General features: G+C 38.2%; 2 protein-coding genes across 2 annotated transcripts; one reads left to right on the top strand and one right to left on the bottom strand.

The window, feature by feature from the left end:
* The first annotated feature begins 48,310 nt into the window (after positions 1–48,310).
* On the top strand, positions 48,311–94,861 carry LOC115922146 (signal peptide peptidase-like 3). Its single transcript, XM_030980326.1, has 11 exons — positions 48,311–49,012; positions 55,907–55,984; positions 60,710–60,819; positions 63,832–63,948; positions 72,867–72,945; positions 85,001–85,113; positions 86,205–86,383; positions 88,674–88,759; positions 90,110–90,309; positions 91,917–92,026; positions 92,634–94,861. Exons 1-11 carry the CDS (start codon positions 48,981–48,983, stop codon positions 92,700–92,702), a joined length of 1,173 nt encoding a protein of 390 aa, XP_030836186.1. The 5' UTR covers positions 48,311–48,980; the 3' UTR covers positions 92,703–94,861.
* Positions 94,862–97,971: 3,110 nt separating this feature from the next.
* On the bottom strand, positions 97,972–105,155 carry LOC115922150. Its single transcript, XM_030980357.1, has 10 exons — positions 104,688–105,155; positions 103,377–103,544; positions 102,712–102,915; positions 102,182–102,215; positions 101,703–101,847; positions 101,230–101,343; positions 100,416–100,481; positions 99,918–100,061; positions 98,791–98,901; positions 97,972–98,175 (listed from the first exon to the last, which is right to left on the bottom strand). The coding sequence occupies exons 1-10, from the start codon at positions 104,704–104,706 to the stop codon at positions 97,972–97,974; spliced, it is 1,209 nt and encodes a 402-aa protein (XP_030836217.1). The 5' UTR covers positions 104,707–105,155.
* Between the last annotated feature and the right edge of the window lie 11,840 nt (positions 105,156–116,995).

Below are 116,995 nucleotides of genomic sequence, written 5' to 3'. Positions count from 1 at the left end.
AGCCCCCCTTTTACACCCTGTCCCGCTTGGTTCGCTCCGATCGCGATCCTACCTAAAGTGCCCCTCCCTCCCCCATCCTTAATGTTATTGCCCCCTTGTAATTGTCTATAACTTTGTCCATGAGGTCATATAGTTATTTATATAGTTATTAAATGTACATAGCTGGGTACCTTTATAAGCCATGCAGTGTAAATAGCCTAATTCCACTTTATATTGTAGTGTATTATACGTGATGTTCTTTTTGGTAAGGAATGTATTTTATTTTTTTAAGGTGAGGATGTGAAGTTCTTAAAATAACTGGAAACGTGTCTGGAATCCTCGCATGGGCAGACATTGTTGTTACAGATCTTTTACAAAGTCATGTACTTAATACCCAAGAGAGTATTCCTCTTACAATATTAGGAAATCAGTAAATTTAACTTATTTCAGTGATGTTTATCATTTACCATTGTCATTAAATGGGTCTTTGTATATATGTACAGTAAAGTATGCATGATCTTCATAAGCTTTTAAAGTAAGATCAGCTTGTACATATACCTTTTTTTATAATTTCTCACACCATTGATCACTCGTGGACAGTATGGTGATGATATATTTAATCCCAAGCACCAACGCCAATTGGCATCTTCAACTCAAGTGTATAAAGTCTCATATTTAGAAGTCTTTTGGTGGGTATTGTTTATAATATTTCATGTAAATATCGCCTACTTGAGATCAGAGGTAGTGGCAAACATCATTTTAAACACACACATGTAGTTAAATATGTTGACTTGCTGTATGTAATATACAAATCGTGTGTATTTAAAAATGCTATAGCATGGAAAAGTTTGCGGAAGTCTTATCGACACTAAATATGTTTGCAACTTGATGTATAAATTCTGCATTGAATTGGTACCTTGCTCATTGGCGGTCATACGGGATCGGGGACACCCCATCCTTTATAAGAAAAGGGGTTACGACGAGGGGAAAAACACCAAACAGAATCATGTCGGAGAAATATTATGTCAATTACTAATATGCATTAAAGCTCTATGCTGCATTTTGATAAAGGATTCTGGAAATAATCTGTTTTCTGTAAGGAATATCAATTACAACGAAACTCTTTCTGGTACTTAAAGGTTTCTTCCATTCAGCTTCCATAAGGTAATAACAACCAAAACAAAATACCAGTCCGTAATTCTATATATTTATAGTCGGTGTTAGTTTTTCCCATACACTTCAAGTGGCAAACACATGTAAAAAACAATGTTTATTTGTGGTGTACATGTATATATATATTTATCCGTAATTAAAAATGCCTTTTCACTAACACGTGATCTCGGATAACATTTGGTAGTCCTAATTTCCCCTATGTCAATCGGAAAGAAGAATGTGATGACTGATAAGGAATACACATTAAATATTTATTTTTGTTAATACACATTTCGTTGTCCGAATATAACGAGCATCATCACGACTACAACAGCAAAGATGATGATGGTGATGATGATGATGATGATGATGTTGATGATGATGTTGATGATGTTGATGAAGATGATGATGACGACGATGATTGTATTGTTTTGTATTTATTTTCCGTCATTTAAAAATACATCAGCATATATATATTTACAATCATTAAGACACACTTATACAAAAAGGGAAGACGGAGGGATGGCCCTACTCAGCGTTGTTAGCATAACAATGCTGGTTTACAGAGGGCTCCCTGATGATGATGATGATGATGATAATATATAATACTAATGATAGTGATATAATACTAGTAGTAGTAATGATAATGAAAATAACATCAATGATAATGATCATTATTGAACAATGAAGATTTCGGAAATATTATCTGAATATACTACGATTATAGTGTGTGATTTTATAATTGTATAAGTTTTATTCATCATCATTTTATAGATTCTGTTTAGAGTAGTATGTTTCAGAACGCGTTGTCTTTATTGCTCATTATGATGTAAATAAATGCTTCATACGATTGTATGTTTATTCTTTTTTGTAGAATATTGAGACTGTGTAGGCCCATAAACCCAGGCATCCCAGTAAACAGACACCCAACGAGACCGACGACTGACGGTCTCGTGGCCTCATGTGTTGTTGTCTTGTGAAGCCTGTGGTGAATGAAACATCAGGAGAAGCATTGTCGGTCTCGCAAACTCTCGGTCTCGGAAAGCTTCAGATAAAATATTCAGGAAGATCATTGTCGGTCTTGCTGGCTGTTCGTCTACTGAATAATTGTAGCGCATAACACAAGTAAAATCAAGATTAATATGTTTTGATGTGTGTGTGTAGGCCTTGAACTTGTACTTAATGATGCTGTCAAATAGTACAAGGCTCACCACCTCAGACTTGTGGAAGTTCTGGTTCAGTAGCTTGTTGTCACAATCGGTTGAGGTTGATTAAAGTAATTTAGTTTTGTTTCTGTATCTGTATGTGTTCCCCTCTTATTTTTGTTCATTGTTTATATCTACATGTAAATATGTAAGTTTAAATAATATGTTCCCCTCTTATTATTGTGCATTGTTTATATCTAAATGTAAATATGTTATATGGACCTTTACTCTTGCAGCTGAATCTGGAATAAAGTCTTGAATTGAATTGAAGTGATTTCAGTCTTCAAAATAAATGTTTTCTCAGTCTTTCTAATCACAGTTGACATTTTCACTGGAAGTATTTGTATAAACAGCAAGCAAAAAGATTTTTTTTTTTTAATTAAAAGGAGGAGTGATGGCTCAGTGGTAGAGCAGAAACATCAAAAGGAGAAAGGTGAGGAGGGGCACAGTATAAAAAACAAAATCACAATCGAGGGATAATGTTGTTTTATATTCGATATGGGCATGGGCCAGTCGCCCCCCCCCCCCCCCAGCCATAAATCCGCCACGGGTTAAATACTCCCCATAATAATTTACACCTTTTCGTGCTCACTCTCAGACTTGTCTACACTTAAGTATGGTCTCCGACTGAAAATACTTCTCCATGTCTGAGTGAGACGATAAGTGCAAATTAACATAATTTTACATGAGAACCGTATTACGGGAGTTTGGTTAAAGGGGATTCCCCGATAGAGTGGTCAGAAATGACGTCATCAAACTAATATTTTTTGAGTTTCCAAATTTGAAATTTATTTTCCGAAACAGCATGTCCAGATGTATTGGCTGAGAAATGTGTAAACCATCTGAATAAATAGATTTCAATAGAAAATCACTGTTATTTTGCTCTGGATCATAACATTAGAGATAGATGCAAATCTTGGTGACGTCGTGGAAATGCGATTAGTAATAGTTGAAATATTTATTGGTTACTGAATCATCATAGGTTATAACAATAATGTGACAATGTCTTTACATGAGTATAAAACATAAGTTAAATTACATTTCCACATTCAGTAAATCATAGATACATACGCTCGAAGAGGTGATGATACAGAAGGGCTACAGCCTAAGCGTGACAGCTTGATACGCTTGCAGCCCAGAAACATTTAAAATCATAACGATTGTAAAGTAAAGTAAATTACAGAACATAATTGGGGGAAAATAACAAAAAATAAACAGTGACTTGCAACCAAAAAAAAAAATGGGATAGAGGGTGCATGGGAGGGGGATTTTCCTGCTATATCAAGGAAAGATGACAAACATATATGATATCATGTGTTAATTTAAGAGATTTGTCAATATTTGCTCAATAAAATTGATTTCACACTTTTCTTGAAAGTATACACTGACTTCAAGTTACGGATGTCAACGGACAGTGAGTTCCAAATATCCGGACCAGAATGTCTTATAGATTTCATAGCCATTGTTGTTTTAGGATTACATAAATGGTATTTATTTGATTGTCTGGTTGGGTATGTATGAATATTTCTATTCAAACAAAACATTGGTGGGAAGTGGGAAGGTAGGGAATCATTATGTAGACGGAACATGAACAGTGCTTTTTGTAAAAAGTTAATATCAGTTACTTTCAGAGTTTTTAACCTCGCGAATAGGGGATCAGTGTGATCGCGATATCCAGCATTGGTACACACACGAATCGCTTTCTTTTGTAAAAGCAGCATTTTATCAGTATATACTTTTGAGTCTGCCCACAGTATATTGCAATAAGACATGTAAGGAAGAATCAAGGAATTGTATAGCATATATAGAATATTCAAAGGCACATAATGTTTTAACTTATACAGTAAACCAACAGTGCGTGACACTCTCTTTGAAACGTAATGTACATGATCACTCCATTTCAGATTTTCATTGATGATAGTTCCAAGAAATTTAGTATTTTGTTTTTTCTCCAAATATTCACCATCCAAGACTATTTCAGGTATAGGTTTATCAGTTGCATTTTTCCTGCTTTGAAAATGAATATAATTAGTTTTTTTCAGATTCAGAGACAATTTGTTGCTCCTAAACCACAAAGACAGCTTAGGTAGCTCGGTGTTCAGAATTCTCTGAAGTGATCGAAAATCGGAATTGGAGCAAAACACATTAGTATCATCAGCAAATATAATATATTGTAATGATGTAGTTGAGTTCGAGATATCATTAACATACAGTAGAAACAATAAAGGACCGAGTATCGATCCTTGTGGGACACCACATTTCATAGGCAATAATGATGAATCTACAGATTCGTAGCTTACATATTGCTTTCTACCTGACAAATAATCATTAAACCAGTCAAGAGCAACTCCTCTTACTCCGTAATAATGAAGTTTGCTTGATAGTACCTTGTGATCAAGAGTGTCAAATGCTTTGCTTAAGTCCATGAATACACCAATAACATGCTTTCGAGACGCCAAAGCATTCGAAATCTTATCATATAATTGTGCAAGGGCTAAATCGGTTGAGTGGTATTTCCTGAAACCATATTGATCCTGATTCAGTAAGTCATTTTCTGTTAGAAAACAATATAGCCTATTGTATATAAGTCTTTCCAATACTTTGGACAAACTCGAGAGAATAGAAACAGGGCGATAGTTTGAGACTTGGGAAGAGTCATCCTTTTTGTATATCGGAACAACCTTAGCAATCTTAAATGCTTCTGGAAATGTACCTGTCGTCAGAGAGAGATTAAAAATATGCACTAGTGGGGTTATTATATTTCCTATAACTTGTTTCAGAAGATATGTGCTTATCCCATCATGACCGTTAGCATAGCTTATTTTAAGAGAACGTGCAATATTCAAGATTTCAATCAAGTTTGTTGGTTTGAGAAATAATGACTTGTTGCAGGGAGTTTGAAGAAATTGTGAGAAGTCGACTCCGTTCGAAGCTATTGTATTGGCCTGATTGGGGCCAACCCCAACAAAGTAAGCATTGAAGCAATTTGCTATTTCTTTTGAATCAACCATTGTATTATTATCTTTGGTAATATGACACTTTGATTTACTCTTTTGTTTTTTGAGGGCTTGATTGATCACATTCCACGTTGATGATGCATTTCCATTTGCATTTTCAAACTGCTTGGCAAAATACATTTGTCGAGACTGTCTAATAATGGTGGTTAGTTTGTTCCTATATGATTTGTAATTATTCAAGCTTTCCTCTCCTGGGTGTCGAAGATTATATTTATATAATCTATTCCGTTTTTTAATAGAGCAAAAGATACCTTTAGTTATCCATGGCTGCTTGATTCTATTTCTTGCCGATCTTTTTTTAGTCATTGGGATATGTTTATTTAAAAGAGAGGAGAACAAGTTCCAAAAAAGTGCATATGCCTTATTGGTGTCAGTACATGCGACCACGTCATTCCATGTTACTTTGAGTAGTTCGTCATTAAACATGGCTATTTTTTCAGCTGTGATTTTACGTATCATAGCTTGATTCTTTTCGTCCTCAGGATAATTGCGAACATGATTACAAATCAGGAAAATTGGAAGGTGGTCAGAGATTTCACTATACAAGAGGCCAGAGCCTATAGTTATTGGTGACATTTGTAAAAATGTTATCTATCAATGTAGAAGAGTTATTTGCCAATCTGGTTGGTTTATCAATCATGGCATTGAATGAATTTGATCGTAACATATTATGAAAAGTATTATCTTCCTGCAAAAGATCAATATTAAAATCACCCATCAAGTAAACATCCTTATTTTCTAGATTGACCTTATGCAGCATCCTATCAAACTCATCCAAAATAATTCAACATTTGTATGCGGAGGCCTATATATTGTACATATCAAGATGTTTTTCCTTTGAGCCATATTGATTTCAATGCATATCGAGTCAGTACCATCACTCTTCAAACTAAGGTCAGATCTAATTTTGTATGTTAACAAGTTTGAGATAAACATAGCAGCTCCACCACCCCTTCCGGTTTTTCTATCAGAACGTACAATCGAATAATTGTCAATATTACATAAAGTAGATGGAGATGTATCATTAAGCCACGTTTCTGTGACTCCTATGACTGAAAACGGTTTGGTGAGGGGCCGACAGCAGAATGTTCAGATATTCATAATTTTTAACAAGACTTCGTGCATTTGTATGTAATAAGCTAAAGGAACTATTTTCACTCTCAAATCTTGAATTAAATTCATGAGGAAGATAATATTTACAATCCACTTTGTCATCCAATGATTCATTCAATTCATCAATATTGAACATAATATATAGTTACATGAAACATCAAAGAATATATTGTCCATGACATAATAACAAAAATGTGTCTACAAAATGCATGATAGCAGGAAAAGGGGGTCGGGGAAGGCTTTCATCGAAAGGGTGCGGTGCGGTGCGGCGCGGTGTGGTGTGCTCAACGCACCCATTCGATAAAAGAGGGGGGCCTTTTCTCGAAAGGGTGCGTTGAGAGCGGAGTACCGTTTTAACACACCCTTTCGATGAAAGCGGGGGGGGGGGGCTTTTCTCGAAAGGGTGCGTCGACTAGTCTTTCGCATCAGTCGTTTAAAATGAGGATCTCGGACAGAAGGTAATAGTTGCCAATTTAAGTATATCGAAAATGTATTAAATAAAATGGAATGGTCTTGATTACAGAGTGGTCTTTTTCGTTATTACTATGTTGATGGGGGAGACACAGAGAAGGAAAAAAGGGAAAGGGAAGATAAAAGGAAAGAAAGAAGAATAAGAAGAGAAGAGGGAAAGGTGGGGGGGGGCGAAGGACTCTTGCCCCCCCCCCCCCGCCAAAAAATAAATCAGAGAGAGAGAGAAGGGAAAGGGAAAGAGAAGATAAAAGGAAAGAAAGAAAGAGGAAGAAGAAGAAAAGAGGTAAACGGGGGCAAAGGGCTTTTGCCTCTCCCCCCCCCCCCCCGCCAACAAATAAATAGGAGAGAGAGAGAAGGGAAAGGGAAAGGGAAAGAGAAGATAAAAGGAAAGAAAGAAGAGGAAGAAGAAGAAAAGAGGAAACGTGGGCAAAGGGCTTTTGCCTCCTCCCCCCCCCCCCCCGCCCTGCCAACAAATAAATAGGAGGAGAGAGAGAGAGAGAGAGAGAGAGATAGAAGGAAAAGGGAAAGGGAAAGAAAATATAAAGGAAAGAAAGAAGAACAAGAAGGAAAGAGGGAAATGGGGGAAGGGCAAAAGGCTCTTGCCTCCTCCCTCCCCCCCCCCCCCCCCCCCCCGCCAAAAAAAATAAATAAGAGAGAGAGAGAGAGAGAGAGAGATGGGAAAGGGAAGAGAAAAGGAAAAAAAAAAGAAAGAAGAGGAAAAAGAAAAAAGAGGGACACGGGGGCGAAGGGCTCTTGCCCTCCCCCACCCCCCCCCCACCAAAACAAATAAATAAGAGAGAGAGAGAGAGAGAGAGAGAAGGGAAAGGGAAAGGGAAAGAGAATATAAAAGGAAAGAAAGAAGAATAAGAAGAAAAGAGGTAAACGGGGGCGAAGGGCTCTTGCCTCCTCCCTCCCCCCCCCCCCCGCCAACAAATAAATAGGAGAGAGAGAGAGAGAGAGAGAAGGGAAAGGAAAAGAAAATATAAAAGGAAAGAAAGAAGAAGAAGGAAAGATGGATACGGGGGAAGGGCGAAAGGTTCTTACCTCCCCCCCCCCCCCCTTCCCGCCAAAAAAATTAATAAGAGAGAGAGAGAGAAGGGAGAGGGAAAGAAAATCTAAAAGGAAAGAAAGAAGAGGAAAAAGAATAAGAAAAGAGGGAAAGGGGGCGAAGGGCTCTTGCCAACAAAATAAATAAGAGAGAGAGAGAAGGGAAAGGGAATGAGAAGATAAAGGAAAGAAAGAAGAGGAAAAAGAATAAGAAAAGAGGGAAAGGGGGCGAAGGGCTCTTGCCCTCCCCCCCCCCCCCCGCCAAAAATAAATAAGAGAGAGAGAAGGGAGAGGGAAAGAAAATATAAGAGGAAAGAAAGAAGAGGAATAAGAAGGAAAGAGGGAAACGGGGGAAGGGCGAAGAGCTGTTGCCCCCCCCCCCCCCGCCAACAAAATAAATAAGAGAGAGAGAGAGTGAAGGGAAAGGGAAAGAAAATATAAAAGGAAAGAAAGAAGAGGAAAAAGAATAAGAAAAGAGGGAAACAGGGGCGAAGGGCTCTTGCCTCCTCCCTCCCCCCCCCCCCGCCAAAAAATAAATAAGAGAGAGAGAGAGAATCTGTTCTGATCCTGGTCCTGATCCTCAAGAGGGATATAAAGATGACCAATAAGAACGTTATCGTTCGAGAGAGAGTGTTTGTTGCTTCTAGAACATTTTAGAATTAAGTCCCATCACATTGCAGTTGTGGGGAGGGACTATGATTATATTACCCCCTTGGGTGGCTTCCCAGAGTCTGGCTTTGAAGGTTTCGACTGCGTCGCAGGCAAAGATGCTGGGGGGGGGGGGGGAAAGTAAATTCCAGGCCCGTATGGTTCTTGGAAAGAAGGTGAGTCGATATATATCCGTCTTGCATCTTATGTTGGAGAAGGAGAGGGAAAGAGAAGATAAAAGGAAAGAAAGAAGAGGAAGAGGAAGAAGAATTTGTGTTCTGCCAGTGTCACAAATAGATATATAAATATGCTCATCTGACGATAATTTGATGTATAAAACCCCTCACCTTCTTGGGGCTCCGCCCCTTGGATCCAACACCAATTTGTGTCCTTCCAGTGTCACAAATAGATATAAAAATATGCTCATCTGACCGTTATTTATTGCCCAAAACCCCTGAGCTTCCGGGTGCTCCACCCCCTGGACCCCACGCCAATTCGTGACCCCTGTGTCACAAATAAGGTATAAAATAATAATTATTTAATGGACAAAACTCCTGAGCTTCTGGGGGCTCCGCCCCCTGGACCCAACACCAAATTGTGTCCTGCCACTGTCACAAATAAGGTATAAAATTATGCTCATCCGACGTTAATTTTGATGTTTAATACCCCTGAGCTTCTGAGGGCTCCGCCCTGTGAAAAAAACGTGTAAAAAAAAACACGTTAATTTTTACCGTTTTTGGGAGATACCCCCCCCCCCTGGCGTTCAAGGGGGGGGGGGTACGATTTTTCAAATTTTTGAGGGCCCCAAAAAAGATTAGTGCTCTCTAGTAATTTCGCGACTACTCCGGAACCGCGGCAGATATAAAGTTTTTCTTTCATGACTTTTTTCTTTCGAGTCTTACGCATCTTTTGAAACATTTTTTTGTTGAAAATCGGACGTATAATTGCGGAGTCACGTGACCTTTTGTTTTTGCATGTCAGCCCTTAAATCGCTCATTTTTGTGATTTAAGTACCAAACATATGGAAATACCATTTATTCTTTTAAAAAAAGAGAAAACATTGGTTATTTGGTCTTGTTTCAAGTAAATGTGTTTGATTTTGGGTAAAAAATAGTTGAATTGTGGTTAGAAATGAAATGAAATAACAAAATAATATAGTACATAAATACAAATTATCAAAACAAGAGATAGCATAGGGATAAACTGGCTCTTCCAACTTTGTTGTCGTATTATTATTCTAACGAATATATGAAGTGAAAAAGAACGCTCGAATATGAATTATATATGATTTATGGGTAAAAATGTGAATTCTCTGACCTTGTTTGCATAAATTACCATAAATATGCATTTTCGCGGCGATCGGCTGTGAAACGGCCGAGATCTTAGGGGACCCCCCCCCCCCCCCCCCCCCACCCTCAAGTCCACTCCAATCACATTGAAAAAAGTATGACTTAAATCATCTCTCTCATCATTATACCGCTATAGTATTCATGTTTTTAATATTATTTATTGTCCATTAAACAAGTTCATAGAGAAAATACTTATCTCTCTGCAACATTAAATAAGTATCTTCATTAATATGTCTTAATTTGTATTGATAGCCTTGTGGTCGCCAACAGTGGCGAAGGCAGGGGCGTCTCCAAAGGGGGTGTGGGGGTGCGACACCCCCCCCCCCCCCACCTGTCAGGATATTGTCGGTAAAATTGCGCTGCCGTCGGGAAAAAAGAGAAAAGGGGGAGGGGAAAAAAGAGAGTAAAAGGGAAAGAAAAGAAAAAAAGAAAAGAAAAGAAAAAAAAAAGAAAAGAAAGGAAAGAAAAGAGAAGAAAGAAAAGAAAGAAAGAGAAAAACGAAGAAGAGGGAGAATAGGAAAGAAAGGAGGCAAGAGCCCTTTGCCCCCGTTACCCTCTTCTCTTCTTCTTCCTCTTCTTTCTTTCCTTTTATCTTCTCTTTCCCTTTCCTTCTCTCTCTCTCTTATTTATTTTTTGGCGGGGGGGGGAGGGAGGAGGCAAGAGCCCTTCGCCCCCGTTTCCCACTTTTCTTATTCTTTTTCCTCTTCTTTCTTTCCTTTTATATTTTCTTTCCCTTTCCCTTCTCTCTCTCTCTCTTATTTATTTGTTGGCAGGGGGAGGCAAGAGCCCTTCGCCCCCTTTCCCTCTTTTCTTATTCTTTTTCCTCTTCTTTCTTTCCTTTTAGATTTTCTTTCACTTTCCCTTCTCTCTCTCTCTCTCTTATTTATTTTGTTGGCAAGAGCCCTTCGCCCCCTTTCCCTCTTTTTCCTTTCCTTTTATCTTCTCTTTCCCTTTCCCTTCTCTCTCTCTCTCTCTCTCTCTCTCTCTCTCTTATTTATTTTTTGCCGGGGGGGGGAAGAGGCAACAGCCCTTCACCCCCGTTTCCCTCTTTTCTTCTTATTCTTTTCTTTCTTTCCTTTTATCTTCTCTTTCCCTTTTCCTTCTCTCTCTCTCTTATTTATTTTTTTTGGCGGGGGGGGGGGGAGGAGGGGAAGAAGGGCTAGGAGGCAAGAGCCCTTCGCCCCCGTTGCCTTCTCTTTCCTCTTGTTTCTTTCCTTTTATCTTCTCTTTCCCTTTCCCTTTCCCTTCTCTCTCTTACTTATCTTTTGGCGGGGGGGGGGGGGGAGGAGGAGGAGGCAAGAGCCCCTCTTTTCTTCTTCTTATTCTTCTTCCTTTCCTTTTTTATTCTCTTTCCCTTTCCCTTTCCCTTCTCTCTTTCTCTCTTATTTATTTTTTGGCGGGGGGGGGAGGCAAGAGCCTTTCGCCCCCGTTTCCCTCTTTTCTTCTTCTTCTTCCTCTTCTTTCTTTCCTTTTATATTTTCTTTCCCTTTCCCTTCTCTCTCTCTCTCTTATTTATTTGTTGGCAGGGGGGAGGCAAGAGCCCTTCGCCCCCTTTCCCACTTTTCTTATTCTTTTTCATCTTCTTTCTTTCCTTTTAGATTTTCTTTCCCTCTCCCTTCTCTCTCTCTCTCTCTCTCTGTTATTTATTTTTTTGGCGGGAGGTGGTGGGGGGAGGAGGTATAAGAACCTTTCGCCCTTCCTCCGTATCCATCTTTCCTTCTTCTTCTTCTTTCTTTCCTTTTATATTTTCTTTCCCTTTCTCTTCTCTCTCTCTCTCTCTCTCTCTCTCTCCTATTTATTTGTTGGCGGGGGGGGGGGAGGAGGCAAGAGCCCTTCGCCCCCGTTTCCCTCTTTTCTTTTTATTCTTCTTCCTCGATCTTCTTTCTTTCCTTTTATATTCTCTTTCCATTTCCCTTTCCCTTCTCTCTCTCTTTCTCTCTCTCTCTCTCTCCCTTTCGCCCTTCCCCCGTTTCCCTCTTCCCTTCTTCTTCTTCTTCTTTCTTTCCTTTTATATTTTCTTTCCCTTTCCCTTTCCCTTCTCTCTCTATCTCTCTCTCTCTCTCTACTATTTATTTGTTGGTGGGGGGGGGGGAGGAGGCAAAAGCCCTTTGCCCCCGTTTCCCTCTTTTCTTCTTCTTCCTCTTCTTTCTTTCCTTTTATCTTCTCTTTCCCTTTCCCTTTCCCTTCTCTCTCTCTCTGATTTATTTTTTGGCGGGGGGGGGGGGGCAAGAGTCCTTCGCCCCCCCCCGTTTCCCTCTTCTCTTCTTATTCTTCTTTCTTTCCTTTTATCTTCCCTTTCCCTTTCCCTTTTTTCCTTCTCTCTGTCTCCCCATCAAAGAGACCACTCTGTAATCAAGGCCATTCCATTTTATTTAATACATTTTCGATATACTTAAATTGGCAACTATTACCTTCTGTCCGAGATCCTCATTTTAAACGACTGATGCGAAAGACTAGTCGACGCACCCTTTCGAGAAAAGCCCCCCGCTTTCATCGAAAGGGTGTGTTAAAACGGTACTCCGCTCTCAACGCACCCTTTCGAGAAAAGGCCCCCCTCTTTTATCGAATGGGTGCGTTGAGCACACCACACCGCGCCGCACCGCACCGCACCCTTTCGATGAAAGCCATCAACTGTGTTAGTGCAGGGAGGTGAAAGAAAAGGAGACGAAACTCTTGTAATTTATTCAAACGCATTCTTGAGTTCTAAAGCATAACAATGGGATGTGTAACATTCCACTTGGCTTTGAAGTTCCATGCTCCGAACCGCGCTTCCACTGCGAAGACTTTCGGAAGCCTGGCACCAATTTTACATTTATTACAAAATATTAAATTACCGGCAAAATTTCAGTGTAAATCAAAAACTTTATATGGGGATTTTATTGGGAATAGTACATCAAACAAATTTTCAAATTTAGAACTCCATCCTTCCTTTCATTTGTGTGCCAGAGTTGGTAAAAGAAAAATTACATCTTGTCAAAAACTCAATATTTTAGGATGATGCGCTAATTTGTGCATGCTTTAATGTCCCGTTATTTGATCCATGATTTACAATCTTCAATAACATTAAGTTTGCTAATGCGTGTTTTCGCGTGTTTTTTTGTATTTTTCAAGTTTAAAAAAGGATGAAATTACACAAGTTTGTGTTCGCTTGTTCTACTCTTTACACATTCAACAATGGATGAGAAATCATTGGAAGGGACAGCGAACAGTTGCTGTGATACCATTTTCTGATGTAGGAATTCTAAATCCTGAAATGTCATGCGCTCTCTTATCTCACCACCTGGTCAACAGTTGAAGATTAGCGCATAACTTTTCGGCGGCTTGGAGCATGGGGTCAAAGGAGAGCGGCTTGATTCCAGTCCTTCTCTATCACGTCCCTGGTTAGTGAATGCATTTTTTAACAAACAAGAATCCTTACTAGTAAGTAAATGAAAACTCATTCTCAAAGTTTGAAATGTTGTGGTTTGCTCATTTTGATACAATGTATGATTTTATTAAATTTTACTTTTGAATTTAGAAATGTATACATATATACTTTTTGTATTACTCTAAATTCTGTTAGATAGGTCATCACCAGGTAATGATATTGCATGCCTTTTGATTACAGCCTAGTGTTTCGATATTAAGTTTGGTTTCTGTAAATAAAGTGCAAGTACATTTTTATTTTTATTTTGTATATAACATCCTCTTGTACACAGAATTTATTTTATTGTCTATTGTATAATAAATGTAAATACTAACATTTCTATGAATGATATTTTCTGTGCTTTTGTCTTGTTTCCTGTGATTGTTATTCGCCTTAAATACAACTTTGGAAGAGATAAACATGGCATGTCAGTTCAATACTGTATATAAACCATAAACAGTTCATTTTCCAATACCAGGAAGATAATATGAGAAGTGGATGTGATAAAGAATGTACATTTTTAGAATAAGGTTTCCAACGGTCATTAACAAATTAGTTCTTCTGAAAAGTCATTGAAAATGAAATTTTTTAAAAATCTAAAGTTGTGGAAATTGATCATGAACGTGGGCCGTGTTTGCTGCCTTCCAGTTGGAACTGACAATAGGTATTCAAGCATTATCATAAGTCTCTTAACAAAATGGTACTTATCTGGTCTTGGGAAGGGCAAAAATGGGTCACAGAAATTCATGGAATTTGGTTCTCAAATTTCTGTAGGATCCCTAGATAAGTATTACTATAGTGAAAAAATGCCAAATTAAAGTTCTTGACATGAGATTAACTGAGCATTCTAGGCTTATTTCTTTACACGTAAAACTAAAAGGGGGAAAGACAGCGGCATTTTTTTTTTTTTGGTGTCGGTTTACACTGCCATGTCTGAACAAGCCTTTATAAGACCATGGAATGCAGCCAAAGGGAGAGGATAAGAAAGGTAGATTGGAAATGTCAACATGAAAGGTATATAACCACCTACGCCCAGGGGCGTCGCCAAAGGGGGGGGGGTGTGGGGTGCGACACCCCCCCCCCCCACCTGTCAGGATATTGTCGGTAAAATTGCGGGGAAAAAGAGAAAAGGGGAAGGGCAAAAAGAGAGGGGAAAAGAGGGAAGGAAAGGGAAAGACAAGAAAAAAGAAAAGGAAAAGAAAAGAAAGAAAGGAAACGAAAGGAAAGAAAGAAAGAAAAGAGAAGAAAAAATAAAAAGAGGGAAGAGAGGAAAAAAAGGAAAAGAAAGAAAAGAAAGAAAAGGAAAAAAAGAAGAAAACAGAGTAAAAGGGAAATAAAAGAAACGGGGGATGAAAGAGAGGAGAGTTAGGGGAGGTAATAGTCTGAGAGAGGAGGAGTGGGAGTAAAAGAGAAAAGGGGGTTGTTGGGTGGAGTCGTCTCGTCGAGGGAGCAAGAAAGACACGGGTAAATACGTTGCTGTGTCGGGTCAGCTGTGTCGGTATTCTTGCTCGATCCTCGTGTACTATATCAATGCGGAAGTCGGTGAGATGTATATTGTCGGTCGGCCGACAAGTTTTTTCCCTACGAACTGTGACTTCTTATCCGCTGTGACGCTTCGAGAGTGACTACAACTACAAAACTTGTATTTTCTCGATGTTTCACTTTCCTATAATATCATCTAAAGAAATCAGAGGTTTAACATTTTTGGGGAAACCAATTTCAAACAAGGTTTAAGAGTCAACAACGGTACGACGAATCGTCTTCCTTTCTCTATATTGTGATGAAACGCCAAAAATTCCGCGCTTCGCGCAGAAGGGGAAAACTTCATTTAGACGAGTCGAGAACGGTACAACGAATCGTCTTCTTTCTCTAATAATTTAAGGAAACGTCAAAGCTTCCGCACTTCGCGCGAGAGGGGGAAACTGAATTAAGACAAATAGGGCTTATTGAAGTCGAAAACGGTACAACGAATCGTGTTCTTTCTCTAATAATTTAATGAAACGTCAAAGCTATCGCACTATGCTCGGGAAGGGGAGAAACTGAATTCAGACAAGGATTAAGAGTCGAGAACGGTACAGCAAATCATCTTCTTTTTATAATAATTTGATTATTGTATTTTTCAGTTCTGTGCCCCGAACCCATACTTTTGATAAAATAAAATCCTAAGCAAATATTGCCAGGGCAACGTATAGGCTCATACCACCCCTCCCCCAACACACTCTCACACGTGACTTTCCTCTAGTCTATTCCCTCCTTCCTCTCTCGACATGTGTTTAAAAACAAGGAGTTTTAAGACCTGGAGTCCCAACTTGCAACAAATTTTTCCAAGCAGCTGTCGTCCCGGCCCCCCCCCCCCACTCAGTGTTATTTAGGGTACGCATATGCGTGTTCCAACCGACCCCCCCCCCCCTTTTTCAGCAAAAGTCCGGTGTGTAAAGTCAATACGGCTCGACCTTTTTCTTTTGTATACGAGCCTTTTTCAGCAGCACCCCCCCCCCCTTTCAGCAAAAGTCCGGTGTGTAAAGTCAATACGAGTCGACCTTTTTCTTTTGTTACGAAAAGGACATTTTGGCAACACGCATGGGGTCCGTCCGTTCTCGGAGTGGGGGGCCGGGGCTGTCGTTTTCTAAGGTTGCACCATAGAATCTACAGGTGTTCTGTTGTCTTTGATGTCCGAGGTTCAAAGCCACCAATATCATTGGAAAACTTGAGTAGTGGTTTTGTTCAAAAAGAAATACCGTTCATATTTCACGTTGTATTTAAACTAGCAAGAGGAAAATCTAACAGATGTTAAAATATAAATGCAAAAGGCTTACTTTACAATCCTAAAACCTGCAATTTGACACTTTTCCGATTACTTCCGGCTCACGAAAATAAAAAGTAAATGTGTTCATGTACAGTGCTTTATGATGTTATATGTCAGATTAGTGCCCACACATGCCCAGTCGAGTAATTTTGATTAATATTTAAGGAAATTGTGCTTCATTTCTTTTCGCTTGCCTCCTTTATCAGACGAGTGGTAGCGAAAGGTAATTATCATTACAAAGCACATTTCCCTTTGAAAGTCGCCCGTTAGTTTGCAGCTAGGCAGGAAACCTTTGTCTACGTATTGAATTGAATTTAATTGATTCGGTTTGTTGCAATAAAACATGCAGCTGGAAAGCTGAAATTGCACAATTTACAAGGTCAATGTACAACACAATAACCGATCAAAATATAAATGACTAAAACGTACAACCATAAATCATGCATAATGAAACTTAATAAAACTCTCAAATATTACATAAAAGTCTAGTACATGTATATTACAAATATTATAAACGTGAAAAACTTCTGGGTCATCAAAGGTTACAGAGAAAGGAGAGACAGAAGGAACTAGAAAGAGGAAGAGAATGGAGAAGAAGAAAGAAAGAAAAGTTGATCAGAGAATATACGAAAGATTGGAGGAGAGGGGTAGAGAAGGACAGAGTAGAAAATGAAAAGTAGAAAGAGAGAAGAATTGTATGTTTTCATTAAAAACAGGAAAAAAGTATCTGCAATGAAGATCCAGTAAGGCACATGCCTGACACATTTCCTCCTTGCGGCATCGACGATGGTACAAAGGGAATGAGCTAGATATGACTCCATCTCTTAAAACTCCTTGTTCAAACACATAAATGCAGCTTGTGTAGCCGATCTCTATAAACTGGCTACTTTCAACGTTTATAGAGATTTTAGCTCATTATCATCTTAATGATGGATACAGCAGTAACCCTGCATAATATGATATACTTAATGCAGAAAATAGTTTAAGGTCTGTAAAACTAGTACTTTTGTTTTTAATGAACAGTTTTACTGTGTTCGGTATATTGTATTGATGGATTGATGCGATTTTAACATTACGATTTAAATGATGTAGGTCAATGTTCTATCCGAGAAACAAAAAAGAAAATGGCGAAAGCACACCGGGTGGTTATGTTCCCCTTATGAGGCGATCGTTTATCCTCGAGACCACTCTGTCTCACTGCTACTACCTATTTGGCTTTCGGTTGTCAGTTGTTTCGGAAAAGGGTAGATTTACAGATCGAGAAGTATCAGGGACTTAACTTTGATATCGTTGCAATTTCAAAGAGTCGAGCGAAAAGGGCGAATAAACATAGTTTTTTGTTTTATCTCTATAATTCCTTTTTAGGGCTTTATATGATGAAATAAATAATTAAAAAAGAGCACATCAGTCTATCAATGACATAAAAGGGTTGAATATTATACCCCCCCCCTCCCAAAGAAGAAAAACATATAACAAAAATAACTAAATGCGATAGCGCACTCGCTTGGAATCGAACCCTGTATCTTCCAATGAAGAGGCGATCGCTTTAACTGTAAGGCCATTCTTCCTCACTGTTACCATCTATTTCGCTTCTTCATCTAAACACTTTTTTCAGAGAAATGTATATTTAATCATTGACAAAAAAAATGGCATTCGTTTAGGCTTTTAGAGTCGCCCTAGAGAAAACAATGTTTTGATTTTCTTGGTGATGGAACATGCAGAATGTACTTTTATATCAGTTGGCCTCTGCGTAGACAAGCGTAGTGCTCCCCGACATAGCAATAAAGTAAAGGAAAGCGCTCTTTTCAATTAAGTACGCATATTCTCAGCGAGATTCGTGCGAATCCCCCTGTTTTTCCATGGTCTCCCCGAATTTTCATGGTCTGAAAATCGTTCGTACGGCGTTCGTAGCAGTTCGTAATGGCGTTTGTGACCGAGGCCTTACTCAGAGAGGCACGCACACTCTCATCTTTTATTTACAAGCATTTACAATAAACAAACTGGCTGCAAAATTACTGAGAGAAGAATAAAAATTATGTTTAATGGACAGGTTTTAAACGTACATTGATGAAAAACAGTCCTACAAATACTATGCAGAAAATGTAACAGAACATAAGTATGTGTATTAAAACCACGGAGGAAACAGTGTCAGATTTTAATTGTTTTCCTAGCTGATCTTACAACTTAGATTCAGTACGTAGATCGAGGCAAAAGTGGCAATAAAACGCGTATTATCATTACTGTTTCTGTTTATTCTTGGTGTGGGGGAAGGGGCTGTGTGATTAAACATTTATAATGTACAGTCCTTTTAGTAAGCTTCTGCGTAGGGCTCCCCGACATAGCAATTAGGAATAGATAAGTGCTCTATTCAATAGACCGGTATACTATAGTGACCAGTTATTCCATTAACCTGTATTGATGGATATACTACAATACTTGGAATCATGTCTACTCACATTACTCGTTGCTATGTTTGGCAATCCTCGGGAAAACTTTAGGGTTTTTCCTAGCAATGAATCATTATGAGAGACAGATAGATAACCCTTGAAACCTAAACTGGGACTTGAAGTACTTCCTAGCTAACGAGTAAATTAAAGAGAGGCACTGGTGTGATTAATAACTCGATTCATCCCTGAAAACGGGCATCATAGCGCCCCATAGTGCCCGGGCTTATACTTTCCTGATGATCACACTCCTCCGATGTATTACTGAACACCAAAAGCGATTTGTACTGTAAGCCAAAAGCGATGGTATTGAACGCGTAGCATGGCAAATTTATACGCGCGCCGTCAAGAAACTTTTGACCAATCACAGAGTAGAACTTTGAGTCAACTCGGTGATTGGTCGAGAGTTTGTACGGTGTTGTTTTGATCTACGCACGCGCAGGGCATTACTTTTTGTTGTTAGTTGTCTTACTGGAAACCTAAGACTGCAGATATTCAATATGAAGTCTAATTGAGAAAAAAAACTGTTAGTGTTTCTGGAAAGCCTCGACATAACACCGTATTTGCAGCCAACATCAAATTCTGTAGAACTTTGCAGCAATTAAGAATATGTCGCGTATGACCTACCTGTAAAATTTATACGTTAGCAGTGTCCTAGTATTCAAATTATGCAAGGAAACCCGTTTACTTTCTGGACTTCACCGTCAGACACTACTGAGTGACTGGCTGACTTCTTTTTTCTTCGGTACTAACATACTTAAAATGAGCTGTAAAAGTTAGGCCTACATCAATAACTATTGTAATGACCAGGAGTAAACTGATTGAAATCTTTGCGGCTTTGCGCAGCACAAATCATACAACCATTCGGTACAAGGGTATGAAAATCAGACCATTCGGTACAAGGGTATGAAAATCAGACTATTTTATTAAAAGGATTGCAATCCCTGAAGTCGATTTGACAACTAACGGTCGTTATTTCCCAACAAAAAGACATTTTTAAGCCCTTTCGTTTTGAGGGAAGTTCTAAATTAATATTATCTTTCAAATACCGTTGGAATTTAACCTTTTTTGGGGGGGGGGGGGTCTGCAAATGGGACATAGTACCTTTAAAAGAGAGGTTAGGGATAGTGTATTCTTGACATCGATAAATAAATTTGATTAAATGAAGATCATGTGTACATGAGAAACGTAAAATGGTAAATGAGCTGTAAAAAAGTAGTTGAATTACCGCAATCAACAAGTAAAACGTACAATAAGTACGATTGAAAATGGTAAATGTAGTTCATGTTGATTAATTGGTTTTGTTTAAATATCCTGATGAACCATCCTGATTATATTTTCACAATGTAACTAATTATGTACATGTATATGTTTATGTTATGTTGGGCCTCAAGTATAACAGCGTTTTTATTTTACTAACGGGGCTATGTTGAAATAATACCAAATAATTGAATAAATAGAAAAATAGATAAAATCCAATCAGCATCTGACTTGGGAAGGGAGTGGTTGGTTATCGATGCCCTTCCACCCTTGCTCTCTTTACAAGTTGGCGGATCCAGGATTCTTTGAGAGGGGGACGAGTACAAGCCCCCCCCCCCCCCCCCCCCCCATCTTCCATTTCCCCCCATCTTCCCTTCCATCCTACTGGGTAGCTAGAAAATGATAACCTGGCATTATCACCAGCATGACCTTTGCACAGGCGCGGATCCAGGATTTCTTAGGGGGGGGGCCCAAATTTGAAATTTTGCGAGCCAAATATTGGTACGTAATGGTGACCAACAGTGACATAATGGGGGGGGGGGGGGTCGGTGCAGGGAGGGGCGAGTTTCCCCCTCCCTCCTCCGCGAAACGCGGAAGCTTTGACGTTTTATTAAATTATTAGAGAAAGAAGACGATTCGTTGTACCGTTCTCGAAAAAAATTCTCGTCTGAATTAAGTTTTTCACCTCCCGCGCGAAGCGCGGAAAATTTTACGATTTATTTAACTATTAGAGAAAGAAGACGGTTCGTTGTAGAGTTTTCGACTCTTAATCCTCGTCTGAATTCAGGTTCCCCCCCCCCTCTGCGCGAAGCGCGAAAGCTTTTAAGTTTATTTCAATTATTAGAGAAAGAAGACGATTCGTTGTACCGTTTTCGAAAATAATCCTCGTCTGAATTTAGATTGTCCCCCTCCCGCGCGAAGCGCGGAAGCTTTTACGTTTCATTAAATCATTCGAGAAACAAGACGATGCGTTGTACAGTTCTCGACTCTTAATCCTCGTCTGAATTCAGTTTTCCTCCTTCCGCGCGAAGCGTGGAAGCTTTTACGATTCATTAAATCATTAGAGAAAGAAGACGATTCGTTGTACCGTTCTCGACTCTTAATCCTTGTCTAAATTCAGTCCCCCCCCCTCCCCCTCCTGCACGAAGCGCGGAAGCTTTGACGTTTCAATAAAATATTAAAGAAAGAAGACGATTCGTTGTACCGCTTTTGAAAATAATACTCGTCTGAATTTAGATTTTTCCCCTCCCGCGCGAAGCGCGGAAGCTTTGACGTTTCATTAAAATATTAAAGAAAGAAGACGATTCGTTGTACCGTTTTTGAAAATAATCCTCGTCCAAATTTAGATTTTCCCCTTCCGCGCGAAGCGCGGGAGCTTTTACGTTTCATTAAATCATTCGAGAAACAAGATGATTCGTTGTACAGTTCTCGATTCTTAATCCTTGTCTAAATTCATCCCCCCTCCCCCTCCTGCGCGAAGCGCGGAAGCTTTGACGTTTCATTAAAATATTAAAGAAAGAAGACGATTCGTTGTACCGTTCTCGACTCTTAATCCTCGTCTGAATTCAGGTCCCCCCCCTCTCGCGGAAGCTTTTAATTTTCATTAAATCATGAGAGAAAGAAGACGATTTGCTGTACCGTTCTTGATTCTGAATTTCAAAGATATCCTTTGTCTGCTCCTTTTTCTTCCTACGCCCCCGCCTGGCTACGTGCCTGCGGTCCGATAAACATATTTTGATACCTTGTCCGACCCCGCAAGCTCAGGGGTTTAAGGCAATAACTTACGGTCAGATAAGCATTCAGGGGCCCGCCTTAGGGCCCCTGGTGGGGTCGAGACGGCGGAGCCGGCCCCGGAAGCTCAGGGGTTTTAGGCGTTTAACTAAGGTCCGATGAGCTTTTTTTTTGTATACCTTATTTTTTTGTGTGACACTGGCAGGACACTATTGGCGTGGGGTACAGGGGGCAGAGCCCCCCCCCCCCCAAATCAGGGGTTTTAGGCATTAAATTACCGTCAGATAAGCATCTATGGGCCCCCGTAGGGCCCTATAGGTGGAGTCCATGGGGGCAGAGCCCCCGGAAGCTTAGGGGTTTTAGGCATTTAATCCAGTTCAGATGAGCATATTTTGATGCCTCATTATTTTTTAACACGGGCAGTTAACTATTCTCTCTTTCTTGCTCTCATTCTATTTTATTTCTCTTTATTACACTTTTTCAAAAAAAGTGTAGGGGGTGGAGGGGGCTCGAGGCTCCCGATTCCTGCCGTACCTCGGGCCCTGACATGTAGGAATCTCAAGAATCATATTTCTTGCCTGGCTGTAAATTTAGGAATTTGTCATTTTCCAACAAACACATACAAACGTATAATTTACTAAAAAGTGAGAAAAAATCTCGGAAATTAAGTAATTTCAGCATTATTTGTAATCCACGGTTGTGGAATTAGAAATAAACCACGTTTGAATTTGATTTCCCCCAAGCCCCCCCCCCCATCAGTACGCAATTATCTCCTCTTTTTCTTTTTTCTTTCCCTTTCCTTCCTTCTCTCTTATTTTTTTGATTGGGGGGGGGGGGGGTCAACAGCCTGGGAGGCAAGGCTCTTTCGGCCCCCCCCCCCGATCTCCTTCTTTCCCCTTTTCTTTTTTTCTTCCACTTTTTTCTTTCCCTTTCTCTCTTCTTTCCTTTTCCCTTCTTTTCCTTTCTTCTCTCTCTCTTTTTTTTTTTTTTTTTTTTTTTTTTGCGGGGGGGGGGGGGGGGGGGCCAAGGCCCGCCCGCTCGGCCCCCCCCCCCCCCCCCTGGATCCGCGCCTGCCTTTGCACCTTTTTTTGTTACATAAAGTTATAATAACAACAGTCTGGATGTCCATGCTCTTATCGGTGCGATGAACAGGGTATCCCCTTCCAAACTTTTGTTGTTGTTTCGATCGACAAGTGCATATATGGGAGACTCCACTAACGCTGAGGGGGTTGTTTAGAATGCTCAAACAAAATTAAAAGCAAATAATATTATTTTGGTCACTTATTTATCACCAAAGATAAATAAAGTGAAAAATAGAGCGTTTATCGTGGACAAGTCGATAAAGGGGACATTTTTCAACGCATTTCGAAATCAGAGACATGAGATGTTGAGCGCGAGCAGTGCAGCTCGCACTCGCACAGCTGATGGACGTAAATAAACACACGCGCAAGTACGTACTGTACAGGACAAAGGTTACGAGGGCACCTGTACCTGTATAATATTGTAGTTATGTAGGGTCATGTTTTACGTTAACCCAATCCTTCTTCTTCTTCTTCTTCTTCAGTTGCAGTACAGGGGTTTGAAGATGGTAATATCATTGTAGGCAGCAGATCTACTCGGTTATTAGAGCTCCTGCTAACTAGGTAACTCCGCATAATATCGTGCGGATATCGCCAACATCAACTGCAGCTGTATGTTATGTATGTGCACTGGATCCGATCTGGCCTGGCTGGGTGATATGATTGTCAAGGTGCTATTATTATTGTCACAAAGCTAGTACACTGCAGCTGCACTGTAGAGCTGAATGGGAGCATTTAACTGTGTAACTTTGAATGAAATACTGCTTAGCACAGTGACAAAGAACATCCTACCCTTTTTAGAAGAGCTGTGAACTTTGTGAACCTTGACTCGGAACATTATTTCTTCAAACTTTTCCGTAATCTTCGTACTCGTTGAAGATCATCTGCAAACTGAAACAGATGCGTACGGAAGCGAGGCTGCAGAACAATCCTAACAATGGTTGAATTAGAATGGTAAGTTTGAGGAAAAGACTTTGATGTTGAGAATGAATGTGGAATATGCGGGGGCTGCTTTCACTATGAACATCACCGACAAAAAAAGCGGACAAAATATACAGTTCCTCAGGTAGACAAAGGAACATCCCTTCACTGCTATTATGTAACACCTGTTCTAAACATTTTTACATAATAGCAGTGAAGGGATGTTCCTTTGTTTACCTGAGGAACTGTATATTTTGTCCGCTTTCTTTGTCGGTCACTGCTATTATGTAACACCTGTTCTAAACATTTTTACATAATAGCAGTGAAGGGATGTTCCTTTGTTTACCTGAGGAACTGTATATTTTGTCCGCTTTCTTTGTCGGTCATATTCATAGTGTTTGGAGGTTCTTGCATATATTCGTTTTTGCATCGTCTTACTTTTTTTTTTGGGGGGGGGGAGAGGGGGACGGGCTTGAGCGCCCCAAGCCCCCATCTACTGCTACTACTTGATATGAACTCTACATGTAGGAGTAGATGATGTATCCCAAATTTGTTCATCTGTCTAACTGCATGTGCATGTGCATGGACTTAGGCATACAGTACATCACACATGATATGTACTGATGTAGACTAGTACTTTGTAGCTAGACAAAAAATCTGTTTGCTTGAAGGTTTTTTAATGTGTTTTATCTTTTTTGATGCTGTGAAACCAGACGCAGACGCAGTGGAACATGCATGTATCAACTGATGGTCTGACATGCATGTAGCTCAGCTTTTGAAGAGAGAGAGAGAGAGAGAGAGAGAGAGTGAGAGAGAGAGAGAGAGTATGTGAGAGAGAGAGAGAGAGAGAGAGAGAGAGAGAGAGAGAGAGAGAGAGAGAGAGAGAGAGAGAGTGAGAGAGAAAGTCATCTTGGGGGTACACTCATAGTATTTTGGATGGTGTAAAGTTTACCCCTACAAACAATTTGTTTAGAGGGTTCTTGTGGGAGATAAAATAATTCAAATGAATCTAAAGTTGAAGTGATTTGATGTTCATTTACTCCCAGTCTATTTATTCACATTTTAGCCTTCTCCATCTCATCACTGTTAAAGCTGCATTTCAAAGTTTCCATGTGAAGAAAACTGTCATTTGTATTTCAGATCACAATTTTATTGCCAAAATATCTTTTAAAACTGTATATATGAATCATGTCAATATCAGTGTAAATTTGGGCACCTCTTGTCTCTATATAACATGTGTAAAGTTATAATAATCATTTTTACATTTCATGCACATTTGTTTGTTTCATGAATACAAAAGCTTCAGTAAAATGCTAGAAGCAACATCCCGCGCTCTTTCACTCTCCAATGCTCAACCATAATAGGGGGTCAGGCTGTCTGTGGACAACGCTAGCCCAGACAGCACAATTAAGGGCAGCTCGGCATTGCTCAGTGTTTAGGTTTCAAGAGTGAAGTGCCAGCTACACCTCTAAAATACATTACCGATAGTCTTTATACATTTTATGTTCTGTATATTTCAGCTCATAACATTTTCATCATTACCTCTCCAGTAATTATTCTGCACAATCTGGGTGTATCCATCCATCCAAAAGATATTTGATATAGCGCCTTTTCCTTGCAGTTACAAAGCGCTGCACACATGCTCGACAATGTTTGGGCCACTTAAAAACAAAAGTTAGACACTTCTCAGAGATCAGCAAAGTATATGTAGGCTGGTAATAAAGTAATTTCTAGCAGAAAAGATGTGACTTGAGTAGTTTCTTGAACTTGTCAACAGATGAGGCCGTCTGCACAGCAGTAGGTAGTTGGTTCCACAGTTTTGCAGCAACCGATGGAAAAGACAATTCACCAGCACGTTTCTTAGAGAGACACTGAGTGAGCCAGATGGATGATGATGAGCGGGTATTTCGGACTCGAGGACGACGAACCAAGCAGTCAGCTATGTACGGGGGACATCGGTGGTTGAGAGACTTGTAGACCAGTAGTAGGATCTTAAAAGCTATTCTCTGTCGTACAGGCAGCCAATGGAGTTCAAGTCGAAGTGGTGTTATGTGAGTCCGAAGAGGAGCAGAGAAGACAAGCCTTGCCGCTGAGTTTTGGAGTCTCTGAAGACGATCAAGGTCCCTCTGGCTGAGAACACTGAAGAGACTGTTGCAGTAGTCTAGTCTGGAAAGGACGAGAGCCCTCGCCGCAGCGTGGCATGTTGACTGATCAATAAACCGCCTCACCCTCCACAGGTTACGTAGGTGGTACTTGATGCTTCTGCTGAGAAGGTTAACATGCAGACTTAAGTTCACAGATGGTTCAAGTGTTACTCCCAGATTGCGGGTGGACTTACATGGTGGGAAGGATTTCTCACCAATCATCAGTTTGACATCATTCATTAGATGGGATGACCGATGATGCGGTGAAGCAGAGACAAAGAATTCTGTCTTGCCATCGTTGAGTTTGAGCTTGTTCGCATTCATCCAACGCTGAATTTCAGTGATACAACTACTGAGTCTGCCAAGCGCAGCATCAATTGCCACTGGATCAGTTGGGTCAAACATCACGTAGATCTGAATGTCATCTGCATACATATGAAAGAATACTCCATGAGCCCGAAGAATATCACCAATGGGACGAATGTAAAGGGTGAAAAACAAGGGTCCGATGACAGAACCTTGTGGAATTCCATGTGGCAATCTACAAGCTTTCGAAAGCTGACCAGAGATTAGAACATGGCTGTTCCGGTCTTCAAGGTATGAATGGATAAGCTTGAGAGCGAGACCCGTAATACCAAAATGGTCTTCAAGACGATTCAGCAGAATGTTATGGTCCACTGTGTCAAACGCAGCAGACAAGTCAAGCAGCACCATCATTACTCCTTTCTGACTGTCAATGGCTTGAAGTAAATCCGTCTGAATCTTAAGTAGTGCTGTTTCAGTGCTATGGTGTTCTTTGTATGCCGATTGCATGGGCTCAGCAAGTCCATTATCCTGGATGTGCTCAGTAAGTTGTCTAAGCATTATTCGCTCGATAATCTTAGACCGAAATGGTATATTTGATACAGGGCGATAGCTCCGCAGATCATTTCTATCCATTGACGCTTTCTTGATGACTGGTAACACTAGTGCCTCTTTGAGATCTGTAGGAAAGACACCACTAGACAGAACCTGGTTCGTAAGGTGAACAAGTTCAGGTAGTACAACTCTGAGATGCTTCTTCAACAGCCATGTTGGAAGAGGGTCAAGGGAGCAACTCTTTGATAATGAACTTTTGATGATATTCTCCACTTCACTCTCAGATACTTCGGCGAACTCTCGGAACTGATTACAGCAGGATGTGAACAATGGATCGGGATCATTGCCATCAAGTTCATTCCGAATCTTCAGGACTTTATCAGTGAAGAAGTTGGCGAATCTGTCTGCTAATTCAGCTGGCAAGTCATGTACAGGAAGAACCTTTTCATTGGTGTTCAGTAACCTATTCAGTACTTGGAAGGCAGTCTTTGGAGTACACTCCTCAAGAGCACAGGTAAAGTATTCACACTTGGCCATGGTGATGCACTTTTTGACATGAAGTTTTGCAGCTTGGAAAGCACTCAAATTTACATCAGTCTTGTGTTTCCCCCACCACCTTTCACATCGGCGGCGTTCACGGCGTGAATCCCCAATTGTCGAGTTATACCACCTGGGCCTGCGACGAGCCTTGATGGTGACTGTCTTCATGGGAGCAGTAGAGTCAAGAGTCTCCTGGACGGCAGAGTCGAATTCTGATACGATCTTATTAATACGACATTCATCAGCAGTCCCATTATCAGCCTTAGGAGCATCAAGTTTAGCCGCGAGCTCAGAGGCAAAATTGGAGTGATCCATGTCTTTGAAGTTCCTGTATGATATTTTTGTTGATATCAACTCAGGATGAGACACTCTTAGAGAAGCACATACCACGTGATGATCAGAGATATGATTGACGTGAACTTTGTAGTTCATCAAACTATCACCATCAACACGAGTGATGATAGGGTCAAGTGTATGTCCCAACTTGTGCGTTGGCTCCGAAATGTTCTGTATAAGACCATTTGCAGAGAGTGAAGATAGAACATGAGCCACGTCTGATTTCCCTGGAATATCAAAATGAATATTCATATCACCCATCAGAACAAGCATACCTGGCAGCAGACTTGCAGCATCAATAAAATTGTCGAACTCTGATAAGAATGAGGAAGTACGTAAGCCATTTTTAGCTGAAGGAGGGGGTCTGTAGATAACGACAAAGTGTATGGCTTGATTCTTGTTGAAACATGGAGAAGCACATATCTAACACATGCAAATCTGCCTTTTATATGTTATACAATCTCCGTCTCATTCATAGATAACTTAGACCAACAAAAAAAAAACTATTGGAGATTACACTTCCAGTTGCGCTGCACACACCCCCAGTATAGTACGATAATACTCTGTAAAGAGGTATGTTCTCAAAATGGAAGAAGAAGGGGGACATGAGAAAAGCCTCATCTGTTGCTGTCTTTAAATTTTTCTTGAAGACTGACTTGTTTTCTGGAGCTTTTGAATATATTTTGAATACTTTTATAGTGTGTTTGTAAAGTAGTACTGTTATGAGTTTTGTTTTCATCACAACACAGTAGAGTATATTTATACAGTAGCTGCGCTTTATAAATTTATCTAATTATTTTAATATTATTAATATAAAAGATAGGTTGTTTTAAAGGCTGCATTTAGTGTAAGAATTCAGAGAACTACTTATGCTCTCTTCAGCTCTCTATGCTAACTTGCATCTAAACTTGTAATCCAGGGGTCCTTAGTAATTGTAGTATAGTGATGAGTTAGCATGATACAGGTACATGTACATGTACATACTGGTGTAGCAGCACAAATGTATGTGTGACCATCTACAGTATATGCAGCCTACATCCCTTTGTTCATTATCTGTTTATTTTTTCTGTACAGTATGCTGTCTGCTAGTGATATCTATAGGACAAATGTACAACCAAGTTGAATACAGTCGAATGATACCACACAATCTATTATTAACTATGGTACCAATCAATTCAAAATAATATATGATGGCCATTCAGATCGTTTGTGCTGGGTTTCCCATATGTTCACTATGATTGTTTTCATTGTTCTCGTTAAAAAAGGGTAAGACAAATAGAAAACCATATTGCAAGGAAAGACCATATTATTGAAAATTCTCTCACCAAAAAAAAGAAAGAACTACCAGTACCGGTACTTTATTCTGTTTTTATTGTTGGCTAGGTTTTACTAGAATTAAAGTACAATCAATCAATCACAGTTATTATGTATATGTATTGGACCTTTAGCTTCATTTACCATCTGATAGCTGGCCCTCAGTCTGGGATTCTGAATCATAAAAGTACATTCTTTTTATTTACTTTTAAAATAATTGGATGCAAGATCCGAAAATTATGAATTGTACCAGTACATGCATTTCCATAAGTGTGATTGTGCACCAAGACCTCGTGCTTATGCGGTCTATACACACTATTCTGCGGTCTATACACACAGGTTTCATCATGAAAAGGCTGTTTAGGAGTTACAGGGTTGAAAAAGAGAATGTAACTCTCTATGTTAAAGATAAACTTGAGTTCTGGTTAAAAAAAAAAAAATCTCACAGAATCAAACGAAACTTACACTGAATGTGAAAGAGTACAAATGAATGTCATTTACCAAACAATTTTGGTAGAAAATGTATACTGGCTGAGTAATGAGCATAGAAAGATAAGGAAATCAAGGTTAGTAGCCCCGACACCATTTGTGTAGTCCCATGTACATCTTTTTGTGTACAGTGCTTGATACTTTACCAAGACTGGGTCAAATTTATTATGATTTTGATGACTCTAGAACCTTGCATTACACACCTATACTTACATGCTACATGATCAACTTTTTCTGATCCATTCCACACCTTTTCTTTCACAATGCAATCGCATGACCAGAACTCAACTTTATCTTTAATCTCTAAGTACATTTAGGTTGGTGTGATGCATGTACCAGTACCATGAGGAGGTACATGTGCTGGTAGAGGGTAGTGATTGTTGGACCAATCCCTCCATCGTTCCTTCCCTTAGTACTGGTACTGGTAGTCCAGATTTGTTAATCTTCAATCATCTTGCCCTCCTCCCTGACTTGCATCCCACTCAGAGAAGTGGTTCTTATGGGGTCTCCCTATAGGTTTAATAGATGTAGTATATTAGTATTATTCCTGTGCTCCGATACTCCATGTAGTATCACACTTTGATGTATAAACAAAGCAACGTTTAAAATGGAGCAATATTTTCCTCCAGTAATCTGTGACAGTGCCCTCTCTTGTTGAGACATGTACAGTTTCAAAGCCAGGAACCAAGGGGCAAGGGTTACATGTGTCGCACTTAAATACCGGTAGTGTGATATGAATAAATCAGCAATGTAGGGAGGGGGGGGGGGGGGGATCGACGGGGAGAGATACATCAATATCCCCCCCCCCCCCCCCCCCCCCCCCCCCCCCCCCCCCCCCTCAGTACAGTGCATTTCTTGTTTTTTCAAGGAAAGCACACTTTGGCCTCGTTCAAAATCCTCTCTTAAAGATTGAATGCACAGTTCATGTCTGGACAGTTTTAAGAGGAATAGCTGCATTCTTTGTTACATGTACATTACATGTATGTGTTTAAACTTTAAAGGTAAAGACCAGTTTTGGAAATGCCCCCCTCTCAAAAAATGAAATGGAAGCTCTTATTACCAATCATGTAAAAGAATATGTTTTGACTAATACGTGACCATACAAATTTTGCCGAGAAACCGCCTACTAATTGATATATTTGGTATATTATATCTATTTGGACCTGATAGATATAACGCACGTGTCGCGCATCTGACGCATAGTCCCATATACATCTTTCTGTGTACAGTGCTTGTAACTTTACCAAAACTACATGTAGGCCAAATTTCTTATCATTTTGATGATTCCAGAACCTTGCAGTAGACACCAATACTTATATGCTAGATGATCCACATTTTCTGATCGATTACACAACGTTTCTTTCACAATGCAATCGCACCATAACTGGTCCTGAACTTTAAAGAAAATGAACCAGCATTTGCAGTGCTACAAATTTTGAGCGTGACATTTATAGTTGCATGCATTAGATTCCCACATACAACTACAGTGTAACATCATACATGTAATGAGAACATTTTTGGATGAACGTGATCATTAAACTTATAATATATTTCTTACATACAACATTATTCATTACAAATTTTGTATCTTTGGGACAGGATGTATATCAATATTGGTTTGATTGTTTAGGCTGTACCTTGTACCATCTGCAAAGAAAAGGTTATTAAAAAAAAGGTGGATGTTGGCCTTGTTTGTGAAATGCTTGCCTTTCACCGAAATAAGGAGATGCATGAGTGTTTGTACTTGTTGAAGTTGTAGTAAAGCTCTTTCTGACAACAGAAATTCCAAAAATTACATACCAATGCAACTTTCTGAAGTTTTGTCAGAGCTGAACAAATAATTATAATTCTTTAAAATAAATAATTCATGTACATGTAGCACCTTTTCCTGAGATACAATGCTTGTATACAAAAGAGTGATAATTTGACATGTATGAAGCACCTTTTCATGTGATAAATGTACATGTACAAAGCTCATGTAACAGAAACATAAAAGGATAATAAAAGAGTGATAGATTTTCATCGCCAACAAACCCAACAACAATAACAAACAATTTATGAAACACCTTTTCATGAGATACATGTACAATGGCTATATAACCAAAAAAAGACAAGTCTTAAAATACTGATAACATTGCATTCACAAAATCTCTTGCCATGAGATACAAAGCATGTATAACAGAAACACATGTGAATGAAGAAGAGTGAAAGCAAATTACATTAAATACAAATAAAGAACCATAGTTAGAAATTGTGTGGCATGCACTTCAAAGATAAAATGTTATTGTAACAGGTCCAGGCTATGTCTTTTTGCAGACAGTGTTTTGAAGAAGAAAACAAATCCAGAAAAAAAAATTGTTTGTAGTACTAGGTTCGAGGCATTACTATTTCAAGACAATGTTTTGAGAGAAAAAACTGTTTAAAACATATTTGTAGGTCCAGGTCCAGGCCACGACTATTTATTTGCAGACAGTGCTTCAAGGAAATTTACACCATACTATACACACTTAATTCAAAATGTTGCTATTTTTATAATCTCCATTTTGTATCTATTTATTTATTGGTAGATGTTGTTATAGTACCTGGATGGAACAATCAACCTCTTTCTAATAATTCCATTCATTATACATGGTCACTGGTCAGTGCAGCCTCGTATAAACTCTAGATATGCTGTCGCTACAGTATGTAATGACTATATCCTGAGTAATTCATATTCACTGACCCTGATGATAAACAAAGGAACATATCCCATAGGATAGTATGAAGGGAAATCCAGACAAAGGCCCATATAGCGCAACATCTGTTCACCGTTATTTAATTGTGCCCTTTGAATTTTGGATCTCATTTGGTGGTTTATTCCTACCACTCGGGGGATAGTTTTATTCTTGTATGGTGTGATTTAGTGTTCACAAGGCGAAGTTTTCCCAAAAGATTCAAAATGTAGTCAATCAATACTATGAAACCATTTAAAAGGGGGAGTGTACGATGATTTTTATTCTCTAAATAGTTGGAAACGTGTGTTCCTACTCCTTATGTTTGTTGATTTATCCTAGCTTACTTTACCTATGATTCCATTGAAGTTTAACAGTAAATGTGAACTACATTTGAAATACAAAGTTCTGCATGTTTATTCAAAAACACATGGTCCATATTTGTATTCTGCTGGAGAAGTGTGCACAGATTCTCACAGTTTCGGCATTACAAAGGCCTGTGAAAATACATCATTCATATTCAACTTTATTTTTGTACTGCAATTCAGATATAGATTCAAGGGCATGAACAGAATATTTTCATTTAGGTGGGGGGGGGGGGGGGGGGGGGGAGCATGTGTGGTCATATTTGCCAACCAAAATATTCCCCTTTGAACACAGAGGCCTTCATTTTTTCAGATTTGCAAAAAAGGAAAATAATTGTATAGCCAAACAATGAATTTTGTTAGTCTGAACAAGGTTTAATCACGATAGTGGTGATTGATAGTGTATTGTTGAAGGGTACCTGCATTTTCTTAACATACAATGATAAGAGATCATGTTGCATAATATTGCGGTTTGCAGTCAGTTTCTTTGTTTAGAACATTTTCCTTCTTCCTCTAGCTACCCCCTTCTTTCTCTATACATGTAGGTACATGTATGTCTTCATCAGCTCGAGATTTCCAAATAGCCCGCTTTTTCTGAATTGGGAAATAATCCAGAAGTTACAAATCGCATCTACATCAGCTCGACCTCAGAACTTGAAACTCAAGCTTGAGAAATTAGTTCAAGATATTTTGCTCAGCATATCTTGGGATGATTATCTCGACCAAATATCTCGCTAATTGCAACTTCGGGCCGATGAAGGCGCAAATTAACTGGATAATTTGCGATCGGGATAGTTAACATAGCGGGATATTTGGCAATCTCAAGCTGGTGAAGACAGGCCTTGTCTGTCTCTGTCTCTGTCTCTCATTCTTTTCTTGCTTGCATACATTCATAAATAATTTTAGATTAATATTTTTAAAGTTCATTTTCAAATTATTATTATCAAACCAAGATAATTTTATCTTGGTGATGTGAATCTGAACACTATTCCCAAAGTTGAAACTGTATTTCAGTGCTCCAAAATAAACATAGGTGTATGACTTCAATGCAAATGCATAACAAATGCAATTAAGATATACATTTTCTTCTTCACAGATACAATATGTTATATTATGATCAAACTTTCAACATATATATATATATATATATGTGTAGCTACGTTATATTTTTTTCCTGTTTCTTATTCTGCTGTCTGAACTACAGTGTATGCCTACTTTTATCGAAGACTTAAATTGTTATGTGAATACATGTACTCATCCATTGCTTGCGCCCTTACTAGCATTACTTGTGTACATGGGTATCGGTTGTTTGACCAGCTTTCATTTTTACATTTTCATAATCAATAGTACATAAAATATTCAAGTACAATGACTCTCAAGTCTCAAGGAAGCTGAACCTGTATATTTATTCTCTTACCCAAATGCATGTATTTACCTTCCCAACATATTCTCTAGTTTATTTGAATTGGGAGATGCGATAGAAACCAAAGTATGATTAATGTGATTCACATACCTTTCCAGTCAGTATGCAATAACCATATGTTAAATTTTGAAGTCTCAAAGTCAAAAATATAAACAACCATATGTGTTGTAGTAGAGAATATATTTTTCACTCGTACATGTTGTCTGTATGAGCCAGAAGAGCATTAACTCATATTTTATAACACAGAGTTAACTCTTTCCTTGCTCTGAATAAACATTGTAGTTCATCAGTTGGCTATGGTGTACCATGGAAGACCACTTCCATGTACAGCATGCCTCTGCAGCACATCTTTGTAACTGATAGTGTTTTTAAAAAAATTTGGAAAGATATGGTGATAAAGAAAGCAATCTACAATGTACATGAAGAGGATGCTTGAGACAAGAAGAAGTGGAGGGAGGGAATGTTATCATGGCACGAAAGTCAGTGAACTTGTCGTCGTAAGAGAGAAAATGATGATGATGATAAAAAAGGCATAGTATGCCTCACCATGCTATAATTATTAACAAGCTTACCATACAGGTTTATGTTTTCATCAAAAAGTATTTCAGGCATGCCAGTCATGCAACTTCATACTTCTAACCGATTCATATCAATAATTAAAATGATTGGCTATAACCACAGTTGACTGAGTAATATTTGTTATTCATCTACAGGATCAATGTTGCCCATAGCAGCCATTCATCCATGTTATTCTAATCTAATCCATGTATGTTTCATAATCAGAATTTGCATCAATCATGTGCCTTGCAATGATGCATATACATGTATATGGAAAGGTACAATGACCATGCACCATCTCAGTAATTGGTTGCATAATAAGATGTGTAATGATAAAGAGAAGATGAAGTTCTGGTGGAGGTGAAACATGAATTTTAGGCTTTCTTGTTTTGTTTTAATTCTTATGTTGGAGAATATCATAGGTCTTGTAGCAATGTGAGGTGATAGGATTGCTCTAGGAATGCTTCTATGTTTGAAATATAACCAGAAATTGTGGTTTAACTTCTAGCCACATGATTTTTAGTCTTATCTTTACAATTTATATGCTCATATCTGTATGCAATGCTATTCCTTTTTTCACTGCATGCATTTCTCTTTTTTGGAGGGGGGGGGGGGGGGGGGGGGGGGGGGGGGAGGGTCTCGTTTGTATGTCCCCAAAACCTCATACCATCTCCCTACTGAAACATAAGAGAACTATGTACTATATTATCAACCTTTCCCAATGAATTTTTCAAATGTACATAGTTTCTTTCACAAGGCAATCACATTGCCTGATTGCCAGCATTTAGTTTTGCCCTTTAAAACTCAATATCATGTTCAAGTCTACAATGTGGCTTTGGAAAATTAATTGCTTCAACATAAATTGTCCAGCATTTACGAAGCTCTGTGCGAAAAGTGATCTGCATCTCTTGGTGTGTTTTAAGATCTGTGTGTCTGTGTAATAGTAGCAAACTGAGTTTTACATCAAGTAATTTATTGAGGTGATGTCCTGTCCCCTCTGTCATGTAAATAATTCTTCCTTTCAGTTAAAAATGTGGATATTCCTGAGAATTTTCAAGGCTAATAATCAAGGTGTATACACAAATGACTTGTGTTTTTCATAATAATGATAACAATAATACTTTGTTCTTTTATAGCGCATTTCATGTTTGTTGACATTTCAATGCACTTTACAGATGTACAGGATCCTTTTATGTGCTTTATTGGCAAATACTTTGGATTGATGTTAAACCACAAAATGAATCCTCACAAAAAAAAAAATTTGCTGTCTGCTGTTTACATATAGCTTTGATACCGTAAGGCTCTCGGCTGTTAGTCCAATGTGTACCTTTGATTTGATGTAAAGATCAAGCGATGCTCATTACATCTGTTTGGAGCTGACGGGTATTACATGTACGTGTAACTTGTGTACTTTAAAACAGAGTTAACGCCCTTCCGACTTTGAACAGATGATAACATATGGATGATATTCATAGCATCTTAAATATTTGAATAACTGCAATCACTATACATAATTCCAAGCCAGGGAATGTGTCATCCTAATTCATTCAAGATTCGGCATCATGAATTTTATTTTGTACTCAATGAAGGATGAAATAAAGCCATGAAAAGTCTAGAAATATTTCCCATGATGCATCACCTCAGATTTGAAATGGAATGAAGTTTGAAGTTTGATTTTAGTTTTGATTGATTATTAAATTATATGATCGTAATGAAGAGATTTTAGGACTTGCCATCCTTAAAGGTATTAGAACTCATCACTAAGTTGACGGGATATTTCATTTTTTCTTTTCTTTTTTTTTCTTTTTTTTTTCTTTTTTCTTCTTCTTCCTTTTTTTTTCTTCTTCCTTTTTTTTCTTTTTCCTTTTTTTTCTTCTTCCTTTTTTTTCTTCTTCAAATTTGAATTACGGATAGCTCTGGAGAAAAAGGGATTTCTTAGAGCTCTCTGTGCTATATAAGTGATAAGTAAGCTTAAGAAGGCCATATATGTATTTGCATTTATTGCAATTGATGCTTCAGGAATATCAGAGGAACAGAGCTTTTAGATTAAGATTTCCCATCATGACATGGAAGGTAGTTGAGGAGGTCTTAGGTAGTAGCTTGTTCGTGATTAAAAATGGAATCTACTTTCTGTGTTCTGTTTTGCACAGTTATAACGTAAGCTACTTATATGTATATTAATTTTGGATTGTGTAAAGCAAAGTTAATAATATAAGAAAAATAAAAACAATATGAGAGCACTAACATGTGGAAACATGTGTGTAAAGATAGATATATACAAACTACATGTACATGTACACAGTTTGCCTGGCATGAGAGTATTCACACCTGTTGGTCACAGTTGTTCAATTTTCTTTTTGTATTAAAGTATTGAAATAATGAGAAATTATTGTCTGTTAGTATTTACAATGCAGACGATATAAAGACTGAATATTGTATTGTCTACATGTACTCATATGTAGACAAAGGAACTGTATAGATGAGGCTCCAAATTATGTGTTGAATCTTACAAGGTTTGTGCTTACCCAGAAAACAGAAAAATAGAAATCATTGTTATTATTTAGCCAATGACCATGTTTATCCTAGCACATATCATTTTCAATGCAAGAACATGTCAAGGTTCTTCATGCAAATAGAAGAAAGGTGATGCAGATAGGTGCAGATGAAAATAAAGCGACGACCTCCAATCTCATTGTATTGTCTGTATGGAGCCAGATGGGCGTAAAACTCATGATCATTAAAGCCCTTCTTGCTCTGGGTCTGTTCTTCTTTGATACATCCCTCGGGCCTCACTTGACAAGGTTATACCATCTGTTCAGAGCCAGAAGGGTGTTAACTCTTTGTTCAAGTTTATGAGTTAAAGCTTTTCTGGCTCCAAACAGATGATACGCACTACCTCTAATAGAGAATTAAGAATATACCGGTAAGGTTGCATTTAACACAACTACCACACATCATTTCTTCCCAATTACTCAGCAATGATAGAAGAACATACTGAAGAATAAAATATTATTAAAATGAAACTTTGAATTGTTTTCACTTTCTGTCTCTAGATTATCAAAGCAGTCATTTGACTGAAGGAGTACAGAGTAGCATAATTAAAGGAAAATATAAACTAATTTGGACAGCACAAATGATGTTATCAATTATTGTTCAGCGTTACTTGTCTTTTGCTTTGTTTACAATGTAACAAACACCCTACCATGCATGTATTACAAGATGCATCTTATCATGTACATGTTAAACTTGCTTATATTGCACCTAAGATATCGGGATTGACATATACACTTTTTTCCTGCTGACAATCGAGAATGATCTGTGGCTTGTATACATTGTTATAATCATGTAGTAACTGCCAACAACACACACCCACACAAAGACAGCCATTTTTTTTTTTTTATTGAAGAGCACCCTGGAACTTTAATCTCGAGTAGAAAAATACTCTGTAAGACAATCTTCTCCAATCCTTCAATGTTTTAGGATCCTCTAGTTGCTTTGTAAGACAATCATCTCCAATCCCTGAATGTTGTAGGATCCTCTAGTTGCTCTGTAAGACAATCATCTCCAATCCTTGAATCCTAGTTCTTGGCTGAGGAGTCAGTCAAGAAGTCAAGGAGATGAGTAATATCTAAAGAGGGCTGCCGATTTAATCCATTATTCAAAGAATCTTCAATGGGATGTGGTTCCTTCAGTACAGAGAGTATGATGAGTCTACATCCATGCTTACAGACATTGTGTCAAGGTTTCACTCAAATATTTTGTTCTTAAAACATGATAATTGATAGTTTTCTACTTACAGCTATGAAGGCATAATTTGTATTGTTCAACACAAAACAAACACCATTTTCTCTAATCAGGCAACATTTTCTTCTGAGAGCCAAATGGCTGTAACCCATATAATTCAAAACAGAGTTGATATCTTTCTGTTTCTTAACATGCAGTATTGGCACTGTGAGTCAGAAGAACATTAAAGGGGCAGTCCACCCTGAAATTAAGTTGGTATTATTAGTAGCAGAAAAATGAGAGAACCTGTTGAGTCCCTTTTTGGCATTAATGTCCTTTGGCAAAGCATTAATCTACATTTGTTACTCTCCACCCAGGTGTTAATTGGGTACCTTGGAGGATGTGAACATTAATATGGTTGGATTGGCACGTGTGAGCTTGTAAGATGGCGCCTGGCTGGAATACTCCCAAGGGAAAGGGATGTATACACAATAATGTGCAGATTATGTGCAGATAATGTGCAGATTAGCAATTGAATCTAAGGTAACTATAATTACAATGTATAGCACTTAAAAGCTGAGTTATTGTCTTGCTAGCTTAGCTCTCAACAAGCGTTACAATTAATCATATTCCTCTGGCAACGAACCAATCAATACAAATATCTTGCTTTTCTTTTCAAAGGGATCATATTGCCATTATTTCAATCCTTGACAAAGCCATGCTAAGATATTTCATCCACAGATGACTATTGAGTGCCAGTCTCTCGGTATCTCAGTCTCCCTGGAGTGCTGCATCCCATTCTATGGTAATAGCATCCGAGCATCCCATGCCTACAGGAGGGAACAAATTGCGTCATCAGTATTGTCACGCTTACAGATCATGAGCAGAGTTTTTTCCAATTCCCTAACGGCAAATTTGTTCTTACCGAACATTGCAGGTTTATGAAGTACCGGTAGGTTTTTAAGTTCTATCGTGCCGCTGCCATCAGCTGAGTATGCAATGGTTTGTGAGAGCGTGATAATTGCATGCTTCCTGTGTTTCCCTGAATCATGATCGGGCATACATCTTTGGAGAGCTCATCTATTCATGAAGATTACATTGACCAGCTACTTGTTTATGAATATTGAAAGAGAAAAAGAGAGGAAAGAGATGGGAGCTGAGTTAGTGGAAGAGAGAAGGGCAGGTGGAAAGGGAGAGGGAGGGTGGGAAGATGTAAAATAGAGAGGGAAGGAGATAGAAGAAGGGGAGTAGTAGTATGAGGATTTTAGAATTTGGTGAAGTCATATTTGGTAAAGTCATATTATATACAGTAGATACTACTGATTGCTTTAAAGCTACAGTTAGAGGATCAATGTATATAATGGTGCGTTTAAGCTCAATTTTGAAGGCAGAATGAGCGATTTGAAACGCACATCGTAAACGCTCATCGTAATCGCAGTTCCACGGTGTACTGTTTTTGCTCACTTCTCTGGCTCCTCCAGGCAATTCTCGCTGGGTGGCCTTAATTGGCCTTGCAGCTGGATTCGCAAACCTGCACTGTGCATGCTACGTAGACCCACTAGAGGCCAGTGCGTTGACCCCATTTAAACGTGTTTACAAATTGTAAACGCACCTTTTTGTGATTTTACGATCGGTGATCGTGATCGCTGTTTTTCAGTGATTCTACAAAAGTGAGAAAGGACGCAACCGTGCTTTGAACTAAACGCGTAAAAGATGCCTGATTCTGGCCAGAAAAAGTTGAGCATAAACATACCCTAACAGTCATAACTTTATGACCATGCATGTGGATACATTATATTGCAGATATAACAATACCACTCATATGTTGTGAACCAGAATGGTATTAACTTATATCACCATTCAGCAGACATTGTTCTTGATTGAAAAAGATAGGTATATTGTGTGTGTACCTTGTGGTAATAAAAAGATGCGTAACCTTTGAGTTTCCAACATGAATGTATTCTAGAGGCCTTCATACAAATTTAATGAGGCTCGCATTACGTCTGCTCATAGCTTTATCTTTGTACAAGACTACAAGTCATAACAATTCTCTCATCACAATATTTGTAACAGTCAGAAGGGTGTTGACTCTTTGCACAATAATTTGGGTGAATAAACGCATCTCATGCTCTCAGCTCTCAGCAGATCATTTACAGCACAAATGACAAACAATTAGACCTGAAATTTTATGAATTTTTAGAGAATATTTGAGGCCCATTCGACTGTAAAACCCAGATCAGCTTGAAATTGTACACAAAAGCCTACATACTATCAAACCTTTTGAAGAAATACGATTAGATCAGTTTGTCTTTGTTTTTTGCCTACCATTGGGAATGCTGTCCCGGTGAGCTCAGTAATTTCATTATTTCCAGTAAACTACTATCAGTGTACTGCCAATCAAATTAGGACCGTCGTTCCGAGTGTCACCCCTGCTTCCCTTACAGTCGCAGAGCAACTATTTGTCAGTAATTATAGAAGTCCCAATGTCAAATGGACAAACCACAATTCATCAAACGTTGCTAACTTGATTGGGTCCAGATTTATAGGGTAGAGTAGCAACCATCTTCCCTCTCCCTCCCTGCCCATACTTAAAATCTCCTGGCGGTAACGGTAAGGGCAATCAGGGTGGAATATACAGCTAGACATGTTAATTTATATCTTTATTTATGTTCTACTTATTTTTTTAGTTGTTTATCTCTCTAAACACTTTGTTTTTCGTTGTTTGGTGATGTAATAACTGTGCTAATTGTAATATCATCTGCTATGTAATTACCAGAAGGATGGTATCTTGCCTAAATAAAGTAAACATCATTATAGCCCTCTGCAGATTATAGGCATGTGCAAGTAAGTCCATGATCAGACACTCATAAATCATTTAGCTCATGTAAGAACCTGTGTTTTGTCTCTTGTATTCATAATATTGATACAGAATCAATAATCAGCTGTCTTTTCTGTTGCTGTAAACATACCCTCACCCTTTCCATCTCCCCCTTTCTCTCTCTCTCTCTCTCTCTCTGTCCCTCTTCTTTCTCTCCCCTCTTCTCCATCCCTCTCTCTTTCTCTCCCTTTATCTTTCTTCTTTTCCTCTCTCTCTCTCCCTCCTTTTTCTCTTTCTCTTTCTCTCTCTCTCTCTCTCTCTCTTTCTCTTTCTCCCTCTCCTTCTCCCCTCACCTTCACTCTCTCTCTCTCTCTCTCCCCCTCTTCTTTCTCTCCCTCTTCTTTCTCTCCCCTCTTCTCCATCCCTCTCTCTTTCTCTCCCTTTATCTTTCTTCTTTTCCTCTCTCTCTCCCTCCTTTTTCTCTTTCTCTTTCTCTCTCTCTCTCTCTCTCTCTCTCTCTCTTTCTCCCCTCTCCTTCTCCCCTCACCTTCACTCTCTCTCTCTCTCTCTCCCTCTCTGCCATATACACACACTCTTTCTCTCTCCTCCACCTCCACCTCACCCCTCCCATCCCCTCCCCCCCCCTCTCTCTCTCTCTCTCTCTCTCTCTCTCTCTCTTCAGACAAACATGTAAATCTCTCCACCCCAATCTCCAATCACTTTCTCTTATCCACCCATAATCATTACTCTAAGCTTTACAAACACAATTAGCATGCTTTACTACATCATGAGGACATACCCCCAGGGGTCATTCGGCCCTGACCTCATAAGGTCATAAATAGTATAGTCTGTACTCCAGACCTCTATGTAGCTGAGATTGTATGGTGTCTTTTAATTTTTTATTTATTTATTTATTGTGGTATAAAAAACATTGTACATGGCAGCCTTTCGGCTGAATTGAGTGCAATTTACATAAATATTAACACACGGATACTGCACAAAATACAATAGTATTACAAAGTCATTAAAAATAGTACATTCATAACAAACAATTATAGGTACATCTTAGATCAAAGAATATTGATGGTGGGATAACGGAAGTGGGTAGTGGATGTGGAAAAATAAGTGTTTTATGATAGGACTTTAAAAGCAAATTCATAGGAAGAATATAACAGTTGAATAAATTATGACCAGTGCTAAGAAAAATTATCTGTTTTGCATGCTTCAAAGTAGGCCTATTGTCATGTGGGTGCAATGTACATGTATATGGAGAACAAAATGGACGTATGGTTGGTAATGCAATATTGAAATTAATATAATCCGTATAAACAAAACAGTAAACCTTCAGTAAACAATATAAGTTTTCATTCAAGCACATCTATAAGATAACAATTTGATTTACGTTTATGCTCAGCATTTATGAACAAACGATATGTCTTTACATTATTCCTGTTTTGAATTGAGTAACCTCACAATGAAGGGGAGTGCGCTCTTTCTGTAGCGCTCATTTTTGCATTTGATTTCGGAATAGTCATTAGCGTTGCGCAGGTTGCGGGAAGTGCGGGAAGCTCGCGTAGGGGGGAGCCAGTGATAGAAGGGGGACGTTTCCTTTGTGAGATTACTCGCAAATTTCTTTGTTAACCTTTCCCTCCTCTCCTCCAGTGTGGGAAGGTCAAGAACATTGAGGGCATCATCATAACTCGTGTATCTTTGGCCAAGCATGAGGCGACACGCTCGTTTCTGAATTCTCTCTATCAGTTTTTTGTCTGCCCTAGTCAAACCTGAATGCCAAACAGGTGCGCAGTATTCGACTTTCGGGCGCACGTACGAACAATACACAACTTTCAGATCCTCAACAGGTAGCCGAAAACCTTTCAAGATACGCATCATGTGTAGCCTCATGCTTGCCGCCTTGACCATTTCTGTGACATGATATGACCATTTTAAGTCCTCCTGTACAAACACACCCAAAAGCTTAACTAGTTGTACTTCACTTATTTCCAGGTCACCAATTTTTAGTTTTGGGACGGTTGCCTGGTTTCTCATGAACTGAATGTTCATGACGACACATTTGCTAGGGTTCAGTTTCATGCTATTGTCTTTGGTCCATTTCTCAAGATCATTTACCACTTCTTGGATTTTGGGTTGATCCGTTGCCTTCCTACATTCAAGCAGGGAGAGGTCGTCGACGTATTTCCAACACTGAACATCACTGTCCTTGAACACGTCGTTGATAATGCAGAGAAAGATAAGCGGCCCAAGTCGAGTGCCCTGTGGGGCACCTGCCGAGATCTCCATCCAGTCAGAGAGCTGTGACATGTAGCGCACACATTGTTCTCGATTGGAAAGGAAGCTGGAAATCCATGCCACCAAAGACGGGGATGCCCCCATTTCGAGTAGTTTCCTAACCGCTAGTCCATGATCTATCCTGTCGAAAGCTTTGCTGAAATCTGTAGCCACCAGTGTTGTGACCGTTTTGGGATTTTCGGCATTCCGATGGATGGTATTTAGTATATCTATCAGATAGTGTGCAGTCGAGTAGCCCTTCCTATTGCCGTACTGTGACTTGTCAATCGCAGGTCCAATGTCACCCACCAGCCACTTTGAGATGAATTTCTCCAGGATCTTTGCGAAATGATCTGTGAGCGATATCGGTCTCAAGTCTCCTATGGTGGGTTTGGAGGTTTTGGGGATAGGTACCACAATTGCACGTTTCCAGCGGTGTGGCACCACCGATTCTCTGATAGATTCATTGAAAATGGCCGTAAGAGGGCTACTCAGTTCTAACGCAAATTCGGAGATGATCCGAGCTGGGATGCTATCTGGACCGGGAGCTTTCCGTCTGTTAAGATGTTGCAATTCCCAGTAGACACCCCAAGGTTTAATAACAGGCAGTGGTAGAGCAGGGAGATAGGTTGGGAGATCAGTCAAATCGAGTCTACCGATGTCTTCAGATATGCTGACGAAGAACTTGTTGATCGTGTTAGCAATACCAGCGAGGTCTGACTCGTCGATCCCTTCGACCTCAATGGCAGGTGGTTTGGGCTTATTTCCTGCCATTGATTTGATGTTCTTGTGCCACTGAGATGGATTGCTCTCCTTCATCTTACGCACGCGTCCGACATAGAACTCAGATTTTGCCCCTTTGATTAGTTTATTCACTTTGTTCCTCAGTCCTTTCCATTTGTTCGAACCTGCTATGAAAGCCTGCTGACGTGCACCAATAAGGGCTTTGATCTTAGGGGAAATCCATGGTTTATCATTGTCGTGGCATTTGACAACAACTAAGGGGAAATACTCGTCAATCAATGGCAGAAGTGTGGAATAGAACGTATCGCACTTGTCGTTCGTGTTCTCGGCTTGATAAACTGGAGACCAATCATAGTTCTGGAGAATCTGTCCAAATTCGCGAATAGCACTGTCTTTGATTGGTCTTGCAATCCGAGTTCTTGTGCGATTGGGCTTCGGTGAGTATTGGGTAGGGATCCAGGAAACCGCAAGGTGGTCGCTGGAGCCCAATGGGGGTAGAGTTGTTGGGGAATTATAGTAGCCTGACATATTGGTGACTATCTTGTCCAGAATCTGGTCACCTCTTGTTGGTACACTGACAACTTGTCGGAACCCCCTATTTGCGGTTAGCGTCGAGATGTCTAACTCATTGTAGTCCCCCAACAAGATGAAACCCGTCTCTGGATGTGTAGATGCAATGGCGTCCATCGAGTGCAGCAAATGGTCGATCAGGGTATCAGCAGTCGCGGCATTAGGAGGATGATATATTGCCGCAACCGCCACCATGGAAACAGACCGGGGAAGTCTTTGTGGCTGGAGCTTGATCCACACCACCTCAAGGTCATCAGGGACGGCCACACTTGACATTGGCTCAGGTTTCAGGAACTGTCGTGCATATATAGCTACTCCGCCTCCTCTGCGATGAGACCTCGACTTCGCAAACAAGTCATAATCATTTATGGAAACATTGTCTTTTGATAAATTATCCGCAAACCAAGTTTCGGTCACTACGGCAACGTCGGCCTTTATAGACGACACATAGGCCTCAAACTCATCAAATTTATTGTTTAAAGATCTTGCATTGCTCATAATAAAAGATGGGAAAGATACTTTCGAACGATCTCTGTTCTGTTTGGTTCTTCTAATTTCCACCAAATTTGTTTGATCTACATTCCGAGATTGAATCGTAGAGAGCTCTCTATCAAAATAATTCACAATTGGTTTGATTGGGCGTCGAATATGCTGGCCGCCTCTCCTTCCTCGTTTCCGTCTTTCAATACCAAGTTCCTTAGCAACGCCATGCCACTCCGGCAACATTTGATTTGACGCGACGGTATTACGTAATCGGAGAAGTTCATCGGCTGAGTACCGTATCACAGTCCCGCGGTAGCCGTGAACGCCTTCCATTGTTAAGTCCGCGTCAGTACTTTGCATAAGAAAGGGGTTACGAGGGTGAAGACCCCTTATATGCTTTTCTGTGTAAGTGTCTACGATATAGTTAGTCGACAATGTCAGCAAATACAAACTCATAAAATGCACGAAAACGATGATTCGAAATAGATCCATACCTTGCTATAAATTGTCCAAACAGGTTGAATAACAAATAGTCCAAAAATCTTCAGAAGAGATTGGCAGGAAATAGTGCAAAATAAGGTAAGTTTGTTCACACCACAAGACACATCTGGCGACAGCTAACAAGGCATTTTTCTTTCTTGATAGCCAGAAAGAAAATCTTTTTATTATTTTGATATTTGTATCATCATGGCTTTTCTTCCTTTAACTCTTTCTTCAGAGAATTTTTTTTTTTAATGATACTGGGGTCGATTCATCGTTGGGTAGTTGTTCTCTGAGAGTATTTTGTAAATAGTTTTATATATTCCATATTTGTTGTATTCATGAATCAGTTATCTTTGTCACATCATATGAGGGGGCCTTAACTTAACAAGCTGTGCTTCAACCAAGGTCTCCTCGTCTTCCTTTATTCTACATTGTACTGTTATGATTACAATTCGATATCAACAAAGTCAGGACGGACGCATACGCTTACTCATTCTTCCCAAGGACAGTTACGGATTGGAACAGTCTTCTCCCTCAATTGTAGCCCAACCTTCCTTAAATACTTGAAATCTGCGCTTAAAACCGACTTAAAACCAGCACCTTAAGTTGGTGGCCGCACATAACGACCCACCTCCAATTTAAACACCTTTACGGCGTCTTTTGGAGGAATCCTACCAAGTACCAAGTACTCTATTATATTTTGTCACATGTGTTTTCTGGAAGACAAATAAACTTGATACTTGATTCACCTCTATCAATTAATACATGTAGCTATGCAATTTATAAAAAATGAAAACAGTATAAATTTACAAGGAAAGAGAACATAGTTGCATTTTTGTCTTGAGTCTTTCTATTCTAATAACAATATTCTCTATTGGGTTTTCTTTTTGTTCTGGCTCGTTGAAATTAATGTACGATGTGTGTAACTTAAATGTTCACAATAAGAAAAACTTTTTTTATCCCGAAAGTAAAACACTAAAACATTTCTTTGTGCTATGATTTGTTTTAAAAGTAGTAAGTCATACTCTGGTGACAATAGCAGTTACTTTTCTACACTTACTGAATTCTTAGCTTCAACCTGAAAAAAGCGTATAACTATCCATTACCTTTACCCTAAACTTAAAACAAGAATACAACCCTTTGGCCCGAATTCACAAAGGAGGTTTAAATTTAACCCATGGTTCAAACCCTCATTTTCATAACCCATGGTTTAAAAATTAGCGCATATTAAGCATACCCTGCCTTGTGCTCCTCTAATATTGCTTGACTGTGTTGCGCTTATTTTGCGCTAATTTTAAACCATGGGTTATGTAAATGAGGATTTAAACCATGGGTTAACTCTAAACCTCCTTTATGAATTCGGGCCTATTCGGGAATTCGCTTGAGCAAATGCTGCAGCTTCTGTGAGTGCATACAACACCAATGACAAATCATCATCACCTAGGTGTGGTAATTGAGACTGTCATAATGATGACAAAATGCATCATATTTTTATTGAAAACAAAAAATTACAAACCTGTTTGTCTGAAATTCACTGCAGATTTGGCAGGAATTTGAAAACTGTTGAAAAACAAATTAATTTCAATCTGTGGCAACCAGGTGATCTAAATTATATTTTACCTCTGTTCTAACTTATCACATCATCTTAATGAAGCAAACTTTACAGCAGTTCATTAGTGGATCAATCTTGCTCATAGGAAAGCAAATTTATTTGACAGATATTATGTATACAGAGCTTGCAAATTACATGTATGTTTTTTGGCTTGGCTGTCAATCCTTACAATTTTTGTTAAAAGAAAAACTTGGCAGTGACATTAGCTGTAAATTAGAGCTCCCATAAGAGGCTTTTTTTGTAGAATAACTACCATTTTCTTTAGTAATTTTTTTTTTTTTTTTTTTTTTTTTTTAATGTTGCATTTTATAGAAAAGTGAAGCACATAATGCTTCACCCCCTCCCCCTCCCCCCCCCCCACCACCTACACATACATACACTTGTGAATGGTACATAATTATGTGTATGAGGGGAGAAATCTTTCATTTAGTGTACACTACATTTTATACAATATGAATTTTTATTAGGTGTGAATGCTTGCCAATTTGATTTTGTTTAAAAAATACTGTAAAGAATATAAAAAGGCTGGAAGTACCATATATGATGCCCTTTTTAAAGGGTGAGCACAGCTTTGTTGCTTATTAAATACTGGTTGTCTGGATGGTTAGACATGTCTTGCTGTCATAAATATATATTTTGGTCAAACAATCAGCTAAGTAGTTAAAAACAAGTTAACAATCTATAAATATCCTCCCAATATTCCACTATCTTGTAATGAGACATTCTAATTGCCAATTTATGCATTTAAGTTGCAATTAACCATGTCAAGGACCATGGTAGGGCCCATATCTTTGCCCCCACCTGTGCATGCAGGTCTTTCAAATAAGACACTGTAAACCACAGCAACAAAGGTCCTGCGCATATTCACTCAGCTCTAGCTGTGTTAGAAGATACAGAAAGGTGGAGCATATTAAACCTTACGTCTTACAAAACTGAGTTTTACCTCACCACATTTGAAGAAGGCTTTAGTTAATCAAAAGGAAAAACAGCCTATGGGTTTGACTTGGCTGAACAAAGGTTGTTTCCTTATTTGGCTTTATAGGAACCACAACAAGACAAAACATTAAATGAACAATTGTTTTGAGGTGTTTATTGAGGAATAAGGGCTCTTATTAGTCTTAATTGGTACTGGTAGGATAATCTGTGGTTACAGTGTAGTTTGGGAGCTTTTGTATCCTGAATAAAAGTAAAGATATCAGATCAAAGGCATGGGTCTACAGTAGCTAAGCCGGCCTACAGATCATACTAAGGAATAATAACCTAAGCAGTGCATACATGTGCAGGTTCAAGACGGAGCTTGCTTACAAGTGCACAACACTACGCAGCTACGCTATACTGCTGTATACACACCCCCCTTTAAACCCACACACACAAACAAAGCCTGTATGCAAAGCGAGCGAAGGAGGGACCTATGTTACTGCATAGCGGCAGAGCTGGCAGTGTTTGGGTCATTTCTTTACGAAGAGACAGAAGACGAGTGAGTGTGTGCTGTCGTGCATAGAGAGGCCTAGATTCATATGCATCCAGCTACGTAGCTAGCGTGCACAGTGCATTCAGGGTAGAACGAGAGAAAGTATTTGGGAAGGAAGTGGCAAATAGCGGTTCATGTTCATGGCCAAACTTTCTACATGGTGTATACACAGATGCTCTATCCATCCCGTGCATGGCTAGTGCAGCTAGCTATACGTCTTCATTGCACACTAGCTCTATAGCTAGCTAAACCCTGCCTGCGGTATGGAGAAGGTTTTGGATTCATAGAAAGTAACCTGCTGTTGTTTGTAGCTCATTCAAGCCTTGTGAATTTTGTGGATATATCTAAGCTGCCTGCTTCTTTGTGCTGAAATGGAACTGTGATTTCTCTTCCTGTCTTAATTAGAAACTTCCCTCATACCAACATGGAGGAGATCAGCCAAACCAATATGGAATTGTAAGTTATCGTCCTGTAATACTGCATGCTGCACTCTCATACTATTATTCAAATATCAATGCTCTTTTATTCCTCAGAGTCTCCTGTAAAACCCTGATGCGCGGAGGGGATCTGTTTAGAATAATAATTCTCACGTAAATTGCAAGTTTCATTGTTCATGCTCAGCTCAGTCATGTTGAACTTGCAAGTTATTCAGTTATTCAGTTTTGGATAATTATGACAGGCTTGGATTTATTCTCTTCATGCACAGAGACCAGTGTTTTCAATCACTGTCTTATCACATATCACATATATATTGGCATGATTTTGTTGGTCTTTCCCCAAGTGAAACTTGGAAAAGATGATGATGTGTGGCTTAAAAATATCCATTCGTACATACTACATGTCAGCCTGTTATGATCATGATTACAGATGAAGCATGGCACAAATTAGGCTACGGCTGACAAACAATATGTTTATAAGAATCTCCCCATATTGGTTATTATTGTTCTTCTTATGTATGTGGTATTTTAAAGATAATACAATTAAGACATGAGAGATAATGTTATTTATGTTTACTCTACATTTAGGGGTCTGGATGTATCATTTCAGTTTAGTATTTCATATTTATTTTATATTATTTATATTATTTATTATTCTATTTCATATTACCATAAGCAATACCAATAAGAATTAGATTTTTTTCTTGTAAAAAATGCATATTACAATATCAAGCCATGAAAGTAATAATAATACAGTTGAAATAACATAAATTATAATACAATTGACTGAAATTAGACAAATATATTTGTAGTTAAATACGGGGAATCTAGAACAAAAGCTAAGCTTGTTAATTGTTGATTCTCTTGTATCTATAGATAAGAGCAGTCTGTTGAGCATGTATATGGATTTATAGGCTTTTAAGTTGCACTATTACAGTCGTATCATTATAGTCATACATGTACGTGTCATACTTTTTTCTTCATAATAGCACTAGTGAGAAAAAAATCATCTTTCTTTCTTTGTAAGGAAAAATTGACTTTATTTTATATGATAAAAATATATTTGATTTATCTTCTTCTTCTTCTTTGGTTTAGTCTGCTTCCTTTAATCTTGAAGATTCTTGCGGAACGATGATTCTTATCCACCCTTTGTACTTTGTAGATTATCTGTCTCATGTACATGTAAATGCATGGACAGGGTACTTTGTTTGTAAGGAGGGTTAGGTGTTTGTTGGGTCAGAAAGATCACCTCTTTAAGGCGTCTTGGAATGAATAGTGAATCAGTGATGCATGCACACATAAACAGTCAAGCTAGCTAGCTGAGTTTCTTCTTTGTTGTGGGTTTCTGCAGACTTTGGTAAAAGGACATTGTATTCTGTTCCATATTTAGGGTGTGTGGACAATGCGCGGCTCCCCCTCAGTGTTATGTATGCGTATGCATGTTCCAAGGCAGTTGTTCTTTTGTCATCGGTATTGTGTAGCCCTGGTCCATAAGAACACAAACCCACTGGGTGCCTGTACCTCCTTGTAGAACAGTTTTATATGCAGCTACTGTCCAATGGCAATGGCAATCACCTGTTTTTGTTTGTTTGGGGGTGGGGGGGGGGGGTGGGGGGGTGGTGGTGTTCGCATTTCTTAGAGTCTAGATGATGCATTGGAAACTGCTCCCTACATCATTCTAAGTTGTTTGTGTATAGCCTTGATCTATACAAAATATATTGATAAATATATTCTAATGTGCTTATATGTTTATATTTTTCTCACATGGAAAAAATTGTACTTTGCAAAACACAGAGATTACTCTTGAAATCTAGTCTTCTAGTCTTCCTCTTACAAATAAAATGTCGTCATTTTATAAGGCATTGTCTTTTCTTTGATTACCTAAAGACATAAAAACATGGGTTCAAATCCCACCGCTGCCACCAGCATGTATTACATGTATCTGTTCCCTGTAGTTTGTTGTATCTGTTCCCTGTAGTTTTGTTGTATTTATTTGTAAGAAGTATGAAATCTACCTGCTTTGCAATTTCCACTGGTCAGGCTTTTAAAAAATTCTTCTGGCCCCCAAGGTATGAATGACAAATTAAGAATAAGTTCCTCAGAACAGCAACATTGGAGTATTACTTTGTAATCCAATGACTACTGAATTCTGTACAGGGATCACACCTCACTCCTGTATCAAGTGTAAGGTGGGCATTTCTTTTAAAGCAAGCAGTTTTTCTAGCACTCATTATCCCAGGAGAACTTGCATGCAGATATTGCAGTCATGTGGAAATATATCTATTAATCTTCTGTTGTAACACGTTCTGGTACATGCATTCAATCCAAAGAGTATGTTTACATCAATAGTCAATAGTCCTTTGCTGTCCATCAAGTGCTTACAAAACACAGCAATATTTGTTGGTCTACAGTATGTCTTGTCAGCTGTTCAAAGTCTATTAATAATCTAATCAATTAGACTTGATTTGGTGTGTTGACATACACTGATTCTCACCATACATAATACAATTTACATAACAAAGCACATGTTTAGTTTTCTGTAAAAGAAGTTCACCATGTGCAATGGACTGTAAAATGATGACATTTGTTGTTTCTCACAGTGTTACATGTATAAGTGGGTCATAGTTGTTCTCACTCAATACAGGTTTTATGTCACAATGCAATTCATGGATTTTGTTGTGATTTTGACATATGTTCAGACATCACTATTTATTGTATGGTTATAAAGAGACTGTATAGCTTTAACAGTAAACATTTTAAACACCATACCAATTTTGAGAAGAACATTGGAAGGTTCCCTTCAAAATACTAGGTTTTGAAGATTCAGTATTTGTGTCAGTAAACAAATATATTCATTTAATAGCAAGTGATTCTGTCAACAGAGAACGATTTTCATTCTAATATTAATTGTGGTCAAAGAACACAGCTCTGATACAAAATAGTTTGTTCATATGCTGTGTTGCCAAGTTAGCAGCTCCGATACAAAATCTGTACCAGTAGTTGATATGGATGCGGTGTTGCCAATTTAGAAACTCTGAGTGACTGACTGACGAGGGTGAGAGGTTATGTTTGTTGAAGAGGTGTCATGCTGATGTGAGTTGAGATCCAATGAAGATTAGGTTTCCATCGCGTTGCACTTTCGATACTAGTGCTCCCTAATAGTAACAAACATCTCGGTCCAACTTTCAAAACACTTTGGCTGTAAAAAGTCATGGTTACAGAAAAGTATTTTCTTGTTTACCGGTATACAAAGTAGCATGTACATGTAATGCCACCTAGAATCACTTTTTTCGGATATTGCAATTGACTCAATTGAATAGTGGTTGGAGACCTCTTGTCTAATTTCTTGATCTCTCACCCTCATTAGGAATACACTGTATGTAACCAAATTTAAAGAGCATTGTATTATCTCCATGCTGACTGTATTTTCAAAATGTGCATTACAAGAGACATTATGCCATTATTGTTACAAAACTGCACACAATTCATGTTTGTGCAGCGTCTCATGATAGGGAAAGCACTCCATAGTACATTGAACACTAGGCCCATTTACACTTCCACAAAGACCATTTTGAAAAAACATCAAATTTTTTTAATTTTTAATTTTTTGGGGGAAGGACTACTACACTGTATTTACACTACTGGAAAAACCGTTGGAAGTTTGCATGCTCATATAGTTTTGTTGGTGAGTAGTGCACATATACCCACTCATGGATACCCTGCATGCGTTAGCAAGGAGAGTCGCGTGACAAAAAAAAGGTATCTCACAGAAGTTAGATTTTGCACTGCAAAAAAACATTGAAATTTCGGCGGGCTTTTAAAAAAACCACACTCCAGAGGTGGGTTTTTTTATTTTTGAAATGTGATATAAACCGACAATTTTGGTTGTAAATGGAGCTAGTTCAAGAGTTAATTCGGTGTATCGGACTTTGGACTCTTTCTTAAGGTTGGGGAGACATGACATTGTGTACAGCGCTTCCAGCACCTTCATTAGAGTGATAAGATGCAACTGAGGACAAAAAGGACTCACCATAAATGTGAATCTTTGTTTGAATAAAAACCCATTTGGGCTACCTTACGAGGGTCTTGAGTGATAAAGTGTAAATAAATGTTATTTAGAGAGGAACTGTTATTTAATATTAGTCATGAAAGATTGTGTGATTTACATTGATGAGAGTAATGTACTAAAGTGTGTCTGTATTGATTCAAGCACATTGTAGCCAGTGAAGGTTAGATTACATTTTCATGTAAGGTACAATGTAATGTTACGGATGTTTTTTTAGGTATGTCCATTTGAATGTCATTGATATGTATCATATCAAATACTAGGAAGTATCTACATAGAATCATAGTTGTTTATCTGTTTAGATAATACTCTATGAGTGTTACATTGCATTTTAAGTGCATGAACTCATTGGTCTGCATGTGCAGTACTTCCTGTGGGAATGTTTTAAAGCCTACAATACAACAATTTTAAACCAAATCTCAATGCTTTAGGAACTAGGCATTACTGCAAGGTGTGTTTGTGGTGGGGGTGGGGGGGGGGGAAGGGGGTGTTGTTGATGTGACTCTTGAAAAATCAGGGTTTTTTTTGGGGGGGGGGGTTGGGGAGATGTTTTGGTTTATTATATTTTTTTTTTTTCTTTTCTGCTTGTCAGTAACAAATTAGGAAAACTACTGTACTTGCAACACCACCGCCTATCAAAGTAATATAGTGATGCTCTTGATTTACATGAATGTACATGTAGAGACTTACATACTTTCTAGTAGTAAATGTACTTTGTTTAAAACACAGCAGGTTTCAGTGTATTCCCCCACCATGAAAAGTAGAGCCTCGTTAATGAATATAAACCGTCTCACAGTTGGCTCAACATTATACTGGACAGGAAGTTCTTGGATTAGAATGGGTTAACAGTCTTAAATCAGTTAATTCCTTAGCTCCAATGGGAAATATGTACATGTTTGTGCATGCCTGGTCCATGTACAGTATGTATTTCTAAGTGTATGTGTACATTGTCCATGTTCAGCGATTTTAATGTGCACTCCTACTTTACATGCGTATATGTACATGATATTTATGTTCAGTACTATAGATTACTGAAGTGTCGTTATATTAGCCCAGTTGTCAATGTTGCTGGTACCAAACAATTTTGTGCTACCGGTTAACAATGGCGTGTGATAAATTCATGTTGAACAATTCTAATGTGCACTCCTACATTACATGTATGTTCAGTATTATATGTTTGGAGCCACAAGGGAGTTAACCAATATTAATGCCCTTCTGACTTCAAACAGAGGATATCTCTCTTTTGTCTATGTACATGTTACTACCAGAAAAACACAAAAGGACATTGTGATCAATACAAAATAATTACTACCGGTAGTTTCTCATTCAAGATTCAAGAGTTATCTGCCTTTACATGTATTCTTCCTTTAACTTTTCTTCCACGTTACTTTCTTTCAATCGTACACTTGCACATATTATCCTTTGTCACACTATACTTTCCATTGTGTCTGGGGTTTGTCAAATGTGTTTTGGTAGTAGGAGAAACTAAATAAGGATATATTAGTTGCTTTCGGTTGCCCTTTGATATCCTTGAGTTTTGTTTTATTTGTAAACAGAAAGTCTCTCTCCTATTCGGTGGTCTTCAGGAAGATCAGTCACAAATTACTTTAGATAAACAAAGATTACTGTGTAAAATCGGCCCAATGTAGGTCTTCATGCAGTACCTCATACATGTACAGAAGTAGCTCAATATCTCAACATTTTAAATGAGACATTTAGTATACCTTTCAATTTTACACATTCATTGAAAAATATTAATGAGCTGTACCACAATCCCCTTCACGTGCTGTGTGTTAGGGTACGTTTATGCTCAATTTTGAAAGCAGAATGAGCGATTTGAAACGCTCATCGTAATCGCAGTTCCACGGTGTACTGTTTATGCTCACTTCTTTGGCTCCTCCAGGCATGATTCTGGCTCAGAGCCAGAATCATGCCTGGAGGAGCCAGAGAAGTGCAGTGCAAACCTGCACTGCGCATGCTATGTTGACCCCATTTAAACACGTTTACAAAACATTGTGCGTTTATGCTTTCCTAGAATCGCCAATCCAAAACGCACCTTTTTGTGAGTTTACAATCGGCGATTACGATCACCGTTATTCTGTGATTCTACAAAAATGAGAAAGGATGCAACCATGTTTTGAACTAAACGTGTAACAAATGCCTCATTCTGGCCAGGAAAAGTTGAGCATAAACGTACCTTTAGTTGTACGACATGCTCCAGCAACAATTCTTCCACAATCACATGTCGCAAATGTGGACCAAACACTACACCTAACCTTGACCCTAAACCTAAACCCAAAGTTAAACTAAGCCAAATGTCAACCCAAAGCCTAATCCTTTATCTTTCACAAAATAAAGCCTGGAGCAGTTATTGTCAGAGCATATTTTGGAGCACCAGTCTATCTAATTTTTTGTTTGTTATGATAAGATTTTAATTTTTAGTTCATTGATGTCAACTTCATTTAATGTACACGCTTGGGCAAGCAAATTTCCGATGTTAATTGGTTGAAAATGCATGCCAAAATGACAGCTTGATTTACACATCAGATCAATCTGGTTTTAACATGTTGTACAGGTGTTCTAATAATATTAACACTTTTTGATTGTTATGCTACAATTTTATAGGCCGGTCAGATGGTTTCAGTATCTGTGCCAAATCTTTTAATCTACCCTCAACCAGAATGTAATTTTGACTTCTGATGATCATGTGATTGGAAATGAAAGATACAATTTGAAAGATGATTTGAAAGTTTCACAATCTCTTTGTTATCATGTTCAGTGAGTTAGTGTTGCATTAATTGTTCACCCTTCTCATCTTGTTTGTATTCTTTTTCTCTCTTACTACAGGGCCTACTCATTGGTAGACTCATCCAGAGTCTCAACATTCCTCATCTCAATACTCCTCATAGTCTATGGAAGTTTCAGGTAAGAAGAAATTAATGAAACCCCCGGATTTGAGTCTAAAGATATATTACAATTGATTATAATGATTATTGCAATGGCTTGATTTGAAAAGTATCATTTCCTGAGGACAAGACACTGAATATTATAACAGTACCATAAAAATCTTTTAATTTTTATCAGCTTTCTTGCTGTAACTTTTGATTCCCCCTTCCCCAAATGCATACCTGTACCATATTTTACAATTGCCCATTTTTAAGTACAAAGTCATAGAATCAAATTGTTTCTTATACATTCCTAAAAATACATAGCCGATACCAGTACATTTAATGTGTGCTCACTCAGACGTTGACATTTTCTTGATAATATTTTCCCATTATGATGTAAAGCATATCAGTTACATTTCACCCACGTGTTGCTGAATTTTGAACCATGACCAAGTTATTTTAGTTGGGAAATATTAAGTCAGTCATCAAATAGATATTATGATAATAAACATGTTTTTGTCAATGATTTTGCCATATTATCGACTTATTAAAACAACATGAAATTTAAATACAAATTAATATAACAGTTTGTAATAGGCACATTGTTTTTATATATGTAGGTTGAGCTTCCTGAAGCAGAACATAAATTAACCACAACAAACATAAAACTCTTTTTTCTAAATCATTGGAAAAATCTGTTCTCTAAGGAATCCAATTTAACAATGTCAAACATGTAAATTCCCATATATATGTGATTGATGTATTCTTTAGAAATATGAAATTGAAATATTACAAGTTCTGTGAGATAGATAGGGTTTAATCAAAGATGTTCCATAACTTTGGAAATCATTTTGACAATGCAAAGAATGGTGTATCCTTATGTTGTTTGCTGTCTGTCTGCAACAATATACAGCTCTCATCACAGCCATCTTATTGGCAGACGATTGTATTTTCTATGACACCATTTTCTCCTCTTCCTGTATATACTTACATGTTATATAATGGAATTTTGTATAGTCCGTCATATACAGTTAACAACTAAATTATTCATACCCCAAGTCAATTTTATATTTTTAGTGTTTTTCATAACTAAAAAATGAAAGGTAAACTGGTTGAATTAGGGTTTTCATTAAATACTTTTTAATGCAAGGGTTAATATGTCACATTCTCAAGAAAAATAAATTGGAACAAATCAATTTTTCAACATACTTAAAAAACTACAAAACTTGGTGAGGGAATGAATAATTTAGTTGATAATTTTATTTGATAGTTTGTTACCATAAAATAATGTCTCTACAAGTGTCTCCTCGGTTTACCGGGAGGTTGCTAAAAACAAGGAACATGACTACATATACTCCATGATGACCTAATGGAACGTCATCCCGCTCAACAGCGCAATTATTCAGCAAATACATTAGCTTTCTAGTCCACGGTGATAGGGCTAGACGACACCTCCTTGTCACATGGTCTTAATCAACCACTCTCCTCTCGGTATAACCCGGCTCTTCCGCTGCCAGCTGGAAACATTTCATTAGGCTGCCGGCTTCATCGTCATGGTAACCACCAATCATGTCATCTAGGAAGCAAGTAGGGAGGAATGTTCGTTCAGCAGTTTCCATCAGGTCTATCTGGGAGGGTTTTTAGAGGTGTTTTTTTCTTCCCCCCCCCCCTCCCCCTTATTTTTTATAGGAAATATGAAAACTTGGAGATTTACTTATGGAACCCATGGTAGCTTCACAAACACAGGCATGATATAGAAACTATTTAGGCCACGTTATATTAAACTAAAGTCTAGACATATATTATATTAGCTTAAAATGTAATGTTACATGATTATGTGAAGGTCATCTATCTGCCTACAAACTGAAACTGATGGACCCTGGTTCAAAACTGAGTCGTGTCTAGATTACTTCAAATGAGTTCCACAGATGTACATACATCTGATTGATACACTTGTTTAAATCCAATTCCACCAACATATCAGCATACTGCTCGAAAAGTTAGTGCTAGGGTTTGGTAAATTTTCTTCAGACATGGCTGTTTGCACTCGTTTTAAAGATGTGTATCAATTAGATAAGATTGTTTACGTCTACAGGAACTGACCTTAAACATCACCATCAGAAAGATACAACCTTTTTTCAAACCAAGGTGTAGAAGGGGGGGGGGGGTGTGAGACTACAAGAGTAACACACATACATGTAGAAATTGGTGATTTCAATCAATTTTTTTGTAATCAGTTGAGTTAAATCAGGGATTGTTTTCTTTGCCAACCTTGATGTTGGAGCAATTGTTATACAGAAAGACCAACTGGGAAAAAATACTTTCTATCTAAACCCACTTCTCTATCTCCTTGTATAAACCCTCCCCATGTGCATCGCAGTTATTTCCATCTTTTGTATCATATGGACCAAGCTTTAAAAACTCATAATCCTGTAAAACCAAGTATGAATAACATCCCCCTTGGTTAGATTTAGACAAGATAGATATGTGTGCTGTCACATTCACTTCAGCTGATCGATGTATTCTGAAATGTTTCTCCACATTCTATTCTGCATAGTGACTTTATAGCATTGTGACGTAGCATTGTGACGTAGTCTTGGATTGCACTTCCATTCTCTCTCCATTACTGAATTGTCTCGTCAAAAGTGAGGTCACATCTATAGGAGAGTCTAGCTGAGAGCTGAAGGGAATACTTTCCTACAAGTGGGATTTGGGAAAGGAAGAGTAGAAATGACGGAGCAGCTAGGTTAAAGAGAAAATGAAAAGTGATGTAGGAAATTGGTCAGACGGCAGCTAGGCAGAGTTGATCTATCAGGACAGTGTATATGGATAGAGTGGCGTAGCTACCGAGGGGCATGGGATTATATATGCCTCCTAGTCGCATGTCGGAAAGAGAAAGAAAGGGAGTGAGGAAAGGCAACTTGAAAAGAAGGTGAAATGACCCCCTTCATTCCCACCCTTACTCTATTGCCTTGTTCTCTGCCATGTTATCTAATCAATATTTCTGATCCCCTCCATGACATCAGTGCCCCCTCTATGGCTGAACCTATGCTACGCCTCTGTTCAGATATATATTGTGGTATGTGGTATGTTCTGTCTTTGGCATCCTGAGAACAGACGGCAGATCAATGCTTACACTGAGTGTGTCCACACTCCAGTTGCTCAAAAAACGTTGCGAGAATATCCAAAGCGTCTTTTTTCATGTTTTTAAAAATATCCGTGTGTGTGTGTGTGATGCTTTAATGGAGCAGTTCATAATATTTTAACCTCATATTTTCCTTTTCAGGTCGTCTTAGATAAACATCGCATAGAGAAAAGCCAGAGCAGTTCTAAAAGAACAGGGAAAAAATGAATATTTATTTTTCGGGGGCTACTTTTCAAGCTTGCCTGCATAAAAATAACACTCTAAAATGTGTTTTGCATTGGACTCTATGCAAATTTACAGTGGCTCTTTTGGGCATTTCGGGGGCAAATTCGCCCTGAGCCCCCGTGTATTTTTTTTCACTGTAGAAGAATAGTTTGAGGGGGGCTGACATGTAAAGAAAAATAGGGGGAGTGCTTGTCCCCCCCCCCCCCCTGCACCTCTTTAGAACCACTACTAAAGAAAAGTTGTGTAAAGAATCCCATAAATATTATGTCTGTAAAGTAAATTCATAATCCACTTGTCAGTATATGCCTAGAGTTGTTGACATCAAATAAGGCTTACAATTTTGGACTGAGTACAATGTGCATGTGCTAATATAGCTCTACAGGATTATATTTCCAACAGACAAACCTGACCTGACAGTTCTAGTGACAAGTTGTGGTAACAGTGCAGACGACCTCTCCTGGCCAGGCATTTCCTTCCGTCCTTTATTTTCACTTCTTTCTGACACTTATTAGTACACCAACTTCCTAGAATAAATAGGCTTAATATAGTCTTTCATTCTAAAATACCTGACCGTTAATATAATTGTGTATGAGAATCGACATGTATTAATAACAGTGAGAAAAAATACAATGGAGTAGAGAACAATTTATATACCGGTACAGTAGCTCTGAAAACTCCCCGAATGATCTAAAATACTGTAAAAAGAATTCTGGTAAACAGATTGAAGGTAGTGCAAAGTTTTGGGAAATTTTGAAAATTGGGTGGATAGTAATTCTTCAAAATTTTGATATATTTGGATGCCTCTATGGATGTATTATAAGCACTAGAAAATTTAGCCCCTAAAGCACTGCTGCTTTCGAGAAATTGAATAATGAAAAATTTACCAGTGCTCCCGGTAAATTTCAAATATTTAAAGTAGTGTCTAAGACCATAGCAAAATCGGTCGATCGTAGTCAAGAAACATTGTTGTCAAAGCTAAAGAAATATCAGTCTTGAGATGGCGCTATACAACACAAAAGAGTTTATTATTTACAATTTCATCACTTAAGACTCGATTTCAATCGCGACAACGATCACTGAATATTGTAGGATCGCATATGCTTCCAATATGTTAATTTGAACCAAATTCATGACCCCATACCAAAACTTTGTATTACCTTTAAGATTAATGACATTTGTCAACTACCTTCAAGAAGGTCATAAGAGAGCTCTATGTATTGTCAATGGCAGTGCTGGCTTTCTTACGGGTAGCTCATGAATTTCGATTTCAATTCATCGGTTTCCCCCCCCCCCCCTCTCATATCCTGAAGTACATGTATGTATATGCTATCTTTAGATATTTATTAAATGATGATGAAATATTGTAAGTTTTGCCTTGTTTTTATTTTTTAGATCCCTAAACATGGACCAAGAAGAGAAAGAAAGATTACAGAGGGAAGAGAAGGATAATGCATTATCGGGGCCACCCCCAGGCAATGCACAACCAGCAGAAAATGGGAATGGTAAGAGTTACACAGAGCCACCAACCATGCAGTATGGTTTAATCTATTTTGTACGATTTTTTGAAGTAAATATTGAGACAGTTTAAAAAAAAAAAATCTGAAAATTTGAATATGCTAGTTTATATTGTGTGTGTGTTCCATTTTCACTGGCAAATTGCCCATTCTCTTCTGTAAAGTATACAAGCATATCACATTAGCAATTTGGGGATGTTCATTGGTTCATCGAACAACCAATTATATGGTCCATAAAATTACATTTACTGTACATGCCTCTCATTGGTTCATTGAACAATCATTCACGACAAACTTTTGCATATTCAACAAAATGGTTGTAAAATGTACTCATACATAGTTCTTCAAAATTTCAATGAACACAGTCTAACAAAGAGAAAGTACCTATCGATCAAAAATAGCATTTTAATTTTGAAATCAGGATTTTTTTTTATTTTTATGGGAAAGAATATTATTTGTAATCAGTTGGTATTGGTAGCTCTGGTCACATGGCATACATCGGCTTATAATGTGAAGGGAATGGAAACAAGTGAGTTACGTCCTTCTTGCTCACATGCCCATAAATTTAAACCTCTAGCAATTTCAATTTTTAGTAACAGTTTTTTTGGAAGTAATATTATTATTATAGTGAACATTTAGTAATGACTTATCATATAGCTGTACAATGAGTTCCGGTAGTCTGAATGTGGTGATAATAGACAAAGAACCAGACAAATTTGATAAAACATCAATGTTTTTGATTGAAATCATCACAGCCTCACCAACCTTTATTATAGTTTACAAGATTATGAAACTAGAGTCAGGAAATGAAAACTGCTACTGTAATAATATCTCAATTTTTCATCTTGTCCTCCTAAAATGAATAATTATGTTTAGAGGAGATTCTTGGCTGATTTGTATCTGGAAAGATCACATGATTTGAACTTTGGAATTGATATTGCAGGAAACGTGTGGTTAATAATTTTAGTACCGGTATTAAAGCTGTTCTCCCATTTTGATAAAATATTAACAGCATAGTAAATACAAACAAAGTAGAGATATTTTTAATATAAATAACAGTAATTAAAGTGGTTCCAATGGAGACCTAATGCAGGTTTGTATCAATGGACTTCTAACAGAACGTACTTTACAGATATCATAAGCATAAATAGTAATACATGTACTATTAAAGGTATTACAAAGTTTTGGGAAATTTTGAAAATTGGGTGGATAGTGATTCTTTACAATTTTGATATATTTGGATGCCCCTGTGGATGTATTATAAGCACTAGAAAATTTAGCCTCTAAAATACTTCTGCTTTCGAGAAAAATTTAATATAAAAATTTACCGGTGCCCCCCGGTAAATTTTGATAAATTTTGAATAGCGCCTACGGCCGTACAGTGGTAGCTGCGACCATGAAAATCTCAGAAGATGTAGTTGTGATACATAATTTCCAAACGGGAATAGCTAATTGGTCGATTTTAGTCAAAAATATTGTTTTATATGTGTGTGTGTGTGTGTATTGGGTTTTTACAGACGTGTATCAATCAGATATGATTATTTACGTCTGGGACCGACCTTTAAACGTCACCATCCGAAAGACGTGACTCAGTTTCGAACCTGCGTCCTCGGCTGAATCAGTTTGTAACTTCCACTTTTTAGCTGGATTACAGGCGCACGCCACAACGCCTAGTTTTATAGCTTAATTAATATCCTGACCTTGAGAGGGAGCTATACAACATAAAGAGTTTATTATTTACAATTTCATAACTTTAGACTTGATTTCAACCGCGACAACGATTACTAAATATTGTAGGATCGCATATATATGCTTCCAATATGTTCATTTGAACCAAATTCATGACCCTATACCAAAACTTTGTATTACCTTTAAAGGGATCGTTTAACAATGTTAAATCTGAGATACACGGCCCTACGTGTTATCAGTGTCTGTGATATTATGTAATATTGAAGCCCTAAAAAAATTGCGCTTCAAAATGATCAAGAAGTGCCTCAAAAAAGTAAAAATCTTTGAGTGACCGGTTTTACCATACTCGTTTCCCCCAATAGACTGTAGTGTTATGAAAACCGTCAGGCGAACAGTTTTCAAAATGTGTAATTCTAATCATAAATATCTTGATAATCAGACAGGCGACCAGCTTGTAAAAGTCACGGGGTTCCTGACTGACCTAAAGGTTTATAATTATCATTGCATCAAGAGCTAAATCCAGAATATGTTTTCAGAATCTGAGACAAAGTTACCAGATCCCTTTAAATGAAAATTATGAGAATAAAGCACATATATTTTAACAAGTACACTAGTTTATAGAGCCAGGATAGTCATGGAGTGTGCTTTGCCAATTGATTGATGGAAATAAGCACTACAGAAGGAACTCCCTGTGTATTATCTTGATTTTTAAATGTTTATCTCATCTCTATCTCTTAAGCCGATAATATTTTATCATGAATAAAAAAAAAACCAGTTGATATTATCATCTCTATATTTAGAAATTGATAACCTATATTATTTCTCCACGATACATCATATTTTTATTATGGAAGGCCCAAGGGAATGGTTACTTTGATATTAAAAAAATGATTACCTCTAAATATTAATTCCCCACATTCTATACACGTACATGTACATGTAGTTAATGTACCTTGTCATCCCACGTTATTATCATCTTCTTGTTTGAAAATTGACTACCTCTATTATTCTTCCACGGTTAATTGAATTTTCTTCATGTTACCCCAGGGTTTTATCATCTTTGATATTTAGAAATCAATTACCTCTATCATTTCCTTCCAGTTAACACTATTCTTGTCAAGTTATCCCCAGGTTATTATTATCTTGTTATTCATCGGTAGTTCATAAGATTTTCTTCATGTTGCCCAAGGGCATTATCATCTTTGATATTTAGAAAGTGATTATAGTATATTATTTCTCAACAGTTCTTAGAGTTTTCTTGATGTAGCCCGTATTGATTATCCTCTCCTGCCTTGTATTTTTTATCCACAGTTCACAGTATAGATGCAACTCAAGCCATGTTCCTTCCTATAGGAGCTTCATTCTCCCTTCTTGTCATGTTCTTCTTCTTCGATTCCATGCAGATGGTCTTTGCAGTCTGCACAGCAGGTATGTCAATCATTGAATTACACTATGTTTGGAGCCAGAAGGGCGTTAACTCATATACTTTGATGTGGAGTTAGTGCCCTTCTGAATCTGAAGACAGGTTTCATGACCCATGCTGCAGGAACAATTACTCCACGATCCATACCCTACTCTAACTCAATTCCTAACTTCAACCCAGGCCCAAACAGTATACACTTTATCCTAAGACCCAATATCCAATATCAACCCCAACCCTATGTTTTTGATAAAGTAAAGCCCAGATTAATTGCTGGTGAAGCAAATATTGGAGCACTGAAATAAGATATATATCTTTAAATATAAAGTTGAGTTCTGGTCACACAATTGCATTGTGAAAGGAACTATCAGGAAGCGATGGGTAAAGGTTGATCATCTAGCATATAAGTATTGGTGTATACTGTGAGGTTTAAGAATCATCAAAATGATAAGAAATTGGCCAAGGTATTGTTAAATGTCATATTCATTGTACACAGAAATGTGTTTATGGGACTACACCTGAAGCATGGATGCAAACAATTAAGGTTGCCACAATGATTGCTTGCCTGACGTGTACTTTGAAACTCTGAATACTTGTTTTTGTCCTGTGTGAACCCTTATCGTTGTTATTAGATCATTGTTTATAAATAACTTCAATGTCTCACAAACTTCAAGTTCAAAACTGTGACGATTCAACATGTACATTGTATGTCAACATAGCTATTTATTATGAAATAACTAGAGAAATAGATAGCTGCAAAGATACTGGGGGAACTGTACTTTTGGCTTTACTTTCACTTCATCCGCTTGTGATCTTAAATCAACCCACATCTTCAGACCGAAACCTAAACATCAAATTGTCTGTTTGGAGTCAGAAGGGCATTAACTCATGTACTTAAAAACAGAGTTAATGCCCTTCTGGTTCTGAACACTGATAATAGGAGATATGAAAGGATATTAAAGAGATAATGCTGGACAATTTATGAGGATGGTCAAGATGAAATGGGAGAGTAATATATCATGGAGATGAATAAATGTACTTAATAGCTTTCTGCTCTGTGAAATAACATGCAGCAAGATGGCTAACTGTGATCCGATGGTCCAGTCCTTCTCTCTCATCTGGGATTTTTAGATATTAGAGTAGGAAATGAAAGGTATAGAAGTATAGTATAAAAGTATAGAAAATGTATATCTTGGATTGTCAAAAATTGCATGTGTTAGTGTTCCAGGCTTGTGGTAATACAAAGATAATAAGTCTTTACCAAATTGCTCAGTGATTGTTTTGAGATTGGTCAGTATAACAACAAAAAACAGAGATGGACGATTTTATCCCTTTTTGTGTGTGTTCAAAGCCCTTTCAGCTATTATCAAATGGAAAAGCTTTTTCTAAGAAACAATTAGCCTACTATTATTATTGGCATTATAAGCATTTCAGCTTCCATCACTTAAATATATCCTGCACTTGCTGTGAGAAAGCGGGAAATATGATTGCAAATACTTTCAAGAAGTCCACTCAAAGGCAATTCCAATTCCCTATTTCAAACAGTTCTTTTCTTAAAATTTAGACCTTGGAATGGAAATGGCATTTGTGTTTTCATAATAGCGTCATCAAAACACCCCCCACCAGTGTAAGCAAGACATCAATATCCATTTCAAACCAAACACCATTCTAATAATTCACAGTTTCTACTGTTCTAGATAACCAAATCAAGACCCAAATCCATAAAAACTTTAAAAATCAGTCTCTTTTTCAGAGAGCACTTATCAAAACATGCCAGGCTTTTCTGCACTCTCAAACGGAAAAGAATTGGGTTAAACCTCCCGCTTGGTAAGAGGATACTGAACGAAGAGCTAAGTTGAAAGCATGTGACACTTGCATAATTTGCCCAGTCCATCAACTCAACTCAGCTGTTCAATCAAGCACCAGATTTAGTTTCTCTCCTATCAACTGTTCACCAGCTTGTGTTGTGTTCGTTCGTTGGGATGTACATGTACATGTATGCTGACCTTGCTTTCACATCTACATGTATCTCTGGTTCAAGTGCTGTTCAGATTTGACTTGTATGTGAAGATTACTTACAGACTATCACATTTAACTTTCTTATTTGAATGGAATGGCTTCTGGTACCATTACAGTGTGAACAAGAATTACATGTACAGTACATGTATGTTATGTATGAACAAAAGCATGACCCTGGCTTATCAAAGGGTGATTTAAAGTTAAACTTTGCTATTGCACAGTCCCACTGGGCTAATCAGAAGAGTTCAAGATCTTGTTTCCTACATCTAGGCATATTTTGAACATATGTGGTATATACGTAATAGCTTTTTCCTCTAAGATAGGGCTAGAAATATCTCACTTTCTGTCCTCTCCACCTTATACATATTAACTTCACTGCCCATAGCTTTATAAGGGCCTCACATGGAGGCCAATCAGATGCTGCTTTATAGTTTTAAACTCATGCTCAAGGGTGACCATGTCTCAATATTTCATTTTCTTCATGTTGAGCTTCTTTAATACATTGTTGGTCCAGCCTAATAAGTTCCACTTACATGTATGTGGATTATTGGACTGTTTATTTGAAACAATTGGACAAATCTAGGATGAAGACAGGCTCGTGTTCATGTTCGCCATGAGTGAGACCTAACCCAATTGAATTTGACACATGTGGACCATACTATTTGTCGGAGCATTAGGGTGTTGGAACATAGTGCAGTTGCCAGTTCATGAATCTTTAACGATTCATCATGCACTCACTGTTCAGATACTGCTTGGCTATTGCTTGATGATCACTGACAATCAAGGGATAGCTAGTCGTGCTTAATCCAGCTTTGAAATGAAGGATGCAGTGTCCTACCGGCTTAGCTAGGTTCACTTGACTGTTAAGAGCCAGAAGGACATTAAATCATATTCTTTAACACAGAATTAACGTCCTTCTGGCTTGGAATACATAATGTGATCTTCTCATTCCAAAATCACAAGTTTGATGAATAATGATTTACTATCTTCTCTAGATAGCATTATTATTATAATATTTGATTTGAAAGTACAGACAAATAAATGCATTCACAAACTGAATGGACAAATTTAGACTTTGATTTAAATGGATTAAGGAGATTTCATCTTAATTATTCATGCATCAATGGTTTGCTTTTTGGATATCTAAATTAATAAAAAGTAATATTGTGTATTTGCAATTAGTTGTTTCTATTCGCCTCTCTCTGTTTATCTTTCTCTCTTCTCTCTCTCTCTCTCTCTCTCTCTCTCTCTCTCTCTCTCTCTCTCTCCCTCTCTCTCCCTCTCTCTCTCTCTCTCTCTCTCTCTCCTCAAATGAGTTAATATATCTATTTTTGCTCCTCATTATACCGCCTCATTGTGTATGCCAAGTGCAGACATGCCCGCATACCAAACACATGCACTGCATATCAAGCATGGTGGGCACATTACAGACATGTCGGTTGCTTGATCAAGTTACTGAAGCAGCTAGCTCCTATGCTCTAGTCTTATTGGACTAGCTGGTTCATCCATGGGATGCATGCATTCTAAAGCAGATCATCTAATAAAAGTTTCCTTGAACAGTATAGCACATGGCTGATGGAGATGCATGCCGCACCATTCCTACATTAGATATCTTATGCACTTACATGTAGATATAGTTACAGCTTCCATGCTGGGTAAATTTCTTCGATATCGTTGAATAGCTCAAGGTCTCAAGTAGCCTTGAAATACCATTGGTTTAGATTTTAATGCTGCAACTTGTCCATTTCAATTTGTAGATATAAACTTTTATGTGTAAAATCAGAGTTTGACTAATACTCTTCATAGAACAAATTCTTTTGGAACAATTTCTACCTTTCTTTACTGGTCCTACTTGTCCAGAGGATTTTGTAATCTTGTTGGTTTCAGCTCCTGTATATTTTTGGCTGTATAGCATACAGAGACTTCAGTTAAAGTGGATTATACATGAATATATTTCTGAATTGTACTTATAGAAAGTATACATTTCTGCACTGCCAGGTTTCAATACATTTCATTTAAATTTCTGACATCTTGCAATCATTATGAATGATTGAAATAAACACTTTATTATAGGCAAAATTGTTGGAAATCCTTTACTTGTGTAATGCATATAAAATCAGAGGTCACTTCTTATGCATATCAATTTTAGATGAACAGTTATAATTAATTCACATTATAGATCAGTCCAGCCCATTAAAGTGCTTAATATGCCATTAGCATCCCCTACGGTGATAGCCAATCAATATTGCATGAGCATTTCATATTTGCATTGTTTGCCAGCGATGCATTCAGCTCCAGGGGGTGTGTAGAATGAAAGATAGAATCCCGGAGTTTAGAGGGCGGATATTTTCTGCGCTAACAGATGACCTGGAAACTAAGTGGGTACTTCCCATAGAAATGCCCAGAGGCTGAACCAATTACAAGATGGATGGTAGGGTCAACAACTCAAATAAAAAAGAAAAATGTAAATGCATAGAGTGGTAGCGGTCGGAGTCTTTATGAAACATTCATGGGGTGATTTTGTTTTTCTCCTGATGAAGTCCTAAAAGGTCATCAAAGTTCTTTGATGAATTCATAGTGCTTGCATTCATGTCGGGTCAGTTGGCTTACCCTTTCTTCTCTGGTATTTATTTTATATAGTACACAATCAGAAGAATACTCCATTATGGAATTATAAAGGCCTATTATAAATTGAATGTACAGGTCATTGTGTGATCCCAATGAATAAGAGCTTAAACTCTTCATGAATGGGTTGCTTGGACCAGCAAAGTCTTGCTGAATATCACGTAGGCCTACAAAAAAAGAAAAAACACACAAATACAACACAAACATGTAGGTATGCACATTTCTGAGAATATGTTGTCTACTAAGAACCTAAAGAGTATTTATCTCGTACCATCCCAGTCACACCGACTGCAAACCACCCTGTAATTGTAGGGTCGGTCTGGGGTCGGTCTGGGGTCGGTCTGGTGTTGGTCTCGTTGGTGTGACTAAGGTATGAGTTTATACAGAGTCCAGGGCCTCTATTGAATAACACTTACCATTGATAGTAACTTTGCCATTGATTGTAACTTACCATTGGATACCTTGATTTGATTAGCTGTTAAACGATGTTGCCATGATAGTTTTATTAAAGGGGGTCCTGCTCCCTATAGAATACAGATGATTTCCTTCATATTTATTTGGCTGATAACTTGGGAGTTGGTTTTGTAACCAGAACCTGAGACTACTTGATGACTACCTTTAAACCATTGTTGATTCCCCTGTACTTCCAAATCAATGCCAAGGATTCCAACTAATTGGCTTGTTAGCCACCATGCCCCCTCTATTCAAGTCACATCATGGATAGAGCAAAGACAGAATGACAGTGATCTGAATCATTGGAGCTCTGGACCTATCCCTATACCACCCCTTCAACCAAGTCAGGGGTGGGGGGGGGGGGGATAGAGAGGGGTACCGCCCCTTCAACCAAGTTAATTGCTATGGTTAACTGCCCTGGTGTACAGGTGAAATGAGGAAGGAAGGGAAGAAGGGGGGGGGGAGAGAGAGAGAGAGAGAGAAAGAGCGAGAGGAGGGGAAGAGAGAGGGAATGGACAAACAGAGAAGAAAGAAGATACCCGGTAAAGATATATTCAGAGACAGAGAAGGAAGGGGAGGATAGAGAGAGAAGGGGTGGAGCAGACTTTGTAAGTTTGCATACGTCAGAATCACTCCATACATTTTCATGGGGAGTTGAGACATTTCAACTAGAGACCAGGGTTAACATTATTAGTGCTGCAAGCCTGTTGACACACTTCAGAAAATCATGTGGACTTATGTTTCTAAATTGACTAGTCTAGCCACTAAGGCAGTAAGGGTCATTATCAGAAGCAGAACATTTGGGAGACACCCAGCCGGAACTATGGCACTTCCTTTCCCTTTGACATCCTGCATTGAATGACTGCCATGCCACCTTCCGCTGCCTTAGGGTACGTTTATGATCAATTTTTTCTGGCCAGAATGAGGCATTTGTTACGCGTTTAGTTCAAAACACGGTTGCGTCCTTTTCTCATTTTTGTAGAATTGCAGATTGTAAACTCACAAAAAGGTGCGTTTTGGATCGGCGATTTTGGGGAAGCATAAACGCACAATCATTTATAAACTCGTTTAAATGGGGTCAACGTAGCATGTGCAGTGCAGGTTTGCGAATCCAGCTGCAGAGCCAGAATCATGCCTGGAGGAGCCAGAGAAGTGAGCATAAACAGTACACCTTGGAACTGCGATTACGATGAGCGTTTACGATTAGCGTGTCAAATCTCTCATTCTGCCCTAAAAATTGAGCATAAACACACTTTTAAATGTAGATCATCGCTCGTCATCCATGTGCTTGTTTTACTGAGGTCATTCACAATGATGTGCTTCCCCTTGTTTTGATGCGATCGATCGTGAGATAAATGTCCTGAAAAGTCCTTGTCACTGTATGGAGAACTGGTTTTAGCTCACTGTAGTCTTTCTGAATCTAGAGTGGTAGAATTATTATTCAACTGAATCGGAATTCGCATTTATTACCAGTAGGTTCTGATTGGAGGTACAATAGACATATCAGACAAAATGATAACGTAAAAGCAACAAAAACTAGACAAAGTGATGATTTTAGGAAGTATGTCAAAAAGGAGCCAAAAACTTGAAAAGCAAAATGCCTGTGCTCACATGATGATATAAAAATCTTTGTATCCAGATAAGGAACCCCAGGGGGAAGGGGGAAAAAACAGTAGATGGGGTAGAATGCGAAGAAAGTTAGGCATTTTCTTAATTATTTGAGTACCAGATTACCAGTATTGCCTTTAAATCATTACCACTATCTTTCGCTGGTCCTATTGTACTGTTCTAATTACTCAGCCATAATATGGCATATTTAATTAGCAACCCAAATATTTAATTGGATAAACATGAGGGCATACAATGAATTATATGGCACTTTTAATTTTGAATATTGGCCTTCCTACCCATTCTATCTGTATGCTTTGGAATTGTGTCTTTTGGAGATGAACAAATGACCTTCTGGTAGGGAGACTACTTCTATAACTGTTGAGCTACATGTATAGCACATTGAATTAACAAGCCAAGTAAAGATTTGTTAGTAAGAAGGATGTCTAGTGGAAGTGGATTGTGGGTATTGTACAATTCCTTTTAAATATTCATCTTCCCATCGAGTCTATCTGTATGCTTTGAAATCACATCTCTAGGGCCATGCAACCCATTTGTAATTCCATCTGCTGTGGAAGCTAGGCTTGGTTCTTCACTTTCCCCCCATGAGACACCTAACCAGCAAGATACCTAATACATCATACATGACGGGTACATATAGCTTGCCCCATTTACGTACAATAGGGATTGGAAGAGGAGAATACCTCACTGCATTGGGAACAGGGTGAGGAGTGTGTGTGTGTGGGGGGGGGGGTACTTTTGGTCAGTTATGAGTTGGTCTAGCTTGGTCAATTGTCTCTTTCTTCCTTCTCAAAATCATTTTTAATAAACAAATTATCTTGCTTTGAGAGCTGCTTGATATTAATGAGCCATTTATTTCACAATACATTTTCAACCAAAGGCAATTAACTGTCATTGCAGCTTTACAAAATTATCTGCTGTATGCACAAACCAAAATAGAAACAGTTAAGTACTAATTTATATGTTTGCCAAGTGTGTGTTTCCTGCTATAGGCGTATGTTATTAATTACAGAAATCTATAAACGGAAAGAAAAAAGCGGAACCCATACATTTTTCTCATGCTAGCCATTTGATTTTGATTTGTACATTTTAACTTCTTGCATCACTATAATGAAATTGGAAATGTTAAACAGGTGCCCCTTAAAATCTCAACGTGTGCTTAAAATAATCCCTGCCCATTTATATATAAATTGTAAAATGTGATGTTCACATTGGAGTTGGATACTGATTCTTTATCGCTTTTTGGTGAAAACAATGCTCAAACCTCTGTTTTGCTACGTGACTTTTCTGACAAAGAAAATTCAATCACTTATCATATACCGGTAACTCTACAGTTATTATCCAAAACATCTTACACTTATGCATGTCAAAAGAGGATGAGTTTTGCATGTTTTGTGACTCGATGGCTCCATCAGAATCTGTCTTTTAATACCATTATAGATTTAGTCATTTCATCTCTGTGTAAATGGCACTTTGTTTCGCACCTGTGCCCTCTTTTGCACTCCTGATAGGGCATCTAGATCGTGTTGAAATGACCAATAGGGACACACTACACCATAGTGCCTAGCTGCCGTACCATATCACCCAGGCCTGCATTATAGATGAAAGTCATCCCATCAATATTCAAGAGCCTCAGAAGATATAATGACACTGTTCAAGACACTGAGACTCCTTGTTTTGAACCAAGTCAGGATAAACAGCTTGTTTTTCTTGAAGCCCATCGTCTCTAACTATCCAGAGAGTCATTATTCTAAAGATTTATTCTGAAGCTTCAAATTATTGTGATTAATGAGGCTTCAAATAATATATTTCTTATAAATATAGCAATTAAACTTCAGTCTTACAAATAAACAACTCTGTTGAGACGGAAATTAATTCAAATTCGACCATTAGCCTTGGGCTATTTGAAAGCAAATTTTGTCTGTATGGATGGAGCCAGAGCGGCATTAATTCATAATACTTCAACACATATTTTGCCTCCTTCTGAATCTAAAGAGACTATTCGACATTTCGTCGCTGTTTTCATGAAGTGACGGTAGTGAAAAAAAATTGCATTCACTTTGCGTTACGATTTTCCTCACTACCGTCACTTCGTGAAAACAAGGACGATTTATCAATCAATGCTAATGACTTTTCGTTTTCAATGCTTTGTGATTAATAATATTTTTTGTTTGTCTTCCTTATTTGTTCTCCTTGACAGTACTAGCTACAGTAGCATTTGCTTTCCTTCTGCTGCCTATGTGTCAGTATTTATTGAGGCCCTGCTCATCAGGAACAAAGTAAGTAACACAACAACAAAACAGCTCCTTTAGTCCCATAGCATTATTTTGCTGCTGGGAATTATGAATAATGATTGCGGATGAAGTTAACCTCTTGTTTCCTTTCATCAGTATTCATTCTATTCCAATATCACTTGAAACCAAGTATCTCTCTTCCGATGTGTCCTTGCTTTCTATATTTTAACTCAAGAACATAACATGTTTGGAGCCAGAAGGATGTTAACTGTATTAAATTGTATAAACTACTGCCTTTCTGGTTCTAAACAGATGATATGCTGTTGTCAGGTAATGTGCTGATTCAAGTTGTGGTTTATTTCCTTCACCATCCCAACACCGCAACTATATTCTTTCATGATAAAAGCCTTTTCTCTATAACCAATAAGACTGCAGTCTGAAGAAAGCCACAAACTAGCATACTAGGCACGTCTTCATCATCTCGAGATTGCCAAATAGCCCGCTATTTCTGATTTGGGAAATAATCCCGAAGTTACAAATCTCGTCTTCATCAGCTAAAGATTCGACCTCGAAACTTGAAACTCGACCTTGAGAAATTAGCTTGAGATATTTTACTCAGTGTTAGCGCATAGTGCGAGTCTTCGGTGTGGTGAAGACGCACCGGACAAATAGCTGGATATTTTGCCAAATAGTGGGATATTTTGCAAACTATCCCAAGATATCTTGGGATGACAATTCAGACCAAATATCCCGCTAATTGCAACTTCGGGCTGATGAAGGCGCAAATTAACTGGATAGTTTGCGATCGGGATAGTTCAAATAGAGGGATATTTGGCAATCTCGAGCTAGTGAAAACAGGCCTCATGACTCTGTATCTGCTGGTGATGGATCGATACTGATAATTTAGTCTGAAAACATCAGTCAACAAAAAGAAGTCTTGAGAGAAAAAGAGATGAAATCATAGGAATAGATAAATCATGGTCACAAACACTAATGATATTAGATATTAAGATACTTTAGTAAATTTTGTTTTTTCTTCTGTAAATCCAGAAAAATTTGCTACATAAACTTATTGCAAAATTAAATGTAGGACAATTTTCACTGGATGAGATTTGTGCAAGATTCCCAGAGATTTAGTATTGTTGTAATTCAATCATGTGGCTTGAATCTTCACCAATCTGGACATCTCCAAAAATTTGCATAATTCTATTTTTCTTATATGCCAGAATTGGTTTTGCGGGAGGGGGGCACATTTACCCCCATTCACACTCCCCATTCTTTGGTTCAGCAGGGCTCTTTTAAAGCTCAAAGTTCAACAATGATATAAAGAATTGAAAGGGCCTGTAGGAAAATGGACTTTGACACAGAACATAGGTTGTAAGGGGTGGTTTTAAAAGTATCCATTCTGTCTCCCTTGTAACTACCTTTGTAGCTGATATTTGGAGGGAAAATGAGAGAGAAATGTCCCCAAATATGATATCATGGAGTTTTCATGTAAAATTGAAATTATTGTATTGTAGGCATGTAGGTATGTGTAGCTGAAAATGGGAATTGAAATGTTATACCTTTGCATACTAAAGAACAGGTTTAGTAACAAAACTGTTTGATGTAGTTGACTGTGATTTTCATTCAACCTAGACTTCCTGATTTACAAATGAAACTGCAGATTTTTAAAATATCATTTGGTTACAAATGGCACAATGTGGATGCCTGGGAAATCTTTTGATTATTCTTAGTACTTATCTTTGTGCTCTAGTTTAGCTGTGAAACCGAGAGTGATGTGAATTAGAAACTAGCCACTAGCACACCTGGAACCTTTCTGCTCTTCCATGAAAGTCAATCCGTACATTGTATCTCTGATCAGCTCTATAATGTAGCTTCAACCTGTGGGGAATGAAACATTATACTAAATGCCGTCTTACATCATGTGTGTAGGCACACTCATGTGACTTGTTTCATATCCACCTTTAGTTCCTTAGTTAATTAGAAAGCGACATTTTGATTTGGATGGTGTAAAATTAATGTTTTAGTACCCATCTGGTTGCATTATATGTACAGGGAGAAGTATAAAATGTTCTCTTGAAAGTATAAATTAAATGCACATCTTTGGTAGTCTTCCTATTGTAAATATTACTTTCTTGTAGCTTCTTTTTCTTCTTTTTTAGGGGGGGGGGTGGTTGAGGGTGTGACTGTACCAACAAAAGATTTCCTTGAAGGTTGATCTTTCTCTATTTCACTTCTCTTTCTTCCTGAAGCAAAATCACTTTCTGATTTAATACGTTTAAAAATGGTATCTCCCTGATTGCTTTTTCTTCATGGATATGACATTTATGCATGAAAGTGCTAAATGTGCCACAAGTATGAAAAATGCAATATCTCGAGCTATGGCTAAGATTAATTTCATAGAACTTATATAAATGCAAGATCTTTATCAATAAGTCCTCTTAACTGAAGTATATTCTGAGGTTAGCTAGTGTGTGGAGAGCCCTTGGCATTTCTCTTGCATGATGACACAGTAACCTTTAGGTCATGGTGTGTTAAAGGAAACACACTACCACACTGCCTTCCGCTTATTGCCATTATGTGCAGAAAGAGAAGAAAATGTTATTTTAGAATGTTGCTTTGATCATGTGAATGAACACATGTGAGACCACATTCATGTACAAAAATACATGCTTTGTTACTTAAATCTAGCTAAAGGTAAAGACTAGTTTGGGAAACGCCCCCCTCTAAAAAAATGAATTGGAAGCTCTTATTACCAATCATGTGAAAGAATATGTTTTGACTAATACGTGATCATACAAATTTTGCTGAGAAACCGCCTACTAATTGATATATTTGGTAAATTAGTTTATCTATTGGGATGTGATAGATATTATGTACGCACGTGTTGCTCACGTGTGCGTAGTCCCATATACATCTTTCTGGGGCCAAATTTCTTATGATTTTGATGATTCCAGAACCTTGCAGTACACACCAATACTTATATGCTAGATGATCACTTTTCTGATCGATTCCACAACGTTTCTTTCACAATGCGATTTTGATTTTGATTTGATTTGTATTACGTTTATTGGATGTCATCTAAATGAATTATTAATTGTTTACTCCCCATTCATGTAGTAAAAGGGTCCAAACCCCTCAGAATTGTGTAGGATCTCTAGAACTTTTTAAACATAAAAACCACCCACAAACTATGAGACATTCAAATGATTAAGGATTTAAGAGCATAGGGTGGGGGGGGGGGGGTGGGGGGGGGGGTGAATACTTAGTATATCCGCCATGAAAAGTTACTTGGAGTTGGCTTGTGTGACGTGAGAGCATGCATTCCTGCCTAAGTGTGTGTACTTCCATAGTGTACTTATAAGTTGCTTTTTGCCTTTATTTGATTTGAAGAGAAGTTGATGGATTTCGGTATTAAAAACTTTTATCTTGTGACTAAAGTCATATTTGAAGTTGATAAACTGAATTTCGTAAATTCATGAAATACCATCCAAAGCGATATATTTATGGGCGACTAGTTCCTTTAAACCGACATGCGCACAAGCATTGAGTGGGAAGCTGGAGCATCACGAGCACTGGGTTAGATTCTGGAGCATCAATCTAAATGTGACTCTTGGGTCACATCAGGTAGAGGAGGAACGGAGATGGTGGGATGGAAAGATGGTGAATAATATGAAGTAGATGAACAGGAGGACATGCTTGCCTACAAGCTTCAAGATGGCTGCCTGCCTGTAATTAGGACACAGAATGAGTTCTGAATAATTGAAGATGTTCAGTCAGGAGGCTGTTTCTTGGTAGAGTGGAGTTTGTTTGTAAAGACCTACTACCATGGTTCCATAGGGTATTTTTAGATGCATCCAAACCAAAGCCAGTTCAATCTATGGATTTAGGCTAGGGCTCAGTAGATATCAAATTCACATTTGTTTCAATTTCGAAATGATAGATTCATGCTTCATATCCACATTTGATGGGAATGAAGTGTGCATGCCCTCAATGCTTGTATTCAGGAAATTGCTCTTAAATCCTGCTTTTTAAGATAGCAAGAAGGTTACTGCTTTGTATATCTTCAGAAAAATTAATATCAGGATGCCTCAAATTAATAAAAGTACTCAAAGGTACTTGACAAAAATATTCTTGTTTTGAATTCCCTTTGCAAATGCAATATACAAGGAAATAAATTCATTTTGTAGAGCATATCCTTAACTTATGAATGTTAGCTGGTAATTACCAGTATAATATGCAAGATTTGTCTGTTTGATGTCTTTAGTATAACATCTGGGGCTATGTGAATACTGTAGGTGAGGAATTAGATGTGTATTTCTGGAGATTAATCCCCCATTATCCACTGCTATGCTGCTTTATTTTTGTTTCTTCCTTACATCTCTTATTAATGCATATCTGTAGATACTAATACCCCCATCAACTACACTAAACCTCGTCCACATCTCCCAAGAGTTTGTTGTTCATTTAGTTACATGTACCCCCCCCCCCTCTTTATTCAGACTAGCAAATTCACTGTTTTGCAAAAACTGTATACTTGTAACTCTGTGATTATCTTCTTTTTCATAGTCTGAACACCGCATATCAACATGTATAGATAGATAAAAACTCAATTAAAAAATCAAGGTCCACTTGTAATGTTAACATCATAATACAAAAACCTTATGACCGACTGACATGACTAAACTTGAGTGTGCTTTGATGATTGGTAACTGTCATCAAAGTTGACACTTAAGTTTGACTAAACATGTCTAATGGCCTCTTCAACATTAGTTCTCTATATGATATTTCTTTATACGATACTGTCTCTTTCATGTATATGCCCTTTTGGCTATACAATGATTTGTCTGTTTCTTTATTCAAGTTTCATATAAATTCCCTCAGTGTGATAGGGTCACTAATCCAGCTTGTTGGCCTGTGGAGATGCGGTAAGAAATTCAACCCCCTGTCTCATCCTCTTAATCCATACAGATACAAGCTACACAAGTCATAATGCATGCTGAGAGCCAGAAGGGCTTTAATGCAGTGTTAAAGGATATAAGTTAATGCTCTTGTAGCGCTCACTAGACAATATATTCTGATAAACCGCTTAATCAAAATAATAATTAGACCTGTATGTGTCTCTGTGGTTAGGAGCTACAATTGAACTCCCTTTATTTCTGTTCAATTGTACTTTTTCCATCTTTAAATCCATTTAAATCCAGTTTCATTCCATATTTTTTCTTTATCACCAAATGGACTCATTTGGATTCCAGTATAGCAACAGCATAAACATGTTTTTTCCACCTGAATTTCAAGCTGTCAAAATAAATCATTTTGAAGCTATTTCATACATTTTTTTCAAATATCATTTAACTTATGTACAGTATAAATGTCATCGCTGACTATCAAAAGACAAGTTGGATGTTATAAAAGATGACTAGATTGCTAGAATAAACTGGTTCATGCCCTTAACATAATAGTTCATAAACTTTTCCTATGGAAAAAATAAAGAAGAGAAAAATATTATTTTCAGACATTATCTTTGATAATCACAGTGTGATGGCAGCCTTTCAATGCATATGCTGATTTAAAAAAAAATATATTAGCAAGGTCTACATGAAGGTAGGCACGATAATGATATTTTTAAACCATTATAATAACTTGTAAGATCCTGCTTTTAACTATTAAACCAGAAAGATAAAATGTCCACCACTCTTAATCTCATTCATGTTACTGTAGTGAAAGGATACAGTGGCAGCTGCAGGATTCCCTGGGAGGGAGGGAGATGGGGGGGGGGGATGAGTATGAAAAATCTGACCGAAAAAAACCCTCCAAAATTGTCTTCAAATTTTCATATCTGCTCTTATGATATTTTGGGTTCCAATTCTGCAAAGGAAGACACAATAATTAAGGGGAAAATGATAGAAAGCAAGCAAGCAACAACAACAAAATTTATCACATGTTTAAGTGCCCTTTAGAGTCTTTTGTGGTCGATAATTCTTGTAGGGAAGATTGCACAAATAAGGGGCACTTTTGTACTTAAAGTGTGCCAGATTTTGTTTTACTTGGAAGTATATGCTTCCCCCCCCCCCCCCCCCCAATCTGCCGCTTGTGTTCTAGGCTAGAGATCGACTTAGGCAATAAGCACTATAAGAGTTCTTGTGTGACTGTATAAGACCTGTCCTTCCAGACTCTTATTCAGCTCAAGTAGATCCAAGGTTGCTGTTATATGAGTCGGAAGACAGGGAAGGAAGCTTGCTATTAAAGACTTTTTCATGTTGTGCCATGACTTCATCTGCCCTATTTCTATATTCATATGCAATAGGCCTATGTACAGATGTATGTGCTGTGCATGTTGTATATACTATGTGCGAGGCTGCATCTTTTAAAAAACCATGTGATATACATGTAAGTTAACGGGAATGATGCAAACTTAGAATGAGATTAAGCTTGCAGATTTAAGGAGATCAGGGTGGATTTAACGGAAATGACTTTCCGGGGTGTGCATAAGAAAAGAATGATCCAAGTCACTATTGTATTCCTGGTATTCATCCCCAGTCAACCCTGTTTTACACCCCCCCCCCCCCCCCCATAGCAGTATTGATTACCGGTAGTGAATCCTGTATATGAAGGCTACCTTTTGTAAATGACATGTTTTCTTTGTTTCCTGGAGATATGTCAGTTGTACAATATTTACATCCGACTTTAAGACTCCGTTATGAGATTTTCATTAGAAGTTGTCAAGTTATGAGATTTTTGTAAATACGTTGTCAATGTTTTGTAACTAATCAGACATCTAACGGTTCTCTATCGATAAAGCTCATATATACATGATATATACATGACATGTAATCCCCTAGCTGACACTTAGAGTGTGTCAGGACTCAGGAGGAGCTGTAGAGTCTATATTAAAAAGGGCGGAAATGTATAAGGACGGAAGTAAGGACAGACAGTGCAAATATCAAGATGAACTACCTTTTAAATTAGGATTTCAGATTTCCTCATAAAAGTTTAACGTGTCTATAGATCTCTCTGGGACATCTGCTTACATATATTGTATTAATTGAACAGGTTATATCAGTTTAGTGAGATTCATGAGATATTTGTTAATTTCCTGCATTTTACCGTAATAATCCATGTCTGCTTGAGGCAGAAAGACGTAAAAGGCCAAGGTAATTTTGTCTTTTTATTGGCAGAGTTTTGTATCAATTTATTATTTAGGGAATCAAGGATGATAGCTCAAAAGATCTCTTAACTTGCCAATTAATATACCAATTCCTAGAAGAAAAATCTTTTACAGGTAAAGAAATCAAGGAAGAAATAAGCTCCATTTATCCTCTTACATGGACATGTAGAAAGAATATGTGGTGTTACCGCAAACCTTGCTCAAATCTCGCTTGAATCTCCATCATATTTGGTGACAGAAAAGCAGAAAAGCCAAGGGATTTATGTCTTTCTATTGCCAGAGTTTTGTATCAATGTATTATTTATTTATTTATTATTACAGCTCAGAAAATCCCTTTACTTGACCATTAATATTTATATAATTTCTTAGAAAAAAGTCTAAATTCCTCGTCTTTAAGGGGCAAAGAGGCACAAAGGCCAGGTTATAATATCTTTCTGATTCATCCCTACCCAATGTTCGGAGATTGAGGATGATCCTCTAGTGAAATCTTCTCTCCCATCAATATACTTTCATCCTATCTGTTTCTCACTTTACGCGAATCCATACCTTGCTTCATCTTATATGTGGTAGCCAAGTCGCCTCAATCAAGAAAATCAGGGTTGGATCTACTAGCCTTCTCAATCAGCCTGCTTTTATTATTGATTTCCACAACTTGTTATGAAGAAGAAAAAATTGTTGAAGGTTGTAGTATTTCGTACATATTTATATATGATCATAAAATATGATTGTACAATGTTTTGGTACACCTAGTCACCATTGTTTTCTTAACCCCCAAAACTGTTTCAAACTGGCAATCAATCATGAATTACATTTTGTTCAAAAATGGACAATAAAATCAGTAAATAGCACTCAAAATTTGATTTTTCTGTTTTAAAGAGGGGTAAGAATTTGTCAGACTGGTTCCTTTGCTTCTCCTGATCAAAAGCCCCACTATACCTAGATAATCATTTACAGTAGACCATGCATATCTTGATAATTGGAATAGTAATCATGTGATGAAAAACAACACACGTTTGAGCATCAGACCTTGTAATACCAGAACTATAATGTTAGTAATGAACTTTTGTAGAGACCACAAATGATGTTGGCAGGTGCGTTTACACATTATAACCACCGATGCTGTTCCATGTGATGCTTGGTTAATCATTAATCAGCCAAAAAACACCTTTCCTCTCCACCAGTTAAAGATCTTCCGATTGGGAGTCGTCATGCAGTGATGTGCTGATCAATGGGAGTCGTCATGCAGTGATGTGCTGATCAATGGGAGTCGTCATGCAGTGATGTGCTGATCAATGATAAAGAGTGCCTACATTGTTTCATTTTCAATATAGCTGTCATGTGGGACAGCATCAAGGGGGGTGATTTCCTTGATTGAGATTTTGATGATGATAGAGATGTTCATTAATGGAATTGTTATGATCTCCAAACACATGATAATTTCATAGATGTGCCCATTGTGTTTATGATGTAGAGGGGACATTTGGACTGTTAATAATGGCAATTTGAGGAAATTCTTTGGAGTAAGATACCGGTATATGGAGAATTCTATTAAATGAAAAGTAACTTTTCAGAGTTTATTCAAATATTTTACTTCATGAAGTGTATCCAGTAGAGTGATTGATGGTTACATTTATCCAACTGCTAAGAAAGCAAGTATACCCTTACAACCAGAAGGACCTATGGCTTTATGTCCTATCCGAGAGACTTCTTAATGAGTTTTAGTGTGTGGGATGCCTCCACAGATACTGGAGTACCAGTGGCACAGGCAGTGTTTTACCTTCCCTGTTATGTTACATGTACATTTCTATCATTGGGTCAAAGTGTATGAATTAATGTCCTTTTGGTTCTTAGCAGGTGCAGTATTGTAGCATTATTGCACATAAACTACTTCATAATGTGAAGTTCTCATACTTATCTCAATGATTACAATACATATTATCTGACAAGAAAAAGTTCAGACCTCCCTCGCCTCTCCTGATAAAAAAATCACGGTCATTTAACTGTTTAATTTGGACCTTAGATGCGCATCATTGCTGTGATAGCACTGGGACATCCTAGTAAACTAAAAGCTAACAAGACCGACAATGTTGGTCTGGTGAACCCTCTTAAAAGGTTGTCTGTCTTGTGGGCTGAAGTAGGTCGGTAACACTTGAGAAACAGTGGGAAAAGTATGAGGCTGATGATGCCTGGATCGAAGACCATCGTCACTGAGTATGACAAGTTGGTATCAGTGCGCACCTGAACTTCAGGGCAGAGAGAGGAAACGGAATAGGGTCATATCAATAACATGATTAAGGTTTTAGGAGAGATGTCAGGGTTTGTTTTCTATACAGTGAGATCAGACTGTTGGATGCTAACCTTCCGGATGCTGTGTGGTTGTGTCTTTGGTGGATGTGTGTCAATGTGAAGTGGTGCTCTCCTCTTGACATCCATGGACAGGTTCTGGGAGGATGATTGTGTGTGTGTGTTTGTTTGTTTGTTGTTGTTTTTTTTGGGGGGGGAGTGGTTCTTCTGGTGGCACTCTTTGAGAATGTTTTAACATGTTTTTCTAATCATTTCTATAAAGTTTCATGCCTTAGACAATGAAGTTTTAAATTCTTCCTTGAGGATTTTAGGTTAATGTTTTCAATTTTTTGGCGTCTCTTCTCCTTTCATATTGCTCTGTTGATCTTTCTCCCCCACCCCCCACCTCCCCGCTGTAATTTTTCTCCCTCTTCTCCCTCTGTCAATTTCTCTATCTCTCCCCCTCACTTTATCTCTCCACTCTCTGCCTGCGCTGCCCCTTTTTCTCTCACCCCCCCCCCCCCCCCCCTCTCCTCCCCCTCTCACCCTTCACCCTTTCCCTCCCCCCTCCCAATCACCTTCCTGTCTGGTATCTATCTGTCAATCAGAGCTAATCTGGCTCACTTTCTCATGACATTGACCTGAATGTGCTTCATAGCCAGGGATAGTGTGTTTTTCTCAATGAGCGGTCGATCCCAGTGTGACCTGGCTTACCAAACTGTTCCAATCATTTTGGGGATATCCCACATATCTATATCCTTGACATGCATCTGATCAATATCAATTTCTTGACACTGGATACTTTAGATCCAAGTCAAATAATGTCTTTATATAATATTGGATGGCTTTGAGTGTGATACAAGAATATATTGCTCGAGCTTTGACAATATTGGACAAGTCAAAGACGAGTCTGATATTGACTTAGCTAGAGCAATATATTCTTATATCACACAAAAACAAAGCCATACAACATTATTATTATTATCTATATTAGTCTGACTAGCGAAATAACAAAATTTGGCGTTATTTTTGTGTGACCTCGCCATGATATCGATATCGATAGTCGAAGTTCCTGGATGATTGAGCAATATGAAAACAATATTGGTCCGTCATCCGGGTACTGTGCTAACGATATTGAGTACTCTGATTTATTGTACCACTTGGAAGCCTTATGTAGGTAATAAGTATTCATATCTTACACAGATAGATGTACATGTAATTGAATTTGAACTAGACATTATTTCTATATATTTACTTACTTACTTGGTACAGTAAGTAAGTATGTAGAAATAATGATTGAATTTACATGGTATATAGATCTATCAACTGAATTTGTGTTGGATAGTATCCAGACGAAGTGACTGCCACTCTTTCCCCTTCATTTTCTCTCATCCGTCTTGGTAGAAAATCTCATTGTTATGAATACTGTCTTAATTTTTTAATATTATAAATCTCAGAATCCAGAGCAACTCACATCTCATTCTCACAATCTGTTTTCATAGGGCTAGCAACCATCTTCTCTTCCCTCACTCCTTCTTAACAACTTTTCAATTCTTTTGTAATCTTTCACTTGACAGGCTCATTAAAAAAAATGTTAATCCAATATTAGTTTCTTTTTCATCATGCGATCAGTTTCCTGTGACTAGACTAGACAATGTCCAACTATTCTTTCTTGCCCTTTATTCTCTCGCCCTCTTGAACCCTTCCTCTTGAACTCTTCCTCTATCCATTTCCGCTCTGTTTTCAGTCTAAGTGTTAACATTTGTGTCAAGTCTGTAACAATCCTGGTTTGTCTATTATAGTAGGGTTTCCTGCTGGCTTCCATCCATGTCATGTTGTGGTGTATTCATTTTAGATTTCCTTCAGAGATTGTCACATTTGTCTTGTTTTTAGTCATGTCCTCTTCCAAGTTCATTTCACTGACTATCTGTTCTACTTCTTGATTAAATGACTTTGTTATTTGACTTCATAAGAAAAAATTCTTAATGCTGTTTTTACCTTATTATTTCTATGTCAATGAGTGTATTTTTCACAGTTCTGTAGTGTCAATTAATTCATTATATGCTGTTCTCTATAACCTCATTAATGCAGATCAACTACCAGTAAAAAAAATTTTTTAAAAGCCACCTGCAATGGATACAAAAAACATAAAAAATCATGGTGCCGATTCAGTTGGTCCCTAGATATAAATAATTTGATACATGTCTGTAAAACCCCAATCACACAGTACCGTAGTAGTTCTGTATATGATTATGATAATACAGAGATAATTGATTACACCTAGAGGCTTTTGTTGCGTGCTGCTATATTTTCCACCCCATTTGCTATTCGTTTGTACTTATTAGATATTTTAGTTTGCCAGATTATTTGTTCGTAGCTGTTTTATTCTGCTTCCCATCTGAAAATTTTGATTTGTATTTTGTAACAAGACATTTTTATTAGCTGGTTTATACTGCTTTGAAAATATAGTTTTTTTTTAACCAAGAATTTTTTTCTTTTATCCTCGAGTTTAACAACGCATAATGTTCATATTCTTTGGTAAAATATCTGAAATATGGATTATTGCGGTTTTTAGATGTTGACATAAGCATTGAAATATTGAAATTAATTTTTTTCTCTTCTTTTCTATTTTTGTTTTTGCCACAGAATTTCATTTGGGTGCTGTGGGAGATTTACATCAGCGGAGATCATGTCATTCTGTCTCTCTGTCATGCTTGTATTCCTGTGGGTCATGACAGGCCACTGGTTACTCATGGATGGTAAGAAATACAGTGATACACATCCTCCATCCTCTCTATTACATATTAGATTTCCCCGCCCCCCCCCCCACCTTACCCCCCCCCCCCCCTCCCCCTTCTCTACATTACCCCAGATCTGTGATATTTTAGCTACCATTCCATTTTTTTCTACCTCCAGGATGGTACGATATGGGGTGTATTCTTACCCTTGTCCCCTCACATAGCCTATCCCCCTTCCTCCAATTTCCCATTTGTATATAACCCATTCCCCTATTGAACCTAAATGCAATTTTTTTTATACCAATGTTTACCATTCCTCTAATAATTTCAATCTCTTCTCCATACCCCATGGCCCCCTTTTCATCTTTCCTACCCCTTATCAGATTCAACATCTAATATTCCCCATTCTCTGTAAATCAAAAAGCAAACAAGTGATGATTAATGGCAACAATATTTCCAAATGGCCATTTGGGTACATGCATGAATTATTGTAGATGAGGAGGTGATATATTTCTGTAATACCTCAGTCACATGACCAAGCTGACTGCACACTGACTCCAAGGCAACTGATCAGCGTAATGCAATCATTGTTTAGCCTGTCGTTGGTCTGTTGTTAATCTCGATGGTGTAAATGGGGCATAATCGATTACATGTACTGGTAAGTGATTTCTCCCAGGCATGCATGAGTCATCAAATATACACCTCAGATTGCTGTTCAAAGACGATAGAGAATATAATCATATAATATTGATTGATCTGTGCTCTACCACTCATTTCTAAAGCTTTGTCCACACGCATACGGCCTATAAAGCTGCAGACAAATGTAGTGCCCAATATAGTGCCCTTCTCTTATCTGTATCATATAACGCAGAGACTAGTTAGTACGTTGTGTACACTGCTACCCTTTTAAAAAATCTCTGTCTGTCATTCATTTACATATGAAGTAGTTTTCTTTGATTATTTTGATTATTTGAATTAATTTATTATTTACGATGGTATACCATGACAATGACATATCTGAGTGAGAATTTACATTGTTTTTATCTGGAGTGATATTAAATAATTGAACATCTGCTAATGATGTCTTTATGTTTCCGTTATTTCTACCACAGCACTTGCCATGGGTCTGTGTGTCACCATGATAGCTTTTGTTCGGTTGCCGAGCTTAAAGGTCTCAACGCTACTCCTTACCGGGCTACTCATCTATGACGTGTTCTGGGTCTTCTTCTCTACGTATATATTTAATGCTAATGTCATGGTGAAGGTCGCAACCCGACCTGCTGACAATCCTGTAAGTAGTGTTTTAGGTCACATACTCAAGATTTAAAAATCTAGGGGGTGATCCTTAGTTGAACTTAACTCTAAGTTGGACTTCAAAATTATGGAGTGCCATTTGTAGCCTTAACATAAAATATATTCAACACCAAAAATTCAAGTATTTTAGACTTTTTATAAATTCCACATCAAGAACATGAATCCTCCCTGATAAAAGAAAATATGAATAATTTAAATCAACATTTTGCCTTTTAAAATGAATTTTACAAAATATTTTCATAGATGCTTAACGGCTTTCCATAATTGTTAAGTCCAACTTCGAGATAAGTTCAACTTTGGTTCTTTGTGAACCCCCCCCCCCCCCCCCCCCCGGGTCAATATTACATTCATCACATCAACCCTTCACTTAATGTAAGCCCTAAATCCCCAAAATGGACCCCTATGAAAAACAACATTCATGCTGAACAGGGTGTGCCATCCCAGAAGTGGTAAATAAATCAAAAAGACAATTGCAACCCTAATCCTAATATTACATCTTTTATTTACAAGATGACCCGGAAGCAGTTATTACCTGAACAAATGTCTGGTCACAGCTAGTACATCATGTATCCCATGTTAATGTGTGTTAGTGACAGTGTTTAGTGTTAAGATACATCCCATATAAAATCCATAAGCATTTAATTTCTATGTGATACATATGTTGGAGTGGGTACCCACAAAAATCATTGAAATGAGGAGACTATATTTGTCTGATTTCATGAGCTGTTAACTTTAATTTGATATTTGAATCAATAATGGCACTAAAACGATTTTGTAGTGATATTTGCTTCTTCTGTTCTGTTGGTATATTCTATTCAAATTATGTGTGAACTCTTGGTTATTTTGATGAAATGTTAAATATGAACTGATTGTTCCCATACTTGTGCAAGACTTTAGAATGATGTTATTTTGTCAAGAGTATATCTTATTTTAATGAAAGAATCAATAGATTTTATCTGTTTCATTTTCACCACATTTGTCTGATCAAAAGTATCACCTGTTCATAGATTTAAAGATAAAGCTTTCAGAGTAAAATCTACATCTGCCTCCAGCACTGGAGATAAAGGAATGATTTGAATTTAGTTCTAGCAGTAGGATCATTGGGGTGTCCCTCAAAGTGTTGAAACCTATCAAATTATTCACTTTCTTCATCAAATGCTAGTGTCAGATAATCCTTGCTACTTACTATTTAAATATATACAAAGCCATGATACACAATACACACCCAAGATAATCTGGGTATGCATTGTAATGCTGGGACGTTTGATGTGGTCATGAAGCTAAATTGCCTATCATCTCATAGAAACGCTCGGGCATGGTGAGAGTTAAAAAGATGGCTTCTTCCTTCCTCAAACTGAGCAGGTGATCTAAACCATGCACACAGAGAGCCAGAATTAAAGGATCCTTTCTTGCCTGTAGGCCAAGTAGAAATGGATTGGGTATCTTTGTCTCAGATTATGAAACAAAATCCTGGATTTAGCTCATGCTGCAATGATAATTATAAACCTTCAGGTCATTCAGGACTCCCATGACTTTTACAAGCCGATCGCATGTCTGATTATCAAGATATTTATGATTGGAAATCGAAATTTCAAAAACCGTTTTCCTAACGAATTTTTAAAACCACTACAGTCTGTTGGGGAAATGAGTATGGTAAAACCGCTCACTCAAAGATTTTCACTTTTTTAAGGCACTTCATGATCATTTTGAAGCGCAATTCTTTTAGGGCTTCAGTATTACACCATATGACACTGATAACACGTAGGGCCAAGCATCACAGATTTAACATTGTTAAACGATGCCTTTAAGGAGTGATTTCAGAGTGGTCGGAGAGTCCTCAAGTTGTTCATGATGACCGTATTTGTATCCAGCTGCCCCAATGGTGGTTATATTGAATAGTATTTATCATCAAAGTAGTTAATCGTTTATCTGAGAATAGGAGAGCATATTGAGAAGTCACATGGATGGGTAAAGGTTGACATGGTACTATCATCAATCACATAAAGTCATCACTTTTCTTATATTTTTGTTTAATTTATATGATACCATCGGAAAACAAGTATGTACAAGTACTAAGGGAAAACAGAGGTCTAAGTTCAGACCATCCCCAAACTCTGAAAAGGGCCAACATTCATGAAAAAAGGAGCCTCATAATCATACATTTTTGTCAACAGTTAGTGCAATTTTTTGTATAACTTTACACAATAACCATTTTGTCTTCTTCTTTTCTCCTTCCATACCTCTCTCTCCCTCATCCTCATTGTTAGGTTGGGATGATGGCCAAGAAATTCAACCTTGGAGTGGCTCGAGATGCACCTCAGCTCTCCCTACCAGGCAAACTCATATTCCCAAGGTAGATATAGCAACTAAATGCTCATTTATTATAAAGTAGACATATTCAAGTAGTCTAGTGGATTAAAGTACAGGGTTATAGATCAAATTGAATGGTCTGTGGTTTAAGTCCCTACCCTTTGTACAGACTATCTTAAAATGTCAGCTCTTCCCACTCAAAAGAAAATAGGTACCTGTGAGGATTCCAAAACTGAGCCAATGAAATTGCCTTTGCTATTGGCCTTACACATGCATGAGAACATTTCAATTTATGATATGAATATTACTGAGAGAATGAAGATGACTTTGAAGTCCAGTGATCCAGGGTGATAATTACACAGTATTTAAACAGTATTCTGGCAGTCTTCTTTTCTATTCTTTCTATCACATGCAAAATAACCTTGTCAATTTTTGGCAAGAAATCTTCTTTCATTGTTCTAACTGATGAATTCACTTTCATGTTTTAAAGCATGCAGACTATAGTTTAGTTTGGGTTAGGTATTATAATAATAATAATAATCATAATAATAGTGTATACCGGTATATATATATTTGACATGTTCAGATGAAACAAAAGATCTATTACAAGACAATTTCCAGACAACTTATTCTTATTATTTTAGCTTGCAAGGAAAACAATCTACCACAGAAGTAGAATGGTTGGAAAGGAAATAAAAAAGAGATTTTCAGCCTGTCAAGAACTAAACCCGTCTTTAATTTCCAAGGAGTAATTTCCCTATAGGTCACAGTATAGGATGGCATATCCCTGTAGACCATTCTCTCAGAGTGTGTTCTCACAGACGAGATGTTTTAATGTAAAGCACAATCCGTTCCATTTGAATGACACGGTTAGGTGTACAGTGTGATCAAGCCTGTGCTGATGTGTATGTGATTACATATTACTTATTCATTCCCTCTAGTACATATTACATGCGAGGTAGAGATGATAATAAAGAGAACATGCAGACTGGATGACATGCATAGGACTGAATGTCATGTAAAGGATGTGAGGAGTATTGAAGTGTATCGCTTAACAGCCCTGACCAATCACTCAGGGTATTAATTTGTGTATTATTGGTAGACTTAACTTAAATCCCCCCCCCCCCAATATTGAGTCTTCCTTTTCCTATATAAATTCCAAACCGTCAGTTAACCTTCCTGGTACATGCTCAACCATCTATCTTCCCAAGATGCTTCTTGCATTATTTGCTGATAGAGCATTCTTAACACCAAGCACAAAACTTTGAAATCAAATACCTAAATTTTCCTGCAACCAAAAAAATTACTGGTACAGGCAAATATGTTACTGTTTTATTGTTTGTTCACCATAATAATCATTATCTTATATCCATTTTTCTGTGACCTTTCCTAGCATGCACAACGCAGGTCATTTCTCGATGCTTGGTCTTGGTGACATCGTGATGCCCGGTCTTCTCCTCTGCTTCGTCATGCGCTATGATAACTACAAGAGGCAGCAGACGGATACCCTCGCACCTGCCCCCATCTTACCGCCCAACAGCCTATCCCAAAAAGTCACTTACTTTCACTGTTCTCTGATTGGCTACTTTGTTGGTGAGTACCAAAGCAACATCGTTACTTTCACTCTTATGCTACATTTACACTATGCTCCCGGCAGCCATGGCAACCCTGTTTGCCCAAAACGTAGTGCACCGTGGGATTTTTGCCATTTTTTCTCTGTATTCAAGTTTTGTTAGGTCTTGCCAAGTTTTCTCAAGGTCGTGGGAAAGGGGCTGCTGTCCCGGGGGCTCCAATATGCGCGGTTCGACCCGCAGTCTACCACGGATATCAGTTCGTTCCCTCCCGGCCCATCATTTTCTGATGGGTTCCCTCGCGTTTCTCACGTTCCGATCAAAGTCTGGCACGTTTTTCTAGTTCTGTCGAGGCTTCTTATGGATGAATCGTGGACACCGAAAAGCTTTGTAACACGTTTGCATAAAAATAAGGCTTCCCAAGCAATAGCAATCATTGTATCCCGAGACCCCAAGCGCCGTTCAGACCGTAGTAGAACGCAACACGCCTTAGCGCGGGCCTGTTAACTATTCCAGTACTGACCGCCTCCCAAGTTTTATTACGGCTTATTACAGACTCACTTTTTGTTGCGTTCACCCCGTTTTACTACGGCCTACTAGGTTTCTCATACACACTGTGACTGCCATGGCAAATTTGTTGGCAGTTTAAAAATCTGGCCTGGCATCCACGGCAATCACGGCCTGTCACGTTTGCACATTCCATTCCCCCACGTTGTCTCATGTCCATCTCGTTTTGTCCATTGTGGCATGAAACAGGATTGCCTTGGCTACCGGGAACATAGTGTAAACGTAGCATTAGACCATAGGTCGTTCAGTCCTGGGGAAGACATTGATCCGCAAGTACCACAGCAACATTGCTTCTTTCACTCTTACATTAGATCATAGGTCGTTCTGTCCTGTGAAGGACATATGGTTTGTCAATTTGCCAGTTCTTTGATATGCAACACTTTATTTGTTTAATCTTTATGTCTCTTTCAAGAAACTCACAATAACATCACATTATCACAAACTAATGATCTTGGAAAATATAGTGAAAATATTATAAATGATATTACCGTAATTAAAGTTGTATAAACCGCCCTCATGTGTTAACCGCATCCCTTTTTTTTTTTTTTTGCCAACTTAAAAAAGAGTAGAGGACCTAGGATAGAACCTTGTGGTACGCCGTGTAATAGAAGAAAAATTGGAGGAATTATTATTATCAACCACATATTGAAATCTATCAGAAAGATTACTTTCAAACCAAGATGACAGACAAATTTGAGTGTTGTTCTAGTTTCCGAGTGGTGAGTCAACACACCGATTACTGAGCTGGGAGACATTGTCAGGCATGGAGACATTGCCAGGTATAGCCGTGTGTACCGTGTATAAACCGCACCCCCACTTTGAATTTTTTTTCGGCGGCAAAAAGGTGCGGTTAATACACCGTTAATTACGGTATTGTCTGTTGCACTTGAAAAATGTTGAGTCTGATAGTTTACCTGCTTATTTAACGGTGTGAGAACTTAATGGTATATTATTTAAGAAGAATTCCTGTTGACAACCCTGACACCCAATTTGACCAACTGAAGTGCAAAAAAATATTTTACGACTACCTGTCAGCCTAATGATCCCATTTCTTTCTTTCAGGACTATTAACAGCGACGGTATCATCAGAGGTGTATAAGAACGCCCAGCCAGCATTGCTGTATCTTGTGCCATTCACGCTACTCCCTCTGCTCCTCATGGCTTATCTTAAGGTAGGTCATAATCATCATCATGGGGGTGTTTCTCAATACCATTCTCCATCTAGCTCTATCTGCAGCCAGCCCCAGATTAATCATTCTTCCATCTTCATTGATGCAGTCCCTTCGGGGGGGGGGGGGGGGGGGGGGGGGGGGTGGGGGTCGAGTTCTTGATACCATCTTCTTCAGCCTCCATCTGTAGCACTGACTCATCCTATGACAATTGCTCCTAGGAAAACAAATTTTTAAATTTCGATTTCCACTCATAAATATCTTGATAATCAGACAGGCAATCGGCTTGTAAAAGTCATGGGATTCCTGACTGACCTAAAGGTTTATAATTATCATCGCAGCATGAGCTAAATCCGTTTCAGAATCTAAGACAAAGTTACCCAATCCCTTAAAACTTCACCTAACCCCAAGTACAACCCTACATCTAAGTACCCTATAATTTTGACAACATAAATGCCGGAGCAACTGTCAGATCATGGTACTGACTACATTCATAGGTGTACACATACGTCCTTCGACTTCGAATTGAATTTTACATAGTAGATGAGTTCAGATGAGTGGGCCAAGATGTGTGAATTCATTATCCTCTATCTGTTTGTTTCCCTCTCAGGGTGATCTGCGTCGCATGTGGCACGAGCCGTTTATAAAGAGCACACAGAACAAGTACATGGAGGTATGACAGCAGAAACACAAACCGCACGTTGTTTGAACCCGAACGATTAACTCGGACCGGAAACGACAGAAACTATGCGCAAAGAGTGTTAATATTGTTTGGAAAGCTGTAGCGGCCATTTTGTATGGAAGCGGCCATCTTGGAGGAAAGCTAATGTTGGACGGGATAGAGAGAGCATGGAGATGGATGTACTGATTTACGTCGTTCGCTGGCCATTGCTTGTCTTGTCTTGGGGCAGGAATGCATCTTTGTATATTAGGAACAGCAGAGATCAGACAATGATGCCATATCTATATAGTCTTAGTTTCGCGTTAACAAGATCCGTTGCTTCGCTTCTCGCTTTGTCTCAGAAAGTCGACTTAGCAATCGCACTTCAGGGAATGCCAAAGTCGGTTGTAAATGTCTGGTTGTAGTTTTAGAGTCTCCTGGCTGAGGAATGTAGTCAAAAGGCAGGGAATTAAATGGTGTACGTCAGCAGGTTTGAATGCTTCATATGAGAAGGACATTGAAATCAAGATGGCCGACATTCAGAAACATTGCCTTGGGTACTTGATGGAACTTGTAGGTGCAAAGACGGGTAGTCTGCGATACAAGCAAATCACTTTGACGGCCGTGGTTTGAATAACTGAAATAGCATGAATGTAAGAGTGAGCAAAAGTTTGTGATTGAACAGGATTAATGAAAGAACAGTGGATGTTATATTTCTTGTTAAGTGTTGGGAAGAGGATCAAAGTAAACTGATTTCTCAGCAGTAATTTACTGTTGAAAAGTAGCCCCCTGCTGATGGTACCGTTCTCTACCAACATAGTGGGTTTTTATGCATGGATGACAGAAGCGAGGATTTCCAGGTGTACATCAAAACAGCTCCTGCTACCAACTTGATCATGTTCTGAAAGATTGCTTGGAACTCTATTTGGGTGTCTGTGTATTCAAGCGTCAAACTATGTTACATCAGTAGAGAGTTTAGCCAGGATACTAACCATATTTCAAATCTAAAACAAGAAGCTCTTGAAATGTATGTATGCAATTATGTATTGACATTATCGGTGTAGCTTTTGAACGCCCTGTAATGTAAATTAATAACCATTGTGGCATCTAAAAGATACTGTATGACTGACAATCATGTGGCTTCACATTCAATAGAATCATCCTTATTAAGATGATAAATCCGTGGAAGACAGAACCTGAATCCTAGTGAGTTTCAATCTAACTATTCTCAGCTTTGTGTCATCATCATCAATGACCCCTTTGGCTTTGATGGATCGTGTTCAGAATACTTCTATTCCTTGTCTCTTGATACGCAGACAAGAGGAATATGGATCTAATGCTAATGGGTTGAGCTAGCTACATGTATGGATTATCAAACAATAGGGCGTTTTAGTCAGTCCAGGGTCAGAATGGTGTACATGAATAGATATAATACGCTTCTGGCTCTCGACAAGTCAGTGGTATCTTCTCGTACTATCTCACTGTTTTCATATTATCAACTCTATTTGTTTTTTTTATTTTCTTTATTATTTCTTTTGTGTGTCAAATGTGCCAATGTGGTTATTCAATGTTAACAAGGTATCAACACGACATCTGAATGAATAGGGATGAGAATTCAAACCCCAAGCCTCGCTCTTACATGGTACAGTAAAACACTACAGCAACATTTGTCATGTAAATACATGTAAATGGCAGTATAGGGGGAAAAGAGGCATGGACACAAAACTCCTCCCTCCCCTCAAGCGGGCCCATTTTCTGTGGTACAAGATACAGAATTGTAAAGCAATTGTGCTTATGTCATTTTATTTTGCTGCTGAGTGTTTGTTCTCGGCCAGTTTATCACATCTTGAGTCAATATTTCTCAATTGTTGCTGAGTGCAGCTGTGTTTTGTTACCAAAAATATTCAGCATTCAGTATTTTTCTTATTTGTTTTAATGTCTAAAAGAATCTTTAACAACTGTAAATGTGCAAGGTATATATGCCCTATAAACCATAGCATATCTAAAGTGATAGTTGCAACATGCACACACCTACACACTTGTAAGGTCAGTTCATGGAGCTCCAAATGTTCTCCCACATACAATCTGTCAAGGAAAGAACTATTTTGATGCACCATGACCTCATTTGACCTCTGAATGAGCATGACATTGTGTAACTTCATTGAATCTGCTCTACATCATATAGCTATGCTGTATTTTTCAATTTTTTAAATAATTTTTTAATTGATATTTTTTTTTTATTATCAAAGATATGTTCAATTTGGTGTTAAGTGGATGGGGTTAGTTAGGTAAGGACAATTCTATATGCATTTGGGTAGTTTTAGTTTATTGTTGTTTTTTTTTTTTTTTTTTTTTAATTTTAATTTTGTTTTTGTTATGTACACTAATTTAAATGCAGAATAGTATATTGAAGGAAAAATGTCCATGTATAATCTGAAAATCGTGTGGGCTTAACAACAGTAATAATAATAATCCACTTTTATATAGTGCATAACATATTACATAATGAGAGCCAAATTTGAACTTTTTACCAAGCAATGATTACATTTCAGTGTCGCACTTTATACAGGTAATTCTATTCTTACTACTGGCACTATGGTAGGCAAATTAACTTCAAAAACACATTAACAGTGTTGAGCTTTGTGTTCAGTCTGCTTTGCTTACCGGTCATTTCTAACACAAGGGTCATCATGGCCAAAACCAATTAGAGTACGATCTTGTTTATCTTGAAGTATGAACCTTTGAAGCAATTCAGCCAGTTATCCTCTCTACAAATGGCATTTTTATTTTGTTGTTATTGTTATTGTGCTTGAAGAATAACCTTTTGCCGCGATGATTATTTTTCTTAAACTGGTTTGAAACATTAACACACCAATTCAACCTTTCTTTCCCAAAATGTTACATAGTTCTCTTGAATCATGATCTCAGTGAAGAGCCTGATTATAGGGTATTAAGTATTATGATTTTTTTTCATTCTTTTACAAGTGTGCATTTTTTAAACTGAAAAAGCGCTTTTCTACTACTATAGCTTTTTCATACCTCGTCTCATCATCCTAACAAAACACTACATCAAAGCCCAGTTGTAGTTTAACATAATAATGTCCTGCTGTCTGTCTATTTAATTGATTGAATGAATGTCATGCTTTGCTAATCATGGTGTTATTGGAGGTAAGCTATGAATGTTGCTCTCCAGTCATTTTCAAGTAGTCTCATGTTGTAATTTTTGTACTGTAAAAATGATATTTAAAGAAAACGATGGTCTATAAATAAATCTGAACTCAAAGCAGTATTTGATAGTGGAAATCATGTTATGGAATGGGTATAAATATTTGTTGATATTTTTTCTTAAATGATCAATGTTGACAAAATGTTGTCAGTGGTTGTGTGCAGTTTATATGCCCAAACATATATGCACCCAGTGTAATAAAAATGCTGATCTTGAAAATGTGTCACAAAGTAAAGATATCGCCTTATGTCTTGTATTTAGGTCTCTTTTATTCTCATTAAGAAAAAGAGAGAGAATGAAGGAGAGGGGGAGAGAAAGAGGAGAGAGAAAAGGGATAGGGGACAAAGAGAAGGGAGGATAGGGAGAGAGAGTGTGTGTGTGAAGAGAAAGAGAGAGCGGGGGTAGAAGAACAGGGAAGAGAGAGAGAGAGAGAGGGTGATATAGGAAAGACAGGGGATGAGAGATAGAAAGAGAGAAGATCGAGAGAAAGGGAGATAAGGGGCCAGAGAGAGAGAGTCAGGTGGAGGTGGGAGGAGAATAGATAGAAAGAAATAGAGAGCTAAAGGGGGAAGTGGAATAGAAAGAGAGGGAGAGAGAGAGTTTGATATGGAGAGAAAAGCTGTTTCCATTTTTTTCAAGTAAAGATATCACCTTATGTCTTGTATTTAGGTCTCTTTTATACTCGTTAAGAAAAAGAGAGAGGGTGAAGGAGAGGGGGAGAGAAAGAGGAGAGAGAAAGGGGGATAGGGGACCGAGAGAAGGGAGGGTAGGGGCAAAGAGAGAGAGTGTGAAGAGGATGAGAGAAGGGGATAGGGGGACAGGGGATGAGAGAGAGAAAAAGAGAAGAGAGAGAAAGAGAGGAGATCGAGAGAAAGGGGCCAGAGAGAGAGTGAGGTGAAGGTGAGAGGAGAATAGATAGAAAGAAATCAAGGGATAGAGGGATAGAAAGAGATGGAGAGACAGAGAGTTTGAGATAGAGAGAAAAGCTGTTGCCAATTTTTTCTAAAGAAAAAAGAGAATTGGGAGAGATATATTTCTGTTCTTTGTGAGTTGATATTTGTCAAGTTTCAAAAAATTAATGAATAAATGGAAACCACAAACATTTGCAAGATGAAGATGCTAAAAACATATTTAAACAAAATGCAATTTATATATTTATATACAGTGCGTCACAGAAAAAACGATACCGAGAATTATCGATGTTTTATCATCTTAATCACATTTATAATTGATAATGACACACATTTGGAAAGCTTTGATCCTCCTCTTTCATTATTTTGATGCAACTCATATAAGGTATGTTTATTGCAGTCGTAAACAATTTGTTTTACATTAAGTAAACCGGATCCATACATGAACATATATTTTAGCAGACGCTATAATAATTTAAGGTTCCAGGACCAAGATGGAAAGCAGTTGTTTTAATGACCTTGTGTATCCTGTATAAATATTCGGTCAAATAAATAAATGAATAAATCAGATTCATCAACACATTTGAAATAAAATGAACAGACTAAAAATTGATAAATAACAATGCACTCATAAAAGATTAAAAATTGAACACTCCAAAACATTTATCAATATCTGAATAACTGATTAGCATCCAATGAGAAGCTCTTTTTAGTCGAGTTTTGTGTCGATAAATAAACATTTGAATGTTCTTCCCTACCACCCTTCTGTAATAAGGTGGTTTTAAATTCGACCTCTCAAAATCTCATAAAACTCGCACACTGTTATCTCATTAAAAAATGCCACGTTATTTAGCTTCAAGTTAATGCACTACAATGCCTTTTGATTTTGTTTTCCTTCTCTTTTCGTGCAAATATTCAAGTGAATCGTTTCAAATAGCATCACTAAATTTTGTATTCAGTAAATGTTTATTGCCTAAGGTCGGAAGAAGAAGAAGAAATTAATGCTTATGACGTCAAGCCGTTGTTATTCTGGTATATCACTTTCTCTGAATTCTTCACTTCCTCTAAAAAGGAACAACATTTAAATTTACTTCATTGAATCAAGAGAGAGAATAAAACCATTCAAGCTTTTGTACTTAAACTGCTTGATTCAGACAGTATTCTCAGCATCGTACGATGCAATGACGACTTCATTGATGCTGTGCGAGCTGGTTTTCTTGACGTTCTCGTCTTCGTTGATGGAATGCTCAGCCGGACCGGGGTCTGCTGGCCCGTCAACGTGTTTGCCTTCCATCGCGTGTTCGTAAAAGACGCTTGCCTTGTCGACGATGTCGGGTAGGGCCGAGAGGTTCACCTTATCATGTAAAAGCAGATGAAAGGATAATCATTTTTAAAGTCTATCTGCGCAGCAATTTTTGAGAAACGTATCCATTTTATTTGGGGATACAAAGAGTGCTTTTCCTTTGTGAATAAAGCTAAACACTTTCCTGTTCTAATATTCCCTTATTTTCACATTTCAGCTTGGTATTTTTGTATTTGTCACGTTTCGTACTCATTTTTTTCTAAACACAAATACAACCGTGGGCAAAGACCTGCAAAAGAAACACCGCTTGCATGAAAATTATCCAATTATGACAATGTCACGTTTCTTAAATATTAAGAGGCGACATATATAAATACATCTACAGTAAGATCTAATTATTTTTGCTGAAAGCCAGTTGATTCAATTCTCATAGTTTAGGTAGACTCTATAATTTGCATTAGTAACAGAGATGAGCCGAGGATTAAGTTTCTTTTTTTTCTTTAAATTGTCATTTTGTCGAAATAAGCCATAGGCTTGCTAAAACAGTTATTAAAACCCAGCGCGGTCTACTAGTACTACCTGTACCACATAAGTTAGCAGCACTTCTTATATGTTTAGTACTGCATTTAAAGATTTAGTATTGGGGTATTTTGTATTCTTGCTTACCCTGAAGAATCCATTAAATGGAGAGTCTAGATCTGCGACCACATAGCAGAGGATAGTTATACTGAATACAGTCATGATACACATCGCTAGCTCCATGCGATAGGATGACGCCTGTAGGTAGGAAACAGAATTATAACTATATAGCATAAGTATCATGATCATCAAAAACACAACATGAAGGAAGAAAAATCATGATTCCGATATCCATAGGTGTAGCTTTGAAAGGCAAATCTCTAAATATCCCAGTAAATATCAAAGAAACATCATAATTCTGGCAAAGATCACAAGAAGCAACAAGACGAGACATATATTTCCTTCTATTCTTTTAAGGGTTCTTACCCATTGTCAACAATTCTAATTAGTGAAACTTCAAGAGACCATATAATTCCAAGAGATCAAATTAAAGACAGAGGAAAGTGAGCATAGCAATTCTGTTTCGTCATTTCTCATCTCGTGCACTGGTCTAGGGGACCTACGGCCTACTGCCATATTTCAAAATCTAATGAGAGGGACGGTCCCTTCGATGTTGTATAGTAATATAAAAGTCATTTATAAGTTGTATATTAATTGCATAATTATAAGTTACATAAAAGAATGCTAAATATATTACTCTTTGCGGATGTAATCGAAAATAATATCGCTAGTGATATTCGTTTGTCTCGCAATGTATGGTCAACAAGGGATCTAAAAGATCCCGACGCTTCAACGAAGTGTTGCAGCGGCGCACGAAACGTCGTGATCTTTTAGATCCCTTGTTGACCATACATTGCGAGACAAACAAATATCACTAGCGATATTCCCCCCCCCCTCCCCCCTGTTTTCCCCCATTTTTTTCTCCATGCTTCCAATAGTACAACATTTAATTTGCCTTGTATTAATATTATATATGAGGGATGGGCTCTAGTATAAGGACCATACTCCTCTTTTAGCTCATCCATTCACTCTCATTATGTTATGTTGTTTTTTGTTGTTGTTGTAGGATGTATGATATTTTATGTGTGATTATTTCGTATTTAATTGTATATATTCTGTATTTTTAATGATGAGTGTAAATAAACGAACTTGAACTTGAATATTATTTTCGATACATAAAAGAAGTTTTTTATCAAAGATGATTTGAGCATTACGTCTAGGAGTAGGACACCAAAGAAAGCGAAGAAACCGAGTGCTTCCAGGAAGAGCCATTTAAGAGGATGAATCCTGGTCATCATCACCTCATATCTCACAGCCGAATCAGAGTTTAGACCGACCACGTGGTCCATCAAACTATCCTGAAAAACAAAGAAAGAAAGAATAGAAATAACTAGTAAGTTTTCGTAATCCACGAAGTATTATATAGGATGATCAGTGCAAAAATGGTGAAAGCACATCTATTCAATATCACACGACCTTGAGATTCAGTGCTAATCAATTTTTCCCGAAAATCACCGACAATAATACAAACGTTTATAAACAAAATTATGAAAAAACAGAAAGCGGGTATACACAGAACTAAAATTAAAATCGAAGAAATTAACTTGATACTTTGAAAAAGGAAATTAGTATTGCGGTACAAGATGATTATATTTTTTCGGATAAAAATTACTTTTATATTCTTTTATACCAAAATACGATCAGATGCTTACCAGGATGTGCCTGTCCAAGTGCCATTTCTCTTGTCTGGCTCCAGAATTTCGCAAGATAGGGACAATCTTTATACAAGGAATTATATAGAGGAAAGGTGATCTAAAATGATTGCAACATTAATAATCTTGTGTTTAGCCAAGACGTTGCTGGTAACTTCTTGGTTTAGCTGAATACATAATGTCAAGTAAATAACATCGTGAGGGCGGAAGGAACAAGGCCACGACAATATTATACTCACATCATTTTAGAGGAAAGTGCACATATTAGGCCTATCAATCGAACCAATGGAGAGTTTTGGTAAAACTGCTTGACGATTGAGATGGGTTTATCAGATAGATAATACAGGTAACATTTCAAATGGGTTAGTTTCAATGGCAGAGAGAAGGGGAGGGCACACGGGGCACGTGCCTCTACTTCCCAACAAAGTGTTCGTCTATATATAGCATCGTGTCCTCTAAGTTCTCAAGGAAGAGGTGTAAACGAATTCGGTGTCTCTACGTTTTACCTAGGGTTTGGAAGTGCTCTTTATCTTAAATGATACAAAAAACATGATCGTAATAATAGCTTACATTAATAATGCGCCTTATACTTTGTTTCAAGGCGCAGTACATTATTATTATGATTATTATGACCGTAATTGCATCACCTATTGAAATATGAGAACATGACAACGAGGTATAACGTAATCTGAACATAATTTCTCATGTGGGATGTACAATAGGATAAATCTTCAGTTCATTTTTCTGAAATAGTTGTCATCGAGTTAAAAGTTCTTCCTTGGAATGTAGAAAAAGAGAGCTTATATTAAATTACCCTCCAGATTTGTCCACTGCAGATAGCACCCTTGTAGTTATCTGTGCTTCCTTTACAAACACCTTGAATCTGACGAATTATAGTGATGGCTTCATCTTTCACATACCCATAGATCTATACAAAAAAAAGACAATATATAAATAGCGAAAACAAAGTTCAATTACAACAGAACGTTTTAAGATTTACCATGTTGTTCCCACGTAACTGATTCACATGATAGTATAATCTCTGAAGGGTGTTTTTCGAACAATATAATTATCTCTCTCTATTATCTCACGTTCTTTTCCCTTTTTTTAATTTTTTTGCAATTTGATTAGGGTGGGCTCGTAAATCGTCGATTTATTCGTCCGATTCTTTTCCATTACTCTTGCTTGACAAACATAGATTATAAAGTCTATACGTTTCAAACAGGCTCTGAAGTTCACTAACAATCATTGGATATCAGATTGGATATCAGTTACCGTGGGTCATACCATCGCTTTCTCTTTCAGAGTGATATACGTCATATGTGACGTCATGACGATAATCTGGTCGAGTTTCGAGACCTCGCCTGAGACGATGCTGATGAGAGAACGCTGTTTCTCCATAGCCGATTGGTAGGAGAATCCGAAAGATGTTCTGTGGTATGATACAAGTTGCTGAAACCATCAAGATGAGGAAAGCCCAAACTCGGGCCCAACGAAATGTGTCAGCTGTAATAGGCTCATTTTTGCCAAGACGAGAAAGTGACGATTTTGATGAAATTAGTATCTTTTATTCTAAATTGCTGCATAAGCCCTTATCCCTTGCCGGTTTAAAGTCTCCGAATAATTTTACCATCTTATTGCAAGCAGTTGTCGCATTTCATTAAAACTGTGCTGTGCTGTAAAATGTTTATCGTATGTGTCAGAAAGCTATTTAATTCTTCATATTATGAATATCAGAATTTTAAAGAAGAAAACAGCATACTTACGCATAAACCAGACCAGCAGGTATCAGAAAACAAACTGTGCAAAGAGAAAGAGGATGAGTGGAGAAAGGAAGGTCCGATCAAGTCGTCTCTTTATTTTTCTCTCGTTTTTTATTTTGTATAATTATGCACCATCGTCTTTCTAAATCTTCTTTTATTGAAACCATTACTGATGAACTAAGTAAGTGTGTAGGAAAATTCAAGTTTTATGATTTCAATCAACGTTGTTATCTTTGTCATCTTTTCTGACTTGTGTTATTGTTTTTAACCGACACCTATGTATATGCGGCTGTTTTACGATCTAAAGATTGTGAACAAGCAATCATTTACTAAATACTATTTTGCAATTCCGTCTTCGCTCGTTCAGTCATCACCATGGGACCCGTTTCACAAAGCATTTTTTCAATGAGAAAATGATAAATCAGTTACAAATCTGCTGATAACCAATCAGAAGCAAGGATTCCACTAGCTTATAACAAAAACTGTCACTTGTCACTGATGACAAGTTTTGTGAAATGGGGCCCAGTTCTTACCGATAGCGTCGTTGATGACTGGTGTTCCCTCGGGGAATTGATCAGGAGGCCAGAAGAACCGAGCCACTGCGGGATAGACGAAGAGTACCAGAGGACAGAAGGCTAGGGAGAGAAGAGCTGGAAGGGCGATACGGCATAGGGGGAGGGGTCGGTTGAAAAACAGCTCCATGCTGTGAATCGTGTCAATGTCAGATAGGCTCAGAACTGTAAGCAAGTAAAGTAGGATTGTATTTTTTTTTTAAGTGAACATTTGTGGCACTTTATGTTTAAAATGGAGAGAAACAAAATAACAATTACAAAAATAACAATTAAAAATAAAATATCAACAACAACAAAAACAAAAAAGTTGATTTGCAATGCTTGGATCTTATCATTATGGACAACATTGAGGGCTATATTCTCAAGGGAAAACAAATGTAAACAATACGAGAGTACTGAATAGAAGCCCGTATACTAGGCAGCCATAGCTGCTATCTCAAGTAGATGTTAAGTTATTTAAAGAAATTCCAAGAAAAAGAAAGCGCTCTCTCTCTCTCTCTCTCTCTCTCTCTCTCTCTCTCTCTCTCTCTCTATGTATTGTATTTCCTTTTATCTTTATTATTACTTAGTGATTGAGCGAAGCGGCGTCAACCCCCCTCCCCCCTCCCTCAATATATTTTGCTTACATGCATGTGTAGCGGCCTCCCTCATCTCCTGTAGGCCCGCCATTTCGGCGCCCCCGAATGATGATGCCAAGTCCCTGAGACTAGGCTGCATGAAATAGTCCTCCGTCAGCTTTCTTACTTCATAACGGTTTCTCATTAACTGCGCCTTTATCATGAGCACAGACAGACCTGTGGGAATAGAATCGGAAAAGATTTGTAAGGCCATTAAAAAAATAAACATGTTTAGCGTCCCCGCCCGCCTCCTTTTGGGGGGCCGCCTCCTATTTTTTGTTTTTGTTGAAATTTTGAAGAAAAAATTAATTTTTTTTGATGGAATTTTTTTTGGATTTTTTTTTGGATTTTTTTTTTAAAGAAAAAAAACATGAAAAACACTGCTAAAATGGATCTATTTCTGATTAAAAAGAAGAAAAAAAATGTCGGCGGCCATCTTGAAAAATAGTCTGACTGTCAGGGAAAAGGTACCGAGCGGCCATTTTGAAAAAGAAAAAAAAGGGCCTCCTCCTTCCTATTTTTTTAAATAATCAGGACGCTAAACATTTTTTTTTAATATATATATTTGGCCTAAGATGATACAGGAACACAACCCTCTATGTTATATAGCCCCCTTCCTCGGTAAATGGCAAAAAGGGGAACTCGGAGAAAGGGAGATAATAATTGGGAAAGAGAGAGTGGGAAGGGCACGAAGAAGGAAGATGATATAGGTGGGATAAACCCTCCCCATCGTTATTCTAATTGATGTGTTTTTCTTCCATTTCATTCACCACTATAAGGCCAATTCCCCCCCCCCCCCATGATGCCAGGGCCCCTTAGAATGTAGAATCATCGCTACACCACTGATATAATACATGGTCTACAAGACAATATTTACACAGTTTTTCTCATTTAACGATGTTGCATGACATATCAAATTTGCTGTCAGTTTTGTCGAAAAGTGGTGGAGAATTGGAATAACAAAAACTTACCAATAACGGTATTAAATTTGAGTGTGGAGTGTAATTTTTTGTAGGGGGTCTATCTGACAACAGAATTGATTTTGGGTCGAATGTCAGGACTAACATCAACTAACGTAACAATTACACTTCATGTTTTTACCAGAAAGTGGTTAATACAGAATCGCAGAAAATATGTCAACAACTTTTGACATTGTAAAGGCACAAAAGTTCAATTACTACATTATATGTAATGTACATAGGAAAATGATAATGATAGTTCATAAAAGCTAAACTGCCCCCCCCCCCCCAACAAAAAAATGAAATATGAAGAATTAAAAAAAGAAGAAAAATGAAGAAGATTATTTTCTTTCTATCTCACCAATAACAATGATAAGCATAAGAATAAATGGCGGGATGATGATCTCTGCGGCGTTTGGTGTGCCGCCTGCCTCAGCATACGACCGGGGTTCATCGTCTGGTTCGGCTGTCGTCTCTTCGGCTAGGGCCGTCGGGTCAATCTCGGGCGGACCGGTAGCCTCGGACAGGGGTTCGGATGTTGGTTCTAGAGTGGATGATGCTATGGTAACAGGCAGTACGGTACCGAGAATGATGAATATGATGAGCGGTGTTGCGATCAGGAATGTCCCCGCGTCGAACCGGACGAACCAATGACATTTTCGCCAGCTAAAAAAAACATGTTGGGAAGTGCAAGGTTAACGCTGACTGATTGATTAAATTCTAGATTTAAAACAAAATTATAATTTGAAAACGGGCGTCTGCCCCTCCTAATTCGACAAGTTCTGGACCCTTGTCGTCTTTATTCAGGATGTTTGACCAGAGTGCACATGTGGGTTGTGTGTCCGGCCGGACTCTTAACAAAAGGCAAAAGTGCGAGCTTTATTTTGTAAAGCGTCCGGAAACACGACCCACATCATACTCTTTGAAATTATCTGTCCGGCCTGATACACAACCTAGGTCTATCCATAGATAAGGGCTGAGTGAAAAGTAGGGGTGTGAAATGTATGTCACGAGTTTCCCGATGGTTTATTCAGACGTTGTGTCTCCGGATAGTTGATTAAAAACAGCAATTTTACATGCAATAATAAATTCATACATCTTTTGAGACCTTTGATGGGGTGTTGGATGTCCGGACACTTCATTAAAAAAATATTCATCAAATAACATTAACCGTTATACATAGATCTAGAGTCTAGACCTATGTGTCCTTTATAATATTGTCCAACATAATTCTGATGATGATAATTATGATACTTGTTGCTTTTAAATTTCTTTAAATTACTGTGTTAAATCAACTTGTCCGGACACACAACTTGTTGGTAAAGGATGAATATAATGGTAAATGCAATGTGATGCGTATTTTTTCGTAAAAGCGAACTGCAAACGCATTTTTAAGTGCCCTCTTACCCCCCCCCCCCCCCCCCTCAATGCCCAAGCAACCAGCTATTCAGGGTCTGCATGGGATGATGTAAGTGCCGCCGATTCTCGATGAAGATGTCGGGAAATTTCATCCTCTCCATCTCATCTTTTCACAATTTTGAATCCATCCGCCCCTGACCTGGAAAACAGCATCACCATCATTTTCAGAAATAAATCTAGGTCTAGCATTACATGAATCTGAATCTTACCTTGATATTAGCGACATCTTGTTGTAACGGGAAAGGTAGGCTATACAAGTTAGAGTAATTCTTCCATCTACACCGATCCTATTGTACAGATATGGCTAGGTAAGGCTAGCTTCACATAAATCACAGAATAGTTTTTATATAGTTCAAGCTTGTTTCGCGCAATGTTAACGCGAAATGTACGCAAGGCCAGTATACGCGCATGGTACGTCTTTTTCATACTCGAACTCTTTTGTGACGTATGACTTGTATTTTTAAGCAGGCTAGGCTAGGCCCCTTTAAAATTATGCATAGGGCTAGGTGCGTAGGCTATATTATGTTCGAAACGATATCAATACCAAATGGAAATACTAATGGGATGAATTGTATTAAAGTCTAGTTATCATGTTGTATCCACCTGAACCATGCACAAATTTTCTTTCCACATATAGATCTTTCGCAACACTTCATGTCATTGGTTCCAACTTTATACTTTGTGTATGTGTGTTACCTGTAGCTGATGATTGTCTTCTATACCGTCCGATCACTGATGTCACTGACAGCCAAGCCCTTCAACAAGATCTCAACAGGCTGCATTCATGGGCTAACACATGGCAGATAAAATTCAACACCGAGAAATGCTACCTTTCCAGTGTTCACTATATTATATACGTGTCGTATAACAAGTTTTCAAATTATGGATTTATAATTGTATTATTATTCTGCCACTTTTTGGTATTCTATGTATATATTTTTTTCTTCGAGTCAATTATTTAGATGTTACAAAAATCATGTTTGTCATTAATTTGAGGGATTCACATTTTACAAGCTCCTTTTTTTCAGTGGATCCCTCCATTTTCACAGGTATATCTTTAAAAAAACATTGATTGATTGATTGATTTTATTCGTCAAGTTTCCAACATACAACAATATACAATAATAACAGATCAGAAATAAGTCAGCTTGAACAGGATAACCCACGAAAGCTCGAGAGCTTATTTCCAGTGGGGTCCCTTACAGACATTGTATAAAATTAATAAGTTAAAATAGTAATATTTACAGACAGATAAGAAAATTAAAAGAACTACTTATTAAAGATATTAATAATAATAACAACATTAAACTGATGATAGAAATGATATTAAGTACAAGAAGAAGAAAAAGAGGAGAAGGAAGAAGAGGAAAATAATGATGAATTTGTAGAATTTCTATAATGTACGAAAACATAAGTATATACAACATGAAAAAGTATGAACCGACAGAAGAATAAAAATTTCAATCATATAACATGTAATTCACTTCTCTTCTCTGACTGTCAAGTATTAGGTATTAGGTATTCCTAATACTGGATATTTATGTATACTTTCTATTTCATAACTTTAAACCATGTAAAATGCATTAAAACCATGTAAAATGCATCAAATGGTTGTTTTGTTGTATATCTGATATCTTGTCAAAATTACTGTTCTGTTGGAATTGATTTATTGATTTATTGACTAAAACTGAAACTCGAACTGAACCTTACCTTGGTTCTCTTTTCCTTTTGAATATTCAGTCTTACTATTGGCCAGGCGGGTACGCAGGGGGGGGGGGGTTGGGGGTTTAACCCCCCCTCAATTTATTTATATGTGTGTATTTTGGAGGAACCCCCCCCCTCAAATTTAAAAAAAAAGTGACAAAAAAGTGACCTTACCCCCCCCCCCCCCTCCCCCTCGAAAAAAAATCCTGCATACGCTACTGCTATTGGCTGTTTGTTTATGTTTTTTTTTTCTTCATTTGAATATACTTCGTTATTAGTCTTATTACAATGTTCAGAATGATGCTGCATAATTCCGTATCCGGACACCTACCCCCTGGACATCCACCCCCGGATAACCGTCCCCAGTCAACTAACCCCTAGGAAAGTTGTCCGGGGGTGGTTGTCCTAGAGGATGGTTGTCGTAGGGGATAGTTGTCTGGGGGTGGATCGATGTCCACGAGGTAGGTGTCCTAGAACCGCATAAATCATATATCAACCTACAATTAAAAAAAGGGACATACCTGCACTGTTCATGTGCACATTTACATTGACAAATGTCATTCATGTTAACCAATAACCATACATGCTATGACAAGGTGATCGAATTTGTAGTTTATTTTATTAAGGAACGTATTAAAGGGCTTATCCATTCTTTCCTTATGAAATTATCAAATGAACGACATTCACCCATTCTATTTTGTCAACCTTGCACAAGAGCTGGTTGTTTTTTCAATATGATTTAACTAGCTAATTGTGTATAGGTAATTCACTCGTCTTCACTCCTCATCATCACGTGGTTAGCGCATTTCTTTACCATGCATGATTACATGCAGGGGCGTATCCAATGGGGGGCACCCCGGGCAAAGAAGTAAAACTAAAACATGGTAACGACAATTTTACCTTTATAAAAAAACGAAGACGGACCCCTCCTCCCTGGCAAAACAAAAAATGGTAACCACAATTTTACCTTTCTGTTTTTTTTTGCTAAAGAGGGGGGGGGGATGTTGAGTAAAAAAAGTATAAAAAAGTGCTCACTACCCCCCCCCCCCCCCCCCCCCCCCCCGTTAAGCAACAAAAAAACATTATGGTCCCTTCCCCGCGCCGGCTGGATCCGCCCCCGGTTACATGCTCCGATGGTTAACAAACATAGAATAGATGCTGCTTGTAAGTGTCGGCTTGCATGGTGATGTAAATATATTGTATAACCATAGAATAGTTCTTCGAAACTATGGACGAGACTGGTGACGATGCACATCTTACGAGAAGAGTGGTGGTAATTGATATAGACCAAGAATGAATAAACACGAGTTCAGTCTCACAGCTTAGAAACGATTCACATGTTTAAACGCCAAGTACGTGAAAGTCTTTGAAATCATGATAATAGATTTAATTGTATGAATAGAGGCAATGGAGCGATCAAGATACTGCTGGACGGTGGACACCCGAACACTAGTTTAAAACAGTCGGTATTCCCACGTTTTCTTCAGTTCCCTCTTTTCGATTCGTATTGGTGAGTACATTGTATTATCTTCTCTACTTTTCCTCATAGCATTGTATGCATGTGTGTATGCTATCACAATATATATATGATTTTATACTGGTGTTATGTAGGAGAGATATACTATAAATCAGATTGTTGCTAGGTTGCTGGTATATAGACAAACCTTTTTTTTTTAAACATTATGCATGTATTTGCTACTTGGTTGGGTAAACCCTTTGGCAGCTCACTCAGGAAGCTATACTGGGATGGTAGGTGAGGCGAGTAATTGCACTATGAATATGACAGACAAAGAAAGCGGACAAAATATGCAGTTCCTCAGGTAGACAAAGGAACATCCCTTCACTGCTATTATGTAAAAATGTGTAGAACAGGTGTCACATGCATATTCACCTGTTCTACACATTTTTACTTAATAGCAGTGAAGGGATGTTTCTTTGTCTACCTGAGGAACTGTATATTTTGTCCGCTTTCTTTGTCCTTCATGTTCATAGTGTAACTACAACGAGTGTCAAGAATAGGCCATTTTCGTAATGTAACCAAATTTAATGCATACGTCTTTGTGAAGTGCCTCAATATAAATTTCATTTCATTTCATTCACCTGATAAGAATAATATTATTTCAATAGTCAGAATGCAAACTGCATTATATTAAGTGTTGCTAGGTAGGTCAAGCCATGTCCTTCCTGGCAACAACTAATGTATGCAGTTCGAATTCTGTCTATTGAAATACTATTAATCTTATCAGGTGAATGAAATAACTTGTATTGAGGCACTTCACAAAGACATATGCATTAAATTTGGTTACATTACGAAAATGGCCTATTGCAGGAATGGTGTGTGGACAAAGCACTCGTTAATTTTTATTTACAGTAAAATATGCTAAAAACCAGAGTATGTTTGTTGTATGTTTGTATTCCATCACAATATAATCTTGTAATGATGTTCTCTATATAATTTTTCATGTGATATATATTATTGTAAAAAAAACTGCTTATCGCTGGGTTTCTTATATGTTTTTTTTGACCCGTTGGCTACTGATTTATCTAATTCCCATAGGCTTAACACAGGGACCACCAGGTTCCAGTAAGCAATGGGTTAACTTTTGACTAACTCACACCTTGTAGTTAAAACTCCATTTGGTATATCCCATTAATTGTTTAACTTTAATCATTAGAAACATATTGTTTTACACTTTTTGTGTTAAATGAATGTGGGCAAAGTGACTACTTTATATTGTTCTCTACAAAATTAATATAGGAAGAAAAGGAAAATTATCTGCCATTGGTACTCTGTAGATTAGTGCAGCCATTATCCATCTACATCTACAGGTTTCTACAGCCTTCCCATAATTCTTCATGTCAAATCCTTAAGCCTTTATTGGGGCAAAGTGACTAAAGAACTAATTAAAATGATAAATGTCTTGTACCTATTTTTAACTTGAGGTATGAGCTTTTTAGAAGAAAAAAAAAGGAAATAGTTAGAGAGCCTCATGCCTTGAATTCTTTTTCCCCTTTTGTAAAATACTTGAGGATTTAATAGTGCAGCAATTATCGGGCTACTCAATGGGCTCCTTTTCTTGTCCTTATAATGAATCCCCTAAAATAATATTGTGATGCTTATATTCCTCCCATAATTCTTCCTAACCACACTCTCCTGCCCCTCCCATATACCAGACCCCCCTTCATCCCTTCCAATTGTATGGTACACCTCCTCGTTCCCTTTCTCATCCCTATCATATCTAGAGACCAAGGGGTCACACATTGTCTGTGCTGGTAGAAGGATTGCATTAAACAAATCTTCCTCAAGTTTCTGCTCCTTCAAGGTTGTCTCTTCCATGGTGTGATCTATGTGAAGATGATGATGCAGAAAGAAGTCTGTGTTTGAAGTCATCAACTACTCTTCTGGGTCCTACCTGGCATCTGACCTGTGATGATTCACGCAATAGGTTGGCACTGGGCAGATGATAAGCAGGTTCTTAGAGTTAACGGGAGGTAAGGAAGTCATACTTTTATGTAGCATTAATGCCTGCAAATGCAATCATATTTTTTCTATCAGTGGTACTAAAATTTGAAAATTAATTGGGATTTATATAATATATTACACATTGGACACAATTGAAAGAGAGTTAAAACAGGAGGGTTTAATGGGATCACGTTTTTATCTATCAATTGAACAAAATTATAAGAAATATTAGGAAAATATATATTACCCATTGGATACAATTCAGCAGGATTAGTAAAACATGATGGGTAAAATGGGAGGGGCTTGAAGTTCTTGCCTATTTTCCAGACTAGTTTTAATGACAAATGTCAGTCCATTTCATTTCATGTCATTTCATTCCTACATTTCTTGATATAATTTTAATTCAACATTCTACATTCTAACAATGCAATTTGAATATAGGCAGAAAGGGATGCTGTTGGATTTTTAAAACTAAACCTAAGAAAAGAAGCAAAACGGTATAAAATGATAATAAAGTCCATGATCAAAATAGATATCCCAAACAAGGGCAGATTGATCCAAATGTACCCAAATTCCCAACTGGTTCCTCCATTCCACAGAGGATTTTTAATTGGTTTCAGAGTGTCTAATTCACTATGTGGAAGGAATCCAAATCATAGAGGGCATTACATGTGTACCCTTGATTCAAAATGCAGAGAGTCATGGACAAAGTCATGGACAAATTCATGGGAAAGGCTCCTTTGTGCACTGGCCCTCCGTTTTACCTCCCATCCCTGGGGCGGTGGGAACTGTAGCCCAGATGGACATGAAAGCAATTGCTTTATGCAGTCTGATTTGCACAAAGATGCAGCATTTTTCATATTCAACTATCCAAGTTTTGCCACACCTTGTTTATAATATGTAACATATAGAACATCTTAGACAAGTTCACCGTCATTTTCTTGACTCGTGGTGAAAGAGGGATGATGAATTTGACTGTATTGATACAAACCTTATCAATAATTATCATTATTATTGGTAACAGTTGTCATGGTAATCTTGGCTACCTCATCAGTTCAAGGAAATTCGTGCTTGAGTATTTGATGCCAAGTGATGTCTGAACTTTCAGTTTACCTGTAGCTGGTATGATAATACTACAGCATTTACCATGCACCATCGACCTAGTAAACTAATCTGAGGCACAGAGGGAGATTATTATCCCGGCTTTAGCACGGCAGCCATTACGGCGCTCTAGCATTTCAACGAATTAATTCTTGCCAGGTACCCATTTACATCACCTGGGCTGAGTGTGGCAAATGCAGATCAATGTCTTGCCAAAGGACATTGTACACGATGTTTAGTGGTCATTGATACCAACAATCTGTAATGCATTTATGCTAGGAGACCACTCTGAAACCACTGCCTTTTCTATTGCAATGATTTATGCCAACAGAAATGGCATTTAATAGATAGAACTCCCACTTTTTCTTCCTCTATCAAAAACATCCTCATTGCAACTTTTTGAATTTGTATTTGAATTTATACATAATGCTTGACTGAAAAATATATGCTATTTCGACAATAGCTTAATAATAGGATGGGTCATATATGCTTGATATGTTCCCAAAAGGAGGCGAGTTGGCTCAGTCGGTAAAGCGTCTGCCTGTCGAAACAAAGATCTTGGGTTCGAATGCAACCCAGGCGGATGACTGAAGCCTGCGTTGTGTGTTAACATGCCCCTCCCATTGTTGCATAGACGCAGGCTATGTTAAGTGGAAACACTCTGTCCCTCTGATAGGACGTTAAATGGAGGACCCGTGTTGATGAGTGTCACCACCTTTGCACATTAAGAATCCATTGCACTATTCGTATAAGGGTGGGGAGAAACCCCGGTGTAGTGGTTCACCTGCACACCCCAATCAGTTATACTGGGAGGAGAGACCCGATGGTTACAGTGATTCAGTTCCCTTTTTGCATCCCATGCAGGGATAGGTGACGCAAAATACTTAATAATAATGATGATACTAATAAATGGGAGCTATTAGAAGCACAGAATTCCCTCTCGTAACTTTTCAATCACATCGATGTGATTGACTCTCCTGCCACATCATTCCAACTTCATTGTGATGAATATTATGTATGCTAGACGTACATCGGCAGTCCTTGACATCTAGGTCAGCATCTTCACAACTCCTACTATTTTTGCAAAAACAAAACTTTCTTGTCTTTGTCTAGTCTCTGAAGTAAAACGTAGGAGTTCTAGAAGACATAGTGCAATTATGCATTGTATGAGAGATTAGTGGATCCCTGATTCACATTGTCAGTACTGGACATATTGTATGTACTCCCATGTTCTTGACTGACAGCTCTTTCACTCAGGAACATTATCAGATTTCCTTCTAATTCAGACTTTGCTGATTTTTGTTGGGAAATTCCTTGATGTTCTCTGGAAGGACAAGACATGTCCTATTTTCTTCTGGTTAGTTTCAAGGATAAATTATTTGAATTTTGAACAAATTTGTATGAATAATGACATTTAGGACCAGCGTACCCTATAACCTTTCATCTGTATGACTAAACAGTCTTATGACTGGCAGGGCAGAATCCCAAATTGAGATTAATGTTTACTTTGCTGATTATGACAATCAGACCATAAACATGATCTTAATATCCAAATGATGCTGATTAAGAGCTAGGTCCCATATTGTTTCAGGAAAAAGTTTCTTTCAGGAATTTGAGAGGCGATGATTATGAGCACCTTTCTGAAGTTTCAAAGATGCTATGTACAATGCTTCATCAATTTGGATGAGGTTGCCTGTTCAAAGCAAACACGGCCGCATGCCTGCATGCCAGAAACACCTTTCCTGCAAAGCTATATAGATTAAAGCTTATCTGCCATAGTTTACAGGAGGTATTAGAGCGCCCTGCAAGGTCACTGGACAGGTGGTTATCTCATCAACTCAGCTCTCAGTTAACATAAGAAAAAGAGGATCATGGGGTACCAATGGTCACCGATTAGGCATTGTTTGTTGTAAGAGGGCGCAAGTAGCTACAAGTAGTGCAGTGGGCCTTTAAGTGTTTTACCCAATCATGAATAAGGAATAGTCATTGACATTACAGTACTCACAAATTTGGCAGTACAACATGCAACTGGCATGAGGTAATTTCACCCATGCCAAGTAGTAGCCAGCTATATGTAGGCTATATCAAATGTAATGTTTTGATAACCCCTCACCAGTGTGCACATAATTTAGTTTACAGGTAGTGGTGGTTATTTCTTACCTGATTGCTAAGAAAGTATAAATGCTTGTTAGTAAGCAACCAGAGGCCGACGGCTTTAGGTCGTCTCCGAGAGACCTGGTAATGAGGATTAATGCCTTACCAGAGGGCACTTTAGCGCATCGACTTGGTTTCGAACCCGGGTCACCGGATTACGAGACCACTGCTCGACCCAACAGAGCTATTGCGCCTCCTCCTAAACAGCAATGATGAGAATAGTTATATAATATAATATAATATAAAATAATTTTAATAGCACAAGCTCTTAACCAACATACATGGAGCTCCTTTCTGTCATGCATACCAAACACTCCCAAGGGAGCAGAGATGGTGCATACATTGTTCAGTGCACAGCAGTAGTGATTGTGTTGTGCTACATCTACAGAAAGTGCTATAATTGATATACAGGTGCATGTAGTAATTTTCAACAAAAACTTGAAAAATAGTCATTCGACTTTGAAATAGATCAATGTGCCCTTAGCTTGGAGGTATTAATTTACAAGATCATGTTTGTCTTTTGTTTTGTTTGTTTTAGTTTTGGGGGGCCGGGTGGGAGTCTGATTTCTGTTTATATTATATTTTCATTACCTTCCATCCTTTCATCTTTTCTTTCTTATATATATATTCTTTTTCTTCAAATAGTAGATATTCCCAACCATAAAAGTACTAAAAAACATACAGTAGTGATACATTTTCACAGACATAGCGTTAAAGTAATCTGTTTATCCATACACAATTCTCTTAAAGTTTTAGTGATCAACCTTGTCAAACATGTGATGGGTTTGTGTTATGGAAGGGGGTAACAGGGGGACTGGGATAACATGGGATATTGGGGGTAACTTGGGGGTAACTTGGGGGTAACTTGGGGGTAAAAGGGGAATTGGGGGTAACATAGGGGTATTGGGGGACACACGGTATTGGGGGTAACAGGGAATGTTGGGGTGACAGGGGTGTAACATGGGGGTAACAGGGGGTATTGGGTTTACACGGGGTATGGAACATTTTGGTTATTTTAGGGATAGAGAAAACGGTGCATAGATGGCAAATGCTAATGAAAGTTGACTGTCCATCCTAGTTGGCTCTTTGAAACCTGCATCATCTATTCAGTGTCTAACTTGTTGTTTGAGTCTGATCAGTTTAGATGTCAAGCAGGATTCAGGAGAAATGTTGATGGGACAAGCAAAGACTTCTGACTGCATCATTGGATCATAGATCACTCTTATATGGGAGAGGCAATCCTAGGGGACAGAACATGAGCAACAGATGGGTGAGTGCAATCTAACCTCCAGTATGAGAGATATGTGTCATCTTAGCCTCTTGATAGGAACCCCATCTTTCCAACTAAATCATTTATTACACCCCTCCCTCAATCTCCTCATTTGGAATTTTAAAAAACTATTTTATAAACAAATCTATTCATTTAAACAGTGATATATATCAGACAAAAATAAATAATTACAAAGCCTCCTCCTCCTTCCAAGGCCTTACGGAGCCTCCTCCTCCTTCCGAGGCCTCACGGAGCCTCCTCCTCCTCCTCCTCCCGAGGCCTCACGGAGCCTCCTCCTCCTTCCGAGGCCACACAGTGCCTCCTCCTCCTTCAGAGGCCTTATGGTGCCTCCTCCTTCTTCCGAGGCCTTACAGTGCCTCCTCCTCCTCCTCCTTCCGAGGCCTCACGGTGCCTCCTCCTCCTTCCGAGGCCTTATGGAGCCTCCTCCTCCTTCCGAGGCCTTACGGAGCCTCCTCCTCCTTCTGAGGCCTTACGGTGTCATCTCCTCCTTCCGAGGCCTTACGGTGCCTCCTCCTCCTCCTTCCGAGGCCTTACGGTGCCTCCTCCTCCTTCCGAGGCCTTACGGTGCCTCCTCCTCCTCCTTCCGAGGCCTTACGGTGCCTCCTCCTCCTTCCGAGGCCTTACGGTGCCTCCTCCTCCTCCTTCCGAGGCCTTACGGTGTCTCCTCCTCATTCCGAGGCCTTACGGTGCCGCCTCCTCCTCCTTCCGAGGCCTTACGGTGCCTCCTCCTCCTCCTTCCTCCTTCCGAGGCCTTACGGTGCCTCCTCCTCCTTCCGAGGCCTTACGGTGCCTCCTCCTCCTCCTTCCGAGGCCTTACGGTGTCTCCTCCTCCTTCCGAGGCCTAACGGTGCCCCCTCCTCCTTCCGAGGCCTCACGGTGCCCCCTCCTCTTTCCGAGGCCTTACGGTGCCTCCTCCTCCTTCTTCCGAGGCCTTACGGAGCCTCCTCCTCCTCCTCCTTCCGAGGCCTTATGGAGCCTCCTCCTCCTTCCGAGGCCTTACGGAGCCTCCTCCTCATTCCGAGGCCTTACGGTGCCGCCTCCTCCTCCTTCCGAGGCCTTACGGAGCCTCCTCCTCCTCCTTCGAGGCCTTACGGAGCCTCCTCCTCCTTCCGAGGCCTTACGGAGCCTCCTCTTCCTCCTTTCGAGGCCTTACGGAGCCTCCTCCTCCTCCTTTCGAGGCCTTACGGAGCCTCCTCCTCCTTCCGAGGCCTTAAGGTGCCTCCTCCTCCTTCCGAGGCCTTACGGAGCCTCCTCCTCCACTTTCCGAGGCCTCAACAATAATATGTTTCTCCCCTTTCTTGATCTACAGTGGAAGAAAGACAATTGTGTGATGCATAATTCCTCCTCTTTCTCTCTCTCTCTCTCTGTCAAGAGTGGGGAAATAAAGATTGTGTGATGCGTTCCTCCCCTCCCTGCAATAACTGTGGATTAATAAATATTGTACAATGTGTTTGTCTGCTCTTTCCACCAACAATGGAGGAATAAAAATTGTATGATTCGCTCCTCCCATCTTTCCATCAACAGCAGAGGAATACCA

This window comes from Strongylocentrotus purpuratus, unplaced genomic scaffold, assembly GCF_000002235.5.
Source record: "Strongylocentrotus purpuratus isolate Spur 01 unplaced genomic scaffold, Spur_5.0 spur5_contig_818, whole genome shotgun sequence".
Lineage (NCBI taxonomy): Eukaryota > Metazoa > Echinodermata > Echinoidea > Camarodonta > Strongylocentrotidae > Strongylocentrotus > Strongylocentrotus purpuratus.
Note: the sequence above shows the minus strand (reverse complement) of the source record. Positions and strands in the feature narration are given on the sequence as shown.

Coding starts and splice junctions, on each gene's coding strand:
- LOC115922146 (XM_030980326.1), top strand. CDS start 48,981: ATGGAGGAGATCAGCCAAACCAATATGGAATT. Junction 60,820..63,831: donor ACCAGCAGAAAATGGGAATG/GTAAGAGTTACA, acceptor TTTTATCCACAG/TTCACAGTATAGATGCAACT. Junction 90,310..91,916: donor TCTGATTGGCTACTTTGTTG/GTGAGTACCAAA, acceptor TCTTTCTTTCAG/GACTATTAACAGCGACGGTA.
- LOC115922150 (XM_030980357.1), bottom strand. Junction 101,848..102,181: donor CCTGCTGGTCTGGTTTATGC/GTAAGTATGCTG, acceptor ATCATACCACAG/AACATCTTTCGGATTCTCCT. Junction 101,344..101,702: donor CTCTGAAAGAGAAAGCGATG/GTATGACCCACG, acceptor TTTTTTGTATAG/ATCTATGGGTATGTGAAAGA.